This window comes from Theobroma cacao, chromosome 7, assembly GCF_053813885.1.
Source record: "Theobroma cacao isolate CCN51 chromosome 7, ASM5381388v1, whole genome shotgun sequence".
NCBI lineage: Eukaryota > Viridiplantae > Streptophyta > Magnoliopsida > Malvales > Malvaceae > Theobroma > Theobroma cacao.
The window spans coordinates 3614992-3759170 of record NC_142645.1 but is presented as its reverse complement, the minus strand read 5'-3'; the positions used below and the strand labels follow the sequence as shown (position 1 = coordinate 3759170).

The 144179-nt window shown below is 33.7% G+C and overlaps 9 protein-coding genes, 3 long non-coding RNA genes and 4 pseudogenes across 34 annotated transcripts; 15 read left to right on the top strand and 1 right to left on the bottom strand.

The window, feature by feature from the left end:
- The first annotated feature begins 8527 nt into the window (after positions 1–8527).
- LOC18593751 (nigrin b-like) lies at positions 8528–10114 on the top strand. The gene has a single exon (XM_018125028.2). The coding sequence runs from the start codon at positions 8528–8530 to the stop codon at positions 10112–10114; it is 1587 nt and encodes a 528-aa protein (XP_017980517.2).
- A 2620-nt stretch (positions 10115–12734) lies between these two features.
- LOC108662944 (putative disease resistance protein At1g61300) lies at positions 12735–21886 on the top strand (annotated as a pseudogene). Its single transcript, XR_016027386.1, has 3 exons — positions 12735–12961; positions 18212–21184; positions 21574–21886. The product of XR_016027386.1 is annotated as a putative disease resistance protein At1g61300 (transcript).
- Positions 13513–14199, top strand: LOC148761463 (uncharacterized). Its single transcript, XM_088808258.1, has one exon. The coding sequence runs from the start codon at positions 13513–13515 to the stop codon at positions 14197–14199; it is 687 nt and encodes a 228-aa protein (XP_088664384.1).
- A 2009-nt stretch (positions 21887–23895) lies between the features above and the next one.
- LOC108662961 (disease resistance protein RPS5-like) lies at positions 23896–30318 on the top strand. Its single transcript, XM_088807981.1, has 8 exons — positions 23896–24141; positions 24329–24469; positions 24612–24722; positions 25705–28669; positions 28786–28838; positions 29398–29693; positions 29986–30060; positions 30154–30318. Exon 4 carries the CDS (start codon positions 25716–25718, stop codon positions 28620–28622), a length of 2907 nt encoding a protein of 968 aa, XP_088664107.1. The 5' UTR covers positions 23896–24141; positions 24329–24469; positions 24612–24722; positions 25705–25715; the 3' UTR covers positions 28623–28669; positions 28786–28838; positions 29398–29693; positions 29986–30060; positions 30154–30318.
- A 227-nt stretch (positions 30319–30545) lies between these two features.
- Positions 30546–33002, bottom strand: LOC108662956 (uncharacterized). Its single transcript, XR_016027397.1, has 3 exons — positions 32669–33002; positions 31494–31547; positions 30546–30678 (listed from the first exon to the last, which is right to left on the bottom strand). It is a non-coding gene; the product is annotated as an uncharacterized LOC108662956 (long non-coding RNA).
- A 6714-nt stretch (positions 33003–39716) lies between these two features.
- Positions 39717–42968, top strand: LOC108662718 (disease resistance protein At4g27190-like; annotated as a pseudogene).
- A 3993-nt stretch (positions 42969–46961) lies between these two features.
- Positions 46962–54752, top strand: LOC148761462 (putative disease resistance protein At5g63020). Of its 4 annotated transcripts, none has more exons than XM_088807975.1 (10): positions 46962–47182; positions 47378–47510; positions 47715–47827; positions 48640–51649; positions 52479–52665; positions 52746–52863; positions 53142–53296; positions 53386–53595; positions 53682–53983; positions 54054–54752. In XM_088807975.1, exon 4 carries the CDS (start codon positions 48652–48654, stop codon positions 51592–51594), a length of 2943 nt encoding a protein of 980 aa, XP_088664101.1. In that variant the 5' UTR covers positions 46962–47182; positions 47378–47510; positions 47715–47827; positions 48640–48651; the 3' UTR covers positions 51595–51649; positions 52479–52665; positions 52746–52863; positions 53142–53296; positions 53386–53595; positions 53682–53983; positions 54054–54752. The 4 variants fall into 4 exon arrangements, with proteins under 4 accessions (XP_088664101.1, XP_088664102.1, XP_088664100.1 ...); XM_088807976.1 differs by having other exon boundaries at positions 48597–51649; positions 54346–54752; XM_088807974.1 differs by having other exon boundaries at positions 48597–51649.
- A 1355-nt stretch (positions 54753–56107) lies between these two features.
- Positions 56108–64321, top strand: LOC18593746 (disease resistance protein At4g27190-like). 5 transcript variants are annotated; one of them, XM_088808004.1, is made up of 7 exons: positions 56108–56451; positions 56725–56794; positions 57478–57551; positions 57787–57899; positions 59925–62828; positions 63277–63418; positions 63627–64321. In XM_088808004.1, exon 5 carries the CDS (start codon positions 59937–59939, stop codon positions 62823–62825), a length of 2889 nt encoding a protein of 962 aa, XP_088664130.1. In that variant the 5' UTR covers positions 56108–56451; positions 56725–56794; positions 57478–57551; positions 57787–57899; positions 59925–59936; the 3' UTR covers positions 62826–62828; positions 63277–63418; positions 63627–64321. The 5 variants fall into 5 exon arrangements, 3 of the variants coding, with proteins under 3 accessions (XP_088664130.1, XP_088664129.1, XP_088664128.1); XM_088808003.1 differs by having other exon boundaries at positions 57419–57551; positions 57809–57899; XM_088808002.1 differs by having other exon boundaries at positions 57419–57551.
- A 9003-nt stretch (positions 64322–73324) lies between these two features.
- Positions 73325–80526, top strand: LOC18593747 (putative disease resistance protein At4g27220). 7 transcript variants are annotated; one of them, XM_088807964.1, is made up of 7 exons: positions 73325–73509; positions 73910–73996; positions 74260–74364; positions 76177–79172; positions 79351–79495; positions 79667–79785; positions 79995–80526. In XM_088807964.1, exon 4 carries the CDS (start codon positions 76189–76191, stop codon positions 79147–79149), a length of 2961 nt encoding a protein of 986 aa, XP_088664090.1. In that variant the 5' UTR covers positions 73325–73509; positions 73910–73996; positions 74260–74364; positions 76177–76188; the 3' UTR covers positions 79150–79172; positions 79351–79495; positions 79667–79785; positions 79995–80526. The 7 variants fall into 7 exon arrangements, with proteins under 7 accessions (XP_088664090.1, XP_088664091.1, XP_088664093.1 ...); XM_088807965.1 differs by having other exon boundaries at positions 79351–79785; positions 79995–80128; positions 80215–80526; XM_088807967.1 differs by having other exon boundaries at positions 73913–73996; positions 79351–79785.
- On the top strand, positions 80006–86956 carry LOC148761461 (putative disease resistance protein At4g10780; annotated as a pseudogene).
- A 2719-nt stretch (positions 86957–89675) lies between these two features.
- On the top strand, positions 89676–99245 carry LOC108662958 (putative disease resistance protein At4g27220). Its single transcript, XM_088807978.1, has 12 exons — positions 89676–89813; positions 90092–90161; positions 90779–90849; positions 91109–91198; positions 93021–96031; positions 96357–96499; positions 96754–97251; positions 97337–97454; positions 97624–97749; positions 97864–97971; positions 98058–98198; positions 98814–99245. The coding sequence occupies exon 5, from the start codon at positions 93033–93035 to the stop codon at positions 95955–95957; it is 2925 nt and encodes a 974-aa protein (XP_088664104.1). The 5' UTR covers positions 89676–89813; positions 90092–90161; positions 90779–90849; positions 91109–91198; positions 93021–93032; the 3' UTR covers positions 95958–96031; positions 96357–96499; positions 96754–97251; positions 97337–97454; positions 97624–97749; positions 97864–97971; positions 98058–98198; positions 98814–99245.
- Positions 99246–99544: 299 nt separating this feature from the next.
- Positions 99545–100866, top strand: LOC148761460 (uncharacterized). 2 transcript variants are annotated; one of them, XR_016027396.1, is made up of 5 exons: positions 99545–99720; positions 99806–99923; positions 100054–100178; positions 100250–100400; positions 100487–100866. It is a non-coding gene; the product is annotated as an uncharacterized LOC148761460 (long non-coding RNA). The 2 variants fall into 2 exon arrangements; XR_016027395.1 differs by having other exon boundaries at positions 99548–99720; positions 100293–100400.
- A 2098-nt stretch (positions 100867–102964) lies between these two features.
- Positions 102965–106079, top strand: LOC148761459 (uncharacterized). Of its 2 annotated transcripts, none has more exons than XR_016027402.1 (5): positions 102965–103161; positions 103586–103665; positions 104410–104491; positions 104744–104856; positions 105992–106079. It is a non-coding gene; the product is annotated as an uncharacterized LOC148761459 (long non-coding RNA). The 2 variants fall into 2 exon arrangements; XR_016027401.1 differs by having other exon boundaries at positions 105934–106073.
- Positions 106080–108788: 2709 nt separating this feature from the next.
- On the top strand, positions 108789–111735 carry LOC148761458 (disease resistance protein RPS5-like; annotated as a pseudogene).
- On the top strand, positions 111643–130196 carry LOC108662717 (G-type lectin S-receptor-like serine/threonine-protein kinase SD1-1). 6 transcript variants are annotated; one of them, XM_088808016.1, is made up of 8 exons: positions 111643–111731; positions 127468–127707; positions 128538–128724; positions 128805–128922; positions 129199–129355; positions 129445–129654; positions 129741–130042; positions 130113–130196. In XM_088808016.1, exons 3-6 carry the CDS (start codon positions 128559–128561, stop codon positions 129508–129510), a joined length of 507 nt encoding a protein of 168 aa, XP_088664142.1. In that variant the 5' UTR covers positions 111643–111731; positions 127468–127707; positions 128538–128558; the 3' UTR covers positions 129511–129654; positions 129741–130042; positions 130113–130196. The 6 variants fall into 6 exon arrangements, with proteins under 6 accessions (XP_088664142.1, XP_088664147.1, XP_088664144.1 ...); XM_088808021.1 differs by lacking the exon at positions 111643–111731 and having other exon boundaries at positions 127284–127707; positions 129199–129322; positions 129455–129654; XM_088808018.1 differs by lacking the exon at positions 111643–111731 and having other exon boundaries at positions 127284–127707; positions 129199–129322.
- LOC148761457 (putative disease resistance protein At4g27220) lies at positions 120088–124719 on the top strand. 2 transcript variants are annotated; one of them, XM_088807980.1, is made up of 4 exons: positions 120088–120331; positions 120527–120659; positions 120864–120976; positions 121758–124719. In XM_088807980.1, the coding sequence occupies exon 4, from the start codon at positions 121770–121772 to the stop codon at positions 124692–124694; it is 2925 nt and encodes a 974-aa protein (XP_088664106.1). In that variant the 5' UTR covers positions 120088–120331; positions 120527–120659; positions 120864–120976; positions 121758–121769; the 3' UTR covers positions 124695–124719. The 2 variants fall into 2 exon arrangements, with proteins under 2 accessions (XP_088664106.1, XP_088664105.1); XM_088807979.1 differs by lacking the exon at positions 120088–120331 and having other exon boundaries at positions 120441–120659.
- Positions 130197–144179: the final 13983 nt, after the last annotated feature.

Here is a 144179-nt window from a genome sequence, read left to right as displayed (position 1 = left end):
CTTTTGTTTTGAATGGTCTTCTCCCATGTTTTCTAAGTGATTCTTTTACTGTGTAACTTCCGGTGGCACAAGTAAGGTTGACTTTACATGATAAGATCCTTACTGTAGGAGTTTTTTCTTGTTTGTTGGGTTGGGGGGTTTTGTTATTTGCAATCGAATAGAATTAGGGTGATTTTTGTTTTATAGCACCTCTTCTTGTTCATGGTGCTATGCTGCCAATTTTTCTTTGGGCAGATTCTTTTTGGTACAGGTGTACAGGTTTCATCCAGCCCAGGCAACTATTATGCCATCAAGAATCTTTTAGGCAATTAAGACTAAAGACTTGAAGTGGCAGGTTGAAGGCTGGCTCAATAAAATTTTACCTTTCAAAAAAAAAAATATGTGCATTTCATCATCAACCTCCCAATTTAAGTCTTCTACGTGTCGAAAATTTCTAATATTGTTATGTGAAAGAGAATGTTTCTAATTTTACGGAGCTGACACATGAGCGTTTACGATTATATTTTATTTTATTTAATTTTTTGTTAATTTTAGTTGATTTAGGAATTATAGGTATATTAAAATTCTTCCTTTACTTGTGTTAGGATTTTAAGCTAGTCATGTTCTATTTAGGAATAGAACACCTATTTTATTTAAATCTCTTATTAATTGTTCTAATTGTATTAGATAACTAGGAGTAGAGTTTTATTAGGATTTGGGCCTATAATACTATAAATAGGACCCTTAGGCTTAGTTATGAGACATTCAAAGTTGAGAGTTAATAAATAATATTTTCTTAAGCAGGAGTGCTTATTTTTCTAGGCTCTTTTTAAAGAGTAAGAGGTTTTAATATCTTTGGCTATCCAACCAAAGTGAAATTTTGGCTATTTTTCACCTTAGTGGAGTTTTCAACCTTGCCAAGATTAATGATTCACTTTAGTGGGGTTTTCAAACTCGTCACAATTGGTGTCTTTCATAACTTTCAGGTGTCTTTACAACACCCCGACGTCAGTTTGGTATCAGAGTGGGAGGATTATTATTCGCTGCATAAGTTCAGATTCGCTATCAAGTTTCGATACTCCCTGTACGGGTAATTTTATTGCTTTATAGTTATATCATCATCTTTTTTTTTCTACATCACCATAACATCATCACCATAAAATAAAATGCCGCCAAGACGTCAAAATCGTCAAAGAGATGATCACGAGATTGAGATTGCAGAACTACGTCAGCAAATTCAAGAATTACAAGAGCAACTCGCAAGACCTGATGCTCAAATAAACAATAGCAACTCTAGTGATGAAGAGAATGACACCAACCCATTTCATCAAAATTTGTCCTCTGATGAAGAAGTACCTATTCGTCGCTTGAGAACTGCTGCTGCCAGAGATTTGAGAATCAAAGTCGACATTCCTGAGTTTGAAGGAAGACTTCATCCTGATGACTTCCTTGACTGGCTCTACACAGTAGAAAGAGTTTTTGAGCCCAAAGATATTCCTGATGAAAAACGTGTGAAGCTTGTGGCAATTAAATTGAAGAAACACGCTTCTATTTGGTTAAAAAATCTCAAAAGACAACGAGAAAGAGAAGGCCGCTACAAGATCAGAACATGGGATAAGATGCGTCGAGAACATCTTGAATTTAGTGAGATATGGAAGACCAGTTCCCAACATCCTTATCGACAATTTCATCAGCAAGAAGGATATCTTTTTAAAGGTAACCAACTATGCATCCCTCAATGTTCTTTACGCCAATCTATTATTTGGGAAGCTCATAATGGAGGATTAGCTGGACATTTTGGGAGAGACAAAACATTGGCTTTTGTGAAAGAAAAGTTTTATTAGGCCAAGCTGGAACGAGATATCATCCGACATATTCAAAGGTGTCGTATTTGCCATATTGCCAAACTTGGAAATCAAAACACTGGTATGTATAAACCATTACCCATTCCTGAAGCTCCTTGGGTAGATGTAAGTATGGATTTTGTTTTGGGTTTACCAAGAACTCAAAGGCAAAAGGACTCTGTAATGGTAGTCGTCGATAGATTTTCCAAAATGGCTCATTTTGTGCCATGCCATAAAACTGATGATGCTTCTCACATAGCTGATTTGTACTTCAAAGAAATTGTGCGTCTTCATGGAATTCCAAAAACCATCACTTCAGATCGAGATGTGAAGTTCATGAGTCATCTCTGGCGAACCCTCTGGAGGAAAATGGGAACTCATTTACAATTTAGTCCAGCAAGTGACCCTCAAACGGATGGTCAAACAGAAATAGTCAACAAAAGTTTGGGAAACTTATTACGAAGCCTTGTAGGTAAACACATTCGCCAATGGGATCTTGTATTAGCACAAGCAGAATTTTCTTATAATAACTCTGTGAGCCAAACCACTAGAAGATGTCCATTTGAAGTAGTGTATGGAAAACAACCTCTTAGTCCTTTGGACCTTCTTGCATTACCAACTACTCGTGAATTTAGTGCTGATGCTGAAGAACGTGCTAAGCAAATCAAGAAGCTTCATGAAGAAGTTCGAGAGAAGACTAATCGTCAGACTGATGGATACCAAAAGCAAGCCAATAAACACAAAAAGCCAGCTAGTTTTAAAAAGGGAGATTTAGTATGGATTCATTTAAGGAAAGAACGTTTTCCTAAGTCTCGTGCAAAACTATCTCCTCGAGCTGATGGACCATTCCGAGTCTTGGAACGTATTAATGAGAATGCTTACAAGATTGAACTTCCAGGAGATTATGAAGTTTATGCAACTTTGTAGCTGATCTTTCACCTTACTATGGAGAACATGATGAAGATATGGATCTTGAAGACGATTTTTCTCCAACTTAGAGAGAATGACGCAGGAACGTTTAGGATTATATTTTATTTAATTTAATTTTTTGTTAATTTTAGTTGATTTAGGAATTATAGGTATATTAAAATTCTTCCTTTACTTGTGTTAGGATTTTAAGCTAGTCATGTTCTATTTAGGAATAGAACACCTATTTTATTTAAATCTCTTATTAATTATTCTAATTGTATTAGATAACTAGGAGTAGAGTTTTATTAGGATTTGGGCCTATAATACTATAAATAGGACCCTTAGGCTTAGTTATGAGACATTCAGAGTTGAGAGTTAATAAATAATATTTTCTTAAGCAGGAGTGCTTATTTCTCTAGGCTCTTTTTAAAGAGTAAGAGGTTTTAATATCTTTGGCTAGCCAACCAAAGTGGAATTTTGGTTATTTTTCATCTTCGTGGGGTTTTCAACCTTGCCAAGATTGGTGATTCACTTTAGTGGGGTTTAAGCTTGTGGCAATTAAATTGAAAAAACACGCTTCTATTTAGTGGGAAAATCTCAAAAGACAACGAGAAAGAGAAGGCAGTTACAAGATCAGAACATGGGATAAGATTCGTCAAGAACTCAAGCGTAAGTTCCTTCCTGAGCATTATCGACAAGAAATTTTTATCAAATTTCATAACTTGAGGCAAAAAACAATGACGGTGGAAGAATATACAATGGAGTTCAAGCAACTTCACATGAAGTGCGATGTCCATGAGCCTGAAGAACAAACTGTAGCTCGTTATCTTGGGGGTCTTAATGTTGGAATTGCAGATGTTGTTCAACTACAACCATATTGGAACGTAAATGATGTCATCAGATTAGCATTAAAGGTTGAGAAACAACAATTACGAAAAAGCTCAATGAGTGCTCTTTTTAAAGAGTAAGAGGTTTTAATATCTTTGGCCTAGCCAACCAAAGTGGGATTTTGGTTATTTTTCATCTTAGTGGGGTTTTCAATCTTGCCAAGATTGGTTATTCACTTTAGTGGGGTTTTCAAACTTGTCACGATTAGTGTCTTTACAACACCCCAGCGTAAGGAGCACCCCTATTTGCTCTGAGCATATTCACATTTGAAGCAAATTACGCCTCAATTTATGTGCTTCCCTTAAAAGCAAGTTAAATGATTATTGGAATCCATTTGTACAGGAATTTAACCCCAAGACATCGAGAATTGGTTGAAGAATGTGCCAAAGAAGGAATGCATATCTTCTGCCCCGAATTGGTGTCCCGTTTCCTGCCCCTCTTATAAAATTATGCCATCTGTCCAATAAATGGAAGTTTATCAACAGCACGTTAACTTTTTTTTTTCTTTCCCTGATATTTCCAATCATTACTCTCCAATCTTGGAAACGTCAGCCATCTTAGGGATTTTTGGATTGTTCTTAGCTTTACTCTTCTTCATGAACAAGTCGTTATCGGTTAAGAACTCAAGTGGTATTTACCTTCTTTGTCATTCTCTGTTTTAGCAAAACCCAAAATAGACTCCATCGGAGAACTTAGATCCGGAAAGAACACATAAGCCATCTTTGAGATCCTTTGCTGAAGAAGGGATCCAGTGGACAACTAACTTACCAATAGCCTTTGATTAGCGTGGTTTGTGATATGTTGGTGTGTATTGATGGCATGATATTATATTTGGGCTACTATGTTGTAACCCGATGTGGTTATGTCTCGAGATAGTGTCTTTATGCTGGTTTTTGCAGTGCTTTAAGGATGGCAGGGCGTGAAGGAAAATTTGATTCGATTTCATGCTAAAGGAATGAGGATGGTCTTTTTACTCATTGTGTATCTCTTGTAGATTCTGTGTTTTTGACTCTTTTGCTGTACAGGGATATTATGTCTGTGGGATGATTTTTGGGTGGGGTTTAAGCAGTCTTTGTTTTCATCCCAAGTGTAACCAAATTTTTTGATTTTGATATTCTATACGCAAATTCAAGTAATGAAAATAAGATAATTGCCTTGTGTGGCTTATGTGGCTTTTACTTGCATCAGTCTGGTTCTCTCTGCGTCAAATATTCTGACCAATGGAGTTGCTCGAGACCCAGATATGAAGAGGACGATCAAGTGCGGCTTTTTCTTTTCTTTTTCCCCAATTTTTAAGCTCTGTGCTATTCCACCATTACATTAATCTTTTCTGTAAAACAACCATTTCATTGATTTTGGCAAATTTGGACCCAATAACATTGTTAGAGCAGAGAACATAAAAAAAATGTGGTCAATCCTGTAAAAACAATGGCATTGTGTGTACCTTCTCTCAATAATTGTTTTCCAAAAAACAAAACTTTGGAGTTCTTGGGATTGTTCTTAGCTTTCTTTTTGTCGATGCACAAGTGGTCTAATCCAAAACAATCTTCGGGATTCTTGAGATTGTTCTTAGCTTTGCTCTTGTCCATGAACAAGTCATCCTTGGTTAAGGACCTAGGCGAAAACTAAAACTTGCTATTGTCTGAAGCCTCCACCATGACGGAAGAAGAAGTAAAGAGAAAAAACTGGAGAGTAACGATTGAAATCATTGGAAAAGAAAAAACAGGAGGGAGTTAATGTGCCGTTAATAAACTTCCATTTATCGGACAGATGGCATAAATTTATAAAGGGGGCATAAAATGGGCACCAATTCGGGGCAGAAGATTTGCATTCGCTAATGACAGGGTAGGTGTTGTTTTTAGTTTTAGTTTTTTTAATGCAGGATGGTCATTGCTTAGTCAAGTTGTTGCATCTTCTTTTCTCCCATTTCTTCTTTTTATCTTTCTTTTCAGTCAGATTGCTTAGTTTCTAACTTTCCCTGTTTGAGTCATTGCGATGCCATCATGGATAACCTACCAAAGCCAAAAGCATGAAATCTTATACGTTTTGGCTGTTCAAACAAACTGATTGTGAGGAAAGTAGGGGAATTTTAATAGCATTTTTTACCCTTAGGACATGTTATTGAAATTTCGTGACAATTTAGAAAATAGATTTGTGATATCACAGCAGAGATGAATCTGATTGTTAAAATTTATAAAATAATCCAAGTCAATTACTTTCAGTAATTTAAATTTAAATTTTTGAGAGTCACATAGTTTAGACTTTAAAAGTTATTGAACTAATAGTGTTTGGAGTTAGGTCATTATAAATTTTGTACAAATATTTGCAGCATTGTGTCACTAACTTTTAATTAATTTTTCCCATAATTTAATGTTTTGTACAAATGTTAGCAATGTTAGCAATGACTTGGAGCATTGACTCACAAACTATTAGTTAATGTTAGCAATGACTTGCAGCATTGACTCGATGACTATTAATTATTTTTTTCCATAATTTAATGTTTTGTACAAATGTTAGCAATGACTTGCAGCATTGACTCACTAACTATTAGTTGATGTTAGCAATGACTTGCAACATTGACTCGATGCCTATTAATTATTTTTTTCCCATAATTTAATGTTTTGTACAAATGTTAGCAATGTTAGCATTGACTCACTAACTATTAGTTAATGTTAGCAATGACTTGCAGTATTGACTCGATGACTATTAATTATTTTTTTCCATAATTTAATGTTTTGTACAAATGTTAGCAATGTTAGCAATGACTTGGAGCATTGACTCACAAACTATTAGTTAATGTTAGCAATGACTTGCAGTATTGACTCGATGACTATTAATTATTTTTTTCCATAATTTAATGTTTTGTACAAATGTTAGCAATGACTTGCAGCATTGACTCACTAACTATTAGTTAATGTTAGCAAGGACTTGCAGCATTGACTCGATGACTATTAATTATTGTTTTTCATAATTTAATGTTTTGTACAAATGTTAGCAATGTTAGCAATGACTTGCAGCATTGACTCACTAACTATTAGTTGATGTTAGCAATGACTTGCAGCATTGACTCGATGACTATTAATTATTTTTTTCCATAATTTAATGTTTTGTACAAATGTTAGCAATGTTAGCAATGACTTGCAGCATTGACTCACTAACTATTAGTTGATGTTAGCAATGACTTGCAACATTGACTCGATGCCTATTAATTATTTTTTTCCATAATTTAATGTTTTGTACAAATGTTAGCAATGACTTGCAGCATTGACTCACTAACTATTAGTTAATGTTAGCAATGACTTGCAACATTGACTCGATGACTATTAATTATTTTTTTCCATAATTTAATGTTTTGTACAAATGTTAGCGATGTTAGCAATGACTTGCAGCATTGACTCACTAACCATTAGTTGATGTTAGCAATGACTTGCAACATTGACTCGATGCCTATTAATTATTTTTTTCCCATAATTTAATGTTTTGTACAAATGTTAGCAATGTTAGCATTGACTCACTAACTATTAGTTAATGTTAGCAATGACTTGCAGCATTGACTCGATGACTATTAATTATTTTTTTCCCATAATTTAATGTTTTGTACAAATGTTAGCAATGTTAGCAATGACTTGGAGCATTGACTCACTAACTATTAGTTAATGTTAGCAATGATTTGCAGCATTGACTTGACGACTATTAATTATTTTTTTCCCGTAATCTAATGTTTTGGACAAATGTTAGCAATGTTAGCAATGAGTTGCAGCATTGACTCACTGACTATTAATTTTTTTTTCCCATAATTCAATGTTAGCGATGACTTGCTGCATGGACTCACCGACTATTAATTATTTTTTTCCCATAATTTAATGCTTTGTACAAATGTTAGCAATGTCAGCAATGAGTTGCAGCATCTAATCACTGACTATTAATTATTTTTTTCCCGTAATTTAATGTTAGCGATGACGTGCTGCATTGACTAACCAACTATTAATCATTGTTTTCTCATAAGTTATTATCTCTTGGCACGAAAGATATATTAATATTTGGAGAGGAGATTTTCTTAGCTGCTATCATCATGGGCTTTGCTTTGCTTTCTGATTTTAAAAAGGGGATGATGGAATGGAAATGCCCCAATTGATAACGGAATCACAAACAGGATATTCTGGAAGAAGATGAAATGATAAATCTGGTTTCTTCAACAATTTATCTTTTCAAGTAATCTGAAATGGCTAATAAGCATGTATAGTTTCTTTCTCATTACTTATATCAAGGGATAAACTTGTTGTGCATAGTTAATTAGATTCTTCAATCATGTTGCAGATGCAAACAAATTACAGCTCAGAGCCTCCGACTCTGGCTCTGCTTCAGATCATTACTCAAATGTACAAACTTCAGACGAAAATTATAGAAAAATTAATGCACAACCAGCAGGGAAGTTGACATATAATAAATGGTTCTGGTGTGAATGAAGTACTTCTAATAATTCATTCTCTTCTCATAAAGGAGACATCTGATTTTGCTCTTTTCTTCACAAAATTTGGAAGGAGATATTAATCTTCCATTCGACCACTTTAACCAAGATCCTCTAAGCATAGCAGAAGTTACCAATTCTTAGCCTTACTCAACCAGGTAATTGCACTACTGTCTACTACTTTATATCACGATTTTTAATCTTTTGATTCATGTTTTTAAGAATCTTATAACCTTTTAATATAATTTCATCATCTTGCACACAATTATTTTGGTTCTTTCTTTGTCATGCTTCTATTCTCTTAATTACTCTGAAATTAATTATAGTGAGTAAAATAGGAATAATTCCAAAAACTTTAGCAAATATGCTTTTCACCTTTATAACACTACGGAACCAACACTTCCACCTCATCTTTGCAAACAGAAACGCCTGATCAACAATGGCAGGTGGGCATACTTCAATTGCTTTCAATGTTGATGAAGATGATTACCAGATATTTATCAAAAGCCTAAGATCCATACTCTCATACTCCACATCACATGATATTAGTGTGCTCATGCCACAAACTCAGCCTAAAAGCTGGTTAGATATTCACCTAATTTCTGGTGATTTCACCATCATCTTGAGAATCGACAAGCGAAATCTATATGTGCGTGGATATTCGAGAGATAACGGTGCAACATTTTGGGAGTTTTCAGATTCATCTTTGATTTCTGAAAGGAGTCCTCTTGCATATAGCGGAAGCTATGTAGATGGTTACACTTTGATTAATGCTGCTGGCGTTACCCGTGAAACTGTTCAGCTGGGTTTGTCTAATTTGAGAAATGCCATTGCTAACCTAGCAACAACAGAGAACCCAAACTCGACCCAAAACAATGCATTGCAGAATTGTGCTAGAGCATTACTAGTTCTAACTCAGATGATTGCTGAATCTTCTAGGTTTCAACCAATCACCAACCACATTGTCATGAATTGGTACAATTCTGCACCACTCCCTTGGCAACTCGTAGAGCTGCAGCAGGGCTTTGAAAGTTTTTCTAGTGCTGTCCAACGTGCTGACTTCCCTCACTGGACAAATAATACACCCTTGCCTAACGTCCCAAACCCTAACAGAGCCAACATTTGGACCGTAGGTCAGGCCATTGCCGCACTTGGGATCTTGCTGTATGTCCCACGCAAAAGCAACCGCGTGAAACGCCAAGCTGATGTTGATGCTGGCAATGTTCATAATGTGGATATTGCTGCTGATACAAATGTTTCATACGTGCGTACCTTGGTGAGCATCGAGTATATACGTGTGAACAATATTGATGGTGAGGATCCTGGTGACCTCTATGGAACGGTGAAGGTCAAAGACTTTTGGGGCCTTCATACGGTGTATGATCGGAGTTCAAGTGACTACGAGAGCAAAGGTCCTGGCGGATTTGCCACATTGACAGGCCCTTCTACTGCTATTTCGGGCGGTGATGTATTTGTTATTAGCGTCAATTTATGGGACCATGACAGCTTATCCCCCGATGATGAGATTGCTCAAGGTGACATCGTGTGGGAACCAAGAAATGAGAATCTAACTTTTGCCAATTATGACAAGCGTTTGGAGACGGTTGTGTATGGTAAAGATGGTAATGTCACGATAGGTTACTCTGTAGTAAGACAAGCTCTCAACGCCACTGTCGATGTTTTGCTCATCAATGGGGATAATGAATCGCCAGCGGATGTGTATGGAACAATCAAGGCTTCACAAGATTTAGAGGGATCATCAACATCCCTCACATTGTTTGAGAAATCATCCGATGAATATATCCAAGTGCGTCCTTATCATTCTATTCCCCTGACTCGTTCGGTTGTGGTAGCACCAGCGAGTTCCGGGTTAACAATCACGACAGATTTATGGGATTATGATACAGTGTCACCTGATGACCAAATTGCGAAGGGAAGTGCACACTTTGATGCAGTGGTTGGAACCCAAACTAAGAGCATATATGGTCGATATGGTGAAGTGCAAGTATCCGTTACTTGTGAGTAATCAAGGAAGCAACACTCCCTTGCCCAACCTTGTCCACCAGTTGGTGGGTTGGGATACACAGTAAATAAATGAGGGAAGGGGAGGAATTTGTGAAGTGTGAGGGTTGGCCTGAAGAACCTGTGAGTGTTATGGCGGTTTGCGCCAAGATTGGGATTTAATTTGGAGAAGATGTCACGTAATCTAGTCACATGACTCATTTTAAAGACTACTGTTTTATTTTACATTACTGTTATATCTTTATTTGGTTATTCCTTTCTATTAATGTTTGGGTAGAAATGTGTTGTAAGAACCACCTGGGGTGGTGCTGTGTGTCACGAACTATGCTCTTTCGCTTAAGTATGTGATAGTTTATACTGCACTTGAGTGGACGCTTTTACTCAAGTCAGTCAAAACTCGGTTATATCTAATCCAACAATAATAATATCAACAAATCAGATTGAGAGAACCCGCATTAAAATCAAAAGGCATACCGAATGTCATATATGCAACCACTGAGTCATAAAAAGGAAATATGTTTTATTAATATGAAATTAATTACAAAGGAACCAAAACATGCCATTGTCGAGCGATAGAGGCAGCCCTAGATGATTCGCTACAAACATACCTTTACTAGTGACGCAGCCCAACAATCCACTGATTGCTCACCTCCTATAAAGAGTTTACGAGATTTAAAGTATTCTACTAGTAGCCATTACAACGCTTGAAATAAAGACATTCTTTTTCTAAAAAGTCTTTCCCCCTAAAGACTTAAGAAGTATTTGTGGAGCTGTCACCATGAGCAATTACATTGTTTGAAAGAGAGACATTTCCCTTACAGGTATAAAAGACTCAATCTCATAGACAACTCTACCCTATCATAGTATGGTACAAGGTTGGCTCATGACAGTGTGCGTCATACTTGGTAGTATGCAAAACAGTTAAGGCTATCTGTTTGTTGCTAGCCAAGTTGTTTTAATTTTCACTCTCCTACACTCATCTATCGAATAATATACGGTCCTATGCAAGACTAAAATGTTGAGTTTTTGGCTCCTTCATTTTGGCTGTTAATTTTCTCTGGACTGGTTTTTGTTTTCTTGGTTTTCTTCCATAACCATCGGCCTAAAAAACATTACAATATAACTACTACTTCCAACATGGTATCAAAGCTTGTTGAGGACCCTAAGGGACCCTAGCTTCATTTTTTAAACCGTTGAAAAACATTTGGTTTCTTTCCAGAATAGTAGTCACTCACTGCAAAGCTTTAACAACTTCGATTGACCAGCAATGGCTTTATCTTCCTTCAACGCTCTGGCTCCTCCGTTGTTTTTTAGAGACAACTACCCTATTTGGACAGTGAAAATGAAAGCTTACCTTCGTACCATTGCCCCGTGGGAGGTTGTTGAGATTGGCAGAGATCTCCCTGTTCTAAGGCACGCCAATTCCACTATTGTTTTCTCAACTTAAACAGCATAGTAAGGAGGTAGCAAAATGATCTTGTATCCTCTCAGTTGTATCTTGTATTCGTTTTATTTTGTTTGGAAATTGGATGGAATGCAGAACCAAACGGGACCAAACACTACCGATTTTCCCTCTTTTATGTCAGCTATTTTCCACTAAAAATTTGTGCTTAACAAGGACATTAGGAGCCAAGGGGATTAATTTGCAAGTCCATCTACTACTTGAGCCTTGTTCTTCATCTTTCCACATAAGTATTTTTATTATCATTCTACTCATGTTTAAAATTTATTAATCCATAATTGAAATCCTTTAGGATTGTAAAACAATTCATATTTTCTTGGATTTATTATCATTATTATTATTGTCCAAGATGATTTTTATTATTATTGAAAACTAGATTTATGCCCATGTAATTTGCTTTATGTCTGTAGCAATTAATAAGCAGGTTATATATGTTTCGATTTTTAAAACATAGTGTATTCTGCTTCATTTTCAGTCCCAACGAAGCATTATTTTTCCCCTTATAGTTACAATCAAAAAGATGAGGCAGGTCATTTTGATATTGAACTTGATTTCTTTAAAGGCCCTTGACTGCTCTTAAAATTTCACTTTAAATCTTGCCATACTGTATGTATTTCACTTCATTAATTGATAGTATATTCCATACCTCTTGTGAAAAAGTGAAAAGAAGAAAAAATTTAGTAGAAGCGATAAACATTTATAAATTTGCATCTTATAGCAGAATTATGAGTTTTGGAATTTTCAGTGATTAACATTTCATTTTATAATTTTTACAAAAAATTCTAAATTTGTTATAAGTAAAAAGTCAAGTATGGTCCAACCAAAATTACTTGAGCAATATTTAAACCTTTATTATGAGTAAGAATAATTTTATACATGTAATTATGTCATGTCAAGGTTCCAAGGCAGTAAACAGTACCTTGATTATCCAGATGATTCATTCTTTTAACATCTCTACAAGTTCATGGTCTTTGCTTTAAGACATAAAAAATAGATTGTGAGGACAATATTGAAGTTATGGAGACTTGGACAAGTGGCCCCATAATCAATATCCTACTTTCTCAGTCTTTGTTCAATTCTTATATGTATTATTTTGAAGCAGCTTCAAGGAAAGTGACTTCACAACTACTTTGATGACTTTGCATGGAGTTGCCGACTTTAGACTCTTATTTTCTTTCTAATATATTAAATCTCTTCATTAATGAGTAGAAATTAGACCAACAGCATATACGTAAAGAGTTTCAGCTTTATTATAACGCTGTTGATTCCCCGTCTTTCATATCAGTTACTTTTCCACATAAAATTCCAATCCTAACGAGGAGATAAAGAGGTTTGTGGCTCGGAACCTGTTGAGCTCCATCTTTCCAAATAATTTGAGCAGGTAAACAGGTTTGACATATTGTCCCCCACTATATATAGCTTTAGCCCTTGCCATCATTCTATCCTCTCCTTTGTTCATGTTGAAGAATGATGCTTAACGTGAAGAACCAGAAAGCTTTGCTGCAAGTCGAGCTTGAGAACATGCAAAATGAAGAAGACCATTTTCACGTGCCTTGGCCACGTAATTCTTTTCATTTATGCAGTTGCTATTTTAATATTGTAGTGTGTCAGTTTTTTTTTGCAGTTTTTGCAGTTTATGTCTTGTTCCTTAGTGGGTAGTTTCTAATGACCTTGTAGGCCACTAAGCACTAGGCCTGAAAGTGTCAGTTAACTTTTCATTGTTTATTTTTTATGGCTTTCCCTCTTGTACTATGAAGAACACTTACTTAATGGTATGAGTGAGTGGTTTTTGTGTGGCTTTCAACAATTCTTCTCCAATACACGTGTGTTTTGCTTTCATTCTTGAGTTCATAAATTCTTTGATTTTATTTCACATGGTATCAGAGCCCTAAGGATCTTAAGGGACCTTTTCTGTGATATTACTAAAAACATAAACTGTTATGGCTTCAGGAAGTTTCAGTGCAATAGCACCTCCAATTTTCACAGGTGACAATTACGCCATATGGGCTGTGAAAATAGAGGCATATCTTCGTGCCTTTGATTTATGGGAGCTCGTGGAAGTGGGAGGTGACACTCCAGTTATGAGACAAGCGAACCCAACAATTGCTCAGATTAAACAACACAATGAAGAGGTTGCAAAGAAATATAAAGCACTCTCTTGCATTCACTCTGCAGTGTTTGATTCAATCTTCACCAGAGTCATGACTTGTAAAAATACAAAGGAGGCTTGGGATCGTTTGAAAGAAGAGTTCCATGGTAGTGAGAGGACTCGACAAATGCAGGCTTTAAATCTGCACAGAGAGTTAGAAATTTTAAGAATGAAAGATGATGAAAGCATCAAGGAGTATTCTGACAAAATCATGAAGCTGGTGAACCAACTAAGGTTGCTTGGAGAAGACATGACTGATCGAAGGATAGTCAACAAGGTTCTTGTGAGCCTTCCAGAGAAATTTGAAGCCAAGATTTCCTCTCTGGAAGACTCTAAGGATTTATCACAGCTTACTGTGATCGAGTTGGTAAACGCCCTCCAGGCTCAAGAGCAAAGAAGGGCGATAAGACATGAAGATAATGTAGAGGGGGCCTTTATGGCCAGAAACAAAGACAAGAACTCTAACAGCAAGAAATAAGACCAGGAGAAAAGGAATTGAGATAGAAGATCCAGTGATGGAAGGCAAGGAAAACAAAAGGGTACTTTTCCATCTTTCTCATACTGCAAAAAAAAGAACCATTCTGAGAGGTTCTGCTGGTTTCGGCCAAATGTGAAATGTAGGTCGTGTAATCAGATGGGGCACGTTGAGAAAGTTTGCAAAGCAAAATGGAACAAGTCAGAAGAGAAAGCTGCTGTTGTTGAAGAAAATGAGATTGAAGAAGAAGTTTTATTCATGGCTAGGAATCCTGATATTCAAAAGAAAAGGGATACCTGGTTGATTGATAGTGGTTGCTCAAACCATGTCACTGGGAATGACGAAACCTTCCTTACCTTGAACAAAAACTTCAAGACTCAAATGGAGATTGGAAATGGAACATACTTGAAGATTTTTGGAATAGGAAAGGTAGGAGTTGATACACCAACAGGTATGAAAACAATCTCTAATGTTTTCTTTTCACCAGATGTAAGTCATAATCTGCTTAGTGTTGGCAAGTTATTAGAAGATGGCTATTCCATATGGTTCAAAGACAGATCCTGCATAATATTTGATCCAATAGGGAAAGAAATCTTAACCGTGGGTATGAGAAACAAATGTTTCCCTATCAACTTCAAAAAGATGGATCATAAAGCATATCAATGCTTAACTTCTGACAATGAACTCTGGCACAAAAGACTTGGCCATGTGAACTATGGTTCACTCAAGCAGATGTACTCAACCAATCTTGTTGATGGTCTTCCAAGGGTAAGTCAACCAGATAAAATATGTGAAGCTTGTCAATTGGGAAAGCAAAGTAGAACTCCTTTTCCTAAAATTAGCAACTCAAAAACTAGCAATAAATTGCAGTTAGTTCATTCTGATGTGGGAGGTCCAATGAAGGTAGCTTCACTTAATGGCAGTTTGTATTACTTGCTTTTTATTGATGACTTCACCAAGTATAAGTGGATTTTTTTTCTTAAAAGGAAATCTGAAGTCTATGGTAAATTTGTCAAATTCAAAGCTTTAGTGGAGAAGGAATCTAGTTGCTCTTTAAAAATTCTTAGAACTGACAATGGATCAGAGTTTACATCAGATGAGTTTGAAAATTTCTTGGCCAAAAATGGAGTGAAACATCAACTAACCGTAACATACAGCCCCCAACAAAATGGAGTCTGTGAAAGAAAAAACAGAACTCTTATTGAAATGGCCAGATGCTTGCTGTATGAAAAAGGTTTGCCTAAAAGTTTTTGGGCAGAGGCAACTAATGCATCAGTGTGTTTACTTAATATCTTGCCTACAAAAGTTTTGACTTCTCAAAGCCCCTATGAAGCCTGGCATAGGTTAAAACCTTCTATTGTCGGTTTGAAAGTATTCGGATGTGTGTGTTATGCCAAGATACCCGATGAGAAGAGAAGCAAACTTGACCCAAAATCACAGATTGCAGTTCACTTGGGATTCAGTGAAGTGTCTAAAGGATACCGACTGTATAATATTGAGACCAAGAAAATTTTTGTTAGTCGAGACGTTAGATTTGATGAGAGACTCAAATGGAGTTGGGACAAGAGTGATGTTGAACAATCATGGAATCCTAATCTGGTTGGTGATGTTTTTTTAAGTGAAAAAGAACAGGCAGAAGATTTGGAAGACGTGGAAGATGAAAGCTTAGCTGTAAGAGGTACAAGGACCTTGTAGGAGATTTATGAACGTTGCAACACAGCCATTGTTGAGCCAAACACATATCATGAAGCAGCAAAAGATGAAAAATGGGTGCAAGCCATGAACATGGAAATGGAAATGATCAAGAAAAATAAGACATGGGTTTTAGTGGACCGATCAGAAGCTCAAAATGTTATTGGTGTAAAGTGGATTTATAAAACTAAACTAAATCCAGATGGCTCAGTAAATAAATATAAGGCAAGGCTTGTGGTGAAAGGATATTCCCAGGTGTATGGAATCAATTATCTGGAGACCTTTGCTTCGGTTGCTCGGCACGACACCATACGATTGTTAGTTGCCTTGGCTGTTAAAGAGAATTGGGGCATATGGCATCTCGACGTGAAGTCTGCCTTTCTAAATGGAACACTTTCAGAAGTGATATATACTGAACAACCAGAAGGGTTCGTTGAAGCAGGAGCAGAAAGCAAGGTTTGCAAACTTATTAAGGCTTTATATGGCCTTAAGTAGGCTCCTCGAGCTTGGTATGAACGCATAGACAGTTTTTTGATTGCACAAGGATTTTTCAGGAGCATGAATGAACCCACTTTATATGTTAGAAGTTCAAATTCAATTGTGCAATTGATCATATCACTTTATGTGGATGATTTGCTTATTACAGGGCCGGATAATGCTCAACTCAACAAGTTCAAGAAACAAATGATGGCTGAGTTTGAAATGTCTGACCTTGGTAAAATGACATATTTTCTTGGCTTAGAATTTATACAAGGACCAGACTACATTTTCATTCATCAAAGCAAGTACTCAAGGGAGCTACTTAAAAGGTTTCACATGAAAGATTATAAACCGGTGGCCACTCCTTTAGCATCAGGAGTTAAACTATGTAAGGAGGATGGAGCTTCCAAAGCCTGTTGCACAACTTACAGGAGCTTGGTTGGCTGTTTATTGTACCTCACTGCTTCAAGACCGGACATCATGTTTGGCACCAGAGTTTTGTCCAGATTTATGCAAGCTCCATCAACCATACACTACTCTGCAGCCAAGCGTATGCTAAGGTACTTGAAAGGAACAACAAACTTTGGACTTAAGTTTTGCATAAATGAAAGCTATGATTTGCTTGGACATTGTGATAGTGATTGGGAAGGTAGTTTAGAGGACTCTCGAAGTACAAGTGGTTTTTGTGTTTCGTTTGGAAGTGCAGTGTTCTCTTGGAGCTCAAAAAAGCAGGAGGTAGTAGCCCAATCCTCTGCTGAGGCCGAATATATATCAGTTGCATCTGCTACAAATCAAATTTTATGGTTGAGGAAAATCCTTGAAGACTTGGGTTTCAATCAACAAGGAGCCACTACACTGTTAGTTGACAACCAGTCAGCTATAACAATGGCTAAAAACCCCGTTCACCATGGAAGAACAAAGCATATACGGGTGAAATACCATGCTATACGTGAAGCTGTCAAAATTGGAGATATATTTCTCAAGCATTGCAGGACTGATGATCAATTGGCAGATGTTCTCACCAAAAGCTTGGGAAAAGACAAATTCGAGCTGTTTCGAGAAAGATTGGGAGTTCTTCAAGTTAAGCCTCAAGAAGGTGTGTTGAAGAATGATGCTTAACGTGAAGAACCAGAGAGCTTTGCTGCAAGTCGAGCTTGAGAACATGCAAAATGAAGAAGACCATTTTCACGTGCCTTGGCCACGTAATTCTTTTTATTTATGCAGTTGCTATTTTAATATTGTAGTGTGTCAGTTTTTTTTGCAGTTTTTGCAGTTTATGTCTTGTTCCTTAGTGGGTAGTTTCTAATGGCCTTGTAGGCCACTAAGCACTAGGCCTGAAAGTGTCAGTTAACTTTTCATTGTTTATTTTTTATGGTTTTCCCTCTTGTACTATGAAGAACACTTACTTAATGGTATGAGTGAGTGGCTTTTGTGTGGCTTTCAACAATTCTTCTCCAATACACGTGTGTTTTGCTTTCATTCTTGAGTTCATAAATTCTTTGATTTTCTTTCACAGTTCTTCCACTACTGATTTCTTAAATTTCTTTCTGGGATATGTTTGTTTGCTGGATGGGAGAAACAAAAGAACAAAAAAAAAATTCGAAATTAATTAAGGTTGAATTGTTTGATATATATATATATATATATATATATATATGAGAAAGCTCCTTTTGTTTGAGTGATGTCATGTGTTCACAACAACATGAACTTTCAAGCCCTTAAGAAGATACCGTATGTAATGTAATGGACATAGTTTTACCCTTGCCACTTTGTTCGATATTACATGACCGAAACATAAACTCAAGCAAAAATTAACTTAGTATTCATTGTTTTTGCATTACAGAGAGTAGCTTACATGGAGCTTGTAGGAACAATCCTTGAAGTGGTAAAGTGCTTGGGGGGTCCAGCCTGCAGATACTTGGATAATCACCTAAAACTTGAAGAACATGTGAATGAACTTAGGAGAGGATTGAGTGATCTAAATATTAGAAGGCAAGATATAGAATTAAGAAAAGAAGCAGAGATTCGTTACAGAAAAGTGGTGAAGAAAGAAGTGGAGAAATGGTTTGATGATGTACAAAGGATGAATACTGAAACGCAGAAGATAGAAGAAAAGTTTGGTGCTGTATCCTACTTCTCACGTGCTCCCCTAGCAAAACTTGTTTGCCGAAAGATTAAAGAAGTGAAGGCAATTTACCAACAAGGTAGTTTCCCTGAGGGTGTGGCAGTTGATGGGCCTGCAGCTGTTGGGTTGACATTCCCAACAACAAAATTAGAAGGTGAAATTGATGTAAAAGAACGAATTTGGACATACTTGATGGAGGATGATGAGGTTGGAATGATTGGAGTATGTGGAATGGGTGGTATAGGGAAAACTACTATCATGAAGCATATCAACAATCAGTTGCTGAAGGAGAATTGGTTTGAGAAAGTGGTTTGGGTTACAGTATCAAAAGAACTTAATGTTTTCAAATTGCAAGAAGGTATTGCACAAGTAATGGATACATCTCTTCCTGAAAATGAATTAGAACGAGCAACTGAATTAATAAAAATTTTGGAAGGAAAGAGACATGTGCTGATTTTAGATGATGTTTGGCAAAGATTTTCTCTACTTGACATGGGAATTCCGGTGCCAACATTACAGAATGGGAGCAAACTGGTACTCACTAGTAGATCCATTGAGGTCTGTAAAGCTATGGGTTGTAAGGTAGTCAAAGTGCAGCCTCTTCCGAACCAGGAATCTTTGAACTTATTCTTAAATCATGTGGGGCATAGAGTTTTAGAAGATCCAACTTTAGAAGACATTGTGAAACTTATTGTTGAGCAATGTGGTGGTCTACCACTTGCCATTGTGACTATAGCAGGTAGCATGAAGAGAGTAAATGATATTTGTGAGTGGAGGAATGCATTAAATGAATTACGTGAACGGGTAAAAAGTGTGAAGGGATCAGATGTTGAAATATTTGAGTGTTTGATGTTTAGTTTTGACCGTTTGGAAGATTCAAAAATCCAAAATTGTTTTCTATATTGTTCCTTATATCCTGAAGACTGTGGAATTGAAAGATTGGAGTTGATAGAGAAATGGATCGATGAGGGACTCCTTGGTGAATTAGAGACCAGGCAAGCAATGCATGACAGAGGCCATACAATTTTAAACAAGCTTGAAAATAATTGCTTGTTGGAGAGAGCTACAGATACTTATGACTTCAGGAGAAACGTTAAGATGCATGATGTCTTAAGAGACATGGCATTGTTTATTAGAAGTGTTGATCGACCATTCATGGTGAAAGCTGGTCTGCAGATGAAGGAACTACCTAGGGAGCATGAATGGACAAGCAATCTTGAAAAGGTATCCTTGATGAATAATTCATTATCAGAAATTCCTCCTTACATATCACCTAAATGCCATAATTTGTCAACCTTATTATTGCAAAAAAAATGAACTTGGAAGATTCCAGAATCTTTCTTTGAGGACCTACATAGGCTAAAAATTCTGGATCTTTCTTTTACTAGAATTTCTGATCTGCCCAATTCTGTATCTGACTTGGACAATCTTGTTGCATTGGTACTTCGAAATTGTAACAAGTTAAGATATGTGTGTTCGTTAGCAAAGCTTAAATCCCTCAGAAAGTTAGATCTTTTTAATACAGCTATCAAGGAGGTTCCTCATGGTATAGAAATGTTAACAAACCTTACATATCTTAATCTATATTCAAAGTATCTAAATGAGCTACCAATGGGAATACTACCCAAGTTTTCTCAGCTCCAACACTTGGCAACAACCTTGAATCTAAAAGGAGAGGAAGCAGCCAAACTGAGGAAGCTTGAGGTTTTCTTGGGGTGCTTTTTTGAGTTGCAAGACTTTGAGGAATACACCAAGTCCATATTGGATCAAGGGCCAAACAATTACTTGGTTGCAGTGGGATCACCTAAGCCTGACTACTTTTACTTCGATGATGGGTCAAGGTTTTTTCAGAATCCTAAGTCTAATAAAGAGGTATGTTTTATCAACTGCAAGATGGGGAGGGAAGATCTTGTATTGCTCCCAAATGACCTGCATTATCTGAGTATTGAGCAGTGCCATGATCTCAAAAGCTTAAGCAATATTTGTTTGTTGCATCAAGGAGATGCGTTGAAGACATGTTATGTTAGGAAGTGTGAAGGGATAAAGTGCTTGATTGACCGTCATTATCTTCTTGTAACTCACTCCAGAACATTGAGAAGCTACAGCTTGAGGATTTGTGCAACTTGCGCCAACTTGCGAAAGTAGAAGCAGCATTTGTATCTCCATCCCACATTCCATTACGACCTGCCATTTTCTCTTCTCTCAAAAGTTTTTACTTGAGAAACTGTTCAAGTATGAAGAAGCTGTGTTCACTTAAGCTGTTGCAGGGTCTTCAAAACTTGGAGGAAATAGATGTCAGCCTTTGTGAAAAAATGGAGCAAATAATAGAATCAGAAGAGCAGGGAGAAAATAACAGAGGAGAAGGAAGGGCTACCAGCATAACATTTATTCTTCCCAAATTAAGGAAACTTTCCTTGTTCAAATTACCAGAGCTGAAAAGCATTTGTGGTTTTGGACTTATGATTCCTACAAATTCTCTTCAATATCTTGAGGTAATGGAATGTCGGAAGTTAAAAAGGATCCCCTTATCGCTTCCCCTGCTTGAAAATGAACTACCATCTCCTCCCACTCCTCCTGTTGAGCAAATCGTTTTATATCCAGAAGAATGGTGGGAATCACTGGAATGGGATGATCCTAATGTCAAGGAAATGCTATTGCCTTTTCATTTGGCTGAACACAGCTTCTCGTCTGGTAATCGTCTTGCTTCCTTCTTAAAACTACAAAATTTCAATTATTAGCTTCTGTTTTTGGTCAAAAAACAGTTTCTGATTTTAGTTCGTACTATTGACAGAAAAAATTCCACTTCTTGATCGATTGCACACCTAAACTATCAGACCAAAACAAAAGCTTAACTTAATGTTGATGGGTTAAGGATAATTTAACCCACTTCTTGATGGGTAGTGTATTTGGCTTTGTTATATTATTGGTGGAGATAATATGTGGAAAGAAGAATAGAGGTTTTATCAACCAGACAAAAGTGTTGAGCCTTGTTGGACATGTAAGTGCTTTGAAATGTTTTATCATTTAACTAATTATGTTTTCTAACTGATAAATGACAAAATGGTTTTGATATGCATCAGGAATGGAGATTTTGGAAAGAGTAAAGACCATTTGAACTTGCAGATGATCCACTTTCTTAGGGGAGTCCTCAGCTCTATCAGAAGTGATGAGGTGCATCCACATTAGTCTGTTGTGTGTGCAGCAGCAATTTTTGAGGACTATTTGAGAAGAACTATTTTGAAGATCTTCAACAATGAAATGACCGTCACACTGCATAAATATCTTTACTGAATGATTTTCATCATCATCTTGTACCTTCTATTTCTATAAATTTTGTGAATTAGTCACATTTAGAACCTTAGAGGTTGAAATTCCATTTCTCAAGTCTAATAATCTGATATGGCTCATTAACTGAAAAATCAATCAAGGACAAACAATCTGGTTAACTCAGTGGAAAACTTCTGGTTGAAGCATGATGCTAAAGCTCCATCAAACAACAGGGCAATTCATTTCCTGCCTCCATATAAAATGGACTAAATTCAGTAGATCATAACGTATTTCATTCTGTGCATAGTCAAATCTTTCTATTGCAGATTAGGATACTTAATTTTCAGTTTTAAGGTTGGAATAATTCTCTTTATAAATTATAAATTCAGATTAATGTAATAAGTCTATTACAGAACACAGAACACCTGGAATGGGAATCTGTCATGCAAAATTGTATAATTTAGATAGATATCTTAAAGAATTAGATAATTTCTTGTCCGGTTCGTATGAAAGACAGGAAAAGTGATTCTATGAGATAAGGAAATCCAATTAGTGCCCCACAAGTCACCAATCATGACTCCCTATTTCTCAAACTTTTTCATATTTTATTTCGCCACTAACACAAAGTAATTTAATCGTACAAGTTTACCTTGGATTAATTCTTCTCGGCTGCTTTCTTTTTTCCAAACAATTAAAGTAGCTTAGGTTATTGTTTCTTTAAGAAAAATGAACAAATGTTCACTCTCACTTTATCATCTTTAATTTACTTTATTTCAAAGCAGCTTTAAGGGTAGCGACCCCGAAACCAATGTCATGATTTGCATTTACTTATTGGTCATTCTTGGGACTTTGGTTGGAGGAATATTTGAAATGAACTATTTTGAAGCAGTTTCACGGGGCGGCCGTGAATCATCTTCAACAATGAAATGACCGTTACACTGCATCAATATCTTTACCTACTGATTTTCATAATCATCTTGTACCTTATATTTCTAATATTTTGTGAATTAGTGACATTTAGAACCTTAGAAGTTGAAGATCCATTTCTCATGTCTAATAATCTGATATGGCTTATTAACTGAAAAATCAATCAAGGAAGTAACAATCTGGTTAACTCAATGGAAAACTGCTGGTTGAAGTATGATCCTGATGCTCGCTCAAACAACAAGGTACTAACAATCCAGGTTACCGTAAATAGGCGGAATGTGATGAGCTGGCTCAGCGTGTTGAAGCCTTAAAAGAAGGGAATGCCAATCTTAGATCCGAAGTGAGTCGTATCAAACGCGAGTATGAGCAGCTTCTTGCAGAGAATACCTCTCTCAAGGAGAGGCTATGGGAAATTCCTGGGCACGAGGATCTGAAATCTTGTAGGAATGACCAACAAACAATTAATGATGGGCAAACAGAGCTTGTGCAGGGTAATCACTAGGATTCATACACCCTGTCTCATGCCTCTTTCCGGAAGCATAACCCTGTTAATTTATTGTGCAAATAATGATCTGCACAGCATGTTTAAATTTTATCAAAACTGACCTTGATAGTTTTTAGGTTTCCTTTATCTCTTATAATCCATCATAACCTATTTCATTCTGTGCATAGTCAAATCCTTTAATAACAGATTGGGGTACTTAATTTTTATTTTTCAGGTTGGATTAATTCTCTTTATAAATTATAAATTCAGATTAATATGGTAAGTGTATTGCAGAATACTTGGAAGAGAAATCTGTCATACAGAATTGCATAATTTAGATAGATATCTTAAAGAAATGGATAGCTTCTTGTCCGGTTCGTGTGAAAGATAGGAAATGAGGTAAATGATGGAGAAATAGGAAAAGTGATTCTATGAGATATGAAAGTCCAATTACTGCCCCACAAGTCACAAATCATGACTCCCTATTTCTCTAACTTTTTCATATTTTATTTCGCAACAAACATGGATGAATTTTCAATTGCTTCACCTTTCCTTAACTTCTCTTTTACTAACTAATTTAGTCGTACAAGTTTACCTTGGATTCTTCTCGGTTGCTTCCTTTTTTCCAACAATTAAAATAGCTTAGGTTATTGCTTCTTAAGAAAAATGAACAAGTGTTCACTCTTACTTTATCATCTTTTATTTTATTTATATTTTCTTTAGTTTAAAGCAGCTTTAAGGGAAATGACCCCGAAACCAATGTCATGACTTGCATTGACTTATTGACTTGCATGGACTTTAATTCTTTTTTGCTTCATGATTCGTTAATTCTCTTCTTATATCATATTAGGCTTTTCTTTTTTTGCAGGGAGATCATCTGATTGTTGCTGCTATTTTTCTTGATTGTTTTTCAAATTTATTAAAGGCTTTCTGAGGATAGAAGTACCACTTCATTGTCTCACTGAACCAAGTAAGTTGTCTGTACTTATAATTTATGTTTATCTTTGATAACATTAATTAATCAGAATCTTAAATTCATCTTACCATAACCTCCATGTTAAATATTAAAACACAAGTTGGGCATTTACTTTAGTTTCCACATAAACATTCATCTTGCCCTCTTTTCAATAATTCATTATTCATTTTTTTCCTTATAGAGGATAATTTGGAAGGAGATCTGCTTGTTGTTGTTTTCTTGATAAATTTTTGTAAGGAGATCTTAGTTTCCTCCTATCATAAAATTAATCGAGACCTCTAAGGATCGGAGAAGTACCAACTCATCTGCTTCACTTGACCAGGTAATTATGCTTCTAGTCCCTTAATTAGGTGAAAAATAATTATATTAAATGAAAACTGAAAATGAATAATTTTGAGTAGTTTAGCACATAAAAGTTTCACTTTTATTGATTCTAGTAACTTTCCTTGTTAAATTTATGTCAGTTTGTTTCTTGCTTAAGGAGTTGGTGCTTAACAAAGAGCCAAGGAGGTTTGTGGATCTTTTTAATTGACTTTTGGGCTTCATCTTTCCAAATAAATTGAAAAATAAATCAGGTATTTTGAATCTCATTCCACTCTCTACTTTATTTCCACAATTATTTTTTAAGTGTCTTTTTGGATATATATATATATATTATTGTCTTCACAAGTTTTCTTGTTTTAATTATCTTATCAAAAAGATATATCATAAGCTTGCTCCTGAAAATCCCTGCAAATCTTTTATAAGGAGATATTTGTCAAATTCCCCATAATTAGTCTAATTTGCCTCCTCCCCATTAAAATATATAATTATGCAAAGGTTCTTATATGAATGAAGTATCATGTACCTTATAAATTTGTGATTCTTTGCTTAAATCCCATAATTAAACTACGTTGCCTCCACCCCTTTAAAATAACAAAACCCTCATTGAACTGAGACAGAGAAACAAATATTAATAAACAAGTTGGGCATTTCATCTTGCTTTAGAGTTTCCTGTAGATGACTAATTGCACTCACTTGCCCACTTTTAATAATTCATTCTCTTCTCATAAAAGGATTTTGCATGGAGAGACATATGATATTGCTCTTTTCTTCACAAACTTTATAAGGAGATATTAATCTTCCCTTCTTCCACAAATTTAACCAAGTGATTGAACTATCTACTCCTTTATATTATTAATGTGGTAATGATCAAAATAAGAACCATATATAAATATGATATATTCAAGAATTCGTGATGGTTCTTAAATGGGGGAAATGAATACTATATATAAATAGTACATATATTCATCTAGATATAAATAGTTTTAGAAATGTAAATATTATACTCAAAGATGAATGGATGGTGGAAACAAAACCTTCTTGTTTCTAATAATGTTTTCAAAAACTTTGTGTTTTTTCTTCAGAAGAATTGGTGAAAATTTTTTATTTACTAACATTTTTTCCTAACATATTCTAGATATATAATATTCTATGAAAAATATAGAATTTTAGTATAGGGAGGGACTAGTGTATGTCATATGGAGACGTAATTTATGTTGGTTTATTAAACTACAGGAATAGCTTATATGGAGCTCATAGGGTCAATTTTTGAAGTGATAAAGTGCTTTGGTGGTCCAACCTGTACATACGTAGATCATCACCGGAAACTTGAAGAACATATGAATGATCTTCGCAGACAAATGAATGATCTAAATACTCGAAAGCAAGACCTTGAATTAAGAAAGGAAGCAGAGCTTCGTTGCAGAAAAGTGGTGAAGAAAGAAGTGGAGAATTGGTTTGGAGATGTACAAAGGGTTAATACTAAAATGGAAGAGATTGAAAAGAAGTTCCATGATGTTTCATACTTTTTACGTGGCCGTCTAGGAAAATGTATTTCTCAAAAGATTAAAGAAGTAAAGGATATTTACCAACAGGGTAGTTTCCCTGACGGTGTGGCAGTTGATGGGCCTCCAACCCCCGGGGTGACGTTACCAACACCAAATCTAGAAGGTGAAATCAATGTAAAAGAGCAAATTTGGGAGTATTTGATGGGTGACAAGGTTGGAATAATTGGAGTATGTGGAATGGGTGGTATAGGGAAAACTACCATCATGAAGCATATCAATAATCAATTATTGAAGGATAATGGGTTTGATACTGTGATATGGGTCACCGTATCAAAAGAATTGAATATTTTCAAATTGCAAGAAGATATCGCAGATTCTCTGAAACAATCTCTTCCAAAAGGTGAATTGCAACGAGCAGCAACACTAAAAAATATTTTGGAGGGAAAGCGATATGTGTTGATCTTAGATGATGTTTGGAAACAATTTTCTCTATTGGATGTGGGAATCCTTGAACCAACATTAGGTGTGGAGAGAAAAGTTGTACTTACTAGCAGATCGATTGAGGTCTGTAAATCTATGAGTTGCAAGGTGGTCAAAGTTCAACCGCTTTCAAAGAAGGAGTCCATGAACTTATTCTTAGATCATGTGGGACATAGTGTTGTGCAAGATCAAAATTTAAAAGACATTGTCAACAAAATTCTTGAGCAATGTGGCGGTTTACCACTTAGCATTTTGACAATAGCCGGGTGCATGAAAGGGGTAGATGATATTTGTGAGTGGAGGAATGCACTAACTGAATTAGAGGAGCGTGTGAAAAGTGTAAAAGGATCAGATATTGAAATATATGAGCATTTGAAGTTTAGTTATGATCATTTGGTAGATCCAAAAGTTCAAAATTGTTTCTTATATTGTTCTTTGTATCCGGAAGATTTTGCAATACTAAAAGTGAACTTAATTGAAAATTGGATAGATGAGGGACTCCTTGATGTCTTAGAGACTAGACAAGCAATGCATTACAGAGGCCATAGCATTTTAAATAAGCTTGAAAATAATTGCTTGTTAGAGAGAACTACAACTTGTTATGGGGAAGCAATTAAGATGCATGATGTTTTGAGAGACATGGCATTGTATATTAAAGGTCATCGGTTCTTGGTAAAAGCTGGTATGCAATTGAAGGAACCACCAAGTGAGCAGGAATGGACAGTGAGTGCTGAGAAGGTTTCCTTGATGGATAATCCAAAGTTAGAAGTTCCTCCTCACATATCATTTGAATGCCCTCATTTGTCAACCTTGATATTGCAATATTGCTGCTTAAGAACGATTCCGGAATCTTTGTTTAAGCACATGCCTGGGCTAAATGTTTTAGATCTTTCTGGTAATAATATTGTGGATCTACCCAATTCCATCTCTATCTTGAAAAATCTCAATGCATTGATACTTGCTTATTGTAACATGTTGAAATATCTGCCTTCCTTAGCAGAGCTCAGAACATTGAGAAAGTTGGACCTCTATGATACAAGAATTAAAGAGATTCCTCATGGTATGGAAATGTTAAAAAACCTCAGATATCTGTATCTATGGTCAGTGAATCTAAAGCAGCTACCGGTAGGAATATTACCGGTGATTTCTCATATCCAATGTTTAATATTACAAGGGCTGCAAGTAATGGGAGAAGAAGTAGGCAAATTGAGGAAGCTTGAGTATGTTTCATGTTCATTTTCTGACATGCAAGAGTTTAAGAAATATGCAGAGTCTATACAAGGTAAATGGCCTACAGATTTCTATTTTGAAGTGGGATCTTTTGCGGTGAAACCTTTTAGGTTTTGCCCCGATTTCAAACAAATTCTGAGAAGGCTAATATGTGAGAATTGCGAGATGGAGAGGTTTGATGATATAGTGGACCCATTTGACCTTGATACTATATGTATTCGTAAGTGTGACGATTTCAAATGTTTAAGCAATATTCCTTTGTTTCGTACGGCAACTGCCTTGACGTGTTCTATTAACGAGTGTGAAGGGATAGAGTGTGTGGTTGACTTGTCATTATCAGCTTGCAACGCACTTCAGAACATTGAGTATCTATTCCTTGAGAAACTGTGCAACTTGCGTGAACTTGTGAGGGTAGGAGTGGCGGCTGAATTTGAATCTACCTCTCATGCTCCAACACCACCTGCCACCTTCTCTTCTCTTAAACTATTACAACTGTGTTGTTGTTCGAGGATTAAGAAGTTGCTTCCAGTTGAGCTGTTGCAGGGTCTCCAAAACTTAGAGACAATTGATATTGTCCTTTGTGAAGAAATGGAGGAAATAATTGCATCAGAAGAAAATCACAAAGGAGAAGGAACAACATTCATTCTTCCCAAATTAAAATCATTGCGGTTGGACGAGTTACCAAAATTGAAAAGCATTTGCACTGGTGGAATTATGATTTCTTCAGATTCTCTCCAACAGCTTTTTATATACAAATGTCCAGAACTGAAGAGGATCCCTTTGTCTCTTCCCCTTCTTGAAAAAGGGCAACCATCTCCTCCTCCTTTTCTAAAAACTATCATTGTAGATACAAGAGAATGGTGGGAATCAGTGGAATGGGATCAGCCTGATGTTGAGGATGTCCTTTCTCCCTTTGTTACATATTATTTAGAATGAGATGGAGAAGAGCTGTTCCATTAAATGTGCATCCAAGGCTCTCAGTGGTAAAGTCCTTCGCTTCTTATCAAAACTGCAAACATTCTCAGTTTCTTCTCATCCACATTCTGTTTTTATTTTTAGTCATTTATCTGTTTCTGATTTAATGTTGTTGTTTCTGTAGATGGACACAGGAAATTGCTAGCGCGCAGCTTCCAAGGATTAAATGAGTATAGTGTAAATATTCTCTACATCAACTAACACCCTTCAATCTGTCTTCTTGGATAGGAGATTTTGCTAGTGGCTATCTTCCTTGGCTTTGTTTCATCTCTGCTTTGTTCTCCTGATTTTAACCCACAAATTTTGGAGGACTGCTGCAATATCAAGCCACTACACTACAGTGTTTACTCCTTTTTTCTTAATTAGAATTTTGAATTAGGGCATCATTTGATCTTTGGACTAATTATTTTGTTTCATTCTCTTATCTTTATGTTTCACATTGTTATTTTTACTTCCGCTTCTTAATTTTCTTTTCCTCAAAGCTATAAATTCACACGTAAAACCTTTATTAAGATGCAAAAGTAAACATTAATACTTTTAAAAACTGAAAGAAATTACTATAATTTAACTTTGATGGATGAGAAAATGTATAATTTTAGGTATGTATATATAATAAACAATAATAATATTAGAATTGGTATTGCAAAGTATAAGTTTGAATAGATATTATTCTTTCCTTTACTTTTGTTACTAATCTTGAGCTGAGAGATGATAAAAGGTTTTCAATTTGCTGCAGGCATGGAGATTATGAGAGGAAGGCAGGCCTGTTGAACTTGCTGATCATTTCATTAGGAGTGTCCTGCAATCTATCAGAAGTGAGACGATGCATCCACATTGGTCTTTTATGCGTACAACAACTTGCTGAGGACGGACCAACTATGTCATCTGTGATTCTTATAATGTTGGGAATTGAATTGCCTCAGCCCAAACGACGTGGGCTTTTTGTTTCTCAGCTGTCCCCCTAAAGCAGATTCTTCATCTGGCAAGCCTGGATCATTCTCGATGAATGAAACTACCGCATCAATGTTGGAGGTTCGTTAGGGAGTTGAATCCTCATATCTCTCATGCTACAAACTCTCTTTATATACTGTTCATGAGAGTACGCTTTGTGTTATGTTTTAATAATCGAGTGATTGCATTCCCAGTTGACCCTTTGGATTTGTGCTTTTAAAGGAAATGCCTACTGGTCAGAAGTGGTTGATGAATTGGAAATTATTTAATACAAGTCAGTGAAGTTATGTTTGTCCAATGAAGAGAATGATTAGAGGAATAAGCTTCATACAACTAAGAAATACCAATGTTAATAATTTGTTTGCTGCTGCAGTTTGTGTACAGTTCATTGATCAAGAGTCATTCAATCACATCATCTTAAAGAAAGAACGCATGATCAACTCACCTGGTATTTGCATTTTATACATCAACCATACCAAAAATCTCGAATAGAAATCATTGATGATGTTAACCATAATTCTGATAAAACTCCTTCTTTCAGGCCAACAATGTAAAACAAGAAAAGATCAGAGAAGAAATACTGGTAAAAATTCCACTTCTTGATCGATTGCGTACCCAAGCGATAAGACCAAAACAAAAGCTCAACTTAACCCACTTCTTGCTGGGTAGTGTCTTTGGGTTTGGTATTTATTATTGCTGGAGATAATATGTGTGTCACGCCCCAGACCCGAGACATGACAGACGCCGCATACCTGCAAGGTATAATCCTACAGACATGCAAGGCTCTAAAATATATATCTTAAACTATTACTAAAAGAAACTTATATACCTGAAGAATTTAGTGATTTATAAACTATATCTGTTGACAGAATTTTCAAATATCATAATTCGACAATATTCAAAATTAAATCTCCAAAACCATAAAGCTACTAAGTCAAGATAAAAGTCTGAATACTAATTAAGATAGTACGATGTTCATAATATTTAAATAAATCCTAGATAATTTAAGTGCTACTAAATTAAACATCACTCCCCAAAGTTCCCGCGTGGTTGACCAAATCACAACCTGAAAAAATTTGAAGGAAGGGGTGAGTCCAACTACTCAGCAAGTAACTAACATCCCTTCAGCCGGATTAAGCATGCTTAAAACATTTAGGGCAAAATATCATTTACAAATGCCAAGACAAAATATTGGGTAATCTTATTTGGAATCACATACTTCAAAATTTGCGCATTCAAATAACAGAACAAATATATTCACCATATTTAACTTTTAATGGTCTCCTGTAACATGCTACGACCACACTTAACCCCTGTGGCATAAGTCAGAAATAGAACCACAATTAACCCCAGTGGCATGGGTCAGAAGAAGCAACCATTGGCTGCACTGAACAGATATCACAAATACTACTATTCTGTAACCGGTAGTGCGGTTGAGAGATCGATCTCTAATCACAGAATACATGTCGACATGGCCAACATTTAACCCCCATTGGCAGGGTCAGAGCATAGCCATACTAGGAGACAAAACAGAAATATATATTTTTAGATTACCCAAAGTTCATAAAACAGTATATCAAATTTCTCAAGCGTATCTCATACACCACAAAAGCATATTTGTTTCAGACTAAATATTTGTATTTATATTTGCGAAATCATATATGCATACATTATATAAAGTCATATATATTTCGAAATCAGATATCAGGTTTTGCATAAGCAACATTCTAAATCCAACATATAAACTCATATACATATACATTTTGCATGCTTAACCCGATTTTAATAAATCATAGGACAAAATATTATATATCATGTACAAATTCAGATTGAAGCTAATTTTTAAGGTGTGAAAACACCGAAGGGATATCAGTCACTTACATGATCTCGTAAATTTTACTTTCAAGTAGCAAATCCGAAAATCCTCTTAGTAGCCTAGTATTTCGAAAAACACAAAAATCAGAACTAAATTTGCAAACAGATCCTACAAGGCGACTTTTCGTTGACCATCCTAAGCACTTAGGGTGTGAAGCGACTCCTATTACAATTTATGAACTTTTTTTTTTTTTTGTTAATAAGGTAATATATTATTATTATTTATATTTTTGAATTAAACAAAATTTCCAATAAGGTTGAGAATTAAACTTAAATCATAAAATCAGTAAGGACTTTAAATTTCAGATAGAGAAATAATACTAATTTCACTTGTAAAAAATCATATTTGTAATTAATTTCATAAATTTTGATATTTTAATAAAATCTACTAATTTAAGAAATAAATTTATAAAATATAAAGATACATACTTCTTAACATAAAAATACAGTAGAAATCACATATCCAATATTTATGAAATTTACAATAGAATTTATCACATAATAATTAAAATCAATTTTTAAAACAAATTAAAAAAAAAAGAAATTTTCTATTTTCTGGAATTTCCAGAATCTGGATGGCCATTTGGCTTACTTCAAGCTCTCATATCTTTTAACCCGAATTATATCCAGTGATGAAATCAACACCAATTTAAAGTATGCATATCATACTACAAGACCAAAATTTGTTTCGATTAAAAAGACCACAAGATTCCTAAGTTTCGAAAGCCAAAATTCAAGAAATCATCACAGAAATACCCAGATTTCTGGGTTTCCAGTATCAATGAGCCTACTTTGAGGCTTTAATTCTCTTAACACATGAAGCCTCTAACCAAGACATTGACGCCAAATTAAACATCTAATTTCGTACTTCAAAAGCCCTCAAAGAAACGACCAAAAACGTCACCGGAATATGGAGTTCCGGTGACCCAAAGTCGGGCTGTCAAAACTGTTGAAAACCAGATTTCTAATTAACTTCAAAAATTCATATATTCCTAACCATAAGGCCAAACAAGATGCTACAAAAACCATTGGAAAGATCTTTTCAAGACCTTTCCATTGGTACCCATCATGCTACCGGAAAGTCATCAGAAAAGTGCCGGATTTAAATAAAAAAAATAAGAAAATATATCTAATTTAGGGTTTTTGTACCCAAATTATGAAAATATAATTCCCAAACATACCTTAATCAGCAATCTCTTTCCCTCTCCTCTGTCTTTCTTCTTCCCTGATATTAAGCCTTTCTGACTGTCTGTTGATTGAATCTGATGAATGAACTAACGTAAGTTGTTGTCTGTTCTTTTAAAACTTATAAACTACCTAACCCCACTAACTTAAATGGGATAAATAAACTGACCCTTAATCCCACTAACTTAAACGTGATAATAAAACTGACTTAATTAAACTTCTTCTTTTACTTAAAGACCCCTTCTTCTATTTTTTTAATTATTAAGACACCCAAGGTCATAATTGTAAATAAATAAAATACTAAAATAATATCTACTTATTATCTTTATAAAACTATAGCTTAATAATTTTAATTTAATTAATTTTTTTTTTAATAAATACTTTGTGAGGGGTATTACAATGTGGAAAGAAGAATAGAGGGTTTTATCAACCATTCAAAAGTGTTAAACCTTGTTGGACATGTAAGTGTTATGAATTGTACTATCATTTAACTAATCAAGTTTCAAATTGATAAATAACAAAATGGTTTTGATATGCTTCAGGAATGGAGATTCTGGAAAGAATTTAACACAATTTGAACTGGCAGCAGCATCCTGAGACAGGGGAACCATGTCATCTATCATCTGTAGCTCTAATGTTAGCCAAATCAACCAGCTTTTCTATTTGACAAGGACTACTTTGAAGAGCCTCAACCAATGAAATGATTGTCACACTTTTAGAGACTCCATGAGTGCATTTCACTATTTGGCTAAAAGAAAAATATATATCACACTGCATCAATATCTTTGCCGAATGATTTTCATCGTCATCTCGTACATTTTATTTTTGTGTATTTTGTGATTTAGTCATATTTAAGACCTTAGAAATCGTAATTCCATTTCTCAAGTTTAATAGTTTGATATGGCTCATTAATTGGAAAATCAACAAAGGAACTAACAATCTGGCTAACTGAGCGGAGAACTGCTAATTGAAGTATGATGCCAAAGCTCCATAAAAAAACAGGGCACTTCACCTCCTGTCTCCTGGTAAAATTTCTTTTTAAGTATGATTCAGTAGATCATAACCTATTTCATTATGTTCATGGTCAAATCTTTCTATATCAGCAACAAGAAAAGATTTCAAGACTAGGGTACATAATTTTCTCTTTTTAAATTATAAATTCAGATTAATTTCAAAAGTTTAAAACAGAATACTTAGAAGGGGAATCTATCATATAGAATAGTATAATCCAATTACTGCTTTTATGCCTCCCTGTTTCTCTAACTATTTCATACCTTAGTCCTTCCTTCAATATGAACCTGACTTTTCTTTTGACAAAGTAATTTGATTGTCGAAGTTTACCTTGGATTCTTGTCGGGTGTTCTTTTTCCTTCCCAAACAACTTAGATTATTCTGCTTTTCTTTTCATCTTTTATTTGATGCTTTTCTTTTCAACTTAGATTATTCCACATAAATATTCATCTTGCCCACTTTTCAATAATTCATGTGCTTCATTATTCATAAACTAAATACAAATAATTTTAGAGACTTTAACACATAAACTAAATCATTTTAATTGACCTTTGAGTTTCATCTTTCCAAATAATTTGAAGAAGAAACCAGGTGTTTTTGAATGCCATTCCACTCTCAAATTTATTCCCACAATTATATCTTAAATGTCTTTTTGGGATATTTTGTTGTCCTCACAATTATTTTGTTTTCACAAGCTTACTTACCTTATGTTTAGATTATATTAATCCAAAGTTTAAAATTATTAGGATGGTTCAAAAAACTTAATTAATATTTTCTGGGGTTATTGACGTTTATTTTTATTGAAAATTGGATTCTCTTTTGTTTTTTTCTCTCTCTCCCTCTCCTAGTAATGCTGTAATTAATATTCAATAATTCATGATTGTTATCTACAAGGAAAAAGAATAAATAAATAATTTATTTTGTTATTTACGGTTTATATTTACTCCGTTTTGCTTGAAAGTGAAATATTAAGGAAAATTTGAAGGCAGGAATGAAAAACAAGGTAAAAAAATAAAACATTTGGTAATGTCTCTTAATGAAGTAATTAAGATAAGTTTTCTTTTCAAGATACTATTTTCAATAAAAAAAAGGATGAAACTAATTATAATATTTGATCTTGACTTTTCAAACTAGCTTTTGAAAAACTCCAAGTCTTATACGAGATGTTTGCGAAGTTCTCTCTTTGTTTTTGTTTTCCTCATCAAAAGGAAAAATAGTTGTTAAGTTTAAATGGACTATTTCATACTAATCCTAATTTATTTTCTAATAAACCTCTAATATAAGGAAAAGTTCTAAGTATAAACTCAACTGTTTATAAATAATTCAATAAGGGGTCTATATATATGTCACACTTTGACGTTTTATAAATGTACTAATCCAAATGTCACTCTCACTTTTCATCTTTTATTTGATTCATATTTTCTTTATTTTAAAGAAAATTTTAAACCAATATCATGACTTTGTGATTCTTTTAAATAAAATAAAGATTTTCATTTTAGTTTTTCTTTAGGGGCCACTTGGTATTTGTGATTCTTTGCTTAAATCCCATAATTGTTTTGGTTCTTTCATTATCATGCTACTACTCTCTTAATAATTAGGTTGAAAATAATGATAGTAGGTAAAAAAAATAGGAATAATTCCTGAAACTTTAGCAAATCAGATTTTTTCCCTTTATAACACTACTGATTTTCCCTCTTTTATGTCAGCTATTTTCCACACAAAATTTCTACTTAACAAGGAGCCAAAGAGATTTATTTGCAGCTCATCTACTTGACCTCTGCTCTTCATCTTTCCAAGTATTTTGAAGAAGAAACAGGTATTTATAATGTCATTCTTCATTCTCAGTTTATTCTTTCAAATATTTCTTAAATGTTGTCTTTTTGGAATATATTATGGTTTTCACAAACTTTCTTTTTTTAATTATAAAAAAGATATAAGATTCCCTATTTATGGTTAGATTCCATTAATCCTTAATCGAAAATCTTTAGGACTATTCAAAATTATTAATATTTGCTTTGGTCATTGATGTTTAATATTATTATTATTGGCCTAGATGATGTTTGTTATCATTCAAAACTATATTTAGTCCATTCAATGCAACAGTTTAGGATTTTATTTACAATAATTCTTTTAATTTAGAATATAAATAAGAACATAAAAATAAAAGATTACTGAAAAAATTAAGTCGGAAGTATGCGTGTTAATGAATAATGTCTTAAAGATCTTGATAATTGGAAGGATATATGATTTTGATGAAAATTTAGAAATAATAGCACAGTAAAACAATTTACTAAAAAAATAAAGAAATTGAATACTTCATCAAGGAGGTCAAAATACATAATTACCAAATATTAATAAATCAGAGAGGTCAAAATCCATATGAGGATCAAATCAAATAATTCAAAGAGATATATAACAAGAAGAAATAAAACTTTTGATGATGGAAATTGAGACCAGGAAACCATAGGAACTAAATATGAGTAGGCAAAATATATGGGCAAAAAAGATTAAAATAGCCTAAGCAACTGTAGTCTCTAACAAAAAAGTACTAATAGAGTAGAAAAAAAAAATTTATAATTGAGAAAGGGAGATTCGAACCTTACTCTTTAGATAGGGAGATGATGCATAAACTAATAAGCTAAATGCTTATATAAGGTAAATCAAATTAGGAGTAATTATTTAAAAAATTAATAGAAATAATAGACAACATATGCTTTGTGAAACAATTTGAAAGGAATGCAATGAAATCAATGCATATTTTAATATTATAAATTTTTTCTTTTGTTTGAGTTATGCTACCAAATACATGCTTTTGCACGAAAATATCCATTTTTAACATTAAATGGTAATTTATATATTCATTTAGGCTAACAATTAGTAATTCTTAACTAATCTAATTAATTTAAACTTGCATTAAATGAAAATAATCAAATGTACTAAATTTAGTCTTTCAATATCAAAATTAAAACTTTGCGTTGATTAATAGATACATGACATTTATTTAATATGTGCACGTGTTAGAAAAACACGAGTTATCAATATAAAACCATTTTTTTTATCAAGAATTTTGTCATTTATATATTCATATTAGATTCATTCCTCTATTTTCATCATCCTTTTATTTAATGTTGTAATGATCAAAACCAGGAACCATATATAGATATGATATATTCGAGAATTTGCAAAGATTTTTTAATTGGCATGTTGAGTTTTGGGTTGACTAGAATTCTAAATCTCATTTGATTAGGATTCTTGTTTGTAAACAACATTGAGTAGTTGTATGGTTTTAAACTTCTTGTTCCACATCGAGTTCTAATTTCATTCTATTTTGACTTTTATATTATAAAAGTTGATCTCTAAGCTTTAGAATAGTAAGAAGTGCTTTAAAAACTCTAGAGAGGGAATACATTGTAACTTTGTCTTTTACTCTAGGTGGAGTTAAAGTGGTTTGTATGAGTGTTCTTAGGAGGTTATTGAGAAAGAGTGTGCAAGGGATATTGGGTTGGTTTGAGAAATCATGGAAGTCAATTTATTGTATTTTAATTTCTCAATAATAGAAGATCAGTTTCACTCTGTAGATGTAGGCGAGAGGCTAAATCACGTAAATTCTTGTGTTTTTCTATTTGCTTGATTTCTCTGAATTTTATCTTTATTATTTCTTGGGCAATTTTCATAACAAACTAGTATCAGGCTTTGGGTTTAGTAAAATCAAGATTCAACAAGAATGTCAAGAGTTATCAATTATATGAATTTTTCAATTGAAACGTTTAATGGGAAAACTAGTTTCACGCAATGATAGAGAATGATGAAAGATCTTCTTGTGTAGCAAGGTTTGATGCGCCCTTGCTAGGAAAGGAAGAAGGGCAACCGGATGACATGAAGGATGTTGAATGGGTGGAGTTGGAGCAAAGGTGTGTGATAACTATTCGGGTTTGCATTAGAGATAACATGTTTCACCATGTTATTGATGAGGATTCTGCTCCAAGGTTGTAGGCAAAGTTGGAGAAGAATTACTTGGCAAGAAGTTTTTCCAACAAGTTACAACTTAGGTAAAAGTTGTATCACTTAAAGATGGAGGAGAATGGAGACCTCATGAAGCATATGAATGAATTCAATAGGATCATTGATTAGTTGAAGAAGGTTGATGTGAAGGTGGAGGAAGAGGAAAACGCATTATTGTTCCTGGCTTCGCTCTCAAACTCTTATGAGGTATTTGTGAAATCTCTTATCTGTGGGATGGATACAATAATGTTAGAACAAGCATAAGCAACGTTAATGTCTCGTGAAGCCGGAAACAAGTATAAAGAAGGGGATAGAGATTTAAGTGGCTTGGCATTGGTAATTGAGGTTCATAGAAGGAAATCAACAGGCATGAAATCTAAGGGTGGCGAGTCTAGATCTGGTAGTGTTTAGTGCTTTCAATGCAAAGCGTATGGACATTAAAAAAGATTATCCTACAAAAGGGGATGAAAGTAAGGTGAGTGTGCTTTCGTTACTAAAGGTGATAATTGTGATATCCTTGCAATCTCACGTATGCTATCAAAAGGATTATTTTGATTTACTTCAAGAAGGGGTGGCTAGGAATTTGACTTTGGGCAATAAGTCAATAATGAAAGTCATGGTTCTTGGAGAGGTGGAAATCAAAATGTTTGATGGGGTTGTGCGCTCTTTGGGTGGTGTGGCCTATATCTCAGAGATGCGTAAGAATTTAATATCATCGAGCTCGTTAGGCTGTAAAGGGTATGGATATTCTACTTGTGATGGAATGGTCAAAGTCACACAAGGTGACATGGTCTTGATGGGGGGGGGGGGGGGGGGGAATTTGCATAATGATTTGTATCATCTAAAATGTAAGGCCATGAAGAGATGGGAATAGTGCAAAAGAGATGGTAGCAACCAAAGTGAGATTTCATTTGCCAAAAAGGTGATGAAAGGTTCCGATGGTGTAGACGATGGTGAAAGGACAAAAAATCTTGCCAATAGTGAATTGGAACGATCATCAATGTCTCTTTCTGAAGTCGATTAGTGCCACTGACTTGACAGCTACACATGTGCATTGGCCGTTTTGTGGAATCGAGTGTTGAACCATGCTTGTTTTGGTAAGTGTAGTCATGGTAATTTTGAAGGCCAATGATTTGGAAGATTTTGTGCTTGGAGAATTGTTCAAGATGTTGGAAAGTAAGTGGAGATAGGAAGTTGCAATTGGGTGCAACTAGCGGAAGGGATTTAAGGAGTTTGAATTCAAGTCTAAAGTGGAGATTTGTTGAGTTTTAGTTTGACTAGAATTTTAAATCTTATTTGATTAGGATTCTTGTTGTATACAACATTGATTAGTTGTATGGTTTTAAACTTCTTGTTCCGCATCAAGTCTTAATCCCATTCTACTTTGAACTTTTATATTATAAAATTGGATCTATAGGCTTTAGAATAGTGAGTAGTGCTTTAAGAGCTCTAGAGAGGGAACACTTTGTAACTCTATTTTTTGCTCTAGGTGGAGCTAAAGTGATTTGGGTGAGTGTTCCTGGAAGGTTATTGAGAAAGGGTGTGTAAGGGATCTTGGGTTGGTTTAGGGAATCATAGAGTTCAATTTATTGTACTTTAATGTCTCAATAATAGAAGAACAGTTTCACTCCGCGAACGTAGGGGAGAGGCTGAATCACGTAAATTCTTGTGTTTTTTTGTTTGCTTGATGTCTTTGGATTTTATCTTTATTATTTCTTGGGCAATTTTCAAATAGGGCAAAATGATAATACCATATATAAATAATATACATTAATTTAGATATAAACAGTTTTAAAAATGTAAATATTATACTCAAAGCTGATGGAAACAAAAACTTCTTCTTTCTAATAATGTTTTCAAAAACATTATGTTTTTTTCGTTGAAGAATTGGTGAAAATTTTTTATTTAACATTTTCTCTAACATATTCTATATTATATGAAAAATATAGAATTTTAGTATACGGGGAAGTAGCTTATGTCATAGGGAGATCCAATATATCTTGGTTTTTTAAATTACAGGGAGTAGCTTATATGGACTTTATAGGGCCAATTTTTGAATTGATAAAGTGCTTTAGTGGTCCAACTTGCACATACATAGATCATCACCGAAAATTTAAAGAACATATGAACGATCTTTGAAGAAAAGTGAATGATCTAAATACTTGAAAGCAAGACCTTCAATTAAGAAAGGAAACAGAGCTTCGTTGCAGAAAAGTGGTGAAGAAAGAAGTGGAGAAATGGTTTGAAGATGTACAAAGAATTAACACTGAAATGGAAGAGATTGAAAAGAAGTTTCATGATGTTTCATACTTCTTACGTGGCCGTCTGGGGAAATTTGTTTTTCAAAAGACTGAAGAAGTAAAGGATATTTACCAACAGGGTAGCTTCCCCGACGGTGTAGCAGTTGATGGGCCTCCAACCACCTGGGTGACATTAGCAACACCAAATCTAGAAGGTGAAATTGATGTTAAAAAACAAATTTGGGAGTATCTGATGGGTGATGAGGCCAGAATGATTAGAGTATGTGGAATGGGTGGCATAGGAAAAACTACCATCATGAAGCATATCAATAATTGATTGTTGGAGAATAATCAGTTTGATCAAGTAATATGGGTCACCATATCAAAAGAATTGAATATTTTCAAAGTGCAAGAAGATATCGCAAATTCTCTTAAACAATTTCTTCCAAAAGATGAATTGCAACGAGCAACAACATTAAAGGATATTTTGGAGAGAAAGAGATTTGTGTTAATCTTAGATGATGTTTGGAAACAGTTTTCTCTATTGGATGTGGGAATCCCTAAACCAACATTAGTTATGGGGAGGAAAGTTGTACTCTCTAGCAAATCGATTAGGGTCTGTCAATCTATGGATTGTAAGGTGGTCAAAGTGCAATTGCTTTCAAAGACAGAGTCCATGAACTTATTCTTAGATCATGTGGGGTATAGTGTTGTACAAGATCAAAATTTAAAAGACATTGTCAACAAAATTGTTGAGCAATGTGGCGGTTTACCACTTAGCATTGTCACAATAGCTGGAAGCATGAAGGGAGTAAATGATTTTTGTGAGTGGAGAAATGCATTAACTGAATTAGAAGAGCATGTAAAAAGTGTGAAAGTATCATATGTTGAAATATTTCAGTGTTTGAAGTTCAGTTATGATCGTTTGGAAGATCCAAAAATCCAAAATTGCTTTTTATATTATTCCTTGTATCCTGAAGATTTTATAATTGAAAAAGTGGAATTAGTTGAAAACTAGATAGATGAAGGACTCCTGGACAGCTTAGGAACTAGACAAGCAATGCATGACAGAGGCCATAGCGTTTTAAATAAGCTTGAAAATAATTCCTTGTTAGAAAGGGCTACAACTTGGTATGACAAAGAAGGAGTTAAGATGCATGATGTTTTGAGAGACATGGCGTTGTATATTAAAGGCCATCAGTTCGTGGTAAAAGCTGATGTGCAGTTGGAGGAACTACCAAGTGAGCAAGAATGGACAGTGAGTGTTGAGAAGGTTTCTTTGATGCGAAATTCAAAATTAATAGAAATACCTCTTCACATATCACCTGTATGTCTTCATTTGTCAACTTTGATACTGCAAAAATGTGACTTAAAAAGGATTTCGGAATCTTTCTTTAAGCACATGCCTGGGCTAAAAGTTTTAAATCTTTCTGATAATAATGAGATTGTGGGTCTGCCCAATTCCATCTCAAACTTGAAAAATCTCAGTGCATTGATGCTTCCTAGTTGTTATGAGTTAATATATGTGCCTTCATTAGTAGAGCTCAAGGCGTTGAGAAAATTGGACCTTTTAAATACAAGAATTAAAGAGATTCCTTATGGTACAGAAATGTTAAAAAACCTCAGATATCTTCTTCTAGCATCCATAAATCTACAAGAGCTACCAGTCAGAATATTACCGACGATTCTCATATCCAATGCTTAATAGCAGAAGGGCTGCATGTATTGGGAGAAGAAGTAGGCAAATTGAGGAAGCTTGAGTGTGTGACATGTTCATTTTGTAACATGCAAGACTTAAAGAAATATGCAGAGTCTATACAAGGTAAATGGCCTACAAATTTCAATTTTCAAGTGGGAATATTATTCTATGCTTATTGTCTCACACCGATAATAAAAAATTTTCAAAGAAAATCAGAAACGGGTAAAATTCAATAATTGCGAGATGGAGAGGTGCGATGATAGAGTGGTCCCAAATGAGCTTCATACTTTAGATATTAAGAAGTGTGATGATTTCAAATGTTTAAGCAATATTCCTTTGTTTCATAAGGCAACTCACTTGAAGATATGTCAAATTTGCAACTGATTTCAAATCATGTTTTCACTATGTTTTAGAATACTAATTACCAACTTCCCTAGAATGTTCAGAAATACAATTGACCAACATGATATGGCCTTCTATGGCTAATGTTAGTATGTACAAAAATGTTCCAGGGGCTAGAGAGAACCATGTGATAAAGGACAGGAGCATTGAAGGGCAAAGAGAAGACCCAGAAGTCCAGTTATTGACTAATCATTAATATCCAAAGCAAGCAATGATTTTCCCATTGACAACAAACTAGGACAAGGTGGTTTTGGGCCTATATATAGGGTAAATTTGCAACATTCTGGTGAAATTGATCAGAAGACAGAGTATGAAGTATGTTTAGAACAAAGTTACAACTCTTTTAAGTACATTATTTTCAGGGTAACCTGGTAGATGGACAAGAGATTGCTGTGAAGAGGCTTCCAAGAAGCTCTGGACAAGGTTCAACTGAGTTCGAAAATGAAGTAGCACTAATAGCCAAGCTTCAACATCGAAATCTTGTAAAGCTTCTGGGATGCTGCATTGAAGGAGAGGAAAAGATGCTGGCTATGAATATATGCCAAACAAAAGACTGGACTTCTTCAATATCGGTATTCAATCTCTCAATAACCTATAAATTCTATGGGACTAGTTTACATCAAAGAGAGATCCTTTGTTTTAACTTTTAATCCAATATTCTGCTTAGAAACGTTCAGTTAGTGGATGAACTAATGTTATACCTTCCCTTTTAAAAGAATGAGTTGATTAATTCATCTGTCCTGACTCCTGTTATTTCCATGATTTCCCTGGGTTAGACATATTTATTACTCCATCTGTCTCATATACAATCTGCAGACATTACAAGCAAGAACTGAACAATATTTAATTGATTTTTTTTTTTTTACACAGTTGGGAGCTCTACCACGTGGAATTTTGTATTTGATGTTCAAATTGTGCCCCGAGGCCCATGCAATTGGATAGTGAAGTCTTTGAGATCCTTAATAGCCTGTCAAATACCTCAATTTAAGTTGGAAAAAATCAACTTCTTTTTATTACCCAAAAAACGGGGAAAGTGGTGGGGGTTAGTACGTGGAAGTCAATTTGTCATAACAGATGATATGAAAAGTCCCTGTCAACATTGAGGAAGGTTTCTCAGAAATTTCTTTCTCCCCAAACAATTGCTATCCTAGGACTTCAAATATCCATACAACTGAAATATCCAATCATGTGGCACCCTGCATGTATTTTGCAAGCAAAATGCTTCATATAGAAGCTATCCTTTCTTTTCTGTATAGTTATGAGAACTTATTAATTGTCTCATAATGTTCTTCAAAGCTTCTCTTGCACTAATTGATAATATATGAAGCTAAGGCTGTTCATAAATATAATTATAGAAAAATGTGAGGAAAAATCTCCATTGTGCTCTTCTCAGAAAGTCATAATTCTCTTTAAAATTTTTAATTGACATTTTTGTATGAAATGGCCACTCTCATATTCAAATCATCCATCTAGGAAGAGTACATTATCTGATCATTAATTAGTGCTATATAATTAGCATTTGTAAGGCTCTGTAATTACAAATTCCATTTTGGAGTCTGATTATATTCCTTGCAACTTCACATGTTGGATCTTTTAGATAAGTCCAATCGCTTAACTATTCCAATTTGAAGATATATTTTGCCTAATCAGCTAGGGCCTATTAGAAGTATCTGGGAAAGACATGCCATCGTGACAGCAGCCGGTGGCATGGAGTAGATGATATATATTTGTGAGTGGAGGAATGCATTAAATGAATTAATGGGTCAAAAGTGTGAAAAGATTAGATGCTAAAATATTTAAGTGTTTGATGTGCAATTTTGACCATTTAAGAGATTCAAAATTCCACAACTATTTCTTATATTGCTCCTTATATCATGAAAACTGCAAAATTAAAAGAATAGAATTAATAGAGAAATGAACAAGTGTTCGCTCTCACTTTATCATCTTTTATTTTATTTATATTTTCTTTATTTCAAAGCAGCTTTAAGGGGAGTGACCCCGAAACCAATGTCGCATTGACTTATTGACTTGCATCGACTTTAATTCTTTTTTTGCTTCATAATTCATTAATTCTCTTCTCACAGATCGGATTAGGCTTTTCATTTGCTAGGAGATCATCTGCATGTTGCTGCTATTTTTCTTGATTGTGCTTGTTTTCCAAATTTATTAAGACTTTCGGAGGATAGAAGTGTCACTTCACTGCCTCACTGAACCGACTAAGTTCTCTATATTTATAATTTATATTTATCTTTTGTAACATTAGTTAATCAGAATCTTAAGTTATAACAAAAATTCATCTTGCCATAACTTCCACAAGTTGGGCATTTATTTTAATTTCGACATAAATATTCACCTAGCCCACTTTTTCAATAACTCATTTGCTTCATTATTGACTTTCTTCATAGAAAATATTTTGGAAGGAGGTTGCTGTTTCCTGACAAATTTTGAAGGAAATCTTAATTTCCTCCTTCACACACTTAAGACCCCCTAAGGATAGGAGAAGTGCCAATTGACCAGGTAATTAAGTTGTTTAATATAGATTTGGATTCATATTTTTTGGAATCTTAGATTCATAACATAGATTCATCATCTTTCCTTCCACGCAATTATTCTGGTTCTTTGTTCTGTGTCATATTTGTATTTTCTTAATTAGATAGAAAATAATCATAATTAATGAGCAAAAACCGAAAACAAATAGTTCTAAAGACTTTAGCACATTCACTTTTATTAACACTGCTAATTTTCCTCATGTCAGTTTGTTTCTTCTGCCTAAGAAGTTTGTGTTTAACATGGAGCCAAGGAGGTTTGTGGATCATTTTAATTGATCTTTGTACTTCATCTTTCCAAATAATGCAAAGTAGAAATCAGGTATCTTAACTGTCATTCTACTCTCTCAATTTATTCTCACAATTATTTCTTAAATGTCTTTTAGAATATATTGTTGTTTTCACATGCTTCCTTACTCATGTTTAGATTATATTAATCCTCAATTGAAAGTTTATAAGACTGTTCAAGAATATTGATTGATATTTTCCGGGGTCTTTGATGTTTCTTTTTATTGAGAATTTGCCATTCTTTACTTTTCCCTTCTTTTGATCAATGCTGTAATTATTCAAGAATTTGTGATGGTTATCTATAGGAAAAAAAAGAAATAAATCATTTATTAATAATATATTTATGGTTTATATTTACTTGGTTTTGCTTGAAACGGAAATATTAAGGAAAATTTAAGAGAAAATATAAAAAATAAAGAAAAAGAAATAAAATATGTTGTTGCCTGTCCTGGTTTTACTAGCTCAACAAGTTTACATAATTGAAACAGCTAATCCCGAACCTATGCAACCATTTTCTTCTTACCAAGAGCAGGATAATAATACGAATAATGATGATTATAAACAAATTGATTATACAAAAGGAAAAAAAAAGTAGTAACAATGATACTAGATACTAGATTAGATGATATACTGAGAAACTTCACTAAAATAATTCTACGGAATTATAAAAAATTATAATTTTTACATTTTAATTAATTATCGATCAAGTGAATTAATGTACCATTAACGAATGGACTTTACATCAAATTTATTATTATGTAAAAATTTATAAAAAATAATAAGTGTTACATACAATATTAGTCAAGCTAGCTAGCAAGCAGCAAAGAACATACTACTTTCTTTGATTGTTTCCAGATAATTTTGGTCTTTGCCTTGAGACATAAAAATAGGTGCCCTTGTGAAAGAAAGTTGTGTGAGGACAATAATACTAGTCTGTCAGTTTTTCTTCAATTCATATTTTCTTTATTGGGACAGAAGAAAAGAAGGACAATGACGGAGGAGAGTAGGCCCCATAATTCAGTCCTACTTTGTCAGTTTTTCTTCAATTCACATTTGCATTATTGTGAAACAGCTTCAAGGGAAGTTACTTTACAGTTTCTGCGACAACTTTGCATTGAGTTGCTGACTTGTAATTCTTATTTGCTTCATAATTATCGGATTCTCTTCTCACCGAAATCATCTGCTTGTTGCTATTGCTGCTATTTTTCTTGACTGTGCTTGTTTCTCAAATTTAACAAAGACCTTCTTGAGTCTTTTCTGTATATAGTATAAATATACAAGTACTTGTCAACATTTCCCAAGTTTTAGTTTTTATCAATAACCCTTGTGATATTGGTAATGACCTGTTATTCATCAGATTATATCATTCATGATATAATCTATGATTGACAGGGCTCGTTTTAAAGTTGGTCCTATGCATGCACATGTACATACATATAATCCAGGCACTGAACGAAATAGCTTAGATGATTGTGTCTTTAAGAAAAATGAAGCAGTATTCACTCTCATTTTATCATCTTTTATTGGATTCCTATTTGCTTTATTTTGAAGCAACTTTAAGGGAAGTGACCCCGAAAACAATATCATGACTTGCATTGACTTGCCCACTTGTAAATTATTAATTCAGTCTCTTGTCATTATATAGGAATTTGCAAGGAGATGTGTTGTTTGTTATTTTCTTGATAGGAGGTCGTTGCTTCATTTGACTTAGTGGCTATACATAGTAATCTGATGTGGCTATTTAGTGGAAAATCAATAAAAGGAGCTATAACAATCTGGTTGCTTCACTGCCATTAAACACAGGGCTCTTTCTTTCCTGTCTCCTTATAAAATGGACTCCATTTAAGAGATCATAACCTATTTCATTATGAACATAATTAAACCATTGTTATCAGCAATAAGAAAAGAATTCAACACCGAGGACTTAAAGTATATATGAATTCAAGCACTTAATATTTGCATTATTGCGAAACAGAAGACAAGGACAATAATGGAGGCGTGGAAAGTAGGACAAGTGGCCCCATAATTCAGTCCTACTTTGTCAGTTTTTCTACTTTGCATTACCGTGGAACAACTTCAAGGAAAGTGAATTTACATTTGCATTACTGTGAAACACTTCAAGGAAAGTGAATGTACAATTTGTGCGACGACTTTGCATTGACTTGCCAGCTTTTAATTCTTTTTAGCTTCACAATTCATTGATGCTCTTCTCACGGAGATCATCTGCTTGTTGCTGCTAAATTTCTTGAGTGTGCTTGCTTCCCGAACTTAACAAAGACCTTCTAAAGATAGAAGTATCAGTTCACTGTCTCCCTGAACCAGGTAAACTGTTTATACCTGTGTGATTTATGTTTATCTTTGATACTAGTAATTAATCAGAATCTTAACTTATAACATAAATTCATCTTCCCATACCTTCCGACACAAGTTGGGCATTTATTTTAGTTTCCACATAAATATTCACCTTGTCCACTTTTCAATAATTCATGTGCTTCATTGTTCATTTTCTTCTTATAGATAATAGTTTGGAAGGAGATCTGCTTGTTGCTGTTTTCTTCACAAATTTTGAAAGAGATCTTGGTTTCTTGCTTTTACAAACTTAAGACCCTCTAAGGATACAAGTACCATCTCATCTACCTCACTTGTCCAGGTAATTCAACTATTTAACATAGATTTGGGTTCATGTTTTCTGGAGTCTTAGATTCATCATCTTTCCTCCCACTAAATTATTTTGATTCTTTGTTTTGTGTCATACCTCTATTTTCTTAATTAGGCATATAATTCTAAAGACTATAACACATAAGATTTTCACCTTTATTAACACTACTAATTTTCCTTGTTAATTTTATGGCAGTTTGTTTCTTCTGCCTATGAAGTTTGCGCTTAACAAAAAGACAAGGAGGTTTGTGGATCATTTTAACTGACCTTTTGGTTTCATCTTTCCAAATAATTTGAAGAACAAACCAGGTATATATCCTGAAGGTCATTACTCTCACAATTTATTCCTGCAATTATTTCTTAATTAATGTCTTTGTGGGATACATTGGTGTTACCACAAGCTTCCTTACTTATGTTTAGATTATATTAATCCATAATTGAAATTTTTTTGGATTGTTCAAACAAATATTAATTAATATTCTTTAGTGTCTTTGATGTTTATCTTTATTGAACATTAGTTTTTCCTCTCTGTCCCTCCTTTTATTGATGATGTAATTAACATCCAAGAATTTGTGATAGCTATCAACATGGAGGGAAAGAAAAATAAATCATTTATTAATTATTTATGGTCTATATTTACTTAGTTTTGCTTGAAAGTGAAATATTAAGGAAAATTTGAAGGAAAATATAAAAAATAAGATAAAAGAAATAAAACACTTCGTAATGCTTTATAAAAATATTACAGATGCTTCATACAGTATTCTAAAACGGAATTTAAGAAATACAGCAATTAAACAATTCATTACTAATTAATCCAACAATAGAAATTCAGAATTTTAGTTAAAAACAAAAATGCTTTTACATATATATTTTTGATATTACAAGAACAAATACAAATTGCAGTCATGACAAAACAAATGATTACATTCAGTGTAAAATATCAATGAACAAATTATCAATAAAATAAATAAATAAATAAATAACTAGCATAAAAGTAATATCGAACTTACACATCTTCCTTACCATTGAAACAAAGCTTCATTGACAATTTTATCTTTGTTATATTCAAACATTACAGGTGGAGGAAGAATCTTAATATACGTTGGGTTTTTAAACTGCAGTGAGCTTATAATATGGATTGGATATTGTCATTTGTTGAAGTGATAAGGAGCTTTGGGGGTCCATACATAAATCATCATCGGAAACTTGAAGATTATATGAATGAGCTTCGAGGAAATGTGAATAGTCTAAATTCCCGAAAGCGAGACCTCGAATTAAAAATGGAAGCAGAGGAGCGTTGTGGGAAAAAGATGAAGAAAGAAGTGGCGAACTGGCTCAAAGATGTAGAAAAGGTAGGCAATGAAGTGAAAACCATCGAAGAGGAGTTCCGTTCTGTTTCATTCTTGTCACGTGGTCGTCTGGGAAGTTTTGTTTGCGAAAATATTGAAAAAGTAAACAAAATTTACCAACAAGGTAGTTTCCCTGATGGTGTGGCAATTGATGGGCCTCCAGCCACCGGGGTGACATTACTAACACCAAATCTAGAAGGTGAAATCAATGTAAAAGAACAAATTTGGAAGTATTTGATGGGTGATAAGGTTGGAATGATTGGAGTATGTGGAATGGGTGGCATAGGGAAAACTACCATTATGAAGCATATCAATAATCAATTGTTGAAGGATAATCGGTTTGATCAAGTGATATGGGTCACCGTATCAAAAGAATTGAATATTTTCAAATTGCAAGAAGATATTGCAAATTCTTTGAAACAAGCTCTTCCAACGGCTGTATTGCAACGAGCTGCAAAATTAAAGGATATTTTGGAGGGAAAGAGATATGTGTTGATCTTAGATGATGTTTGGAGACGGTTTCCTCTATTAGAAGTGGGAATCCCTGAACCAATATTAGGTATGGGGAGGAAAGTTGTACTCACTAGCAGATTGATTGAGGTCTGTGAGTCTATGGGTTGTGAGGTGGTCAAAGTGCAACCGCTTTCAAAGAATGAGTCCATGAACTTATTCTTACATCACGTGGGGCCTAAAGTTGTACAGGATCAAAATTTAAAAGACATTGTCGATAAAATTGTTGAGAAATGTGGCGGTTTACCACTTAGCATTGTGTCGATCGCCGGGAGCATGAAGAAGGTAGATGATATTTGTGAGTGGAAGAATGCACTAATTGAATTAGAGGAGCGTGTGAAAAGTGTGAAAGGATCGGATATCGAAATATTTGAGCATTTGAAGTTTAGTTATGATCGTTTGGAAGATCAAAAAATCCAAAATTGTTTCCTATATTGCTCCTTATATCCTGAAGATTATATAATTAGAAAGGTAGGATTAATTGAAAATTGGATAGATGAGGGACTCCTTGATGGCTTACACACCAGAGAAGCAATGCATCACAGAGGTTATAGCATTTTAAATAAGCTTGAAAATAATTGCCTATTAGAGAGGGCTACAAGTTTTTATGATGAAGAAGCAGTTAAGATGCATGATGCTTTAAGGGACATGGCGTTGTTGTATATTAAAGGTCATCAGTTCATGGTAAAAGCAGGTATGCAATTGAAAGAATTCCCAAGTGAGCAAGAATGGACAGTGAGTGTTGAGAAAGTTTCCTTGATGCAAAATCCAATATTAGAAATTCCTCCTCACATATCACCTAAATGGCCTCATTTATCAACTTTGATATTGCAAAAGTGTGGCTTAAGAAATATTCCAGAATCTTTTTTTAAGCACATGCCTGAGTTAAAAGTTCTAGATCTTTCTCGTAATAGAATAGTGGGTCTACCCAATTCGATCTCTAACTTGAAAACTCTCAATGCATTGATACTTGCTGAATGTTGCCAGTTAAAATATGTGCCTTCGTTGGTAGAGCTAAGAGCACTGAGAAAGTTGAACCTTTTGTATACAAGAATTGAAGAGGTCCCTCATGGCATAAAGATGTTAGAAAACTTGAGAGATCTTCGTATGAGGTCATGGGCTTTAAAAGAGCTACCAGTAGGAATATTACCGAGGATTTGTCATCTCCAATGCTTAATGCTAGAGGATACGTTTGTAAAGGGAGAAGAAGTAGGCCAATTGAGGAAGCTTGAGTGGGTTTCATGTTCATTTCGCAACGTGCAAGAGTTTAATAAATACGCAGAGTGTACACAAGGTAAATGCCCTACATCTTTCATTTTTCAAGTGGGACTTGTGCCTTGGGTGCGACCACCACCTCCACCTGAGCCTTTCGATGGTTATTTTCCGTGTTTTCCAAATTTTAAAAAAATTGAGAAACAGGTTAAATTCAGAGATTCGGAGATAGAGAGGTGTGATGATAGGGTGGTCCCACATGACCTTCAAACTTTAACTATTGAGAAGTGTGATGATTTCAAATGTTTAAACAACATTCCTTTGTTTCGTAAGGCGACTGACTGGAAGAGATGTGAAATTAGGGAGTGTGAAGGGATGGAGTGTGTGGTTGACTTGTCATTATCGTCTTGTGACGCACTTGACAACATTGAGGTGTTAAGGCTAGATGACTTGCCAAACTTGCGTGAAGTTGTGAGAGTAGGAGTAGGAGTAGGAGTAGCGGTTGAATTTGAATCTACCTCTCATGCTCCACCACCACCTACCATCTTCTCTTCCCTTAAAAAATTGGATCTGTGTTTTTGTTCGAAAATTAAGAAGTTGTTTCCAGTGGAGCTATCACAGGGCCTCCAAAACTTGGAGGAAATTCATGTTGAACGTTGTGAAGAAATGGAGGAACTAATAGCATCAGAAGAAAATCACAAAGAAAAAGGAACAACATTTATTCTTCCCAAATTAAAATCAATGTCATTGGAACTCTTACCAAAACTGAAAAGCATTTGCAGTGGTGGACTTATGATTCCTGCAGATTCTCTCCAATTTCTTCATATAGTTGACTGTCCAGAAGTTAAGAGGATCCCTTTGTCTCTTCGCCTTCTTGAAAATGGGAAACCATCTCCTCCTCCTTCTCTAAAAGAAATCACAGTATGGCCGAGAGAATGGTGGCAATCAGTGGAATGGGATCAGCCTAATGCTAAGGATGTCCTTTCTCCCTTTCTTCATTTTTAATAGAATGAGATGGAGAAGAGCTATTCGATTAAATGTGGCTCCACGGCCCTCAATGGTACAATGCCCTCTCGCTTCTTGTTAAAACTGCAAACATTCTGTTTTTTTTTTATTCATTTATCTCTTTCTCATTTGGTATATAATTGCTCTTCTTTTTATAAAAATGAAAATAACGTTTTTAATTTAATGTATGCCGGTAAAATCCCCAATTGAATACCTTTTTATGTACTGAATCTTCTTACCTCATTCATCCACAAAATGATGCATAAAACTTTCTCCTTCTCAGTCCAAACTTTATAGCAGTACCAGCTATGGCTTCTTTGAAACTCAATTTCTATGTAAACCCATTTCATGTATAACATTGATCTTAGCCCTTTTATTTTTCTCTCTTCTCAACATAGGTATTGGAGAGATATTACTGGTCATGACAAACCACTAATTAAAAATTTGTCTTTACCCTGCAATTACAAACAGAGCATCCTCTATTTCTTATAAATGTTTAGAAGCACTTCTCTGAAAGTGAGTAAGCAGCTAGCCAAAAGGCCTTAGCTAAAGATCAAAAACAAGATTACTACCTCTTCAGATCACTAATCTGTCCATTAGCTATAAAACTCTTTTTGAGCATTTAGAAAGATGCCTAGCTAATCTCAGGACATCATGAAATAAACTTCAAATTTTTATCAAAGAAATTTAGCCCCCTATATTGACAAGTTATCATAAATCTAAATGTTTGTTACTTGTTTTCTACTGCACTTTGTGTACAGTTCATTGATGAAGAGTCAGTCAATCACATCATCCTATAAAAGAATGCATGATCTATCAGCCTGGTATTTCTATTTTATATTTCAACCATACAAAATGTCTCAAATAGAAATCATTGATCACAGGACTTGTTCTGAACCAAACTGATGATACAAGACTTCACATGGAATGCAGAAAGCCAAGCATGCACTAGTTCAGATAATGGAGGAAGAGGTTGTGGTTGCGCCTTTTGTTTTGATAATTTGATTGATTACAGACAGTTTCAATCAGTAGGGCAGGATCTATATGTTAGAGTGTCTGCTTCAAAATCAGGTATGAGTCTACATTTTCTCTTGTTTTCATTACTTTTTTTTGTTCATATATGCTTTTCTTTATCAAATCCCGTCATACAGAATTGAAAGATAAGCTCAGGATGGAGCTTGCTGCAGTGATTAGAACACTACTATCCTGTGCTTTCAAGGCTGTTTAGTGTCAGTTATTACATTTACAGAAGCCCCAGAAAGTTGAAAGGTAACTTTGATATATCCTTCACAAAAATGCTCATTTTGATCCTTTGTTAAAAATTACTTTGTTAATAGTGATGCTAGCAAATCAACATGCAGTTTCTTCAATGCTTATCATTATGAAAATAGAGTTTTTAATGAAGCAAATGACTGGAGATGCATGGTCTTGTGTGATCTCAAAAACCACATCAGCTTTTTGTCCAATTATCTAGCTCAATCAAAATGCATAAGAATCTATCATATTTTATGGTGAATGCCAAGCCTACTTTGGCTACTGTTTCACAGAAACAAAAGACAATAAGGAAAATGATCAAGAAAATCAAGGCCAAGATGAAGACATGGAGCTTCCAATATTTGAGCCTCCTACCATAGCTCGTTCTACTGATAGCTTTTCTGTGGACATCAAGCTAAGGGAAGGTGGTTTTGGAACTGTTTATAAGGTACAAGTTGCATCATATAATTGAAGTTACCTTAAGTGCAGAGAATTTGTCCTTATTATTGAAGCTCAATCTAAAATGTAGTTTTCCAGGGGACACTAGCAAATGGACAAGAAATTGCTGTGAAGAGGCTTTCAAAGAGTTCTGGACAAGATTGAAAGTGTTTAAAAATGAAGTAAAATTGATTGCCAAACCTCAACATCAGAATCTTGCAGGGCTTCTTGGGTGGTGCATTCACAGAGAGTAAAGACTGCTGGTTTATGAGTACATACTTCACAGAAGCCGTCACTCATTCATTTGTGGTCTGAATCATTGAAAACCTTTCAATTTAGTTTGGTTTATTGCTTCTCTTATCATAAATATTTCATACATTTTACACATGGTGCAGTTTGCTGCTTCCAAAGATCAAAAATGATATTGGACTGACATGAAGAGAATACATACCAATTGCCAGAGCAAACAAGAAGTAAAGGACTGAATTGGTCCAAGAGTTTGGGAATTATCTGCGACAATGCTAAGGGACTACTCTATCTTCATCAAGATTCAGGATTGAGGATTATTTAGAGATCTTAAAGCTAGTAACGTTCTGCTTGATAGTGAGATGAATCCAAAATTTTCAGATTTTGGCTCGGCTAGAACTTTTGGAGGGGACCAAATTGAAGGGAATGCTAAAAGAGTGGTTGGAACTTAGTAAGTGTCACTTTATTTCATAATGTCTACAAATCCTCATATATTTATTGCTTTAAATGATGTTCTGCAGTGGTTATATGGCACCAGAATATGCTATTGATGGACTATTTTCGGCAAAATCAACTGTCTTTAGCTCTGGTATATTACTGCTGGAGATATTACGTGGGAAGAAAGATAGAGGCCTTTACCAACCAACTCAGAGCACCAACCTTGTTGAACATGCCAGTTTCAGCAGATTTTTTTTTTTTTTTGGACTTGGGGGAAGGGGAATTTGAACCCTGCTCTTTAAGCAGGGATTATAATCAAATTTTAGTTGCTTATCTTGGACTGATAAAACCTAAAAGGGTTTCAATTTGTTGCAGGCATGGAGATTATGGAAATAAGGCACCCTTCAGAACTTGTTGAAGAATGCTTAGAAGAGTCTTGCAACCTCTTAGAAGTGATACAATGCATCCATATTAGTCTTTTAAGTGTACAACAGCATCCTGAGGATAGGCCAAGTATGTCATCTGTGATTCTGATGTTGGGAAGTGAAACTAAATTGCCACACCCATACAACCTAGTTTTATTGCTGAAAAGACCACTTCATGAAGAAGGTTCTTCATCAGACAAGCATGTATCTTCTTCGACAAATGAAATGACTGTGTCAGTACTAGATGCTCGATCAAAGTTTTGTACAAATGTTAGCAATATTTTAGCATTGACTCATTGACTATTAATTATTTTTTTCCCCATAATTTAAAGTTTGGTTCAAACTTTCGGAATGTTAGCAATGACTTGCAGCATTGACTCATTGACTGTTAATTAATTTTTTCCCCATAATTTAAAGTTTGGTACACACGTTAGCATTGTTAGCAATGACTTGCAGCATTGTCTCACCTACTATTATTTTTTTTCCCATAATTTAATTTTAACGATGACTTGCTGCATTGACTCACCTTTCCCAACGATTATTAATTATTTTTTCTCATAATTTATTATCTCTTGGCACCAAAGATTTATATTAATATTTGGACAGGAGATTTTCCTAGCTGCTATCATCTTACCTTCGCTTTGCTTTGCTGCTTCTTTTTTCTGATTTTAAACAGCGGATGATGGAATGGAAATACCCCAATTCATAACCAATACCCACGGAATCATAAACAGGCTATTCTGGAAGAAGACAATGATAAAACTGGTTTCTTCAACAATTTATCTTTTCAAGTAATCTGAAATGGCTATTAAGCATATATAGTTTCTTTCTCATTACTTATATCAAGGGATAAACTTGTTGTGCATAGTTAATTAGATTCTTCAATCATGTTGCAGATGCAAACAAATTACAGCTCAAAGCCTCCTGCTCTGGCTCTGCTTCAGATCATTACTAAGATGTACAAACGTCAGACAAAAATTATAGAAAAAATTAATTCACAACCAGCTGGGAAGTTGACATATAATAAATGGTTCCGGTGATTCTACCATCATCTTGAGAATCGACAAGAGAAATCTATACATAAAATTATTTTGACAGCTTACATAAAATTATTTTGATTCTTTCTTTATCGTGCTTTTATTCTCTTAATTACGCTGAATTAATTATAATATGAAAAATGGGGCAAAATGAAAAAACTGATCTGTGATGTATTTAATGAAAACATCTTATGAATACTGATTTGGGGTTAAAGTCTTCTTTTCCCGAGTAGGATTATGGATGAAAGGAGGGAAACTCTAAGACATTGTTTCTTACTTGTCATGTTGGACTTATTTAGTGTAAGACTGACAGATTCAAGCTAACTTCTTAACCAGCTTGTAATTTATATATTTAAGAGTCTAATCAAAATCAACCAATCATAGTATAATTGATGGGAAAAAAAAAAAGAAAGAGAAAGGATTCTCAAATTTTCAACCTAAAAAAATATTCTTTGTTCTTTGGCCCTACTCACATTTAAGAGCTCTCCTACCTACATGACAGTTGAGGACTGCATTTACTATAAAGTAGCTTTTCTGCTATCCATAAACTGCTTGCCATTAATGTTAAGGCCCAGGTAGAGCAGAAGACAGGTAATGGTCCGAGTCTAGATATTTTGAACCTTTACCTTAAGACATAAAATTTGATAAGATTTTGCTGCCCTTGTGAAAGAAAGTTGTGACTTGTGAAGGCAATAATGAAGGAGAGTAGAATAAGTGGCCCCATAATTCAGTCCTACTTTGCCAGTTTTTCTTCTATTCACATTTGTATTATTGTGAAACAGCTCCAAGGAAACAGACTTCACAACATATGCGACGACTTTGCATACTTTTAATTCTTACTTGCTTCATAATTCATTAATTTTCCTCTCACGGAAGATTAAGATTAGGATTTTCTTTTAATTTGGCAAGGAGATCATCCGCTTATTGCTGTTTATTTTTCTTCAACATGCTTGTTTCTGAAAATTAATAAAGACCTTTTGAGGAGAAGTATCAATTAATTCACTGCCTCACTGAACCAGGTAAACTGTCTATGCTTATTATTTGTTTTCATCTTTGGTAACGTTAATTAATCAGAATCTTGCCTTACAACACAAGCCCATCTTAACATAAGTTCCATATAAATATTCATCCTGCCCACTTTTCAATAGTTCATGTTCTTCATAATTCATTTTCTTCTCGTAAAGGATAATTTTGAAGATCTTGATTTCTTGACAAAGTTTGCAAGTATAATTTCTCATAAAGGATAATTTTGCATTGACTTATTTGCTTCATAATTCCTTCTCATTATATAGGAATTTGCAAGGGGATCTGCTTAGTGATATCAACAAGCTGAAGCATCTACGCTTATATTTTTCATCTTTGGTAACATCTCTGAATCTTACCTTCTGGCACAAATTCATCTTTCAACAAACTCCATAAAATTTCTTTTTTGGTTCTTTCTCTTTAATATATGCTTCTATTCTTTTTCCTTTTTTGTCTAATTAGGTTGAAAATAATTCAACTTTGCATTGAGTTGCCGATTTTAATTCTTTCTTTTTAATTGGGGAAAGAGGGATTCAAAGCCTACTCTTTAGAAAAGAATCATACATCAACCAAAAAGCCAATTGATTGGGTGCTACCTACTTTAATTCTTTTTTCTTCATAATTCATTGATTCTCTTCTGTCATAGGATTAGGATATTCTTTTTTGCAAGGAGATAATCAATTTGTTGCTGCTATTTTTCTTGACTGCAATTAATTAAGGGTCTTTTCAGGATACAAGTATCACTTCACTGCCTCACTGAATTAAGTTGTCTATACTTATGATTTAGTTTTATCTTTGATAACATTAATTAATCAGAATCTTAAATTATAACATAAATTCATCTTATTATAAGTTCCATGTAAATATTAAGACACAAGTTGGGCATTAATTTTAGTTTCTTACATCAATATTATTCCCACTTGTCAATAACTCATATGCTTCATTATTCATTTTCTTTCATAGTGGATATTTTGGAAGGAGATCTGCTTGTTGCTATTTTCTTGACAATTTTTTGCAAGGAGATCTACTTTTGCAAACTTAATCAAGAATCTCTAAGGATAGAAGAAGTACTAGCTCATCTGCCTCATTTGACTAGGTAAATTAAACTATTTAATATAGATTTGGGTTCATGTTTTAGATTCATAACATAAATTCATCATCTTTCCTTCATGTAATTATTTTCGTTCATTGGTCTGTGTCATGCTTCTTTTCTCTTAATGAGGTGAAAAATAATTATAGTTAGTGAAAACTGAAAATGAATGATTCTGAAAATTTTAGCACATAAAATTTTCATTTTTATTAAAATAATTTCCTTGTTAACTTTATGTCAGTTTGTTTGTTCTGGCTAAGAAGTTTGTGCTGAACAAAGAGCCAGGGAGGTTTGTGGATCATTTTAATTGACCTTTGGGTTTCATCTTTCCAAATAATTTAAAGAAGAAATCAGGTATTTTGAATGTCATTCTCTGTTTATTCTTGCAAGTATTTTTCAAATGTCTTTTTTGAGATATATTGTTGTTTTCACAAGCTTTCTTGCTCTAATTATCAACAAGGGGTACTATTCCTTACTTATGGTTAGATTACACTATTCAAAATTATTAATATTTGCTTGGATCTTTGATTATTATTATTATTATTATTATTATAGGTGATGTTATTGAAAACTAGATTTAGCCTGTGCAATGCAAGGGTAATGATTTTATTTACAATATATATTTTTAATTTAGAATGTTGATAACAACATAAAATATATGATTTTAATGAAAATTTTCCCGTGCAATGAATAATGTCATAAAGATCTTGACAATTATTCATTAGGAATATTCAAGGAGCCTCAATTGAAAATCTTTAGGAATATTCAAAATGCATAATATTTGCTTTGGTCATTGATGTTTAATATTGTATTATTATTTTTGGCCTAGATGATGTTTATTGTTATCCAAAACTATATTTAGTCAGTTCATTACAAGGATGATGATTTTATTTAAAATAATTCTTTTAATTTAGAATCTAAATAGGAACATAAAAATTTTTCAAAAAAAAAAGTTGGAAGTATGCATGTTAATGAATAATGTCTTAAAGATCTTGATAGTTGGAAGAATAAATGATTTTGATGAAATTTACAAATATGAGCACAGTAAAACAATTTGCTAAAAAAAATAAAGAAATTGAATATTTTAGCAAGGAGGTTGAAATACATAATTACCAAATAATAATAAATCAAAGAGGCCAAAATACATAATTACCAAATAATAATAAATCAAAGAGGTCAAAATACATATAAGGATCGAATTGAATAATTCAAAGAGATATACAAAAAGAAGAAGTCAAACTTTTGATGATGGAATTGAGAATAAGGAACCATATAAACTAAATATGAGTAGACAAAATATATGGAAAAAAAGGATTAAAATAACGTAAGCAACTATAGTCTCTAACAAAAATGTACCAACATCTCATATTTGTAAGGTAAAGTAATAAGTAACTATATAAGGTAACATTTGAATGTAAATTGTTGACTGACTATTAAATTAGTAATAAGTACAGACAATAAAAGCTTTGTGAAACAATTAGAAAGGAATGCAATGGAATCAATGAAACTTTTATTAGTATAAAGTTTTTCTTTCGTTTAAGTTATGCTACCAAATATATACTTTTGCGTGAAAATATCCATTTTCAACATTAAATGGAAATTTCTATATTCATTTAGGCTAACAATTAGAAATTCTTACTTTATCTAATTTAAATTTGTATTAAATGTGTAAAATGAATAAATAAACTAATCAAATGTACTAAATTTTTTAGGACTGTTCAAAAAAATATTAATTAATATTCTTTAGTGCCTTTGATGTTTATCTTTATTGAAAATTAGTTTGTCCTCTTTATCCCTCCTTTTATTGATGATGTCATTAATATCCAAGAATTTGTGATAGCTATCAACATGGGGAAAAGAAAAATAAATCATTTATTAATTATTTATGGTTTATATTTACTTAGTTTTGCTTGAAAGTGAAATATTAAGGAAAATTTGAAGGAAAATATAAAAAATATGGTAAAAGAAATAAAACATTTGGCAATGCTTTATAAAATATTACAGATGCTTCACCCAGTATTCTAAAACAAAATTTAAGAAATACAGTAATTAAACAGTTCATTACTAATTAATCAAACACCAAAAATTCAGAATTTTAGCTAAACAAAATTGCTTTTACATATATATTTTTTGATATTACAAGAATAAGTACAAATTACAGTCATGACAAAACAAATGATTACGTTCAGTGTAAAAAATCAATGAACAAATTATCAATAAAATAAATGAATAAATAAATAACTAGCATAAAAGTAATATCGAACTTACACTTCTTACTTATCATTGAAACAAAGCTTCATTGACAATTTTATCTTTGTTATACTCAAACATAACAAGTGGAGCAAGAATCTTAATATACATTGGGTTTTTAAACTGCAGTGAGCTTATAATATGGATTGGATATTGTCATTTATTGAAGTGATAAGGAGCTTTGGGGGTCCATACATAAATCATCATCGGAAACTTGAAGATTATATGAATGAGCTTCGAGGAAATGTGTATAGTCTAAATTCTCGAAAGCGAGACCTCGAATTAAAAATGGAAGCAGAGGATCGTTGCAGGAAAAAGATGAAGAAAGAAGTGGAGAGTTGGCTCAAAGATGTTGAAAAGGTCGACAATGTAGTGAAAAACATTGAAGAGGAGTTCCGTTCTGTTTCATTCCTGTCACGTGGCTGTCTAGGAAGTTTTGTTTGCCAAACTATTGACAAAGTAAACAAAATTTACCAACAAGGTAGTTTCCCTGAAGGTGTGGCAGTTGATGGGCCTCCAACTATCGGGGTGACATTACCAACACCAAATCTAAAAGGTGAAATTGATGTAAAAGAGCAAATTTGGGAGTATTTGATGGGTGATAAGGTTGGAATGATTGGAGTATGTGGAATGGGTGGTATAGGGAAAACTACCATCATGAAGCATATCAACAATCAATTGTTAAAGGAAAGTGAGAAGTTTGAGAAAGTGATATGGGTCACCGTATCAAAAAATTTAAATATTTCCAAATTGCAAGAAGATATCGCAGATTCTCTTAAACAATCTCTTCCAAAAGATGAATTGCAAAGAGCAACAACATTAAAGGATATTTTGGAGAGAAAGAGATATGTGTTAATCTTAGACGATGTTTGGAAACGGTTTTCTTTATTGGATGTGGGAATTCTTGAACCAACATTAGGTATTGGAAGGAAAGTTGTACTCACTAGTAGATCGATTGAGGTCTGTCAATCTATGGATTGTAAGGTGGTCAAAGTGCAACCGCTTTCAAAGACAGAGTCCATGAACTTATTCTTAGATCATGCGGGGCATAGTGTTGTACAAGATCAAAATTTAAAGGACATTGTCAACAAAATTGTTGAGCAATGTGGTGGTTTACCACTTAGCATTGTCACAATAGCCGGAAGCATGAAGGGGGTAAATGATATTTGTGAGTGGAGAAATGCACTAATTGAATTAGAAGAGCGTGTGAAAAGTGTGAAAGGATTGGATGTTGAAATCTTTCAATGTTTGAAGTTCAGTTATGACTATTTGAAAGATCCAAAAATCCAAAATTGTTTCTTATATTGCTCCTTGTATCCTGAAGATTTTATGATTGAAGAAGTTGAATTGATTGAAAATTGGATAAATGAAGGACTCCTTGATGGCTTAAGGAATAGACAAGAAATGCATGATAGAGGGCATAGCATTTTAAATAAGCTTGAAAATAATTGCTTGTTAGAAAGGGCTTATGTTAACGAAGGAGTTAAGATGCATGATGTTTTGAGAGACCTGGCATTGTATATTAAAGGTCATCAATTCATGGTAAAAGCTAATGTGCAGTTGGATGACCTACCAAGTGAGCAGGAATGGACATTGAGTGTTGAGAAGGTTTCTTTGATGCAAAATTCAGAATTAATAGAAATCCCTCCTCACATATCCCCTGAATGTCCTCATTTGTCAACCTTGTTATTGCAAAACTGTCACTTAAGAAGGATTCCAGAAGCTTTCTTTAAGCACATGCCTGGGTTAAAAGTTCTAAATCTTTCTGGTAATTCTGAGATTGTGGATCTACCCAATTCCATCTCTAGCTTGAAAAATCTCAATGCATTGATACTTGCTCATTGTAACATGTTAAAATATGTGCCTTCATTAGCAGAGCTCAAAGCACTGAGAAAGTTGGACCTTCTTAGTACAAGCATTGAAGAGTTTCCTCATGGTATAGAAATGTTACAAAACCTTAGATATTTTCGTCTAAGGTCAAGGCATCTAAATGAGCTACCAAGAGGAATATTAGTGAAGATTTCTCATCTACAATGCTTACTGGTAGCGTTACATTTAAGGGGGGAAGAAGTAGGCAAATTGAGGAAGCTTGAGTGTGTTTCATGTTCATTTTGCGACATGGAAGAGTTTAAGAAATATGCAGAGTCTACACAAGGTAACTGGCCTACATATTTCAAATTTCAAGTGGGACCACTTGTGGGTTTTTATACTGGGTATTCCTCAGATTTCAAAGGAATTGAGAAAAAGGTTGAATTCACAGATATGGAGATAGAGAGGTGTAATGATATAGTGCTCCCAAATGACCTTCATACTTTATGTTTTGTGAGGTGTAATGATTTCAAATGTTTAAGCCATATTCCTTTGCTTCGTAAGGCACTTGACTTGAAGTTATGTCAAATTAGGGAATGTTCTGGGATAGAGTGTGTGGTTGACTTTTCATTATCGTCTTGCGACGCACTTCACAACATTGAGGTGTTAGAACTATATATCTTGCCAAACTTGCGTGAAGTTGTGAGAGTAGGAGTTGCAGTTGAATTTGAATCTACCTCTCATGCTCCAACACCACCTGCCTTCTTCTCTTCTCTTAAACAATTATATGTGATTGGTTGTTCGAGGGTGAAGAAGTTGTTTACAATCGAGCCGTTGAAGAGCCTCCAAAACTTAGAGATAATTACCGTTCTACGTTGTGAAGAAATGGAGGAAATAATAGCATCAGAAGAAAATCACAAAGAAGAAGGAACAACATTTATTCTTCCCAGATTAACAACATTAATCTTGGAAGAATTACCAAAATTGAAAAGCATTTGCAGTGGTGGACTTATGATTACTTTGTCTCTCCAATGTCTTGAAATACTTGAATGTCTAGAAGTAAAAAAGATCCCTTTGTCTCTTCCCCTAGAAAAAGGGAAACCATCTCCTCCTCCTTCTCTACAATATATCAGAATAGGCCCGAGAGAATGGTGGGAATCAGTGGAATGGGATCAGCCTGATGCTAAGGATGTCCTTTCTCCCTTTCTTCGATATTTATGAGTGGTAGGCTCTTGCTTCTTATTAAAAATTGTAAACATTGTGAGTTTATTTTCATCTCTGAATTTCTCATTTGCTAAATAATTACTCTTTTTTAATATCAAAATAAAACCAAGTCTTTAATTTTTTAGTTTTTAATATAAAAATAAAATCTCCAACTCGACACCCTTCAATCTGCATTTCTTGGCCAATTGCTATCTGACACGTCCTACATCCCCTCCTATTACCCCCTCCCATCCCCTTCCTTTATTTTCATTTTTAGTCACATGTTTCAAACTTGGTTTTAATTTTATTCAAATTTAAAACAATAAAAACACACACTCTATGCACAAAAATAATAATTAATTACTACTATAAATAAAACTCTAACACTTGAATAAAATACTTTGATTATTATGAATTAAAATGTTGAAAGATATAATAAAATGACTAAAAAGTTTTCAATTTGCCGCAGGCTTGGAGATATGGGAGGAAGGAAGGCACCCCTGTTGAACTTGGTGATCAATTCTTGGGACTATCCTGCAACCTATCAGATGTGAGACAACGCATGCACACTGGTCACAAATGGTTGATGAATTGGAAATCATTTAACACAAGTAAGTCATTGAAGTTATGTTTGTCCAATGCGGAGAATGATTAGAGGAATAAGCTTCATATTATCGGGAAATACAAATTATCTGGAGCCTCAATGTTTATAATTTGTTTTCTGCTGCGCTTTGTGTATACTTCATTCATCAAAAGCCAGTATTTCTATTTTATACGTCATCCATCCAAAGTGTCTCAAATAGAAATCATTGATCACAGGACTACACATGAAACGCAGAAAGCAAGCTTGGATGCTTTTCTCATTTGCTCCAAGAGACTACTTTGACAGATATGGACTTTGTGGTTCAAAAGGGAATTGTGATGGTACTCAGCTTCCACTTTTTAAAGGATTCAAGCCTTAATTCCCTGAAAGCTGATGTTTAAGCCTGAATTCCCTGAAAGATAGAACTCATCAGACTGGTCCCAAGGGTGTAAGCACAATAAGCCATTCAACTGCCAAAGCAGAGATGGATTTATCAGATTTAGAAGATTCGAAAATGCCAGATGCTACACATTCTTGGGTGATTAAACCTATGAATCTCGAGGGATGCGAGGCTAAGTATCTACAGAACTATTCCTATATGGCATACACTAGTTCAGATGTCAAAGCTAGTAACGTCATGCTTGATAGTGAGATGAATCCAAAAATTTCAGATTTTGGACTGGCTAGAACTTTTGGAGGAAACCAAACTGAAGGGAACACTAAAAGAGTGGCTGGTGTTAACTTGTAATGCTTGCATCCACGTAAGCATGATGAAATATGTACTCCACCAGGATTTTGTGTAAAAAAAAAATAGGAGTTTTTTTTTTTTTGGTTCAAAGATTGTGCCTGTACGTGTTAAGCTGCATGAAGTTGGTGTGTTAAATGTTTACACTTGTTAATGGTTCAAGCACAGGTGTTAGTGTTCTGTCAATGTTGTATTACTTGATAAATATGTACTGTTTTTATCAATGAAATATGCAGACCAGATTTGTTAACAACATAAAAACAATCCCTCTGTTCAGCTCTGTTTTACCGTCCTTTAACAGAGCATTATTCTTCCTTGCTGTTAACAGCTGGAACTTAGTAAGTGTCACTTTATTTTCATAATGTCTACATATGCTCATATAGTTATTTCTCTTGATAATGTTCTGCAGTGGTTATATGGCACTGAATATACTATTGATGGACTGCTTTCAGCAAAATCAGATCTCTTTAGCTTTGGTATATTATTGTTGGAGATAATAAGTGGGAAGAAAAAATAGAGGGCTTTACCATCCAACACAGGGCGGCAACCTTGTTGAACATGTCAATTTCAGCAGATATTTTTATAATCAATTTTTTGTTGCCTATCTTGGATTGATAAAACCTAAAAGGGTTTCAATTTGCTGCAGGCATGGAGATTATGGAAATAAGACAGTCCTTTAAAACTTGTTGAAGAATGCTTAGGAGAGTCTTTGCAATCTATCAGAAGTGATACAATTCGTCCATTATCTCTCTTTTAAGTTTACAACAGCATCCTGAGGATAGGCCAAGTATCTCATTTGTGATTCTGATGTTGGGAAGTGAAACTGAATTGCCACACCCCAAACAACCTAGTATATAGTTTAAAAAAAGTCCACTTGAAGAAGATTCTTCATCAGACAAGCATGTATCTACTTCGACAAATGAAATGACTGTCAATACTAGATGCTCGATGATTGATAAAACTGTATTCTTACCTCTTTCCATCTCCAAGCCAATATTATAAGCTAACGATCAGTATGTTTATTTCCCTTATGCTTTGATACCAGTGGTTTAGTTCCAGTTTGAGCTTAGTGCCTTGCAAGTGCCTACTTGCGGGTAACGTTTTACGTATATATTTGATTCATGGGGACATTTACAAGATGACTGCACTGAAGCTTCATAAAAATCAGAAATAAGTATTCTGTGCAAACTGAAAAGTTTGGTCTTTTCAAGGAAGACCGTTTTACTAGTCAACGATCATCAGTTTAAGTATGTTTGCTCTGTAAAATCTGCCAAACTGAAAAGTTTTTCTATGAGTTTTACAAGCTCTGAATGTTGAAACAAAAAGACATTCTGTCTTTCATGTTCACCAACAGCGTTTTACTGATGGAATCGATATCTCCACCTCCTCCCAGTCTGTTAGTGATGGATGGAATCCTTGAGCTTGGTTTCTTTAGTCCTGGAAGCTCTAAGAATCGTTTCTTGGGAATTTGGTACAAGAAAGTAGCAGTTAAAACTGTTACTTGGGAACTAATAATTGCCCAGCTGAACACCCTTCAAATTTTATTTGCTTTTATTAAAAGCAATAACAAGGCTTGATTTTCTCATCAGTGTCAGGATTCGCAATTCATTTTTGAAGATGGGGCTATATTTGAGCTTGATCCAGATAACCATTATCAGCTTCTATTTACCAAAAGACACAGCCTGGAAGTAAATATTATTGACAACACTCTGCAACAAAATCATCTGTGGGAACATGACCTTGTTGCCAACAAAGTTGGGCTTTGCTCCTTCCACTTACAATTAATTGATTTTGGGGATCTTTCGACTTCCCCTTTCTATTTAGTCTCTTTCTTTTTTCTTTCTTTATTTGTATTGTAATTTATTCAAATACCCAATATTTTACTATACTTCAGTCTCAAATTTGTTGTAAGTCACATGAGAAGTATGGCATGGTATTAGCTTACTTTCTATATGTACCAAAGCAGTGTCAATTGAACAAATTCATTTCTTTCTTAGATGAAAGGGACTTAGAACCTCCATTGTCAACACTTCCATTGTTTAATCACTACCCACAAATCTCATCAAAATTAAAAATTCTATCCAATTGAATCTAGTCAACGAGTGTTAGAATATACCAAAATAAATGTCACATCAACAAAGCTTGTCCTTAGTTGGCAACTAATCTATTAAATTAGGATTTTCTTTCTTTAAAATTATGGGTTTGAAAGGGGATTTTCCATGTTTGAGGAGGTATACATTGTTTATATACAAAAGCTAATTCAACAGATCCAAAAGAATTAATGTTGCCACTCATCTCAAGACCAAAACACCTGAACATTAAATGCTATTCAATCTCCAAAGTGTCACCTCTTGGACTGGCAATAATGGTGTCTAGCTAGCTACAATCTCTAAATAAAACAATGTCTATATATGAAAAAGAAAAGAAAAGCATATTTGGGATGTGATGTATCAATACCAAGATATTGAAAATAAACATAATTATTGCTTATTGTTGTTTACTTTACAAATTTACAAAGCCCTTCAAATGATGAATACATATATAATTAAACAAGATTAATAGTTTAAATTATCTATATAAGATTTGGTGATTTGATGTTGCGTGCAAATTATGAGTATGAGTTTAATTTGATATGATTAGTGTGATTACTCTAAATATATATATATATATATATATTATGTTTAAATGGTGATCATAACATTTTTATCTTATTCATGAAAACCATGAATCTATGTGTATCTCCATCTCAGATCCCAACACCACCTGCCATTTTCTCTTCTCTCAAAAGTTTTTACTTGAGAAACTGTTCGAGGATGAAGAAGTTGTGCTCAATTAAGCTGTTGCAGTGTTTTCAAAATTTGGAGGAAATTGATGTCAGGCTTTGTGAAAAAATGGAGCAAATAATAGAATCAGAAGAGGAGGGAGAAAATAACAGAGGAGAAGGAAGGGCTGTTAGCATAACATTCATTCTTCCCAAATTAAGGAAACTTTCCTTATTGAAATTACCAGAGCTGAAAAGCATTTGTGGTTTTGGAGTTATGATTCCTGCAAATTCTCTTCAATATCTCTTCAATGTCCGGGTATTTCTATTTTATATTTCAACCATACAAAATGTCTCAAATAGAAATCATTGATCACAGGACTTGTTCTGAACCAAACTGATGATACAGGACTTCACATGGAATGTAGAAAGCCAAGCATACACTAGTTCAGATAATGGAGGAAGAGTTTGTGGATGCGCCTTTTGGTTTGGTAATTTGATTGATTACAGAAAATTTCAATCAGTAGGGCAGGACCTATATGTTAGAGTGTCTGCTCCAAAATCAAGTATGAGTTTACATTTTCTCTTGTTTTCACTACTTTTTTTTGTTCATATATGCTTTTCTTTATCAAATTCCGTCATACAGAATTGAAAGATAAGCTCAGGATGGAGCTTGCTGCAGTGATCGGAACACTACTGTGCTGTGGTTTTGGGGCTGTTTATTGTCAGTTATTACATTTATAGAAGCCCCGGAAAGTTCAGAGGTAACTTTGATATATCCTTCACAAATAATGCTCATTTCGTTCCTTTGTTAAAATTACTTTGTTAGTAATGATGCTAGCAAATCAACACGCAGTTTCTTCAATGCTTATCGGTGTGAAAATAGAGTTGTTAATGAAGCAAATAACTGAAGATACATGGTTTTGTGTGATCTCAAAAACCACATCAGCTTTTTGTCCAATTATCTAGCTCAGTCAAAATGCATAAGAATCTATCATATTTTATGGTGAATGCCAAGCCTATTTTGGCAACTGTTTTAAAGAAACTAAAGACTAAGGAAAATGATCAAGAAAATCAAGGCCAGGATGAAGACATGGAGCTTCCAATATTGGAGCTTGCTACCATAGCTCGTGCTACTGATAGCTTTTCTATGGACATCAAGCTAGGGGAAGGTGGTTTTGGAGTTGTTTATAAGGTAAAAGTTATTGGTGTATTTTCAAAATCAAAGATTATATCATATAATGAAAAGCTATCTTAGCTCAAAGATTATGTCACATAAAGTGACATAGTGTGTCTATTGGATTGTAGGCAGATTTTCATATGAATGGTTATGTCTCTTGGTAAAATGACATTCAAAAGTTATGAGATAAATTGAAAAGACACCATAGCTCAAAAGTTAAATATGAAAAATTATTGTTATAAATTATAACTCAAAGGTTATATTTTATGAAATGAATAGTTATCTTTTCATAAGATAACTATTAAAATAATACATTTATCTAAAAGTTGTGTTTGGCAAAATGTAAAGATGTCTTTTAAACAAAATGGTACCTTAATAAAAGGGTTGTGTTTTTGAAGAAGAGACACTTGCAAGCCTATAGGAAGGGCTTGTTGCCAACCATTTTGAGACATCAAATCAAAAACAAAACAAGAGCAGAAAAATCAAAGAGCAAGAAAAGTGTTTTGTTCTATTAACATAAACACTTAAGTTCCCATCAATTACAAAAGCATCCAAATTCCTTATAATCTACTTGTTGCAAAAAGTAGGCTTTAAGACCAAATAACTTTGTAAATTCTCGGGTGTATCTAGCGGTCTACTCTTGTAAAGTGCAAAACGAAGTTAGATGTTGGCTTCATTGTATCCCTAAGGCTATTCACATTATTCTCCTTTTGCATACTGAGTGGTGGGGGCAACAAAAACTTAAATATAGTATCTATTGAAAGGCTCGTCTTGAAGTCAATTCTGCCAGTTCTTGAATTCCATCTAAACCCCATTTGTACTAACAATTTTAAGACTTATTTTCTTAGTATTCAAAATGGCTTCACTTAAAAAGATAGCTACCAACATTGTCAAGTTAGATCACTTTGAAGGAGGAAAGTTTATTTGATGGCAGAAAAAGATACGCTTCCTCCTCACAACATTGTCAGTTTACACTTTGATGCACTGGTCGGAACCCAATCCAAGAGAATAGATGGTGATTGTGGTGTAGTGGAAGTATATGTCACTTGCGAGTAATCGAGGAAGCAACACTCCCCTTACCCAACTTTGCCCGTCGATTGGCCGGTTGGGATACATAGTAAATAAATGTTAGGATAGTCTTGAATTGTGATTTAATTAGGATTGTTTAATTCTAATTAAATTAGTATACCTTATAAAATAGTGTTTAAATCTAGTTAGACTAGAATAACAATTCTTAATTTTATTAGGATAAGGTTATTGTATTTGGCACTATAAAAGGACCCTATGGGTTAAAGAATAATCATCACCTAAATTTAGAGAGAGTGATTTAGGTGTACGTGGGATAAGGGTTATGAGTTTGAGATTGTTCTTTTAATCTCCTGATTTTTCTCTTAGTGGATTTTTCTCTGTTGCTGTGCCCGTGGACGTAGATCATTAAAAGACCGAACCACGTAAATTCTTGTGTTCTTGTGGGTGTGCTTGATTTCTTTCTTTCTTTATTCTATTGATTGGGTTAGATCTTGGGCAATTCTTCAGAGACAATTCCGCAATTTCCCAACAAACTGGTATCAGAGCTTCAAGGTCTTGGGTCAATCTGAATCTTGCTATGACAACTTCGTCTACCAAGTATGAGATTGAAAAGTTTAATGGAAGAAACAATTTCAGCCTGTGGCGTGTTAAGATGCGTGCATTGCTAGTGCAACAAGGACTGTTGAAGGCACTGAAGGGAAAAGAGCATCTTCCCTCGAATTTATCTGATGGTGAGAAAGATGACCTTATGGAAAAAGCACATAGTGCTATTCTCCTTGCTTTGTCTGATGAGATGCTAAGAGAAGTCATGGATGAAGAATCTGCTGCTGCAGTGTGGTTTAAACTCGAAAGTATTTATATGACCAAGTCCTTGACGAATCGGCTTTATATGAAGCAACGATTGTATACTCTCAAGATGAGTGAAGGTACGTCCGTTAATACCCACATTGATGAATTTAATAGAGTTATTCTTGATTTAAAGAATATCGATGTTAAAATTGAGGATGAAGACTTAGCCCTAATTCTTTTATGTTCTTTGCCTCCATCGTATGAAAACTTCGTGGATACTATGCTATACAGTCGAGACACTCTCACTTTCGAGGATGTAAGGGCATCTTTAAATTCTAAGAAATTAAAGAAAAAAGTTAGTTGTATTCGGAATGAAAATCAAGCAGAAGGTTTGGTTGTAAATAGAGGTAGAGATAAAGAGAAAGGCTTAGACAGAAAAGGTAAATCTAGAGCAAAAGAGAAAACTTGCTGGAATTGTGGTCAGAAAGGGCATTTTCGTCAAGACTGTACCAAATTCAAGGATGATGAAAAGTTCAATAAGTCTGAGAATACTGCAAACGTGGTTGGAGATGACTTTGATACTTTTGAGGAAACTGATAATGTTCTTGCAATTACTAATTGTAACCTGATGGATACATGGATCTTGGATTCAGCTTGTTGCTTTCATATATGTTCTAGGCGTGATTGGTTTACAACTTATCAATCTGTTAATATGGGCACTGTACAATTAGGAGATGATTTCTCTCTCTCAATTGTTGGGATTGGCACAATTCGAATCAGGATGTTTGATGGTATGGTAAAAACACTTGAGGTAAAACATGTCCCTGACATGAAAAAGAATTTAATATCCTTAAGTTTGTTAGATAAGAAGGGCTACAAATATAGTGGCCAAGATGGTGTCTTGAATGTATCTAAAGGAGTCTTAACTATCATGAAGGGCAAGTTATCCGGTGACTTTTATTGTCTAGTGGGAAACACGGTCATTGAAACTGTTTCTGTGGTCTCATCTAATGATCCTGAAGATGATGTAACACATTTATGGCATATGAGATTTGGTCATATGAGCGAGAGAGGGATTAGAAAACTAAGTAAGCGTAGTTTGCTGTGTGGTCAAAAGAGTGGAAAGCTAGATTTCTGTGAGCAACATAGAGTGAAATTTAGCACTAAAACTCATCAAACCAGGAGTACAGTAAACTACATCTATTTAGATTTGTGGGATCCTTCTCCGGTGGCATCAAAAGGTGGATCATTATACATGTGGATCTTTATTGATGATTTTTCAAGAAAAGTGTGGACGTATCTTCTAAAGGCTATGAGTGAAGTGTTAACCACCTTTTTGCATTGGAATGTATTGATCGATAAATAGACTAAGAAAAGGATCGAGAGCTTTTGAACAAACAAAGGTTTGGAATTTTGCAAAGGTGAGTTTGGTCTATTCTACAAGAATGAGAAAATCGTTAGACATCGCACTGTCGACAAAACACCATATCAAAACGGTATTGTAGAATGGATGAAGAAAACACTTTTGGAGAGAGCAAAATACGTGTTCTCAAATGTTGGCCTAACCAAAGTATTCTGGACAAAAGCTATCAACCAAAGTATTCTGTTGCTGTGCCCGTGGACGTAGGTCATTAAAAGACCGAACCACGTAAATTCTTGTGTTCTTGTGGGTGTGATTGATTTCTTTCTTTCTTTATTCTATTGATTGGGTTAGATCTTGGGCAATTCTTTAGAGACAATTCCGTAATTTTCCAACAATAAATGGGGTGGGAAGGAGAGAAATATTGTTATGCTGTAATGTATTTTGAATTGTTTGCAGGAGTTGTGTCACTGTTCGTGGATGGTTTCTTGTATCCGTTTTATTTTGTTTGGAAATTGGATGTAATGCTAAATCTAATAAAGTTTGATTTTTGTTTGATTTATGCTAGCAAATTTATTTGTTTGCTGAGGGATTGAAGAAGGAAATTTAACAAGGTAGTTTCCTTGACAGTATGCGGCCTCTAGCTACCTGGGTGACATTACCAACACTAAATCTAAAAGTTAAAATCGATGTAAAATTAACGAACGAATTTGGGAGTATTTGATGAGTGATAAGGTTTGAATGATTACAGTATGTGGAATTAGTGGCATAGGAAAACTACCATCATGAAGGACATAAATAATCAATTGTTGAAGGATAATATATCGGTTTGATAAACAGATATGATAACCGATAACCATGGAAATAATAAACAGGATATTCTGGAAGAGAATGAATTAATCTGTTCCCCTTCATTTTTTGAAGTAATCTGAAATGGCTAATAAGAAAGAAGCTGAATCCCAATCAGGCACAAGCCTCTTTCCTTTCTCATTACTTATATCAAGGGATAAACTTGTTGGGCATAGTTTGTTCTATAAACAAATCTGTCTATATCAGCAACAAGGAATTATAATTCATGACATTTTTACTAATTTATTAAATTGGATTAATTCTCCATTTAAATATAAATTTCGATTCAGCAAGAGTATATTGCGTTTTCAGTGCAGAGGATTAAGAATTGGTGTCTGTCACACACAAGATAGAATATCATCTCTAGAAGACTAGACTCTGAAAAATAAAATAAAGATTTTAGCACAAAGTATACTTCATTTTAGTTTTTCTTTAGTGGCCACTTGATAATTGTTAATTTTAGATTCTCCAATGATCATTATTAATATACAAACCTCATGATGAAATTATACGAGGTTAGATTAGATTCAGAAAGCCAATGGTCAAACAAAATTTACAAAGTGAGAATAGATTAAAAATAAAGGAAAATTCTATGTTCCGAACGACAAAAAATAGGAAATATGCATTTATATATATCATGTTTCGAGGGAAGTTACTTGGAAACCTCAGCAACGACTTGTGGCATTGACTTGGCCATTTTTTAATTTTGTTTTTGCTCCAAAAATTCATTCTCTTTGGATAGAAGATTTTGCTAGTTGCTATCTTCTTGGTATTGTTTCTTCTCTGCTTTGCTTTTCTGATTTTATCTTTTACTATTTTACAAGCTTTTGAATATTAAAAGTTATGAATAAAATAATTTTTACAAATAATTCTAAATTTTTTATAAGTAAAAAGTCAAGTGTGGTCCAACCAAAATTACTTGACCAATATTTAAACCTTTATTATTAGTAAGAATAATTTTATACGTGTAATTATGTCATGTCAAGGTTCCATTGCAGTAAACAGTAGCTTGATTATTCAGCCGATACACTGTTTTAACATCTCTACGTATTTATGGTCTTTTCCTTAAGACATAAAGAAATTTGTGAGGACAATATTGGAATTATAGAGAGGACAAGTGGCCAGTTTTTTTATTGAATTCAAGGAAAGTGACTTCGCAACTCCTATCATGAGTTTGCATTGAGTTGCCGACTTTATATTCTTTTTTGCTTCCTAATTCAATAATTCTCTCCATTAATGAGTAGAAACTAGACCCATAGGCTACAAGTGAAGAGTTTCAGCTTTATCATAACACTATTGATTCTCCTTCTTTCATGTCAGTTACTTTTCCACATAAAATTCCAAGAGGTTTGTGGCTCAGAACCTGTTCAGCTCCATCTTTCCAAATAATTTGAAGAAGGAAACAGGTTTCATATCCTTTCCCCTACTATATATGGCTTTAGCCCTTGCAATCATTCTATCGTCTCCTTTATTCTTGCAATATTGATTTCTTAAACATATGTCTTTTTGGGTTATGTTTGTTTCTTAATTATAAAAAAGAACAAAAGTGCTGAACTTGTTGTGCGTAGTTTTCTTCCTATTTCGGCAACAAGGAATTATGATTCATGACTTTTCTAAATTGGATTAATTCTCCTTTGAAATATAAATTTCGATTTAGCAGAAGTATATTGAGTTTGCATTCAAGAATTGGTATTATTAAGAAAGTAGATATAGGGCGTGTGACAAGTTTTGTTGCTCCACATCGTCAATTAGTATTATTTTGCCAGCAGAGAGATCTGATTTTGCTCTGTTCTTGACAAATTCTAGAAGGAGATATTAATCTTCCATTCCACCAATATAACCAAGACCCTCTAAGGATAGGAGACGTACCCATTCATTGTCTCATTTAACCAGGTAATTGAACTGTGTATTCCTTTGTATTATGATTTTTAATCTTTTGGGTTCATGTTCTTTAGAATCTTATAATCTTGTAACATAATTTCATCATCATTAGTCAAGTTGCACAAAATTATTTTGGTTCTTTCTTTGTCATGCGTCTATTCTATTAATTAGGCTGAAATTAATTATAGTGAGCAAGGAAAAGAACAATTCCAAAAACTTTAGCAAATAAGCTTTTCACCTTTATAACACTACTGATTTTCCCTCTTTTATGTCAGCTATTTCCCACAACAAATTTGTACTTAGCAAGGAGCCAAGGGGATTAATTTGGACTGCTTGAGCCCTGTTCTTCATCTTTCCGCATAATTTGAAGAAGAAACCTGGTATTTTTAATGTCATTCTACCCTCTCAATTTATTCATGCAATTATTTCTTAAATATCTTTTTGAGATATGTAGGCAAGACATATTTAAGAATTTGTGTTGGTTCTCTATGGGGGAACTATGTACTATATATAAATAGTATACACATTGGCTTGATATAAATAGTGTTAGAAATGTAAACATTGTTCTCCTAGATGATGGAAACAAAAACTTCTTGTTTCTAATAATGTTTTCAAAACTTATTTTTCTTTTGCTTTTTAGTACAAGGTATAGCTTATATCATATGGAGATGAAATATAAGTTGGTTTTTTAAAGTACAAGGCTGGGAATGAACTGCTGATGCAGAACAGAAAATGAAAAAAACAGGGGAGTGCACAAAGAGTGCTAACAGAACCTAACCAGCCTGGCTTACAAAATGCAGAACAATCCGAAACATGGCCTAAGAGAATTATACATCAACTACTAGCAACATACTGAAAGATAATACAAAGAACAAATGTCTCCACTACAAGGCTGCACCGAGGGCATCTAAGTTGCTCAACATTGAATTAAACACCTCGGACGAAAGGAAGCCTTTGGTAGGTAAAGAATCTATATATGAGCGAGAGCCCTAGGAAACATTGCCCCTTCGGTGGAATGGAGAAGTGCCAAATACAGTTGAACTAAACTTTCAAGCACTAGGATTAGCATCAAGAAGTAAGTAGAAACAATGAATCACAAAACCGAAATGTTGATCAGTTGATCAACCGAAACATTAATTTTCAAATACAGTTGATCTTAGATGATGTTTAGAAACAATTTTTTCTCTATTGGATGTAGGAATCACAAAACCGACATTAGGTATGGGGAGGAAAGTTGTGCTCACTAGTAAATCAATTGAGGTCTGTAAATTTATGGATAGTGTGGTTGTCAAAGTGAAATCACTTTAAAAAACGTGGTCCATGAACTTATTCTTAGATCACGTGGTGTTGTACGAGATTGAAATTTAAAAGACATTGTCAACAAAATTGTTGAGCAATGTGCGATTTACTGCTTTGCGACAGTAATAGCCAGTAGCATGAAAGGGGTAGATGATATTGTGAGTGCAGGTATGCACTGAATGAATTCGAAGAGTGGGTGACAAGTGTGAAAGGAGTGAACATCAACATATTTGGTTGTTTGAAGTTTAGTTATGATTGCTTGAGAAATACAAAATTTAAAATTTTTTCTTATATTATTGTTCCTTATTTCCTGAAGAATTTGAAATTGAGAAAATGAAATTAATTGAAACTTGGATAGATGAGAGGCTCCATGGCAGCTTAGAAACCAGACAAACAAAGCATGACAGAGGGCATTTTAAATAAGCTTGAAAATAATTACCTGTTAGAGAGTGATACAACTTAAGTGAGAAAGTTGCTTGGGTCCTTGATGTTTAATATTATTGAAAATTGTTTTCTCATTTTTTTATTCCTCCTTTTATTAATGTTCTAATGATCAAGACTCGAAAACACAGGTCAGACAGATTTAAAGAATTTGTGATGGTTCTTAAGTGAGAAAGTTGAACACTATATATAAATATATAAACACAAACATGTATACATTCATCTACATATACTATATATAAAACCATTAACGTATAAGTAGTCTTAGAAATATAAACACTATTCTCATAGATGATGGATTCTTGTATTTAATAAAGTTTTCAAAAGCAATATTTTTTCTTTTGTTTTTTTTTCTTTAGAAGAATTGATAAAAGTTTGAGATTTAATAACATAGTAGTACAAGCAGTATCTTATATGGAGATGTAATATACATATTGGCTTTTAAACTACAGGGAGTAGCTTATATGGAGCTTCTAGGGCCAATTTTCGAAGTGGTAAAGTGCTTTGGGGGTCCAGCCTATAGATCCATTAGTCATCATCGGAAACTTGAGGAAAATGTGAATGATCTTAGAAGAAAAGTGAATGATCTAAATATTCGAAAGCAAGACCTTGAATTCAGAAAGGAAGCAGATATTCGTTGCAGAAGAGTGGTGAAGAAAGAAGTGGAGAAATGGTTTGAAGATTTAGAACGGATAAATATTGAACTTCAAATGATGGAAGAGAAATTGCGTGTTGTTTCATACTTCTCACGTGCACGCCTAGGGAAATTTGTTTGCCAGAAGATTGAAGAAGCAAAGGAAATTTATCAACGAGGTAATTTCCCTGAGGGTGTAACAATTGATGGGCCTCCAACTACCGGGGTGACATTTCTCACAACAAAACTAGAAGGTGAAATCGATGTAAAGGAACAAATTTGGGAAAACTTAATCGGTGACGAGGTTGGCATGATTGGAGTATGTGGTATGGGTGGAATGGGAAAAACTACCATCATGAAGCATATCAATAATCAATTGTTGAAGGAAAATCAGTTTGATGCAGTGATTTGGGTCACCGTATCTAGAGAATTCAATGCTGTCAAATTACAAGGAGATATTGCATGTGCTTTAGAATGCTGTCTTCCAGAAAATAAGTTGCAATGGGCAACTGTATTAATGGAAGTCTTGGAAAGAAAGAGATATGTGTTGATCTTAGATGATGTTTGGGAACGGTTTTCTCTATTGGATGTGGGAATCCCGGAACCAACATTACATAATGGGAGCAAAGTGATAATCACTAGTAGATCAATTGAGGTTTGTAATTCTATGGGTTGTAAGGTGTTTAAAGTGCAGCCTCTTTCGCAGAAGGTGTCATTGAACTTATTTTTGAATCTGGTGGGGGATAGGGTTCTACAACATCCAACTGTAAAGGAAATTGCAAACCTTATTGTTGACAAATGTGGTGGTTTACCGCTTGCCATTGTGACTATAGCTAGTAGCATGAGAGGAGTGGACGATACTTGCGAGTGGAGGAATGCACTAAATGAATTACGTGAAAGGGTTAAAAGTGTGAAAGGGTTAGATATTGAAATATTTGAGCGTATGAAATTCAGTTATGATCGTTTGAAAGATTCAAAAATTCAAAATTGTTTCTTATATTGTTCCTTGTATCCTGAAGATTATCACATTGTGGAAGAAGAGTTGATTGAAAAATGGATAGATGAGGATCTCATTGATGAATTAGAAACTAGACAGGCAATGCAAGACAGAGGTCGCGCTATTTTAAATAAGCTTGTAAATAATTGCTTGTTAGAGAGGGTGATGACTTACAATGTTAAGGAAGAAGTGAAGGTGCATGATGTTCTAAGAGACATGGCATTGTCTATTATAAGAGGGTGTCATCACTTTATGGTTCAAGCTGGTATGCAATTAATGGAGTTACCAAGTGAGCATAAATGGAAAGAGAATCTTGAGAAGGTTTCCTTGATTCACAATTACATATCACAAGTTCCTCAGATATCACCGAAATGCCTTAATTTGTCAACCTTGTTATTGCAAGAAAATCATAGTCTCAAAAGAATTCCAGAATCTTTCTTTGACCACATGCATGGGCTAAAAGTTCTAGGTCTTTCGGATACTGGCATTTATGATCTGCCCAATTCCATTTCTAACTTGGAAAATCTAACTGCACTTGTCCTTCGAAGGTGTAGCAGTTTAAGATACGTGCCTTCATTAGCCAAGCTTACAGCCTTGAGAAAGTTGGATCTTTTTGATACAATTATTGAGGAGGTCCCTCGTGGTATAGAAATGTTAGAAAGCCTCACATATCTTGATTTATATTCAAGGAATCTAAAGGAACTACCAACGGAAATTCTATCAAGGCTTTCTAATCTCCAATACTTGAAAACTTGGATGAATAGAAGAGGAGAGGAAGTAGCCAAACTAAGGAAGCTGGAGATTCTTCTAGGATTCTTTTGTGAAATACAAGACTTTGAGAGATATGCCAAGTCTTTATTGGGTCAAGGGCCCTCCAAATACTGGCTTGGAGTTGGATCACCTACTTTGGGCAACATCAGGAGCCATCCTTGGTGTTCTCATCTTGAGGATGTCGAAGTTGACAAAAAGGTATGTTTTATTAATTGCGAGATAGGGAAAGAAGATCTTGTGGTGCTCCCAAATTGCGTTAGGACTCTGACTGTTGAGGCATGTCATGATCTCAAAAGCTTGAGCAATATTTCTTTGTTCCGTAAAGCAAATGAGTTGAAGACATGTACTATTAGTTGGTGTAAAGGAATAAAGTGCATGGTTGATTTGTCGTTATCATCTTGCAATTCATTGCAGAACATTGAGGTTCTACGTCTTCGATGTTTGTCCAACTTGCAAGAACTTGTGAAAGGAAGAGTAGCAGCTGTCTCTACATCTCACACTCCAGCACCGCCTGCCATCTTCTCTTCTCTTAGGAAATTTCATTTGTTTCGTTGTTCAAGTATAAAGAATTTGTTTTCAGTTCAGCTGTCGCGGGGCTTGCAAAACTTAGAGTACATTGAAGTTAATCGCTGTGAGAAGATGGAGAAAATAATCGCATCAGAAGCAGAGGAAGAAAATCACAAAGAAGAAGAAAGGGGTCCTAAAGTAACAACATATGTTTTTCCCAAATTACAGACCTTGCACCTGATCAAATTACCGGAACTGAAAAGCATTTGTACTAGTGGAGTTATGGTTCCTGCAAACTCTCTCCAATTTCTTTCAATAATAAATTGTCTAAAGCTCAAGAAGATCCCTTTCTCCATACCCCGGCTTGAAACTGGGCAACCAACTCCTCCTCCTCTCGAGCATGGCTATGTTCATCCAAGAAAATGGTGGGAATTAGTGGAATTTGATGATCCTGATGCTAAGGATGTCCTTTCACAAGTTGTTTTAGAATTTTCTTCAGAAGAGGATGAAGAGTAAGAGGCTGATGATGGCAATGATAGGTTGGTCCTTTCACAAGTTGTTTTTTGCCTATGGTTATTGGGCTATCAGATTTTCATTAAAATTTAGCATTCACTATGCCTTCAGTAACTTCTAAAACCATCTCAACTAGACAGCAAGTTTACTATGCATTTACATTTAGTCTTAAATTTTTTTATTTTTTATTCTTTTGTTGAGCAGAACATTAGATAAGAGAAAAACATTGAAGAATCTGATCAGGGCATGGCGAAAGCTTCAAGGAAAACATGGACCTTCAGTTCTTGGCCCTACCACTAACTTTTCAGTCATGTGATTTGATTATTTGATATCAGACAGAAACCTTCTGGTGGGCGAGTACATTATATTCAAATTTCTGCTTCAAAATTAAATTTGCACCTAATTTTAACTCATTAATTCATTTGCTTTTTCATGTGTCATTAGCATTTTTTAACTCTGTGTCTTACTTTCTGAAAATAAGTTTAACTGACTTTCCTGTGTCAAATCTGAACCTGAAAAGGCTAAAGATGAGCCTAAGAAGAGGATGGCTGTTATCTCAAAGCAGAATTGACCTTGCCATTGTTGCTGGGATGGTGATAATTGACTGTTACCTTTACAAACTCTGGAGAAACCTACAAGGTAAAGCTCATTTGTCTTGTCAACCATAATATTTAGCTCTTCTGTTTCTTGAAATTTTTTGAAAGGTATAGTTTGCTAGAAATTGCGTATCAATCATTTGTCAGTGGAGAAAAAACAGAGAAAAAAACAGCATTGAAAAATCACTATATCTTCCAAAAAAAAATCATTAAAACTGTACAGTTAAGGAGGCACATTTCCCTCTATTTCAGAGAAAGAAACCATGGGAGAAGCTGAGCAGAACGTTGTAGGCAATAAGGAAAACACAGAGGTTCGACTTGTTTGACCTATCCTCTATAGCTAAAGTCACCAATATACAAGAAGCTTGGATAAGGTGGATTCGGCCGTATGTACAAGGTAAACCCTTTTGCAATCTTTACTTTTAACCTTTCAAGGTACATTATCAGATGGATGACAAATTGCTGTGTATAGGCTTTGAAGGAGTTCTTGACAAGGATTGTATGTGCTATGAAATGATGTGAAATTGATTGCCAAGCTTCAGCAGCGTAATCCTGTAAAGCCTCTTGGTCGTTGCATAACAAGGAGCGGAGAAAATGCAAATTTACAAGATTTGTTCATATTTGATCTGGAGTCTGGTCACTTGAATCGTATGTCTTCTGTAGTTCTAATGTTCGAAGGCTTTCAGCAGAAGCACTATCCAAATTCACTTGAATTGTATGTCATCTGGATATGTTCTTGACAGAGGCTTTCATCAGAAGAAAAATCTTCTTTTTGAGATTCAAATTCAGTTTCTGCATATGATTCAACTAATTATATTTAGAATTTGTTAAATCCTTTTATTAAGGGGTATCTTCAAGTCTTTTATCTGAAAGAAGCATTATCCAACTTCACCAACGAAATTTCTAAAAGCAGGGCAGAGAAAGCCAATGCGAATGAATCTAACTTACTTTCCCTTATGTTTAAATTAATTACAGATTGAGTTGACAGTAATGGAGTTGCAATACTGGATTAGAATTATGTTAACCTCACGTCAATATAGATTGCAAGGTTAAATCCTATTTTTCAATGGTCTTAACATGACAGCATCATGTACCAAGGAAGGAAATTTCAAAGCAAGTTGAAGATGGTTTTCTCTATCTCCAAGAAGAGATGAGATGTATAGAATAGTTCATATGCAATGCCTTGTGTTTATTTCATAGATAGAGAGATTGAAGGACCAAACTGAAGCTTCATATGATTAAGATATACAAATTCCATGCAATCTCATCATTTACAAGTTCTCTGCTGCATTTGTGTAAAGATCAAGAGCCATCCTATCTTATCAGGCACAAGGCTCTTTTCAAGGGCTAAACTTGTTCCTTCTATGCATAGTTTCTTCTACAACTACATCTCTCTACAACAGCAACAAGTTATTAATTCAAGACTTTTTCACTCTTCAGATTGGATTAATTCTCCTCTTAAATATAAATTGAATTGCTAAAAGTATATCTACCACACAGAAGACAGAGTATTCTCTCTAGATGACTTGACTCAAATTGTAGCTCTTGAAAAGTAAAATTCAGTCCTTGTAATTTACTCCCACATTTTCTTCCATTCACATTTCCTTCAATTTCCAGGAAGTTGGCTGGAAACCTCAGCGATGACTTGCTGCATTGATTTATACTCACTGTCAAGTCTTTTTGCTCCATGATTCATTATGCCTTCTCACGAAAGATGTATTAAGATTTGGCATATAGATTTTCCAATGGATAACTGGTCATATTATTGTTTTGACCCATTCAAATATATAAACCTCATAGGAAATTTTACAAATTGCATTGACTAATTGAATTGACTTGCCTACTTTTAATAAGGTCATTTGCTTCATAATTCATTCTCTTCTTAAGAATGATTTTGCAAGGAGAAAGATCTGACAAATTTTTGAAGGAGATATTAATCATCCCCTCTTCCACAAATTTGAGCAAGACCTTCTAAGGATAGGAGAAATACCACGTCATTGCCTCACTTGACAGGTAATTGAACTCTCTACTAATTTATATTATGATTTTTAAACTTTAGAATCTTATAACCTTATAATATAAAGTTCATCATGGTGAGTTAAAAATAGGAATAATTCTAAAAACTTTAGCAAATAAGATTTTCACCTCTACAACACTACTGATTTTCCCTCTTCTATGTCAGCTATTTTCCACAAAAATTTCTACTTAACGCAAGGAGCCAAGGGGATTAATTTGCAGTTCATCTACTTAACCTCTGTTCTTGGTCTTTCCAAATAATTTGAAAAGGGAATCAGGTACTTTAAGGTCTGTTTGGTAATCGGAAAATGACTTACTAAAGGAAAATTTTTTCTATGTAAAATGTTTTACAGGAAAATTTAATATTTTTTGTTTTTTGGATAAACTGTCAAAAACATTTTCAGTTGTTTGGATCATTTTATGAAATATATTTTTCATCATGGTGCAGTTATTTAGGTGTTAAAATAATAAATAGGAGTTGATTACAAAACAATATTGATATTTGATTTTCACTAATTTAAGATCAAAATTAAGAATGAAGATGAAAATGGACAAAATCAATAATGATATTTCTCAAAGCATTTAACCATATATCTATAACAAAAATAAACTCTAATTTTCAAAAAAAAATTATCTTATCACTTTTTTATCATAACTATAAAAATGTAAATATTCATCAATTGTGTAAGATATCCTAATCTATGCTTATAAATATGTATTCATTAAATGACGATCATTGAAATATTTTTAATTATAATTATTAGTAAGATTTAAAACTATTATAAATGTGTATTCATCAAATAATGATCATTGAAATATTTTTTATTATAATTATTAATAAGATTTATTCCATTTATAAGTAAAAATTTAATTGTATTGACTGGTTTCATTAAAATAATATTTTTTTTAATTTTAATAGTGTTGTATAATTTCAATATTAATATTTTAAAGTAATTATTTTAAAGTTAAATATTAATATTTTTATTTTTTAATATTTTAAGTTAAATATTAATATTTATCAAATTTATAATCATAAACTTAGTATAAAAGTGTTTTTGTTGTTCTTTGGAAAATGTCTTACGCCATTCAAGCGCATAAGATATTTTCCATGGTTAACCCTGTTGACTCGTAAAATATTTATATCTGAAATTAATTTTCCGTCTATCAAACAATCATAAGTCCTAAAAACGTTTTCCGAAAAATATTTATTGCAAAACAAACGGACCCTAAATATCATTCTATTCTCTCAATTTATTCTTTCTATCATTTCTTAAATGTCTTTTTATGGTATATTGTTGTTGTCACAAGCTTTGTTTTTTCAATTATCAAAAAGATGCACTATATATATTCCTTATGTTTAGATTTTATTAATCCACAATTGAAAATATTTAGGGCTATTAATATTTGCTTGGGCCTTTAATATTTATTATTATCATTATTATTGGCTAAGATGATGTTTATTATTATCGAAACTAGATTTATCCCCATGCAATGCACAGGTGATAATTTTATTTTATAATAATTTTTAAGAATTTGGAATATAAAGTAGAATGTAAAAAAAATTAAGTTGGAAGTATGCATGTTAATGAATAACGTCTTAGAAGATTACATGATTCTTATGAAAATCTACTAATATAAATACAGTAAAACAATTGATTAAAGAAAATAAATTAAGAAATTGAATAGTTCATTAAAGAGGTTGAAATACATAACTACTAAATAATTATAAATCAATGAGGTCAAAATACATATACAGACAAAATTGAATAATTCCAAGAGGTCTGCAAAAAGAAGAAATCAAACTTTTGGTGATGGAAATTTGGATTAGGTAAACATAGAAACTAAATATGAGTGGAGAATAGCCTAAGAAACTATATATAATCTTTAACAAAAACATACCAAGCAAGTAAAATTTGCAATTTATAGCATTAATTCCAAGATATCTCATATTTTAAGAGGTAAAGTTAGTAACCATTTAAGGTAAATTCTGAATTATGAATGTGAACAATTAAATAAGTAATAAGTACAAAAAAAAAATCAAATTAGAAGTCATTGTCAAAAAATATTATTAGTAATAAACGCTATGTGAAACAATTGGTAAAGAAAACAGTGAAATCAATGCAAATTTTAATATTATAAAGTTTTCCTTTTATTTGAGTTATGCTAGCAAATATATTTTTGGGGGACAATATCCATTTTGAATTTGAATTTTTAACATTAAATGGTCATTCTATGTTCACTTAGGCTAACAATTACAAATTCTTGCCTAATCTCATTTGAATTCGTATTAAAAGTGTAAACTATATAAAAAAATCAAATATAGTAAATTTAGTCTTCCAATTTTGAAATTAAAAATTTATTATTTAGTAACATTTTTTTTGTAGTGTATTGGCTACTTATTATTACATAGAATTTTAGTACTGGGAGTAGCTTATATCATATGGAGATGTAATATAAGTTGGTATTTTAAATTACAGGGTGTAGCTTATGTGGACTTTATTGGGCTAATTTATGAAGTGATGAAGTATTTTTGGGATATAACCTATAGATACATAGATCATCATCGAAACTTTGCTGAATATATGAATGAGCTTCGAAGGAAATTGGATGCTTTGAAATCTTGAGAGCAAGATGTCAAATCCATTAAGGATGTGGAACTTCATCGCGGAAAAGAGGTGAAGAAAGAAGTGGAGAACTAGTTTAAAGATGTACAAAGGGTAAAGACTGAAATGGAAGAAAGTGAAAAGAAGTTCTATGCTGTTTCATACTTATTACGTGGCCATCTAGGAAAATTTCTTTGTGGAAAGATTGATGAAGTAATGGAAATTTACCAACAAGGTTGTTTCCCTGATGGTGTGGCGGTTGATGGGCCTTTAACCGCTGGGATGATATTAGCAACCAAATCTAGAGGGTGAAATCGATGTGAAAGAGCAAATTTCAAAGTATCTGATGGGTGATGAGGTTGGAATGATTGGAGTATGTGGAATGGGTGGCATAGGGAAAACTACAAACATGAAGCATATCAATAATCAATTGTTGAAGGATAATCAATTTGATAAAGTGATATGGGTCACCGTATCAAAAGAATAGAATATTTTCAAATTGCAACAAGATATTGCAAATTTTTTTAACCAATCTCTTCCAAAAGATGAATTGCAACGAGCAGCAACATTAAAAGATATTTTAGAGAAAAAGAGATATGTGTTGATCTTATATGATGTTTGGAAATAGTTTTCTCTATTGAATGTGGGAATCCTAGAACCAACATTAAGTATAGAGAGGAAAGTAGTTCTCACTAGTAGATCAATTAAGGTCTGTAAATCTATGGGTTGTGAGGTGGACAAAGTGCAACTGCTTTCAAAAAAAGAGTCCATGAATTTATTCTTAGATCGTCTAGGGTATAGTGTTATACAAGATCAACATTTAAAAGATATTGTCAACAAAATTGCTGAGTAATGTGGCGGTTTACCACTTAGCATTATGACAATGGCCAGTAGCATGAAGGGGGTAGAAGTAGATGATATTTGTGAGTGGAGGAATTCACTAAATGAATTAGAGGAGTGGGTGAAAAGTGTGAAAGGATCGGACATCAAAATATTTGAGGGTATAAAGTTCAGTTATGACCGTTTGGGAAATCTAGAAATCCAAAATTGTTTCTTATATTGCTCCTTGTATCCTGAAGATTTTAGAATTAGGAAAGCAAACTTAATTGAAATGGATAGATGAGGGACTCCTTGACAGCTTAGGGACCAGACAAGCAATGTATGACAGAGGCCATAGCATTTTAGATAAGCTTGAAAATAATTGCTTGTTAGAGAGGGCTGCAAATGATTATATGGAAGAAGTTAAGATGCATGATGTTTTGAGAGACATAGCATTGTATATTAAAAGTAGTGGTCATCAGTACATGCAATTGAAGGAACTACCAATTAAGCAGGAATGGACAATGAGTGTTGAGAAGGTTTCCTTGATATTGGACGATTCAAAATTAATAGAAATCCCTCCTCACATGTCACCTGAATGTCCTTGTTTGTCAACTTTGATATTCCAAAATTGTGGCTTAAGAAGGATTCCAGAATCTTTCTTGAAGCACATGTCTAACCTAAAAGTTTTAGATCTTTCTCATACTCAGATTATGGATCTACCCAATTCCATCTGTAACTTGAAAATCTCAATGAATTGATACTTTTTTGCTGTTACCTGTTAGAATATGTGCCTTCCTTAACAAAGCTTTGAGAAAGTTGGACCTTTTTTATACGGAGAATTGAAAAGGCTCCTCATGGTATAAAAAAGTTAGAAAACCTCAGATATCTTCCTCTATGGTCACCTAATCTAAAGAAGCAACCTGTAGGAATATTACCAATGATGTCTCATCTCCAATGCTTGATAGTAAGGCCGCATGTAATGGGAGAAGAAGTAGGCAAATTGAGGAAGCTTGAGATTATTTCATGTTCATTTTGTGACTTGCAAGAGTTTGAGAAATATGCAAAGTCTATACAAGGTAAATGGCCTACAAATCTCTATCTCGAAGTAGGATCATCTGAGGTTTTACATAGTCTCCCCGTCCAAAATTTAGACAAACTTGAAAAGCAAATAACATTCATGAATTGTGAGATGGAGAAAAGAGAAGATATACTAGTCCCAAATGGCCTTCATACTTTACGTATTGGGAAGTGTAATGATTAAGCAATATTCCTTTGTTCTGTAAGGCAACTGACTTGAAGATATGTCTAATTAAGGAGTGTAAAGGGTTGGAGTGTGTGGTTGACTTGTCATTGTCGCCTTGCAACACACTTGATGACATTAATAAGCTATTCCTTGAGTCATTGTGGAACTTGCATGAACTTGTGAGAGTAGGAGTAGCGCTTGAATTTGGATCTACCTCTCCTCCTCCAACGCCACCTGCCATCTTCTCTTCTCTTAAATAATTGCATCTGGATTTGTGTTGGAAGATGAAGAAGTTGTTCCCAGTTGAGTTGTTGCAAGGTTTCCAAAACTTAGAGGAAATTAAAGTTGAAGATTGTAAAGAAATGGAGGTAATAGTAGCATAAGAAGAAGAAGAAAATCGCAAAGGAGTAGGAACAACATTCATTCTTCCCAAATTAAAATCATTACGATTGATCTACTTACCAAAATTGAAAAGCATTTGCAGTGGTGGAGTTGCGATTCCTGCAGATTTAATTTTAGTCAAAACATAGTTTTTTTTGGTCAAAACATAGTTTTTTTTATCTTAATTTTAGTAGTGACAGAAAAAATTCCACTTCTTGAAAGATTGCGCACCTAAACAATCAGACCAAAACAAAAGGATAATTTAATCCGCTTGTTGATGGGTAGTGTCTCTGGCTTTGATATATTATTGCTGAAGATAATACGTGGAAAGAAGAATACAGAGTTTTATCAACCAGACAAAAGTGTTGGACGTGTAAGTGTTATGAAATATATTATCATTTAACAAATTAAGTTTCGAACTGATAAATGGCAAAATGGTTTCTATATGCTTCAGGAATGGAGATTGTGGAAAGAGTAAAGACCTTTTGAACTAGCGGATGATACATTCTTAGGGGAGTCCTCTGCTCTATCAGAAGTGATAAGCTGCATCCACATTATTCCGTTGTGTGTGCAGCAGCATCTTTAGAGGACTATTTGAAAAGAATTATTTTGAAGCAGTTTCACGGGGCGGGCATGAATCATCTTCAACAGTGAAATGACCATCACACTGCATCAATATCTTTACCTAATGATTTTCATCATCTTCTTCTTGTACCTTATATTTTGTGGATAAGTGACATTTACAACCTTACAAGTTGAAATTCCATTTCTCGAGTCTAATAATCTGATATGGCTCATTAACTGGAAAATCAATCCAGGAACTAACAATCTGGTTGAAGCATGATGTTGAAGCTCCATCAAACAACAGGGCAATTCATTTCCTGTCTCCATATAAAATGGACTAAATTCAGTAGATCATAACCTATTTTATTCTGTGCATAGTCAAATCTTTCAATTGCAGATTGGGATGCTTAATTTTCAGTTTTCAGGTTGGAATAATTCTCTTTATAAATTATAAATTCAGATTAATGTAATAAGTCTATTGCAGAACACAGAACACCTGGAAGGGAATCTGTCATGTAAAATTGTATAATTTTGATAGACATCTTAAAGAGTTAGATAAGCTTCTCGTCCGGTTCGTGTGAAAGATAGGAAATGAGAGTAGGAAAAGTGATTCTATGAGATATGGAAATTCAGTTAGTGCCCCACAGGCATGGGCGGACCCATGTTGGAAGGAGTGATGTGACCTGACACCATTCACTTCTTAAAATATTTTAATTTTTATAAATTTATTTAAAATTTGGGGTAGTTAATATATTAATGAATCCATTTTTTTTCCAATTTTATAGGGAATGGGTTCAAAGACTCCACGTAAAAGTAATTTATCAAAAAGTAATTTATATATTAATATTTAAATACTATAAGGAAAGACAAAAGAAATGTTATTCTGTAATAAGATTTTTTAAACAATTCAAAACCTAAACTACTCTTTTTATTTTAAAATTCAAGTCCTTGCCCTTTCTTGGTCTTTGAGTGGGTTTTTTACTTTCTCAAAACAACTCATCTAGCTTCAGTTGTAAGTAATTTTTAACTCAAATTAAGTTTTCAAATACTTCATGTCTAAACATTTTTTTGATTAATTTGATAATTTGGAATCATAATTATAATCTAGTTAATAAAAAATAGTATCACATGTCAAATAATATCTTGAAATTATGAGTCTTCCTTTTTTTAATTTATTTTACAGATATATTATTTGATTATTTGATTTTTGTATTTAACTTTATATGGTTTGTGGATACTTATATTTAGCTTTGATCAATGAATAGAAAATTGTCATATTATTAGTTACTGAACCTAATAATTTACTATGTAAAATCATATTTTATTTTAAATCTAATATTTTAATTTATACTAATGAATAGTAATTTCTAATAAGTTTTATAATTTTAGATAAATAAGCCATGAAATAATATTTTAAAAAAATTGTCTCACAAGACTCAAATCTCGAACAACAACAACAAAATTCTATTAATAATGATACTTAACAATATTCTTTTAAGCAAAATCGTGTTGAGTTTGATCTAAGTACTCTTGCAATAAATCCTAGATCGGGAAAAAAATTTTCTAAATATTATGACACCACTCAAAAAAATTCATGAGTCCTTCTTTGCCTACAAGTCACTGTTTCTTGAACTTTTACATATTTTATTTCGCCACTACCACAATGAAAACATCATATAGACATTGTGCATATAACGAATATATGTTTCTGACTTGTCATGTTGGCCTTATTTAGTGTAAGAATGACGTAATCAAGTTAAATTCTTAAATAGCTTGTAATCAAAATCAACCAATCATAGTATAGTTGATGGGGAAAAAACAAGAGAAAGGATTCTCAAATTTTCATCCTAAAAATTTTATATGTTCATTGTCCCTCCTCACATGACACTTGAAGAACTGCATTTACTATAAGGTAGCTTTTCTGCTGTCCATAAACTGCTAGTCATTACTGTTAATGACTTTTCAAGGAAGACCTGCATACTTGTCAACGGTTATCAGTTTAAACATGTTTGCTCCCTAAAATCTGCCAAACTGAAAAGTTTTTCTATGAATTTTACAAGCTTTGAAAGTAGAAACCAATGGACATTCCGTGAAAGAAAGTTGTGACTTGTGAGGACAATAATGACGGAGAGTAGGATAAGTGGCCCCATAATTCAGTCCTACTTTGCCAGTTTTTCTTCAATTCACATTTGCGTTATTGTGAAACAGCTCCAAGGAAAGTGACTTCACAACTTGCGCAACGACTTTTAATTCTTACTTGCTTCATAATTCATTAATTTTCCTCTCACAGAAGATTAATTAAGATTAGGATTTTCTTTTAATTTGGTAAGGAGATCATCTGCTTGTTGCTGTTTATTTTTCTTCAACATGCCTGTTTCCGAAAATTAATAAAGACCTTTTGAGGATAGAAGTATCAATTAATTCACTGCCTCACTGAACCAGGTAAACTATCTATGCTTATTATTTGTTTTCATCTTTGGTAACATTAATTAATCAGAATCTTACCTTATAACACAAACCCGTCTTAACATAAGTTCCATAAAAATATTCGTCTTGCCCACTTTTCAATAGTTCATGTTCTTCATAATTCATTTTCTTCTCATAAAGGATAATTTTGAAGATCTTGATTTCTTGACAAATTTTGCAAGGATATTGTCTCATAAAGGATAATTTTGCATTGACTTATTTGCTTCATAATTCCTTCTCTTCTCATTATATAGGAATTTGCAAGGAGATCTGCTTAGTGATATCAACAAGCTGAAGCATCCAAGCTTATATTTTTCATCTTTGGTAACATTTCTCAATCTTACCTTCTGCCATCAATTCATCTTTCAACAAACTCCATCAATTTTTTTTTGGTTCTTTCTCTTTATCTTATGCTTCTATTCTTTTTCCTTTTTTGCCTAATTAGGTTGAAAACAATTCAACTTTGCATTGACTTGTCGACTTTAATACTTTTTTGCTTCATAATTCAATAATTCTCTTCTCTCGGAGGATCAGGATTTTCTTTTTTGCAAGGAGATAATCTATTTGTTATTGTTATTTTTCTTGATTGGGCTTGTTTCTCAAATTTATGAAGGGACTTCTGAGGATAGAAGTATCACTTCACTGCCTCAGTGAATTAAGCAAGTTATCTTCACTTATGATTTAGTTTTATTTTTGACAACATTAATTAATCAAAATCTTAAATTATAACACAAAATTCATCTTATCATAAGTTCCATATAAATATTAAGACACAAGTTGTGAATTAATTTTAGCTTCTTACATAAATATTAATCTTGGTTACTTTTCAATAATTCATGTGCTTCATTACTTTTCAATAATTCATGTGCTTCATTACTCATTTTATTTTCAATAACACAAAATAGCTTGATGCTATTTTCTTGACAATTTTTTGCAAGGAGATCTGCTTTCACAAACTTAATCAAGAAACTCTAAGGATAGAAGTACCAGCTCATCTGCGTCACTTCACTAGGTAAATTAAATTATTTAATATAGATTTGGATTCATGTTTTAGATTCATAACATTGATTCATCATCTTTCCTTCCACATAATTATTTTTTTTCATTAGTCTGTATCATGCTTCTTTCCTCTTAATTAGGTGAAAAATAATTACAGTAAGTGAAAACTGAAAATGAATTATTTTGAAAATTTTAGCACATAAAATTTTCATTTTTATTAAAATAATTTTGCTTGTTAATTTTATGTCAATTTGTTTCTTCTGCCTAAGAAGTTTGTGCTGAACAAAGAGCCAGGGGGGTTTGTGGATCATTTTAATTGACCGTCGGCTTCATCTTTCCAAATAATTTGAAGAAGAAACCAGGTATTTTGAATGTCATTCTCTGTTTATTCTCGCAAGTATTTTTCAAATGTCTTTTTTGAGATACATTGTCATTTTCACAAGCTTTCTTGTTCTAATTATCAAAAAGATATACTATTCCTTACTTATGGTTAGATTACACTATTCAAAATGATTAATATTTGCTTGGTTCTTGATGTTTATTATTGTTAGTATTATTTTAGGTGATGTTAATCAAAACTAGATTTTGCCGGTGCAATGCAAGGGTGATGATTTTATTTACAATATATATTTTTTAATTTAGAATATTGATAACAACGTAAAATATATGATTTTAATGAAAATTTTTCCGTGCAATGAATAACGTCTTAAAAATCTTGATAATTAAAAGAATAAATGATTTTAATGAAAATTTACAAATATGAATAATGTCAAGCCCAACCCTAAATTATCTACCATGTTACACATGAGACTGATAGAGTGATTGTATATTTGAAAGCTTTGTGAAACAATTAGAAAAGAATGCAATGGAGTCAATGCAAATTATAATAGTATAAAGTTTTTCTTTTGTTCGAGTTATGCTACCAAATATATACTTTTGCATGAAAATATCCATTTTTAATGTTAAATGGTAATTTCTATATTCATTTAGGCTAACAATTAGAAACTCTTACTTTATCTAATTTAAATTTGTATTAAATGTGTAAAATGAATAAATAAAACTAATCAAATGTACTAAATTTAGTCTTTCAATATCAAAATTAAAACTTTACATTGATTAATATAGACATGACATTTATTAATCTTATACGAAATGTTTGTGAACTTCTCTCTTTGTTTTTGTTCTCCCATAAAAAGTTTAAATGGTATTTTTAATGTTATTCTACATTCTTAGTAGAATGTTTGTGAAATTATTTTGTAAAATTTTTTAAGGCATGTTGATGTGGTATAATGATATGGTCATATCTTATTTTTCACCCACAACATCAGCGTCACCCCAACACCACATAAGTATAAAATGATAAGAGACATTTTGATTAACAATAATTAATCAGGTATTAGTTATAAAGGCTTACTTGATCCAAATTAAATAAAAATATAAAGACTTGATTAAACACAATAAAAAAATAAAAGTTTATTTGAATTTTCTTAAATAGTTCAAGAGTTTTTTGGAGCATTATGCCTATTTTTTTGTGCCAAAATATCCATTTTCAACATTAAGTGGTAATTTCTATATTCATTAAGGCTAACAATTAGATATTCTTACCTACTCTAACTTAAATTTTTATTAAATGCGTAAAATGCATAATCAGATTTAGTAAATTTAGTCTTTCAATATCAAAATTAAAACTTTGCATTGATTGATAGATATATAACATTTATTTAATATGTATACGTGTTAGAAAAGCAAGTTATCAACTTTAAATGGTCTCCTTTTTTATAAAAAAATTTTCATTTATATATTTATAATAAATTGATTTCTCTATTCTCATCATCCTTTTATTAATGTTGCAATGATCAAAACTAGGAACAATATAGATATGATATATTCCAGAATTTGCGTTGGTTCCTTTAAGGGGCAAAATGAATACATTCATCCAGATATAAATATTGTTGGAAATGTAATTATTATACTCAGAGATGATAGAAACAAAAACTTCTTGTTTCTTATAATGTTTTCAAAAATATTATGTTTTTTCTTGAGAAGAATTGGTAAAAAGTTTTTAATTAGCAACATTTTTTTCTAACATATTCTATATTATATGAAAAATATAGAATTGTAATTTGGGGAGGGAGTAGTTTATGTCATATGGAGATCTAATATATCTTGTTTTTTAATCTACAGGGAATAGGTTATATGGAGCTTATAGGCTCAATTTTTGAAGTGATAAAGTGCTTTGGTGGTCCAACCTATACATACATAGACCATCACCAAAAACTTGAAGAACATATGAATGATCTTCGAGGAAAAGTGAATGTATTAAACATCCGAAAGAGAGACCTCATATCAAGAAAGGAAGAGGAGCTTCGTCACAGAAAAGTGGTGAGGGAAGAAGTGAAGCACTGGTTTAACGCTATAGAAAAGGTAAACACTGAAATGGAAAAGATTGAAACCAAGTTCCATAATGTTTCATACTTCTTACGTGGTCGTCTTGGAAAATTTGTTTGCCGAATGATTGAAAAGGTAGAGGAAATTCATCGAAAAGGTAGTTTCCCTGACAGTGTGGCAGTTAATGGGCCTCTAACCATCGGGGTGATGTTACCAACACCAAATCTAGAAGGTGAAATTGAAGTAAAAGAGCAAATTTGGGAGTGTTTGATGGGTGATGAGGTTAGAATGATTGGAGTATGTGGAATGGGTGGTATAGGGAAAACTACCATCATGAAGCATATCAACAATCGATTGTTAAAGGAAAGTGAGAGGTTTGATAAAGTGATATGGGTCACTATATCAAAAGAATTGAATATTTTTAGATTGCAAAAAGATATTGCAGATTCTTTGAAACAGTCTCTTCCAGAAGATGATGAATTGCAACGAGCATCAGCATTAAAAGATATTTTGGAAGGACAGAGATATGTGTTGATTTTAGACGATGTTTGGAAACGGTTTTCTCTATTGGATGTGGGTATCCCTGAACCAACATTAGGTATGGGAAGGAAAGTTGTACTCACTAGCAGATCAATTAAGGTATGTCAATCTATGGATTGTAAGGTGGTCAAAGTGCAGCCACTTTCAAAGATAGAGTCCATGAACTTATTCTTAGATCATGTGGGGCATAGTGTTGTACAAAATCAAAATTTAAAAGATATTGTCAACAAAATTGTTGAGCAATGTGGCGGTTTACCACTTAGTATTGTCACAATAGCGGGAAGCATGAAAGGGGTAAATGATATTTGTGAGTGGAGAAATGCATTAATTGAATTAGAAGAACATGTGAAAAGTGTGGAAGGATCGGATGTTGAAATATTTGAGCGTTTGAGGTTCAGTTATGACCATTTGAAAGATCTAAAAATCCAAAGTTGTTTCTTATATTGCTCCTTGTATCCTGAAGATTTTGTCATTGAAAAAACTGCATTAATTGAAAATTGGATAGATGAAGGACTCCTTGATGGCTTAAGGACTAGACAAGAAATGCATGACAGAGGCCATAGCATTTTAAATAAGTTTGAAAATAATTCCTTGCTAGAGAGGGCTACAACTTGGAATGACAAAGAAGGAGTTAAGATGCATGATGTTTTGAGAGACTTGGCATTGTATATTAAAGGTCATCAGTTCATGGTAAAAGCCAATGTGCAGTTGGAGGAACTACCAAGTGAGCAAGAATGGACAGTGAATGTTGAGAAGGTTTCTTTGATGCAAAATTCAAAATTAATAGAAATCCCTCCTCACATATCACCCGAATGTCCTCATTTGTCAACTTTGATATTGCAACAATGTGGCTTAAAAAGAATTCCAGAATCTTTCTTTAAGCACATGCCTAGGCTAAAAGTTCTAAATCTTTCCGGTAATCATGAGATTGTGGATCTACCCAATTCCATCTCTAACTTGAAAAATCTCAATGCATTGATACTTGCTAAATGTGGTATGTTAAAATATGTGCCTTCAATAGCAGAGCTCAGAGCACTGAGAAAGTTGGACCTTTATTATACAGGAATTGAAGAGTTTCCTCATGGTATAGAAATGTTACAAAACCTTAGATATTTTCGTCTAGAGTCAAGGCATCTAAAGGAGCTTCCAATAGGAATATTAGTGAAGATTTCTCATCTGCAATGCTTACTGGTAGCATTACATTTAAGGGGGGAAGAAGTAGGCAAATTGAGGAAGCTTGAGTGTGTTTCATGTTCATTTTGCAACATGCAAGAGTTTAAGAAATATACAGAGTCTACACAAGGTAAATGGCCTAAATATTTCAATTTTCAAGTGGGACCACTTGTGGGTATTTATATTGGCGATTCCCCAGATTTCAAAGAAATTGAGAAAAAGGTTGAATTCGCAGATATGGAGATAGAGAGGTGTAATGATATAGTGCTCCCAAATGACCTTCATACTTTACGTTTTGCGAGGTGTAATGATTTCAAATGTTTAAACCACATTCCTTTGTTTCGTAAGGCACCTGACTTGAAGTTATGTCAATTTAGGGGGTGTTATGGGATAGAGTGTGTTGTTGACTTGTCATCATCGTCTTGCGACGCACTTCACAACATTGAGGTGTTAGAATTATATATCTTGCCAAACTTGCGTGAAGTTGTGAGAGTAGGAGTAGGAGTAGCGGTTGAAATTGAATCTACCTTTCATGCTCCAACACCACCTGCCATCTTCTCTTCTCTTAAAAAATTGAATCTGTTTTTTTGTTCGAAAATTAAGAAGTTGTTTCCAGTTGAGCTGTTGAAGGGCCTCCAAAACTTAGAGACAATTCAAGTTATATGTTGTAAAGAAATGGAGGAAATAATAGCATCAGAAGAAAATCACAAAGGAGAAGGAACAACATTTATTCTTCCCAAATTAAAATCATTAATGTTGAACTACTTACCAAAATTGAAAAGCATCTGCAGTGGTGGACTTACGATTCCTGCAGATTCTCTCGAATATCTTCATATAGTCAGATGTCCAGAAGTAAAGAGGATCCCGTTGTCTCTTCCCCTTCTTGAAAATGGGAAACCATCTCCTCCTCCTTCTCTAGAATATATCAGAGTAGGCCTGAGAGAATGGTGGGAATCAGTGGAATGGGATCAGCCTGATGCTAAGGATGTCCTTTCTCCCTTTATTGAATACTATGGGTAGAATGAGATGGAGAAGAGGTGTTTGATTAAATGTGGCTGCAAGGCTCTTGCTTCTTATTAAAAGCTGCAAACATTGTGAGTTTATTTTCATCCACATCCTCTTTTTATCTCTTAATTTCTCATTTGCTAAATAATTACTCCTTTTTAATATCAAAATAAAACTAAGTCTTTAACTTTTTATTTTTTCATATAAAAATAAAATCTCCAACTCAACACCCTTCAATCAGCATTTCTCCGCCAATTGCCATCTGACATTTCCTACATCCCCTCCTATTACGCCTTCCCACCCCTTTCCTTTAATTTCATTTTCACTCGCATGTTTCAAAAATTCTTTGATTATTATGACTTAAAATGTTGAAAGATATAACAAAATGACTAAAAGGTTTTCAATTGGCTGCAGGCTTTGAGATTATGGGAGGAAGGAAGGCACCCCTGTTGAACTTGGTGATCAATTCTTAGGACTATCCTGCAACCTATCAGATGTGAGACAACGCATCCACACTGGTCTCAAATGGTTGATGAATTGGAAATCATTTAATGCAAGTAAGTCATCGAAGTTATGTTTGACCAGTGAAGAGAATGAATAGAGGAATAAGCTTCAAATCATTAAATAATACAAATTATCTGGAACCTCAATGTTTATAATTTGTTTTCTGCTGCACTTTCTGTATAGTTCATTTATCAAAAGTCAGTCAATCACATCATCTTATAAAAACAACGCATGATCTACCCACCTGGTATTTGTATTTTATATGTCAACCATCCAAAGTGTCTCAAATAGAAATCATTGATCACAGGACTACACATGAAATGCAGAAAGTAAGCTTGGATGCTTTTCTCATTTGCTCCAAGAGACTATTTTGACAGATATGGACTTTGTGGTTCAAAAGGGAATTGTGATGGTACTCAGCTTCCACTTTTTAAAGGATTCAAGCCTTAATTCCCTGAAAGCTGATGTTTAAGCCTGAATTCCCTGAAAGATAGAACTCATCAGACTGACCCAAAGGGTGTAAGCACAGAATAAGCCATTCAACTGCCAAAGCAGATATGGATTTATCAGATTTAAAAGATTTGAAAATGCCAGATGCTACACTTTCTTAGGTGACTAAAACTATGAATCTCAAGGGATGCAAGGCTAAGTATCTACAGAACTATTCCCATATGGCATACACTAGTTCAGATAACAGAGGAAGAGGTAGTGTTTGGGCCCTTTGGTTTCATCATCTGATTGATTATAGACAATTTCAATCAAAAGGGCAGGATTTATTTGTTAAGAGTGTCTGCTTCAGAATCAGGTATGAGTCTACATTTTCACTTGTTTTCGCTGCTTTTTTTGTTTTTCTTCATGTATGCTTTTCTTTATCAAATTTCATCATACAGAATTGAAAGATAAGCCTAGGACAAAACTTCCTGCATTAATTGCAACACCACTGTGTTGTGCTTTTCGGGCTGTTTACTGTCAGTCATTTCCTTCACAGAGGTCGTGCAAAGTTGAATGGTAACTTTGATATATCCTTCATAAATATGCTTATTCTGTTCCTTTGCTAAATAAACAAAAACAAAATACTTTGTTAATAGTGATGCTAACAAATCCAAACACAGTTTCTTCAAAAGAGTTAATTAGATTCTTTGCCATTTCATTTGAATATATTTTTTTTCATTCATAGAGATGTCAAAGCTAGTAACGTTCTGCTTGATAGTGAGATGAATCCAAAAATTTCAGATTTTGGATTGGCTAGAACTTTTGGAGGAAACCAAACTGAAGGGAACACTAAAAGAGTGGTTGGAACTTAGTAAGTGTCACTTTATTTTCACAATGTCTACATATGCTCATATAGTTATTTCCCTTGATAATGTTCTGCAGTGGTTATATGGCACTGAATATGCTATTGATGGACTGCTTTCAGTAAAATCAGATCTCTTTAGCTTTGGTATATTATTGCTGGAGATAATAAGTGGGAAGAAAATATAGAGGGCTTTACCATCCAACACAGAGCAGCAACCTTGTTGAACATGTCAGTTTCAGCTGATATTTTTATAATAAATTTTTTGTTGCTTATCTTGGATTGATAAAACCTAAAAGGGTTTCAATTTGCTGCAGGCATGGAGATTATGGAAATAAGGCAGTCCTTTATAACCTGTTGAAGAATGCTTAGGAGAGTCTTTGCAATCTATCAGAAGTGATACAATTCTTCCATTATCAGTCTTTTAAGTTTACAACAGCATCCTGAGGAGAGGCCAAGTATGTCATTTGTGATTCTGAGGTACTTACTCCTTCATCTCCAAGCCATTATTATAAGTTATCGATCAGTATGTTTATGTCCCTTATGCTTTGATACCAGTGGTTTAGTCCCAGTTTGAGCTTAATGCCCTGCAAGTGCCTACTTGGCGGTCATATATATATATATATATATGATTCACAGAGACAATACAAGATGACTGCACTGAAGCTTCATAAAAATTAGAAATAAGAGTTCTCCGCAAACTGAAAAGTTTGGTCTTTTCAAGGAAGACTTGCATACTAGTCAACGATCATCAGTTTAAACATGTTTGCTCTCTAAAATCTACCAAACTGAAAAGTTTTTCTATGAGTTCTTACAAGCTCTGAAATTTGAAACAAAAAGACATTCTGTCTTTCATGTTCACCAACACTGTTTTACTGATGGAATCGATATCTTCACCTCCTCCCAGTCTGTTCCTTAGTCCTAGAAGCTCTAAGAATCGTTTCTTGGGAATTTTGTACAAGAAAGTAGCAGTTAAAACTGTTACTTGGGAACTAGTAATTGCCCAACTGAACACCCTTCAAATTTTATTTGCTTTTATTAAAAGCAATAACAAGGCTTGATTTTCTCATCAGTGCCAGGATTTGCAATTCATTTTTGAAGATGGAGCTATATTTGAGCTTGATCCAGAGAACCATTATCAGCTTCTATTTACCAAAAGACAGAGCCTGGAAGTAAATATCATTTACAACACCCTGCAACAAAATCATCTGTGGGAACATGACCTTGTTGCCAACAAAGTTGGGCTTTGCTCCTTCCACTTGCAATTAATTGATTTTGGGGACCTTTCCACTTCCCCTTTCTATTTAGTCTCTTTCATTTTTTTTCTTTATTTGTATTGTAATTTATACAAATACCCAGTATTTTGCCATACTTCAGTCTCATATTTGTTGCAAGTCACATGAGAAATATGGCTATGGTATTAGCTTACTTTCTGTATGTAACAAAGCTGTGTCAATTGAACAAACTCATTTCTCTCTTAGGTGTAAGGGACTTAGAACCTCCAATGTCACTTCCATTGTTTAATCACTACCCTTAAATTTCATCCAAATTAAAAATCCTGTCCAATTGAATCTAGTCAACAAGTGTTAGAATATACCAAAATTAATGTCACATCAATGGAGCTTGTCCCTAGTTGGCAACTATTCTATTAAATTAGCATTTTCTTTTCTTTAAAATAATGGGTTTGAAAGGGGATCTGCCATGTTTGAGGAGGGATACCTTCTTTTATATACAAAAGCTAATTCAACAGATCCAAAGGAATTAATGTTGCCACTCATCTCAAGACTAAAAAACCCGAAAATAAAATGCTATTCAACCTCCAAAGTGTCTACAGAACTATTCCCATATGGCATACACTAGTTCAGATAACAGAGGAAGAGGTAGTGTTTGGGCCCTTTGGTTTCATCATCTGATTGATTATAGACAATTTCAATCAAAAGAGCAGGACTTATATGTTAATAATGTCTGCTTCAGAATCAGGTATGAGTCTACATTTTCTCTTGTTTTCGCTGCTTTTTTTGTTTTTGTTCATGTATGCTTTTCTTTATCAAAGTTCATCATACAGAATTGAAAGATAAGCCTAGGATAAAACTTCCTGCATTAATTGCAACGCCACTGTGTTGTGCTTTTCGGGCTGTTTACTGTCAGTCATTTCCTTCACAGAGGTCGTGCAAAGTTGAATGGTAACTTTGATATATCCTTCACAAATATGCTTATTCTGTTCCTTTGCTAACAAATCCAAACACAGTTTCTTCAAAAGAGTTAATTAGATTCTTTGCCATTTCATTTGAATATATTTTTTTTCATTCATAGAGATGTCAAAGCTAGTAACGTTCTGCTTGATAGTGAGATGAATCCAAAAATTTCAGATTTTGGATTGCTTAGAACTTTGGAGGAAACCAAACTGAAGGGAACACTAAAAGAGTGGTTGGAACTTAGTAAGTGTCACTTTATTTTCATAATGTCTACATATGCTCAGATAGTTATTTCTCTTGATAATGTTCTGCAGAGGTTATATGGCACTGAATATGCTATTGTTGGACTGCTTTCAGTAAAATCAGATCTCTTTAGCTTTGGTATATTATTGCTGGAGATAGTAAGTGGGAAGAAAATATAGAGGGCTTTACCATCCATCACAGAGCGGCAACCTTGTTGAACATGTCAGTTTCAGCAGATATTTTTATAATCAATTTTTTGTTGCTTATCTTGGATTGATAAAACCTAAAAGGGTTTCAATTTGCTGCAGGCATGGAGATTATGGAAATAAGGCAGTCCTTTAAAACCTGTTGAAGAATGCTTAGGAGAGTCTTTGCAATCTATCAGAAGTGATACAATACTTCCATTATCAGTCTTTTAAGTTTACAACAGCATCCTGAGGAGAGGCCAAGTATGTCATTTGTGATTCTGATGTTGGGAAGTGAAACTGAATTGCCACACCCCAAACAAGCTGGTATTTTGTTTTAAAAAAATCCACTTGAAGAAGATTCTTCATCAGACAAGCATGTATCTTCTTCCACAAATGAAATAACTCTGTCAGTACTAGATGCTCGATAATTGACAAACTGTATACTTAGCTCTTTCATCTCCAAGCCATTACTAAAAGTTATCGACCAGTATGTTTATGTCTCTTATGCTTTGATACCAGTGGTTTAGTCCCAGTTTGAGCTTAATGCCCTGCAAGTGCCTGCTTGGGGGTCATATGTATATATATATGATTCGCAGAGACAATACAAGATGACTACACTGAAGCATCATAAAAATTAGAAATAAGAGTTCTCCGCAAACTGAAAAGTTTGGTCTTTTCAAGGAAGACTTGCATACTAGTCAACGATCATCAGTTTAAACATGTTTGCTCTCTAAAATCTGCCAAACTGAAAAGTTTTTCTATGAGTTCTTACAAGCTCTGAAATTTGAAACAAAAAGACATTCTGTCTTTCATGTTCACCAACACTGTTTTACTGATGGAATCGATATCTTCACCTCCTCCCAGTCTGTTCCTTAGTCCTAGAAGCTCTAAGAATAGTTTCTTGGGAATTTGGTAAAAGAAAGTAGCAGTTAAAACTGTTACTTGGGAACTAGTAATTGCCCAACTGAACACCCTTCAAATTTTATTTGCTTTTATTAAAAGCAATAACAAGGCTTGATTTTCTCATCAGTGCCAGGATTTGCAATTCATATTGAAGATGGAGCTATATTTGAGCTTGATCCAGAGAACCATTATCAGCTTCTATTTGCCAAAAGACAGAGCCTGGAAGTAAATATCATTTACAACACCCTGCAACAAAATCATCTGCGGGAACATGACCTTGTTGCCAACAAAGTTGGGCTTTGCTCCTTCCACTTGCAATTAATTGATTTTGGGGACCTTTCCACTTCCCCTTTCTATTTAGTCTCTTTCATTTTTTTTCTTTATTTGTGTTGTAATTTATACAAATACCCAATATTTTGCCATACTTCAGTCTCAAATTTGTTGCAAGTCACCTGAGAAATATGGCTATGGTATTAGCTTACTTTCTGTATGTACCAAAGCTGTGTCAATTGAACAAACTCATTTCTCTCTTAGGTGAAAGGGACTTAGAACCTCCAATGTCACTTCCATTGTTTAATCACTACCCTTAAATTTCATCCAAATTAAAAATCCTGTCCAATTGAATCTAGTCAACAAGTGTTAGAATATACCAAAATTAATGTCACATCAATGGAGCTTGTCCCTAGTTGGCAACTATTCTATTAAATTAGCATTTTCTTTTCTTTAAAATAATGGGTTTGAAAGGGGATCTGCCATGTTTGAGGAGGGATACCTTCTTTTATATACAAAAGCTAATTCAACAGATCCAAAGGAATTAATGTTGCCACTCATCTCAAGACTAAAAAACCCGAAAATAAAATGCTATTCAACCTCCAAAGTGTCACCTCTTGGACTGGCAACAATGGTATCTAGCTGGCTACAATCTCCTAATTAAAGAGTGTCTATATATGAAAAAAAGAAAAAAGGAAAACATATTTGGGAAGTGATGTATCAATACCAAGATATTGAAATTAATCATGATTAATATTTTAAAGCACTTCAAATGATGAATACATATATAATTAAACAAGATTAATAGTTTAAATTATCTATATAAGATTTGGTGATTTTATGTTGCATGCAAATTATGAGTAAGTTTAAGTTGATATGATTAGTGTGGTTACTCTAAATATATATATTATGCTGAGAGGAATAAGCTTCATATTATTGAGAAATACGAATTATCTGGAACCTCAACGTTTATAATTTGTTTTCTGCTGCACTTTGTGTATACTTCATTCATCAAAAGTCAGCCAACCACATCATCTTATAAAAGCAACGCATGATCTACCAGCCTGGTCTTTCTATTTTATGTGTCAACCATCCATAGTGTCTCAAATGGAAATCATTGATAACATAACTACACATGAAATGCAGAAAGCAAGCTTGGATGCTTTCTTCATTTGCTCCGAGAGACTACTTTGACAGATATGGACTTTGTGGTTCAAAAGGGAATTGTGATGGTACTCAGCTTCCACTTTTTAAAGGATTCAAGCTTTAATTCCCTGAAAGCTGATGTTTAAGCCTGAATTCCCTGAAGGATAGAACTCATAAGACTGGTCCCAAGGGTGTAAGCACAATAAGCCATTCAACTGCCAAAGCAGAGATGGATTTATCAGATTTAAGAAATTTGAAAATGCCATATGCTACACATTCTTGGGTGACTAAAACTATGAATCTCAAGGGATGCAGGGTTAAGTATCTACAGAACTATTCCTATATGGCATACACTAGTTCAGATAATAGAGGAAGAGGTAGTGGTTGGGACCTTTGGTTTCATCATTTGATTGATTACAAACAATTTCAATCAAAAGGGCAGGATCTATATGTTAAAGTGTCTGCTTCAGAATCAGGTATGAGTCTACATTTTTTCTTGCTTTCGCAGCTTTTTTTGTTTTTCTTCATGTATGCTTTTCTTTATCAAATTTCATCATACAAAAGTGAAAGATAAGCCTAGGATAAAACTTCCTGCATTAATTGCAACACCACTGTGTTGTGCTTTTCGGGCTGGTTACTGTCAGTCATTTCCTTAACAGAGGTCGTGCAAAGTTGAATGGTAACTTTGATATATCCTTCATAATTATGCTTATTTCGTTCCTTTGCTAAATAAACAAAAAAAAATTACTTTGTTAATAGTGATGCTAGCAAATCGAAAGTTTCTTCAGAAGAGTTAACTAGATTCTTTGCCATTTCATTTGAATAATTTTTTTTTTATTCATAGAGATCTCAAAGCTAGTAACGTTCTGATTGGTAGTGATATGAATCCAAAAATTTCAGGTTTTGGACTGGCTAGAACTTTTGGAGGAGACCAAACTGAAGGGGAAAAGAAGTATCAATTCAGTGCCTCGCTGAACCAGGTAAACTATCTATGGCTATACTTATGATTTATTTTTATTTTGGTACCATTAATTAATTGGAATCTTAAGGTAAACTCCCTATTTCTCTAACTATTTCATACTTTATTCCCTCCGTCAATATGCACCTAAACTTTTCTTTTGACAAAGTACTTTAATTGTCTAAGTTTACCTGGGATTCTTGTCGGGTGCTTTTCTTTCTTCCCAAACAACTTAGATTATTCTGCTTTTCTTTTCATCTTTTATTTGATCCATATTTCGTTACTCTAAAGCAGCCTTAAGGGAAGTGACCCGACACCAATGTTCATGACTTTTCTAATTATTTAGTCTTTAAATAAGATAAAATTAAATAGGAAATAATAGTAACTCCATTTTTTTTTTGTTTCTTTCTCTTTAATTCATGCTTTTAATTTTTTTGCTTGTTGCTGCTATTTTTCGAATTTACTAAAGGCCTTCTGAGTATAGAAGTATCAGTTCAATGTCTCAGTAAACCAAGTAAACCATCTATGCTTATGATTAATTTTTATTTTCGGTAACATTAATTATCAGAATCTTAAGCAATAACATAACTTCATCTTACTGTAATTTCCAATTTATATATTAAGACACACGTTCAACATTTATGTTAATTTCCACATAAATATTAATCTTGCCCTCTTATCAATAATTCATGTGCTTCATTATTTATTTTCTTCTCATAGAGGAGATTTGCTTGTTGCTGATTTCTTTACAAATTTTTGCAAGGAGATCTTATTCTCCTGCTTTCACAAACTTAACTAAGACACTCTAAGGATAGGAGAAGTAACAGCTATCTGCCTCGTTTGACCAGGTAATTGAATTGTTTAATATAGATTTAGGTTCATGTTATTTGAAATCTTAGATTCATAACATAGATTCATCATCTTTCCTTCCACAATTATTTGGTCATTTGTTTTTTTGTCATACTTGTATTTTCTTAATTAGACAAAAAATAAGCATAATTAATGAGTGAAAACTAAAAATAAATAATTTTGAAGACTTTAACACATAAGATTTTGACCTTTATTAACACTATTAATTTTCCTTGTTAATTTTATGCCAGTTTATTTCTTCTGCCTAAGAAGTTTGTGCTTAACAAAGAGCCAAGGAGGTTTGTGGATCATTTTAATTGACCTTTGGGCTTCATCTTTCCAAATAATTTGAAGAAGAAATAAGGTATTTTTGAATGTCATTCGACTCTCTAATTTATTCCCACAATTATATCTTAAATGTCTTTTTGGGATATTTTGTTGTCTTCATAAGCTTTCTTGCTTTAATTATCTTATCAAAAAAATATATCACAAGTTTTTGTTTTCACAAGCTTCCATACTTATATTTAGATTATATTAATCCACAATTTAAATTTTTTAGGACGGTTCAAAAATATTAATTAATATTTTCTAGGGTCTTTGATGTTTATTGTTATTGAAAATTGGCAACTTCCTTTTCTCTCTCTCTCTCTCTCTCTCTCTCTTGCTTTTATTAATGCTATAATTAATATTCAATAATTCGTGATAGTTATCTACAAGGGGAAAAGAAGAAATGAATCATTGATATTAGTTATTTACGGTTTATATTTAACCACTTGGTTTGCTTGAAAGTGAGATATTAAGGAAAATTAGAAGGAAAGTGCAAAAGACAAGGTAAAAAAATAGAACATTTGGTAACAATCCTAATTTATTTCCCAATAAACCTCTAATATAAAGAAATGTTCTAATTATAAACTCAACTGTTTATAAATAATTCTATAAGGGGTCTCTATGTCACACTTTGGGATTTTATAAACATTCGAACCCAGATGTCACTCTCACTTTTTCATCTTTTATTTGATTCATATTTTCTTTATTGTAAAGAAGAATTTAAGCCAATATCATGACTTTGTACATTTCCATTCAGCAAAAGTATACTGCGTCTGCAGTGCAGAGCAATCAAGAATTGGTATTTGTGATTCTTTTAAATAAAATAAAGATTTTCACAAAGTCTACTTCATTTTAGTTTTTCTTTAGGGGCCACTTGGTATTTGTGATTCTTTGATTAAATTCTAGAATTAGCCTAAGAAAAAGAGATTTTCTTGGCAAGGCTGTTGATACCTTTATTCTTTGCTTCAAATATATAAAACACTCATTGTATTGAGACAGAGAAAGAAATATTAATAAACAAGTTGGGCACTTCATCTTACATTAGTTTCCTGCAGAGGACTCATTGAATCCACTTGCCTAATTTTACTAATTCATTCTCTTAATTCTCATAAAGGATTTTACAAGGAGAGACATCTGATTTTGTCCTTTAATTTCTTCACAAATATTGGAAGGAGATATTAATTACCCCTTTCTTCCACAAATTTAACCAACACCCTTTGAGGATAGGAGAAGTATCAACTCATTGCCTCACTCAACCAGTTAGTTGAACTATCTACTACTTTATATTATGATTTTTAGACTTTTGGGTTCATGCTTTTTAATACTTATAAGCTTTTAACATAAATTCATCATCTTTCGACAAGTTCCACAAAATTGTTTTTGTTCTTTCATTATCATCCTACTATTCTCTTAATAATTAGGTTGAAAATAATTATTTATAACACTACTGATTTTTCCCTAAAACTTTAGCAAATAAGCTTCTTTTTCCGTTTATAACACTGCTGATTTTCCCTCTTTTATGTCAGCTATTTTCCACAAAAAATTTCTACTTAACAAGGAGCCAAAGAGATTAATTTGCAGCTCATCTACTTGACCTCTGCCCTTCATCTTTCCAAATATTTTGAAGAAGAAACCAGGTATTTTTTATATCATTCTACATTCTTGGTTTATTCTTTCAAATATTTCTTAAATGTTGTCTCTTTGGGATATATTATTGTTTTCACAATCTTTCTTTTTTAAAATTATAAAAAAGATATACTATTCCCTATTTATGGTTAGATTACATTAATCCTCAATCAAAAATCTTTAGGACTATTCAAAATTATTAATATTTGCTTTGGTCATTGATGTTTAATATTATTGTTATTATCATTGGCCTAGATGATGTTTATTATCATTCAAAACTATATTTAGTCCATTCAATGCAAGGGTTCAGGATTTTATTTACAATAATTCTTTTAATTCAGAATTATGCATGTTAATGAATAATGTCTTAAAGATCTTGATAATTGGAAGAATAAAAGATTTTGATGAAAATTTACAAATATTAGCACAGTAAAACAATTTACTGAAAAAATAAAGAAATTGAATAATTCATCAAGGAGGTCGAAATACATAATTACCAAATAATAATAAATCAAAGAGGTCAAAATACATATAAGGATCAAATCGAATAATTCAAAGAGATATACAAAAAGAAGAAATAAAACTTTTGATGATGGAAATTGAGACTAGGGAACCATAGGAACTAAATATGAGTAGACAAAATATACGGACAATTGACTCATTTGTTGGTGCATGATCTTTTTACCTAAAAAATATGATTCGAATCCCCTTTCTCCAATTATAAATAAATATAAATATATATATATATATGGGCAAAAAAGAATTAAATAACCTAAGCAACATCTCAAGACATCTCATATTTGTAAGGTAAAGTTAGAAGTAATTATATAAGGTAAATTTTGAATTTTGAAAGTAAATTGTTGACTAACAATTAAACTAGTAATAAGTACTGAAAAATCAAATTAGGAGTAATTGTAAAAAAAAATTAATAGAAATAATAGACAACAAAAACTTTGTGAAACAATTAGAAAGGAATGCAATGGAATCAATGCAAATTTTAATAGTATAAAGTTTTTCTTTTGTTTGAGTTATGCTACCAAATATATACTTTTGCGTGAAACTATCCATTTTTAACATTAAATGGTAATTTCTATATTCATTTACGCTAACAATTAGAAATTCTTACTTTATCTAATTTAAATTTGTATTAAATCTGTAAAATGAATAAATAAAACTAGTCAAATGTACTAAATTTAGTCTTTCAATATCAAAATTAAAACTTTACATTGATTACTATAGACAGGACATTTATTTAATACGTATACATGACATTTATTAATCTTATACGAAATGTTTGTAAGATTCTCTCTTTGTTTTTGGTCTCCTATAAAATGCAAAAATGGCTGTTAAGTTTAAGTGGTATTTTTAATGTCATTCTACATTCTTAGTTTATTCTTGTAATTATTTTTTAAGAGTTTTTAAGATATGTTGATGTGGTACGATGATATGGTTATATCTTATTTTTCACCTTTCACATCAGCGTTACTTCAATACCACATAAATATAAAATGATAAAAGACATTTTGATTAATAACAATTAGTCAACTATTGGTTATAAAGGCTTAACCCAAATTATAAAAATTTAAAGGCTTGATTGAATACAATAAAAGAATAAAAGTTTATTTGAATTTTCTTAAATAGTTCAAGAGTTTTTTTGAGCATTATGCCTATTTTTTTGTGCCAAAATATCTATTTTCAACATTCAATAGTAATTTCTATATTCATTAAGGCTAACAATTAGATATTCTTACCTATTCTAACTTAAATTTTTATTAAATGTATACAATGCATAATCAAATTTAGTAAATTTAGTCTTTCAATATCAAATTTAAAATTTTGCATTGATTGATAGATATATAATATTTATTTAATATGTATACATGTTACAAAAGCAAGTTATCAACTTTAAATGGTTTCCTTTTTTAATAAAAAATTTTGTCATTTATATTTTTATAGTAAATTGATTTCTCCATTCTCATCATCCTTTTATTAATGTTGTAATGATCAAAACTAGGAACCATATAGATATGATATATTCCAGAATTTGCGATGGTTTTTTAAGGGGCAAAATGAATACATTCATCTAGATATAAATATTGTTGGAAATGTAAATATTATACTCAAAGATGATGGAAACAAAAACTTCTTGTTTTTTATAATGTTTTCAAAAATATTATAGTTTTTCTTAAGAAGAATTGGTAAAAAAATTTTAATTAGTAACATTTTTTTCTAACATATTCTATATTATATGAAAAATATAGAATTGTAGTTTAGGGAGGGAGTAGCTTATGTCATATGGAGATCTAATATATCTTGGTTTTTAATCTCTAGGGAATAGCTTATATGGAGCTTATAAGGCCAATTTTTGAAGTGATAAAGTGCTTTGGTGGTCCAACCAATACATACATAGACCATCACCGAAAACTTGAAGAACATATGAATGATCTTCGAGAAAAAGTGAATGTTTTAAACATTCGAAAGAGAGACCTCATATCAAGAAAGGAAGAGGAGCTTCGTCACAGAAAAGTGGTGAGGGAAGAAGTGGAGTACTGGTTTGAAGCTAAAGAAAGGTAAACACTGAAATGGAAAAGATTGAAACCAAGTTCCACGCTGTTTCATACTTCTTACGTGGTCGTCTTGGAAAATTTGTTTGCTGAATGATTGAAGAGGTAGAGGAAATTCACCAAAAAGGTAGTTTCCCTGACGGTGTGACAGTCTATGGGCCTCCAACCACCGGGGTGATGTTACCAACACCAAATCTAGAAGGTGAAATCGATGTAAAAGAACAAATTTGGGAGTATTTGATGGGTAATAAGGTTGGAATGATTGGAGTATGTGGAATGGGTGGTATAAGGAAAACTACCATCATGAAGCATATCAACAATCGATTGTTAAAGAAAAGTGAGAAGTTTGATATAGTGATATGGATCACTGTATCAAAAGAATTGAATATTTTTAGTTTGCAAAAAGATATTGCAGATTCTTTGGAACAGTCTCTTCCAAAAGATGATGAATTGCAACGAGCATCAGCATTAAAAGATGTTTTGGAGGGAAAGAGATATGTGTTGATCTTAGACGATGTTTGGAAACGGTTTTCTATATTGGATGTGGGTATCTTTGAACCAACAATAGGTATGGGGAGGAAAGTTGTACTCACTAGTAAATCGATTGAGGTCTGTCAATCTATGGATTGTAAGGTGGTCAAAGTGCAACCGCTTTCAAAGACATAGTCCATGAACTTATTTTTAGATCGTGTGGGGCATAGTGTTGTACAAGATCAAAATTTAAAAGACATTGTCAACAAAATTGTTGAGCAATGTGGCGGTTTACCACTTAGCATTGTCACAATAGCTGGAAGCATGAAGGGGGTAAATGATATGTGTGAGTGGAGAAATGTATTAACTGAATTAGAAAATCGTGTGAAAAGTATGAGAGGATCGGATGTTGAAATATTTGAGCGTTTGAAGTTCAGTTATGACTATTTGAAAGATCCAAAAATCCAAAATTGTTTCTTATATTGCTCCTTGTATCGTGAAGATTTTGTGATTGGAAAAGTTGAATTAATTGAAAATTGGATAGATGAAGGACTCCTTGATGGCTTAAGGACTAGACAAGAAATGCGTGATAGAGGCCATAGCATTTTAAATAAGCTTGAAAATAATTGCTTGCTAGAGAGGGCTACAACTAGGAGTCGCAAAGGAGTTAAGATGCATGATGTTTTGAGAGACTTGGCATTGTATATTAAAGGTCATCAGTTCATGGTAAAAGCCAATATGCAGTTGGAGGAACTACCAAGCGAGCAAGAATGGACAGTGAGTGTTGAGAAGGTTTCTTTGATGCATTCAAAATTAATAGAAATCCCTCCTCACATATCAGCTGAGTGTCTTCATTTGTCAATTTTGATATTGCAACAATGTGGCTTAAAAAGGATTTCAGAATCTTTCTTTAAGCACATGCCTGGGCTAAAAGTTCTAGATCTTTCTTGTAATTATGAGATTGTGCATCTACCTAATTCCATCTCTAACTTGAAAAATCTCAATATATTGATGCTTGCTAATTGTTACATGTTAAATATGTGCCTTCATTAGCAGAGCTCAGAGCACTGAGAAAGTTGGACCTTTGGAATACAAGAATTGAAGAGTTACCTCATGGTATAGAAATGTTACAAAACCTTAGATATCTTCGTCTAGAGTCAAGGCATCTAAAGGAGATACCAATGGGAATATTATTGAAGATTTCTCATCTGCAATGCTTACTGGCGGAGTTACATTTAAGGGGGGAAGAAGTAGGCAAATTGAGGAAGCTTGAGTGAGTTTCATGTTCATTTTGTGACATGCAAGAGTTTAAGAAATATGTAGAGTCTACACAAGGTAAATGGCCTACATCTTTCATTTTTCAAGTGGGACCACCTAGGGGTATTTATAATACGAATTCCCCAGATTTCAAAAAAAAATTGAGAAAGCGGTTGGATTCACAAGTTTGGAGATAGAGAGGTGTGATGATAGAGTGCTCCCAGATTTCGTAAGGCACCTGACTGGAAGATATGTAAAATTAGTGAGTGTGAAGGGATGGAGTGTGGGGTTGACTTGTCATTATCGTCTTGCAACGCACTTCACAACATTGAGGAGCTACAACTAGATGACTTGCCAAACTTGTGTGAAGTTGTGAGAGTAGGAGTAGGAGTAGGAGTAGCGGTTGAAATTGAATCTACCTCTCATGCTCCAACACCACCTGCCATCTTCTCTTCTCTTAAAAAATTGATTTTGTGTAGTTGTCCGAAGATCTAGAAGTTGTTTCCAGTGGGGCTATCGCAGGGCCTCCAAAACTTGGAGGAAATTTATGTTAAAGGTTGTGAAGAAATGGAGGAAATAATAACATCAGAAGAAAATCACAAAGAAGAAGGAACAACATTTATTCTTCCCAAATTAAAATCATTGTGGTTGCAAGACTTACCAAAATTGAAGAGCATTTGCAGTGGTGGACTTATGATTCCTGCAGATTCTTTCCAAAAGCTCTTTATATACAAATGTCCAGAAGTAAAGAGGATCCCTTTGTCTCTTCCCCTTGTTGAAAATGGGAAACCATCTCCTCCTCCTTCTCTACAAAAAATCACAGTAAGCCCGAGAGAATGGTGGGAATCAGTGGGATGGGATCAGCCTGATGCTAAGGATGTCCTTTCTCCCTTTGTTTTTTATTTCTGAGTTGTAGAATGAGATGGAGAAGAGGTGTTTGATTAAATGTGGCTGTAAGGCTCTTGCTTCTTATTAAGAACTGCAAACATTAATTGTGAGTTTATTTTCATCCACATCCTGTTTTTATTTCTTAATTTCTCATTTGCTAAATAATTACTTCTTTTTAATATCAAAACAAAACCAAGTCTTTAGTTTTATGAATAATGCCAAAATCTAAAACTCAACATCCTTCAATCTGCATTTCTCCGCCAATTGCCATCTAACACCTCCTACATCCCCTCCAATTACACCTGCCCACCTCTTTCCTTTATTTTCATTTTCACTCACATTTTTCAAACTTGGTTTTAATTTTTTTCAAATTTTGAAAGAAAAAAAAACACACTCTATCTACAAAAATAATAATAATTAATTAATTACTACTATAAATAAAACTCTAACGCTTGAATGAAATACTTCGATTATTATGAATGAAAATGTTGAAAGATATAATAAAATGACTAAAAGGTTTTCAATTTGCTGCAGGCTCGGAGATTATGGGAGGAAGGAAGGCACCCTTGTTGAACTTGGTGATAAATTCTTGGGACTATCCTGCAACCTATCAGATGTGAGACAATGCAGTCTCAAATGGTTGATGAATTGGAAATCATTTAATGCAAGTAAGTCATTGAAGTTATGTTTGTCCAATGAAGATAATAATTAGAGCAACAAGCTTCATATTATTGAGAAATACAAATTATCTGGAACCTCAATGTTTATAATTTGTTTTCTGCTGCACTTTGTGTTTGCTTCATTCATCAAAAGTCAGTCAATCACATCATCTTATAAAAACAACGCATGATCTACCCACCTGGCATTTCTATTTTAGATGTCAACCATCCAAAGTGTCTCAAGTAGAAATCATTGATCACAGGACTACACATGAAATACAGAAAGCAAGCTTGGATGCTTCTCTCATTTGCTCTAAGAGACTTCTTTGACAGATATGGACTTTGTGGTTCAAAAGGGAATTGTGATGGTGCTCAGCTTCCACTTTTTAAAGGATTCAAGCCTTAATTCCCTGAAAGCTGATGTTTAAGCCTGAATTCCCTAAAAGACAGAACTAATCAGACTGGTCCTAAGGGTGTAAGCACAATAAGCCATTCAACTGCCAAAGCGGATTTAAAAATGCCAAATGCTACACATTCTTGGGTGACTAAAACTATGAATCTCAAGGGATGTAGGGCTAAGTATCTACAGAACTATTCCCATATGGCATACACTAGTTCAGATAACAGAGGAAGAGGTAGTGGTTGGGCCCTTTGGTTTGATAATCTGATTGATTACAGACAATTTGAATCAAAAGGGCAGGATCTATATGTTAGAGTGTCTTCTTCAGAATCAGGTATGAGTCTGCATTTTCTCTTGTTTCCGTTGCTTTTTTCATTTTTGTTCATGTATGCTTTTCCTTATCAAATTTCGCAATACAGAATTGAAAGATAAGCCTAGGATAAAACTTCCTGCAGTAATTGCAACACCACTATGCTGTGCTTTTGGGGTTGTATACAGTCGGTCATTACCTTTACAGAGGCAATGCAAAGTTGAACGGTAATTTTGATATACCCTTCACAAATATGCTTATTTTGCTCCTTTGCTAAATAAACAAAAAAATAATTACTTTGTTAATACTGATGCTAGCAAATCCACATGCAGTTTCTTCAAAAGAGTTAATTAAGTTCTTTGCCTACATCCCTTTATTTTCTTTTTCACTGACATATTACAAGTCAGGTTTGAAATTTTTTCAAATTTAAAAAGAAAAAAAATCTGTATACATAAATACAATAATAAGAGAACTCTAACACGTAAATAAAATCTTTAAATTATTATGAATTAAAATGTTAAAAGATATAATAAAATGATTAAAGTAATATTTATGGTCCATAGTATTCTTTTTCTTATATATATATACGGTCACGTTTCAAACTAGCATTATTTAAAAAATGCTAGTATAAAAACATTATGAACAAGTTAGTAGTTAATAGGATTATTGCAATCATAAGAAAATCTTTAACAGCACCAAGCATGCCTCACTTGCCATAAATATTGTTTGATTCATTTATGAGAGGACTTCCTCTATTTGTGATCAAAATCTTATAACTTAATTCAACCCCAATTTATTGATTTAGCTGTTATCCTCCAAATCCTTGTTGAACAAGTAAGATTGATTAGACATTATTGTTTCCTTTTCCATTTGCTGCAGGCATGTAGAATGAAATAACCATATCGATGTTAGAGGTTGGTTAGGGAGTTGTATCCTCACATCTCTCATGCTACAAACTCTGTTTATATACTGTTCGTAAGACTATGCTTTGAGTTATGTTTTAATAATCAAGTAATTGCATACCCAGCTGATGCTTGTGCCGTGTGCTTTTAATGAAAATGTCTACTGGTGTGCAATGGTTGATGAATTGGAAATTATTCAATACAAGTAATTATCTGGAATCTCAATGTTTATAAATTGTTTTCTGCTGCACTTTGTGTACAGTTCATTGATCAAGAGTCAGTCAATCACATCATCTTATAAAAACAATGCATGATCAACCCACCTGGTATTTGTATTTTATATGTCAACCATCCAAAATGTCTCAAATAGAAATCATTGATCACAGGACTTGCTCCTAACCAAACTGATGATACAAGGCTACACATGGAATGCAGAAAGCCAAGCTTGGATGCGATAAGCCAAGGGTGAAGCTTGTTGCATCTATTGCAAAACCGCTGTGTTGCACTTTTGGGGCTGTTTAAAGTCAGTTATTACATTTACAGAGTCCGCGGAAAGTTGAAAGGTAATTTTGACATATCCTTCACAAATATGTCATTTAATTCCTTAGTTAAATAAACAAAAAAAATTACCTTGTTAATAGTGATGCTACCTAATCCACTTATCCACATGCAGTTTCTTCAAAAGAAGTAAATTAGATTGTTTGCTATTTCATTGGAATAATCTTTCTTTTTTTCAAAAAATAAGTAGTTTTCAATGCTTATTGGTGTGAAAAATGAGTTTTCAATGCTTGGTTTTGTGTGATCTCAAAAACCTCACCAGCTTTTTGTTCAGTTATCTAGCGCAATCAGAATGCATATTTTATGGTGAATAAAAAGCCTATTTTGACTACTATTTCAGAGAAACAGAAAACAATAAGGAAAATGATTCAGAAAATCAAGGCCTGGATGAAGACTTGGAGCTTCCAATATTTGAGCTTGCTACTGATAGCTTTTCTATGGACAACAAGCCACGGGAAGGTGGTTTTGGACCTGTTTATAAGGTAACACTATCTGATTTATTTGCTTTCACAAATCATGTTTTCACTATGTTTTAGAATACTAATTATCAACTTCCCTAGTATGTTCAGAAATAGAATTGACCAACATGATATAGCCTTCTATGGCTAACGTTAGTATGTACTAAAATGTTTCAGGGGCTAGAGAAAACCATGTGATAAAGGACAGGAGCACTGAATCGCAAAGCGAAGACTCATAAGTCCGGTTTTTCGACTTATCATTAGTATCCAAAACAAGCAATGATTTCTCCATTGACAACAAACTAGGACAAGGTGGTTTTGGGCATGCATACAGGGTAAATTTGCAACATTCTGGTGAAATTGATCAGAAGACAAAGTATGAAGTATGTTTTGAACAAAGTTACAACTCTTTAAAGTACATTTTTTTCAGGGTAACCTGGTAGATGGACAAGAGATAGCTGTGAAGGGGCTTTCAAGAAGCTCTGGACAAGGTTTAACTGAGTTCAAAAATGAAGTAGCACTAATTGCCAAGCTTCAACATCAAAATCTTGTAAAGCTCCTGGGATGTTGCATTGAAGGAGAGGAAAAGATGCTGGTTTATGAATATATGCCAAACAAAAGTTTGGACTTCTTCAATTTCGGTATTCAATCTCTCAATAATCCTATAAATTCTTTAGGACTAGTTTATATCAAAGAGAGATCCTTTGTTTTAACTTTAATCCAATATTCCGCTTGTAAAGGTTTAGTTAGTAGATGAACTAATGTGATGCCTTCCCTTTTAAAAGAACGAGTTGATTAATCCATGATTTCTCTGGGTTAGACATATTTATTACTCCATCAGTCTCATATACAATCTGCAGACGTTACAAGCAAGAATTGAACAATATTTAATTGATTTTTTCTTTACACAGTTGGGAGCTCAACCAGGTTGAATTTTGTACTTGATGTTCAAATTGTGCCCTGAGGCCCATGCAATTCGATAGTGAAGTCTTTTAGATCATCAGTAGCCTGTCAAATACCTCAATTTAAGTTGGAAAAAATCAACTTCTTTTTATTACCCAAAAAAATGGGGAAAGTGGTGAGGGTTAGTGGAAGTCAATTTGTCATAACAGATGATATGAAAGGTCCCTGTCAACATTGAGGAAAGTTTCTCAGAAATTCTTTCTCCCCAAACAATTGCTATCCTAGGACTTCAAATATCCAATCATGTGGCACCCTGCATGTATTTTGCAAGCAAAGTGCTTCATATAGAAGCTATCCTTTCTTTTCCATATAGTTATGAGTACTTACTAATTGTCTCATAATGTTCTCCAAAGCTTCCCATGCACTAATTGATAATATATGAAGCTAAGGCTGCTCATAAATATAGTTATAGAAAAATGTGAGGAAAAATCTCCACTGTACTCTTCTCAGAAAGTCATAATTCTCTTTAAAATTTTTATTTGGCATTTTTGTGTGAAATGGCCACTCTCATATTCAAATCATCCATCTAGGAAGACTGCATTATCTGATCATTAATTTGTGCTATATAATTAGCATTTGTAAGACTTTATAATTACAAATTCCATTTTGGAGTAAGATTATATTCCTTGCAACTTCAGATATTGGTTCTTGTAGATAAGTCCAATCCCTTAATTATTCCAATTTGAAGACATGTTTTGCCTAATCAGCTAGGGCCTATTAGAAGTATTTGGCAAAGACATGCCATCTGACAATATTATGTAGCATGGAGTAAATGATATATATTGTAATACCCTCAAAAATATCCTACTTAATTAATTATATAAAAAGCTATAATTTATATTAAATAAATAAATAAATATAATACAAGTTCAACTTTTTATAATTACCGTTATGATTTTGGGTTTGTTAATAAAATAGAGAATAAAATAAGGACCTTTAAGTAAATAAAGAAGTTTAATTAATATCAGTTTTCTTTATCACGTTTAAGTTAGTGGGGTTAACGTCAGTTATTTTATTTGACAATAACTCACTAAATCACTTTAAAAAAAATAGTAGATGTCAATTTATTTCATCAAACTCAAACGATAGACAGCCAGAGAAGTTTAATATCAGGGAAGAAGAAAGACAAAGGAAAGGGAAAAGTATTGAAGGAATTGTTGATTAAGGTAAGTTGGTGTTGTATTGTCATAGTTTGGGTACAAAAAACCCTAAATTAGTTATATTTTTTTACCTTTTATTTAAATTCGGCACTTTTCCGATGACTTTCCGGCAGCATGATGGGTACCAATGGAAAGGTCTTGAAAAGATCTTTCCAATGGTTGTTTTAGCATCTCGTTTGGCCTTATGATTAGGAAGATATGAATTTTTGAAGTTAATTAGAAACCTAATTTTCAACAGTTTTGACAACCAATCTTTGGGTCACCGGAACTCCATATTCCTGCAACGTTTTTGGTCGTTTCTTTGAGAGCTTTTGTAGTATGAAATGAGATGTTTATTTTGGCATCAATGGCTTTGTTAGAGGCTTCCTGAGTTAAGAGAATTAAAGCCTCAAATTGGGCTCGTTGATACTGGAAACTCAAAAATCTGGATATTTTTGTGACGATTTTGAGAATTTTTTGCTTTCGAAACTTGAGAATTTTCTGTTCTTTTTAATCGAAACAAATTTTGGTGTTGTAGTATGATATGAATACTTGATATTGGTGTTGCTTTCATCACTGGAAATTAATCGGGTTAAAAGTTACAAGTGCTTAAAGTAGGTCAAATGGCCATCCAGATTCTGAAAATTCCTGAAAACAGAAAATTCCTTTTTAATTTGTTTTAAAATTTGATTTTAATTAATATGTGATAAATTCTATTGTAAAATTGGATATGTGATTTCTACTGTATTTTTATGTCAAGAAGTATGTATCTTTATATTTTATAAATTTATTTTCTTAAATTAGTAGATTTTATTAAAATATCAAAAAATTTATGAAAAATTATAAATATGATTTTTCAAGAGAAATTAGTGTTATCTCTCTATCTGAAATTAAAATCCTTACTGATTTTATGATTTAAGTTTAATTCTCAATCTGATTGAAAATTTTGTTTAATTCAAAAATATATATAATAATAAAATATTACCTTATTAACCAAAAATGTTCATAAATTGTAATAGAAGTCGTTACACACCCTAAGTGCTTAGGATGGTCAACAGAAAGTCACCTTGTAGGATCTGTTCTCAAATTCAGTTCTGATTTTTAGTTCTAAAAAACATAAAAAAAGTGTTATTAAAAATATTTTTAGTAACACATTTTTAAAATGTGCCGTTTTAAGTCAAATTTGTTGTAGTGTGTGTAATTTTGATCGTTTGGAAGACTCAAAATTCTAAAATTATTTTTTCTATTACTTCTTATATCATGAAGACTGCAAAATTGAAAGAATAGAGTAAAATAGAGAAATGAACCGAGGAGGGACTCCTCCATGAATTTAGACTAGACATAGCAATGCATGACAGTGGCTATAGTATGTTAAACAACCCTGAAAAAAAGTAGTAATAATGATACAAGATACTGGATTAGATGGATGTACTTAGAAACTTCATTAAAATAATTCGACGGAATTATAAAAATTACAATTTTTACATTTTAATTAATTATCGATCAAGTGAATTAATGTACCATTAACGAATGGACTTTACATCAAATTTGTTATTATGTAAAAATTTACAGAAAATAATAAGTGTTACATACAATATTAGTCAAGCTAGCTAGCTAGCAAGCAGCAAAGGACATACTACTTTCTTTGATTGTTTCCAGATAATTTTGGTCTTTGCCTTAAGACATAAACATAGGTGCCCTTGTGAAAGAAAGTTGTGTGAGGACAATAATACTAGTGTGTCAGTTTTTCTTCAATTCATATTTTCTTTATTGGGACAGAAGAAAAGAAGGACAATGATGGAGGAGAGTAGGCCCCATAATTCAGTCCTACTTTGTCAGTTTTTCTTCAATTCACATTTGCATTATTGTGAAACAGCTTCAAGGGGAGTTACTTTACAGTTTCTGCGACGACTTTGCATTGAGTTGCTGACTTGTAATTCTTATTTGCTTCATAATTATTGGATTCTCTTCTCACCGAAATCATCTGCTTGTTGCTATTGCTGCTATTTTTCTTGACTGTGCATGTTTCTCAAATTTAACAAAGACCTTCTTGAGTCTTTTCTGTATATAGTATAAATATACAAGTACTTGTCAACATTTCCCAAGTTTTAGTTTTTATCAATAACCCTTGTGATATTGGTAATGACCTGTTATTCATCAGATTATATCATGAATGATATAATCTATGATTGACAGGGCTCGTTTTAAAGTTGGTCCTATGCATGCACATGTACATACATATAATCCAGGCACTGAACGAAATAGCTTAGATGATTGTGTCTTTAAGAAAAATGAAGCAGTATTCACTCTCATTTTATCATCTTTTATTGGATTCCTATTTGCTTTATTTTGAAGCAGCTTTAAGGGAAGTGACCCCGAAAACAATATCATGACTTGCATTGACTTGCCCACTTGTAAATTATTAATTCAGTCTCTTGTCATTATATAGGAATTTGCAAGGAGATGTGTTGTTTGTTATTTTCTTGATAGGAGGTCGTTGCTTCATTTGACTTGGTGGCTATACATAGTAATCTGATGTGGCTATTTAGTGGAAAATCAATAAAAGGAGCTATAACAATCTGGTTGCTTCACTGCCATTAAACACAGGGCTCTTTCTTTCCTGTCTCCTTATAAAATGGACTCCATTTAAGAGATCATAACCTATTTCATTATGAACATAATTAAACCATAGTTATCAGCAATAAGAAAAGAATTCAACACCGAGGACTTAAAGTATATATGAATTCAAGCACTTATAAGTTGGACTAAATTTAGGAGATCATAACTTATTACATTCTGTGTATAATCAAACCTTTGTTATCAGCAACAAAATTATAATTGTTCAGTTTTTTGGTTAGACTAATTCACTTATTAAATTATAAACTTTTATTAATGTTATAAGTTTCTTAATCCAGGGACCAGGGCATCTGTTAAATTCATATTTGCATTATTGCGAAACAGAAGACAAGGACAATAATGGGGGCGTGGAAAGTAGGACAAGTGGCCCCATAAGTCAGTCCTACTTTGTCAGTTTTTCTTCTATTCACATGTGCATTACCGTGGAACAACTTCAAGGAAACTGAATTTACATTTGCATTACTGTGAAACACTTCAGGGAAAGTGAATGTACAATTTGTGCGACGACTTTGCATTGACTTGCCAGCTTTTAATTCTTTTTAGCTTCACAATTCATTGATGCTCTTCTCAGGGAGATCATCTGCTTGTTGCTGCTAAATTTCTTGAGTGTGCTTGCTTCCCCGAACTTAACAAAGACCTTCTAAAGATAGAAGTATCAGTTCACTGTCTCCCTGAACCAGGTAAACTGTTTATACTTGTGTGATTTATGTTTATCTTTGATACTAGTAATTAATCAGAATCTTAACTTATAACATAAATTCATCTTCCCATACCTTCCAACACAAGTTGGGCATTTATTTTAGTTTCCACATAAATATTTACCTAGTCCACTTTTCAATAATTCATGTGCTTCATTATTCATTTTCTTCTCATAGATAACAGTTTGGGAGGAGATCTGCTTGTTGCTGTTTTCTTCACAAATTTTGAAAGAGATCTTGGTTTCTTGCTTTTACAAACTTAAGACCCTCTAAGGATACAAGTATCATCTCATCTACCTCACTTGTCCAGGTAATTCAACTATTTAACATAGATTTGGGTTCATGTTTTCTGGAGTCTTAGATTCATCATCTTTCCTTCCACTAAATTATTTTGATTCTTTGTTTTGTGTCATACCTCTATTTTCTTAATTAGGCGTATAATTCTAAAGACTATAACACATAAGATTTTCACCTTTATTAACACTACTAATTTTCCTTGTTAATTTTATGGCAGTTTGTTTCTTCTGCCTATGAAGTTTGTGCTTAACAAAAAGACAAGGAGGTTTGTGGATCATTTTAACTGACCTTTTGGTTTCATCTTTCCAAATAATTTGAAGAACAAACCAGGTATATATCCTGAAGGTCATTACTCTCACAATTTATTCCTGCAATTATTTCTTAATTAATGTCTTTGTGGGATACATTGGTGTTATCACAAGCTTCCTTACTTATGTTTAGATTATATTAATCCATAATTGAAATTTTTTAGGATTGTTCAAACAAATATTAATTAATATTCTTTAGTGTCTTTGATGTTTATCTTTATTGAAAATTAGTTTTTCCTCTTTATCCCTCCTTTTATTGATGATGTAATTAAATTTGTGATAGCTATCAACAGGGAGGGAAAGAAAAATAAATCATTTATGGTTTATATTTACTTAGTTTTGCTTGAAAGTGAAATATTAAGGAAAATTTGAAGGAAAATATAAAAAATAAGATAAAAGAAATAAAACACTTGGTAATGCTTTATAAAAATATTACAGATGCTTCATCCAGTATTCTAAAATGGAATTTAAGAAATACAGCAATTAAACAGTTCATTACTAATTAATCCAACAATAGAAATTCGGAATTTTAGTTAAAAACAAAAATGCTTTTACATATATATTTTTTGATATTACAAGAACAAATACAAATTGCAGTCATGACAAAACAAATGATTACATTCAGTGTAAAATATCAATGAACAAATTATCAATAAAATAAATAACTAGCATAAAAGTAATATCGAACTTACACATCTTCCTTACCATTGAAACAAAGCTTCATTGACAATTTTATCTTTGTTATATTCAAACATTACAGGTGGAGCAAGAATCTTAATATACGTTGGGTTTTTAAACTGCAGTGAGCTTATAATATGGATTGGATATTGTCATCTGTTGAAGTGATAAGGAGCTTTGGGGGTCCATACATAAATCATCATCGGAAACTTGAAGATTATATGAATGAGCTTCGAGGAAATGTGAATAGTCTAAATTCCCGAAAGCGAGACCTCGAACTAAAAATGGAAGCAGAGGAGCGTTGTGGGAAAAAGATGAAGAAAGAAGTGGCGAACTGGCTCAAAGATGTAGAAAAGGTAGGCAATGAAGTGAAAACCATCGAAGAGGAGTTCCGTTCTGTTTCATTCTTGTCACGTGGTCGTCTGGGAAGTTTTGTTTGCGAAAATATTGAAAAAGTAAACAAAATTTACCAACAAGGTAGTTTCCCTGATGGTGTGGCAGTTGATGGGCCTCCAGCCACCGGGGTGACATTACTAACACCAAATCTAGAAGGTGAAATCAATGTAAAAGAACAAATTTGGAAGTATTTGATGGGTGATGAGGTTGGAATGATTGGAGTATGTGGAATGGGTGGCATAGGGAAAACTACTATTATGAAGCATATCAATAATCAATTGTTGAAGGATAATCGGTTTGATCAAGTGATATGGGTCACCGTATCAAAAGAATTGAATATTTTCAAATTGCAAGAAGATATTGCAAATTATTTGAAACAAGCTCTTCCAACAGCTGTATTGCAACGAGCTGCAAAATTAAAGGATATTTTGGAGGGAAAGAAATATGTGTTGATCTTAGATGATGTTTGGAAACGATTTTCTCTATTAGATGTGGGAATCCCTGAACCAACATTAGGTATGGAGAGAAAAGTTGTATTCACTAGTAGATTGATTGAGGTCTGTGAGTCTATGGGTTGTGAGGTGGTCAAAGTGCAACCGCTTTCAAAGAATGAGTCCATGAACTTATTCTTACATCACGTGGGGCCTGAAGTTGTACAGGATCAAAATTTAAAAGACATTGTCGATAAAATTGTTGAGAAATGTGGCGGTTTACCACTTAGCATTGTGACGATCGCCGGGAGCATGAAGAAGGTAGATGATATTTGTGAGTGGAAGAATGCACTAATTGAATTAGAGGAGCGTGTGAAAAGTGTGAAAGGATCGGATATCGAAATATTTGAGCATTTGAAGTTTAGTTATGATCGTTTGGAAGATCAAAAAATCCAAAATTGTTTCTTATATTGCTCTTTATATCCTGAAGATTATATAATTAGAAAAATAGGATTAATTGAAAATTGGATAGATGAGGGACTCCTTGACGACTTACAGACCAGAGAAGCAATGCATCACAGAGGTTATAGCATTTTAAATAAGCTTGAAAATAATTGCCTATTAGAGAGGGCTACAAGTTTTTATGATGAAGAAGCAGTTAAGATGCATGATGCTTTAAGGGACATGGCGTTGTTGTATATTAAAGGTCATCAGTTCATGGTAAAAGCCGGTATGCAATTGAAAGAATTCCCAAGTGAGCAAGAATGGACAGTGAGTGTTGAGAAAGTTTCCTTGATGCAAAATCCAATATTAGAAATTCCTCCTCACATATCACCTAGATGGCCTCATTTATCAACTTTGATTTTGAAACATTGTGGCTTAAAAAGGATTTCAGAATCTTTTTTTAAGCACATGCCTGGGTTAAAAGTTCTAAATCTTTCAGATAATCGTTCCTTAGAGTATCTGCCCAATTCGATCTCAAACTTGAAAACTCTCAATGCATTGATACTTTCTGATTGTGAGCAGTTAAAATATGTGCCTTCCTTAGTAGAGCTCACAGCACTAAGAAAGTTGAACCTTTTGCGCACAGGAATTGAAGAGGTTCCTCATGGCATAGAGATGTTAGAAAACTTGAGAGATCTTCGTATGGAGTCAACGGATTTACCAGAGCTACCAGTAGGAATATTACGGAGGATTTGTCATCTCCAATGCTTAATGATAGGGATGACGCTTGTAAAGGGAGAAGAAGTAGGCCAATTGAGGAAGCTTGAGTGGGTTTCATGTTCATTTCGCAACGTGCAAGAGTTTAAGAAATACGCAGAGTGTACACAAGGTAAATGGCCTACATCTTTCACTTTTCAAGTGGGGGGACCACCTGTGTTTTGGGATATTGATTTAGGGCATTCCCTAAATTTCAAAAATATTGAGAAACGGGTTATATTCACAGGTTCGGAGATAGAGAGGTGTGATGATAGGGTGGTCCCACATGACCTTCAAACTTTAGGTATTGACGAGTATAATGATTTCAAATGTTTAAACAACATTCCTTTGTTTCGTAAGGCGACTGACTTGAAGAAATGTCAAATTTGGGAGTGTGAAGGGATGGAGTGTGTGGTTGACTTGTCATTATCGTCTTGTGACGCACTTGACAACATTGAGGAGTTACACCTATTTTTGTTGCCAAACTTGCGTGAAGTTGTGAGAGTAGGAGTTGGAGTAGGAGTAGCGGTTGAAATTGAATCTACCTCTCATGCTCCAACACCACCTGCCATCTTCTCTTCTCTTAAAAAATTCCATATGATAAGTTGTTCGAGGGTGAAGAAGTTGTTTCCAGTTGAGCTGTTGAAGGGCCTCCAAAACTTAGAGACAATTCAAGTTGAAGTTTGTGAAGAAATGGAGGAAATAATAGCATCAGAAGAAAATCACAAAGGAGAAGGAACAACATTTATTCTTCCCAAATTAAAATCATTAAAGTTACAGTTGTTACCAAAATTGAAAAGCATTTGCAGCGGGAGAGTTATGATTCCTGCAGATTCTCTCGAAGTTCTTGAAATAGTCAGATGTCCAGAAGTAAAGAGGATCCCGTTGTCTCTTCCCCTTCTTGAAAATGGGAAACCATCTCCTCCTCCTTCTCTACAATATATCAGAATAGGCCTGAAAGAATGGTGGGAATCAGTGGAATGGGATCAGCCTGATGCTAAGGATGTCCTTTCTCCCTTTCTTCGATATTTATGAGTGGTAGGCTCTTGCTTCTTATTAAAAATTGTAAACATTGTGAGTTTATTTTCATCTCTGAATTTCTCATTTGCTAAATAATTACCACAATTGAAAAGCATTTGCAGTGGTGGACTTATGATTCCTACAGATTCTCTCCAATATCTTTATATAATCAAATGTCCAGAAGTAAAGAGGATCCCTTTGTCTCTTCCCCTTGTTGAAAATGGGAAACCATCTCCTCCTTCTTCTCTACAAAAAATCACAGCATGGCCGAGAGAATGGTGGGAATCAGTGGAATGGGATCAGCCTGATGCTAAGGATGTCCTTTCTCCCTTTCTTCAATATTCTGGCTTATAGAATGAGATGGAGAAGAGGTGTTTGATTAAATGTGGCTGTAAGGCTCCTGCTTCTTATTAAGAACTGCAAACACTGTGAGTTTATTTTCATCCACGTCCTCTTTTTATCTCTTAATTTCTCATTTGTTAAATAATTTCTCTTTTTTAATATCAAAATAAAACTAAGTCTTTAACTTTTTATTTTTTTAAATAAAAATAAATTCTCCAACTCAACACCCTTCAATCTGCATTTCTCCGCCAATTGCTATCTCACATTTCCTACATCCCCTCCTATTACACCTTCCCACCCGTTTCCTTTATTTTCATTTTCACTCGCATGTTTCAAAAATACTTTGATTATTATGAATTAAAATGTTGAAAGATATAGCAAAATGACTAAAAGGTTTTCAATTTGCTGCAGGCTTGGAGATTATGGGAGGAAGGAAGGCACCCCTGTTGAACTTGGTGATGAATTCGTAGGACTATCCTGCAACCTATCAGATGTGAGACGATGCATCCACATTGGTCTTTTATGTCTACAACAGCTCGCTATGTCATCTCAATTGTCCCCCTGAAGCATCTTCATCTGGCAAGCCTGGATCATTCTCACTGAATGAAAGAACCGCATCGATGTTGGAGGTTTGTTAGGGAGTTGTATCCTCATATCATTCCCTGAAAGATGGAACTCATCACACTGGTCCCAAGGGTGTAAGCAAAATAAGCCTTTACTGCCAAAGCAGAGATAGATTTATCATATTTAAAAGATTTGAAAATGCCAGATGCTACACATTCTTGGGTGACTAGAACTATGAATCTCAAGGAATACAGGGCTAAATGTCTACACAACTCTTCCTATATGGCATACGCTAGTTCAGATAACAGAGGAAGAGATAGTGGTTGGGGTCTTTGGTTTGATAATCTGATTGATTACAGACAATTTCAATCAGAAGGGCAGGATCTATATGTTAGAGTGTCTGCTTCAGAATCAGGTAAAAGTCTACATTTTCACTTGCTTTCATTGCTTTTTTTGGTTTTTGTTCATGTATGCTTTTCTTTATCACCTGTTTTTTTGTTTTTGAAAGGTAAGCCTGGGCTGAAGCTTGCTACAATGATTGCAACACCACTATGCTATGCTTTTGGGGCTGTACTATCAGTTATTACATTTACAGAAGCTGCAGAAAGTTGAAAGGTAACTTTGATATATCTTTCACAAATATGCTCATTTTGTTTTTGTTTTTCTAAATAAACAAAAAAAAATTACTTTGTTAATACTGATGCTAGCAAACCCACCTGCAGTTTCTTCAAAAGAGTTAATTAGATTCTTTGCTACTTCATTACAAAAAATAAGTAGTCTTCAATCCTACATCTTTCATTTTTCAAGTGGGACTTGTGCCTTGGGTGCGACCACCACCTCCACCTGAGCCTTTCGATGGTTATTTTGCGTGTTTTCCAAATTTTAAAAAAATTGAGAAACAGGTTAAATTCAGAGATTTGGAGATAGAGAGGTGTGATGATAGGGTGGTCTCACATGACCTTCAAAGGTTGAACATTTGTGAGTGTGATGATTTCAAATGTTTAAACAACATTCCTTTGTTTCGTAAGGCGACTGACTTGAAGAAATGTCAAATTTGGGAGTGTGAAGGGATGGAGTGTGTGGTTGACTTGTCATTATCGTCTTGTGACGCACTTGACAACATTGAGGAGTTACACCTATTTTTGTTGGAAAACTTGCGTGAAGTTGTGAGAGTAGGAGTAGGAGTCGGAGTAGCGGTTGAAATTGAATCTACCTCTCATGCTCCAACACCACCTGCCATCTTCTCTTCTCTTAAAAAATTGGATCTGTTTTTTTGTTCAAAAATTAAGAAGTTGTTTCCAGTGGAGCTATCGCAGGGCCTCCAAAACTTGGAGGAAATTCATGTTGAACGTTGTGAAGAAATGGAGGAAATAATAGCATCAGAAGAAAATCACAAAGAAAAAGGAACAACATTTATTCTTCCCAAATTAAAATCATTAAAGTTGGTTGACTTACCAAAATTGAAAAGCATTTGCAGCGGTGGACTTATGATTCCTGCAGATTCTCTCCAATTTCTTCATATAGTTGAATGTCCAGAAGTTAAGAGGATCCCTTTGTCTCTTCCCCTTGTTGAAAATGGGAAACCATCTCCTCCTCCTTCTCTACCAAAAATGACAGTAAGCCCGAGAGAATGGTGGGAATCAGTGGAATGGGATCAGCCTGATGCTAAGGAGGTCCTTTCTCCCTTTGTTGAATATTGGTAGAATGAGATGGAGAATTGGTGTTTGATTAATTGTGGCTGTAAGGCTCTTGCTTCTTATTAAGAACTGCAAACATTAATTGTGAGTTTATTTTCATCTCTTTCTCATTTGCTAAAGAATTACTCTGATGCTCCAACACCACCTACCATCTTCTCTTCTCTTAAAATATTAGATATGTGTAGATGTTCGAAGATTAAGAAGTTGTTTCCAGTTGAGCTGTTGAAGAGCCTCCAAAACTTAGAGGAAATTAGTGTTAGCAGTTGTGAAGAAATGGAGGAAATAATAGCATCAGAAGAAAATCACAAAGGAGAAGAAATGGAATCAGCCTGATGCTAAGGATGTCCTTTCTCCCTTTCTTCATTTTTAATAGAATGAGATGGAGAAGAGCTATTCGATTAAATGTGGCTCCACTGCCCTCAATGGTACAGTGCCCTCTTGCTTCTTGTTAAAATTGCAAACATTCTGTTTTTATTTTTATTCATTTATCTCTTTCTCATTTGGTATATAATTGCTCTTCTTTTTATAAAAAAGAAAATAAGGTTTTTAATTTTATGTATGGCGGTAAAATCCCCAATCGAATACCTTTTTATGTACTGAATCTTCTTACCTCATTCATCCACAAAATGATGCATAAAACTTTCTCCTTCTCAGTCCAAACTTTATAACAGTACCAGCTACGGCTCCTTTGAAACTCAATGTCTATGTAAACCCATTTCATGTATAACATTGCTCTTAGCCCTTTTATTTTTCTCTCTTCTCAACATAGGTATTGGAGAGATATTACTGGTCATGACAAACCACTAATTAAAAATTTGTCTTTACCCTGCAATTACAAACAGAGCATCCCCTATTTCTCATAAATGTTTAGAAGCACTTCTTTGAAAGTGAGTGAGCAGCTAGCCAAAAGGCCCTGGCTAAAGATTAAAAACAAGATTACTACCTCTTCAGATCACTAATCTGTCCATTAGCTATAAAACTCTTTTTGAGCGTTTAGAAAGATGCCTAGCTAAGCTCAGGACATCATGAAATAAACTTCGAATTTTTATCAAAGAAGTTTAGCCCCCCATATTGACAAGTTATCATAAATCTAAATGTTTGTTACTTGTTTTCTACTGCACTTTGTGTATAGTTCATTGATGAAGAGTCAGTCAATCACATCATCCTATAAAAGAATGCATGATCTATCAGCCTGGTATTTCTATTTGATATTTCAACCATACAAAATGTCTCAAATAGAAATCATTGATCACAGGACTTGTTCTGAACCAAACTGATGATACAAGACTTCACATGGAATGCAGAAAGCCAAGCATACACTAGTTCAGATAATGGAGGAAGAGGTTGTGGTTGCGCCTTGTGGTTTGATAATTTGATTGATTACAAACAGTTTCAATCAGTAGGGCAGGATCTATATGTTAGAATGTCTGCTTCAAAATCAGGTATGAGTGTACATTTTCTCTTGTTTTCATTACTTTTTTTTGTTCATATATGCTTTTCTTTATCAAATTCCGTCATACAGAATTGAAAGATAAGCTTAGGATGGAGCTTGCTGCAGTGATTAGAACACTACTGTCCTGTGCTTTCGGGGCTGTTTATTGTCAGTTATTACATTTACAGAAGCCCCAGAAAGTTGAAAGGTAACTTTGATATATCCTTCACAAAAATGCTCATTTTGTTCCTTTGTTAAAAATTACTTTGTTAATAGTGATGCTAGCAAATCAACATGCAGTTTCTTCAATGCTTATCAGTGTGAAAATAGAGTTTTTAATGAAGCAAATGACTGGAGATGCATGGTCTTGTGTGATCTCAAAAACCACATCAGCTTTTTGTCCAATTATCTAGCTCAATCAAAATGCATAAGAATCTATCATATTTTATGGTGATTGCCAAGCCTATTTTGGCTACTGTTTCAGAGAAACAAAAGACAATAAGGAAAATGATCAAGAAAATCAAGGCCAAGATGAAGACATGGAGCTTCCAATATTTGAGCCTCATACCATAGCTCGCGCTGCTGATAGCTTTTCTGTGGACATCAAGGTAAGGGAAGGTGGTTTTGGAACTGTTTATAAGGTAAAAGTTGCATCATATAATTGAAGTTACCTTAAGTACAGAGAATTTATCTTTATTATTGAAGCTCAATCTAAAGTGTAGTTTTCCAGGGGACACTAGCAAACGGACAAGAAATTGCTGTGAAGAGGCTTTCAAAAAGTTCTGGACAAGATTGAAAGAGTTTAAAAATGAAGTAAAATTGATTGCCAAACTTCAACATCAGAATCTTGTAAGGCTTCTTGGGTGGTGCATTCACAGAAAGTAAAGACTGCTGGTTTATGAGTACATGCTTAACAGAAGCCTTCACTCATTCATTTGTGGTCTGAATCATTGAAAACCTGTCAATTTGGTTTGGTTTATTGTTTCTCTTATCATAAATATTTCATACATTTTACACATGGTGCAGTTTGCTGCTTCCAAAGATCAAAAATGATATTGGACTGACATGAAGAGAATACCTACCAATTGCCAGATCAAACAAGAAGTAAAGGACTGAATTGGTCCAAGAGTTTGGGAATTATCTGTGACAATGCTAGGGGACTACTCTATCTTCATCAAGATTCAGGATTGAGGATTATTTAGAGATCTGAAAGCTAGTAACATTCTGCTTGATCTTGAGATGAATCCAAAATTTTCAGATTTTGGCTCGGCTAGAACTTTTGGAGGAGACCAAACTGAAGGGAATGCTAAAAGAGTGGTTGGAACTTAGTAAGTGTCACTTTTTTTCATAATGTCTACAAATCCTCATATATTTATTGCTTTAAATGATGTTCTGCAGTGGTTATATGGCACCAGAATATGCTATTGATGGACTATTTTCAGCAAAATCAACTATCTTTAGCTCTGGTATATTACTGCTGGAGATATTAAGTTGGAAGAAAGATAAAGGCCTTTACCATCCAACTCAGAGCGCCAACCTTGTTGAACATGTCAGTTTCAGCAGATTTTTTTTTTTTTTTTTGGACTTGGGGAAGGGGGATTTGAACCCTGCTCTTTAAGCAGGGAGTATAATCAAATTTTAGTTGCTTATCTTGGACTGATAAAACCTAAAAGGGTTTCAATTTGTTGCAGGCATGGAGATTATGGAAATAAGGCACCCTTCAGAACTTGTTGAAGAATGCTTAGAAGAGTCTTGCAACCTATTAGAAGTGATACAATGCATCCATATTAGTCTTTTAAGTGTACAACAGCATCCTAAGGATAGGCCAAGTATGTCATCTGTGATTCTGATGTTGGGAAGTGAAACTAAATTGCCACACCCATACAACCTAGTTTTTTATTGCTGAAAAGACCATTTCATGAAGAAGGTTCTTCATCAGACAAGCATGTATCTTCTTCGACAAATGAAATGACTGTCAGTACTAGATGCTCGATAATTGATTAACTGTATACTTAACTCTTTCATCTCCAAGTCATTTAATGCTCATATCATAACAAAAAATAAAAATGCATGATAAGCCATTACTTATTTGTATTTTCTACATAAACTTAATATAAGGCTCTGTAATCATTGATGATATCTACGATCTTGTTGCCGGCCTGTCCCATGTGAAGTTCTTTTGCCTTGAATGTCATATATGGACCGTAAAAATATTTACAGGCATAATAATATTTTGATTTATTGTTTTTATGGGGTAGGCATATTCAGTTTCTCTCAATCAAATACATTTATTCTTATCAGCATGGAACATCTTGGCTTTAGCCCAATCATTCGATTGATTTCCGGCCGAACTCTATCATCTGAGATATATGATCTGTACACACTGCAAGCAAGATTTAAAAATGGCTGTTCACGGTTTATGTGCTAGGAAAGTGAAGTTTTTGTCATTGATCGCTGATTAAATTAATCTTGGGTTATAATAACTTCATCAAATTTACATCTCATCATAATGACGAGTTTCAGAATTGCAGCAACTTAATCAATAATTAAAAATGGCTGCTTATTACTTCACACTTTATATATTCAATTGCATGAACTTTCCTCTAACAACACCTTGTCTATTCAATTCCTGATAGATTCAGAAAGCCAATGGTCGAACAAATTTCCATATCTAGAATTGATTAAGAATGAAGGAAAAACATTATAAATACTAATTCAGAGTAGTGTTAATAACAACAACTCTTGATATTCAGAACCATTGATTGTGTTAGTAGCACATATTAATCCGATAATTAAATCATAGATTGACATTTGAAGTTCCTACTCTTTGTTATAGAGTAGACTAATATATTTGTGTACTCATTCCCTGTGCTCATTGTTTCACAATATTTTATTCACATCAACTTCTTAAAACATTATATGCTTCTCAACTCTAACTGATTGATTGAGAAAATCAATGATCGAACAAATTCATATAGTTAGAACAGCTTTTTTATATATATCAAAAAGGAAGAACATTATCATTTATCTGAATGAGTAGTTTTAAGAAGACTTAATTAACAATTAATAAGGTGTTAATTAGCCCTTCGTTATAGAAATAATTTGAATTTTCGCTTTTACCTGTGAACTTTTCATATGTTAATAAAAAGAAAAAAATCGAGGAAATAGGCAATCCTTACTCAAGTTGTTGCATCTTCTTTTCTCTCATTTCTTCTTTTTATCTTTCTTTTTAGTCAGATTGCTTAGTTTCTAACTTTCCCTGTTTGAGTCATTGCGATGCCATCATGGATGACCTAACAAAGCCAAAACCATGAAATTTTATAGGTTTATGCTATTCAAAACAAACTGATTGTGGTAAAGTAGGGGAATTTTAATAGCAGTTTTAACCCTCAGGATATGTTATTGACTCACCTTTCCCACCGACTTTTAATTATTTTTTCTCATAATTTATTATCTCTTGGCACGAAAGATTTTCCTAGCTGCTATCATCTTACCTTGGCTTTGCTTTGCTGCTTCTTTTTTCTGATTTTAAAGAGCGGATGATGGAATGGAAGTACCCCAATTGATAACCAATACACACGGAATCATAAACAGGCTATTCTGGAAGAAGACAAAATGATAAAACTGGTTTCTTCAACAATTTATCTTTTCAAGTAATCTGAAATGGCTAATAAGCATATATAGTTTCTTTCTTATTACTTATATCAAGGGATAAACTAGTTGTGCATAGTTAATTAGATTCTTCAACCATGTTGCAGATGCAAATTACAGCTCAAAGCCTCCGACTCTGGCTCTGCTTCAGATCATTACTAGGATGTACAAATGTCAGACGAAAATTATAGAAAAAATTAATTCACAACCAGCTGGGAAGTTGACATCTAATAAATGGTTCTGGTGATTCCACCATCACCTTGAGAATGGACAAGAAAAATCTATACGTAAAATTATTGTGACAACTTACATAAAATTATTTTGATTCTTTCTTTATGGTGCTTTTATTCTTTTAATTACGCTGAATTAATTATAGTAAAAAAAATGGGACAAAATGAAAAAGCTGATCTGTGATATATTTAGTGAAAACGTAATTTGGGGTTAAAGTCTTCTTTTCCCGAGTAGGATTATGGATGGAAGTAGGGAAACTCTAAGACATTGTGCATATAACGAATATATGTTTCTGACTTGTCATGTTGGACTTATTTAGTGTAAGAATGTCAGATTCAAGCTAACTTCTTAACTAGCTTGTAATTTATAGGTTTAAGAGTCTAACCAAAATCAACCAATCATAGTATAATTGATGGAAAAAAAAAAAGAGAAAGGATTCTCAAATTTTCATCCTAAAAATTTTTATATGTTCTTTGGCCCTCACATTTAAGAGCTTTCCTACCCACATGACAGTCGAAGAACTGCATTTACTATAAGGTAGCTTTTCTGCAATCCATAAACTGCTAGTCATTACTGTTAAGGGCCAGGTAGAGCATGCAGAAGACAGCTAATGGTATTTTCTAGGAAGACTTGCATACTAGTCAACGATTATCAGTTTAAACATGTTTGCTCTCCAAAATCTGCCAGACTGAAAAGTTTTTCAAAGAATTTTACAAGCTTTGAAAGTTGAAAGCAATGGACATTCTGTCTCTAGATATTTTGGAGCTTTACCTTAAGACATAAAAATTAGATAAGATTTTGCTCCCCGTGTGAAAGAAAGTTGTGACTTGTGAGGACAATAATGAAGGAGAGTAGGATAAGTGGCCCCATAATTCAGTCCTACTTTGCCAGTTTTTCTTCTATTCACATTTGCATTATTGTGAAACAGCCCCACGGAAAGTGACTTCACGACTTGTGCGACGACTTTGCATACTTTTAATTCTTACTTGCTTCATAATTCATTAATCTTCCTATCACGGAAGATTAAGATTAGTATTTTCTTTTAATTTGGCAAGGAGATCATTTGCTTGTTGCTGTTTATTTTTCTTCAACATGCTTGTTTTCGAAAATTAATAAAGACCATTTGAGGATAGAAGTATCAATTAATTTACTGTCTCACTGAACCAGGTAAACTGTCTATGCTTATTATTTGTTTTCATCTTTGGTAACATTAATCAATCAAAATCTTACCTTATAGCACAAACCCATCTTAACATAAATTCCACATAAATATTCATCTTGCCTACTTTCAATGGTTCATGTTCTTCATAATTCATTTTCTTTGGCTGAGATAATTGTATGCAATAAAAGAACTTTGGCAGTTGATAGAACCAAAGAAAATAGACGAAATTGTAAGAGATAACCTTCCTAATAAGCTCACTTCAAAAATGACATTCACTATAAGTTTAACTATTTTTAGACAATTTTTGGCATGACTTAACAAGAATACCCTTTAAATCATTTAATCCAAATTAAGTGGTCCCGGTTTCTTTCTCCTTTCTCGCCATTTAGATAAAAATTTTAAAATTAAATCTCGATTTAGCTATCTCTCCGTCCAGCTCTCCAAGGCCATCAAGGTCTGTATCTCGTCATACAGCTCTCTAATGCTATTGAGGTCTATATCACTATAACAAAGTGCAGAGATGACATCCAAGTATTTGTTATGGGTTCTTGGGTTTATTCTTTTATATTCATAGAACACAAAAGTTGATGGGTAAATTATATGACTTTGTAAACTTAAGTCTGGCTAAGAGTAGCAAAATCAATCAATTTATAGGCGATGTGTGAATATTTGTTAGGCATTGCGTCATTGGATAGTAGGGTGTGTAACTGGATATTAGGAATCGTAACTTATTTATTTGGTATAACGTGACTGAATATTAGACAATGTGGGACTAGATAGGAGGCATTACAAGACTAGATTTTAGGAATTGCGTGAGTTGTGCATTGTGTGACTAGTTTGTAGGCATTGCATGATTGGTTTTTAGTAATTGTGTTGCTTTATCTACCTAATGTTGATGCTGATTATCTACTAATTCAACCCCCTTAATAACAAATTCTGTAAAATTAGAAAAGAATTAGGAATGCTTAATAACCAATTTAGCCCCTTTAATCCCATTTATATCGGTGCAGAAAACCATCTAGATTCGACTTACACAGAACTCTAAAATTCCTTTTAAAGCACTTAATGCATTGATTTACGAACTAGCCATATTCATCAGAAAATAAGCCTAAAACCATTGAACGCCATTCCAAGAGTTAGCATTCATGCCTATAAATAAAGGGAACCATTATCCATTTTAATCAAAACCATCTGAAGGAAATTCTCAAAATTCTCATGGCATCCAAACGTTCTAGAGGTGAAAGTGGGAAAGGGGCTGCTGCTGAAAAGGAAGATATCCCCCACAATGTTATAGCATATTTGGTCAAGTTGATGGACCAAATTGAAAACATGGAGAAGGACATGTGTGGGTTGTTGGATAAGTTGCTGCTTAGGACAAAAGTCCTAGAGATAGAAATTCTGGGCAATAACGAGATTCTAGTTGAAATTTATGAAATAGTAGATGAGATTAGGAAGAAATGAACCATGGTTCATATATTGTATCATCTTCTTCTTTTTTTTTTTTGGCTAATGAATAAAAATATTGATTGATCCCATATTTTCCATAAAATGAGTTACTACGTTTAATTTCTATTATGCTGAATAACTTGGTTACTTACCCTAATTTCTTAATTTTCTATTCATATAAGAGAAGCAAAGGTATGATGAAAAAGGTTGGAATATTATATTATTTATAGGCATTAAGTGAATGGATACTATGCATTGTGTGAATGGATATTATGTATTGTTTGAATGGATATTAGGCATTGCATGTTTGGTTGTTATGCATTCTGTGACTGGTTTTTATGTATCGCGTGACGTAGGGCCAATGCGTAACTAGATGTTTTGGCATAACGTGAGGATGTTAGGCATTGCGTGACTTGTGTGACTTATTATTAGGTATTACGAGAATGGATTATAGGCACTGCATGAATTGTGCAATGCATATCTTATATTGAGACATTTCTTAACTACCTTTTAGCCATTGCGTGATTGATTTTTATATATTGCGTGACTTATTGTTATGTATTGTGTGACGTTGAGCTAGTACGTGACTAGTTATGTTGGCATAATGTGAGTGGATATTAGGCATTCAGTGACTTATTATTAGGTATTATGAGACTAGCTTATAGGCGCTGCATGAATTGTGCAATGCATATCTTGTTTTATGACATTTCTTAACTACTTTTTAGGTATTGCGTGACTATTTTTTATGTATTGTGTGGCTTATTGTTATGTATTGCGTGACGTTGGGCCAATACGTGAATGGTTATGTTGGCATACGTGAGTGGATATCAGGCATTGAGTAAGTTATTACTAGGTATTGCGAGACTGGCTTATAGGCGCTGCATGAATTGTGCAATGCATATCTTGTTTTGAGACATTTCTTGACTATTTTTTAGACATTGTATAGCTAGTTTTTGCGCATTGCATTACGTTGGGCCAATATGTGATTGGTTATTTTAGTATAACGCGAATGGATATTAGGTATTGAGTGACTTTATTATTAGGTATTGTGTGACTGGCAATGTGTGACTTACGTAATTCATCTCGTTTTGAGGCTTTTGTTCACTATTTTTTAGGCATTGCGTGAATGTGTATTAGACATTTGCGAGACTGACTTTATATTATTCCATGACTTAGGCATTGCGTAAGTGGTTTTTATGCATTGAGAGGTAATTTTTGATAAATTGACTGATTACGATACTTATTTTCTATTAAATTTCAGTGGCTTGCCAAATGTGAAGCTTATGATTACATACGATGATCATTGTGTCAATGACACTTACAAGGGTGGTGAGACAAGAGTGATGGGTGTTGGGAGTGATTTGTCATCTTCGGGCCTAGTGAAGCTAGTTAAAGAGGCTGTTGGGGTCAACTCACATAATAACGAAATCGAGTTACATGCATTGCTCAGTCATGCCGCAAGGGTTTCGCGAACAATTATCAGGAATGATGAAGATGTAGCAAGTATTCTGCAAGATGAGAGGGTAGTTGTTGTGTTTGTGGCAGTTAGGGCACCAAATGCAAACGATATGCCACATGAACATGGTATCCTACATAGTAATCACCTATAACAGAATGTTAATTATTCTAACGTACCACACCATGCATTTCCTAACAAACAACCATGGCAATCATGTTTGACGTATCCTCATGAATTTAAGCAGCTAGTGCACACATGAGGTGTCTGCAATGATGTTTGCACAATTCCGATCAGAATGTGTATCAAACGAAATACTTGGAACTTTGCAACAAATGCAACCATGGCTCGAAGATGTAGTGGGTCCATTGTCATTCGAAAATGACACTGTGATAGTCGTGAGTGATGACGATGCATCTAATCAAATTGAAGATGATGTTGACGAGGACGACATGGCAGATTGGAACAATGAGTTGCAAGATGGCTGTGAAGATGATTACGTTGGTGGACATGATGACTATTTAGAGGACGACAAGGGTAAGCACAACGACATTCCAGATTGCAATCATGGAGATGGCAGAATAAGACATGCCACAACTATTGTGTTAGAAGAGGTTTACTATGATAACCATGCCACAATTGTTGAATTAGAAGATATTAAGGGTGCCAACCCTATTTAGGACAACCCCATGGCACTTAAGAACGACATTTGTTTGCCTAATGATAGTGATCAAGAGAAGGTAAATACAGGGGTATCTCGTTAATGGATTATTCTCAGGGTAGATATGATATCTTTCTAAACAATTATGACCAAGGAGTCTAGATCAACGGATGACCACTTATATCATGGAAAGTGTTTCCATCAAAGGCCGAATTGAAACGAGCTTTGAGCATGTTGGCACTAAAAGAGCATTTTGAGATTAGAGTTAAAAAGTCATGTCACGCTCATTTTAAGGTTGGTTGTAAGGAGAAGGCATGCAAGTTTGCTTTGCGTGCAACAAAGTTACCTGAGGAGAATATTGGCAAGTTCAAACGTTTTAGAAGGTACACACGTGTATTGTTAATGGTTTGTAATGTAGATACCAAACTATAAGTGCGAGGTTAATTGGTGAGCTTATCTCCACTAGGCTGCAAGGAAATAATGTAACCCCATTGAGACTTAAGGAAATAATGGAAGAGATGAATTGCAAGTGGAGATTGCAATGCCTATATGGTAAAGCCTAGCAAGTGAAGGAGTATGCGAAGAGTCTTGTGTTCGGTCCCTCAAAAGAGTTATAAAAACTCCTTCCCTTGTATTTCCATATGTTGGAACATGAAAATCTCGATACTATCACTGCTATTGCTATAGATAGGGAACAACGATTCAAATATTGTTTTTGGGCGTTCGAGTCATGTATTTGGGGGTTTAGTGCTGTAATGCAGCCTGTAGTTACTATCGATGCCACACATCTGAAAGGCAAATTCAAGGGTATTTTGTTTGTTGCGGTATGTAAAGATGCAATTGAGTAGATATATCCAGTTGCATTTGGCATTGGCCATGTGGAGGACGAAAAGTCTTGGTCATGGTTTCTTACCCAATTATGTCCTACAATTGGTTGTTCTGAAATGCAATGTTTATTTCTGATCAGCATCTTGACATTAAGAATGCAGTTGAGAAAGTGTATGAGGACGCACACCACGGTCTATGCAATTACCACTTAGGGAAAAACGTTAAAAATAGGTTCAAGTGCGAAGATGTTGCCATGATTTTCACATTAGCCACTAATTGCTACAAGCTCATTGATTTTAACAAACATATGAATAAGCTGAAATAGCTTTGCAAACCTGCTGATGATCGCCTTATGATATTAAGCCTTGAGAGATAGGCAAGTGCACGATCACCAGTAAGGCGATACAAGCTCATGACATCCAACATTGCAGAGTGTATTAACTCTTGTCTGAAGCATGCAAGAAAAATGCCAATAACCATCTTGATCGAGTGCATCAGAGGCATGCTCCAACGTTGGTTCCATGACCAGAACAATGAGGCATTAAATTTGACCACGCCCCTCAACCCTTGGGCTACCGATCTATTAAACACATGATTCAATGAAGTATGTCACTTTTCCACACAACAAATCAATTGAGTGGAGTTCCAAGTTATAAACGGGACTAAGGATAGAGTTGTTAACCTTTCCACCAAGACGTGTTCATGCGATGAGTTCCAAACTGATCTACTCCCCTGCACCCATGACATGGCGGTAATAAGGTATGAATAATCATGTTTTCTTATTTTATGCGTGATGAATTGAAACTTTCCATTGTTCGCCAACTGTGATATCATTGCCTTTGTAGTAAGTGCAAACGTGCAGCCATTGAATTCTGCTCGGACAATTACAAGACTTGGTGTTAGGTGGAGGGATATGTGATTCCCATTCACCCGATTGGGCATCCCAGTGAGTGGGACATCCCCCATGACGTTCAACAAATTGTCATTTTGCAACCAATTTAACGAGGTCAAGTGGGAAGACCTAGAAGGAAAAGGATTCCATTAGTTGGGGAAGACAGTCGACGATATAGATGTTCACAATGCAAGAGCTATAGTCATAATAGACAAAATTGCAGGACTCTGTTTATAGGTCCATTGACAAATCCAAAAACATCATCTACTCAACCGACAGCTAGACGACGACTACGACAACCCAAGGCATGTCCAATTTGCAAACAACCCGAGCACACACGAAATAGCTGTCCAATGCAAACTAGAAACTTTGATAACGCTATAGGTGTTGTACTTGAATATAGTGGCCCTTCAGACGTAAGTTGTTGGGGATTGTTTCCAACTTGCCATTTACATTTGCATTGAATAATACTTTTTGGACTTTAGTTTGACCGAGTCTGGAGATGATACTCTAACGTTTGACAACAGCCAACATCAAGATATATGCTTCTTAAGATAATATTGTGGGATCATCAAATGTGTTGTACTCCTTCATAATTTGTTTATCTTTGTAAACAATTAAATAAAACAACAAAATATTTAATATGACATAAACTATAGGGGAAATGTGTTTTAGGGTAGACATGATGGGTCAATCTATTAATAAGGAAGTGAACTTTTGATATTCTTGGCTTCTTTAATGTGTCACATAGCTCAACAACTGTAGATACATTTTATCATTGTATGTTTACCCATCATGATCTTTTTAGCAATAGACTTGGCTTGGTTATGTAAAATTCAACTATACAGTCTACCATTAATCTTGCTTTTCAATCATAGATGGAGGCTAACAAGATATGGTCTAAGTCACGCAATGCAGTTGAGGACTTCTAAGTCACACAATATGCAATTCTTTAAACACCATTAACTGTCTTAAGTAGTGGTAGAGTTACGATTTTATGCTTAGGGGGTGAAAAATCGAAAACAATGTTTATAAATTATACAGTAATACTAAAAATTCAATGTTGGACAATAATATAAAACAACTTAGACAAAAAAAAAAAGCTCATATGAAAATTATACAAATAAATCCTAAAAATTATACAAATAACTAATCTTAGGTATTTAATCAAATTACTTTCAACAAAAATTAGCTAAGACGGTAAACCCTAAATCAAAATCATCAACTGGAAATCAATAAATGAAGAAAAAATTTAAAGTTGAAAATATTAAAAATAAAATATGTTTCTATAAGTGTAAAAATTAATTTTTTTTATGAAGTAGTGGTTGTGAGCAAGTAGTGGTTGTGAGCTTTTGATGAAGTTGGGTTTGAAAATAATTCTATTGCAATTGATTTTATAATTTTTTTTTTGGAAAATGTAATTGGTTTTGTTTTAGTCCTATTAATTGTTGTGGGGATATTTAACTAAAAAGAAATATTGTAAGGGTAAAATTATAAAAGTCAAAAACATAAAAATATTTTAGAAAACTTTTAAACTTTTTGTATGGGCAAAATTATAAAATTTTTAAAAAGCAAAGACAAGTTATAAAAATTTCTAAAATATTAGAGGGGTAAAATTATAAAATGTTTACAAATACAAATAAATTATAAAAATTTAAAAATTGTTAAAGAGGGCGGGGGCCCCTACTAGCCCCGCCTCTCATCTGCCTCTGGTCTTAAGAGTTGGGTTCCATAATAGCTAGTTAGTCAATTTCTCACACATAATAGCTAGTCAGGCAATTGCTATACTTAATTCTTTTCCTTTTATTCAAAACGATGTTGTTTTATCTCCTGGTATCCTTAATAACCTAAACCCTAACCCATAATTCAACAAAAATCTCTTAAACCTATCTCTAGTTGTAAGTTCAACCCCTAAACTCAAACCCTCCTGTACTTTCTTAAGCAATAGCCACATCTTCTTGCACACCCAATGTCGATGACAATGGCCACGAAATTAAGCGTGACGATGGATACTCTACTTTACGCTCAAAAAAGAAATGGAAACTAGCTCTTGAACTGCCTACCGCATCAATTGGTTTTTCCATTGAACCAGGTAATGCTCTGTCCTTGTCCTCACTTTTTAAGAACAACGCACATGCAGCCAGGTATAGGGTAATAGAGAATGCCATCATATCATGCGGGAAAGTGGTAGATTGGGAAAGCTTTAATGAATATGCAAACCTTGAGCATGACTTAAATACGTTTTTTGACATGGGTAAACTTAAGGGTCTAAGTACCTTTCCAAATATGGATTATAGCCCGACTCTTGTTAGGGAATTTTACTCCAACATACGCTAAAGTGAAAATGAATTTGAAAATCTTAGTGATTTTAATCCATATGTTTTAAACATGTTTTTGGAAGGAATAGAGTTTACAGTGTTTGACTTCGATATTGGGAAGCTCTTGAAAATTGAGTACAGTGAGAGACAATCCAGACTTCCCTCATTTTATGAGCCGTATGGCATGTGGGTCATTGTGACAGGAAAAACAAAACCATACATGACAAATTCATGTTCTGCTTGTCATTTGCATTCTGGAACAACTAGGCTGGTACGTAATTTTCTGGCCTCCACATTATAGGGAAAGATCAGTCGTTTAAGACATGTGGATAATGGAATCAATTGGAACCCAGTTGGGTGTGAAGATTGCACAATATATGATCATCAGAATGAGAGGAGTCACCCTACAGGATGAGACGACTCTACCATATGAAAACATCATATCGACTCTAGTTAAAAAGAAAGGGATCTGGAGAAATAGATATCTAGTTGATTGGACCAGTCGTAGGCCTCATAATCTCTCTATGGGATCGCTTCTGTAAAGGGGACATGAGATGAGTGTTGATGAGTCATTCAACTCTGTTGAAGGCAGCTTAGTTCATCCTGCCCATGATACTTCATCCACTAGTCCATCTAAAGTTATTCCAGATCTTGTTTTGAATGATGTGATGTATAATATGCTTGTGAGGATTGATGAGAAACTCAGTAACCAAACTGATAGAATGCAGACATTGGAATTGAGGATACAAAATGTTGAAAATCTTCTAATGCAAAGAACCAATACAGCTGATCGAGCAATAGAAGTGCAGTCAAAAGAAACAAACAAAGATGAGTTTCTCTGACATGAATCTCAAAGAAAAAAGAAGTTAGTTGTCATTGGTTCTAGCTAAGTCATGCATAACAGATGAAGATTCACATTTTGTAAGTTAGGATGAACAAATCGTATGGATTAGGGATATTGTAATTTGTTTGCTAAACAATTTGTGGTATATTGGTTTTTTTCTTTTATTTGCTCAACATGTGGTTTAACTTTCATGTGTTTACTCATACTTCTGATTTAGAGTTTAGGGTATTCAACTGAATATTATGTTATGATGGTGTTTAGGGTTGGGTTATGGTTTGATATTGTCCATCATAATTGGCTTACTTTACTTCAAAGAACATGACACACAATAAGTGAGTCATGTAATACCATATCAAAAAGTCGCTTGATTCTATATCAACTAGTCACGCAATTTCATAGTAACTAGTAACATGATTCCATATTTACTACTCGCACAATTCAATATCAACTAGTCATGCGATTCTAAATCAAATAGTCACATGATTCCATATGAACTAGTCACACGATTCCATATCAACAGTTCACCCGATTCCATATTTACTACTCACGCGATTCAATATCAACTAGTCACGTGATTCCAAATCAAATAGTCACACAATTACATATTAACTAGTCACACGATTTCGTATTTACTAGTCACGCGATTCCATATCAACTACTCACGCGATTCCATATCAAATACTCGCACGATTCAATATCAACTGGTCACATGATTCCATACACACCATTCACGCAATTCATATGTCGCGCCATGACTATACCCCATTCATGCAATGCCCCCATGGTATCAACTAGTATGGGCATTGCGTTACATGCCTATGTCACAAATGCAATTCAACATGTCATATAGGCTATATAGTCACAGGGTTAGCATATGCAAACTCATGAACTCTGGCATGTAAATTGCATAAAATACTAACAGAATTTAAGATATGAATAAGAAAAAAGCAATGTTGTTATTGGACCCATATGCTTATCACATCAATGAATACCAAACTGTTCTTATTACCCTTCTCTTTGTTAAATGATACCAAAAAGAATAATTGTAAATGATACAACAAAGAATAATTTGGAGATGATACACAATAATGTTATTTTACATATTAGGAAAAAGAATATACAAATTAAAAAAATTAACAAGTCACGTTATTTGCAAAAATCTCCTAGGAAAAACTTTTTCGAAGGTCGTCTAAGGCTGTTGCCTTCAAGGTATGATCCTCCGAACTGATCAACCACTACAACGAAGTGGTAACCCAATCCCTGTAATTATGCAAATTTTGCTGTGTCGAGGTTTTTACATTTAACTTATACCTTATCCACATCAAAGATCGCTTTTGATGACGCTAGCTGACAAAGTACCCGACCTGGTGGCATATAATTGGAAACAATGTTGTTAGTGGACTAACAATGATACTGAATCTCCATCAAACAACAGGGCACTTCATTTCCTGTCTTCTTATAAAATGGACTAAATTCAGCAGATCACAACCTATTTCATTTTGTGCATAGTCAAATCTTTCTATCACAGATTGGGGTACTTAATTTTTAGTTTTCAAGTTGGAGTAATTCTCTTTATAAATTATAAATTCATATTAATGTAGTAAATCTATTGCAGAATGCTTGGAAAGGATACAAAATTGGATAATTTAGATAAATATCTTAATGAATTAGATAGTTTTTTTTTGTCCAATTCGTGAGAAAGATAAGAAATGAATGTCAATGATAGAGAAATAGGAAAAGTGATTCTATCACATATGAGAATCCAATTACCGCCCCACAATGCACTTATGACTTCATATTTCTCTAACATTTTCATATTTTATTTCACCACTAACACAATAGATGAATTTATAACTGCTTCTCTGTCATGCTCCAAACTCAAGGTTTTGAGACATAACAAACACCACATACTTATGAAACGAATCCCATAAACATGCAAGGCAACAATGTCATACTAAAACAAATATAAACCTTTA

Bases quoted from the DNA above. Each gene is read 5' to 3' on its own strand.
- LOC148761457 (XM_088807980.1), top strand. From the start codon at position 121,770: ATGGATTGGATATTGTCATCTGTTGAAGTGATAAGGAGCTTTGGGGGT.
- LOC18593751 (XM_018125028.2), top strand. From the start codon at position 8,528: ATGGCAGGTGGGCATACTTCAATTGCTTTCAATGTTGATGAAGATGAT.
- LOC18593747 (XM_088807968.1), top strand. From the start codon at position 76,189: ATGGAGCTTCTAGGGCCAATTTTCGAAGTGGTAAAGTGCTTTGGGGGT.
- LOC108662958 (XM_088807978.1), top strand. From the start codon at position 93,033: ATGGAGCTTATAGGCTCAATTTTTGAAGTGATAAAGTGCTTTGGTGGT.
- LOC108662717 (XM_088808016.1), top strand. From the start codon at position 128,559: ATGATACAAGACTTCACATGGAATGCAGAAAGCCAAGCATACACTAGT. The intron at 128,923-129,198 runs GTAACTTTGATA...CTACTGTTTCAG, and splicing joins AAGCCCCAGAAAGTTGAAAG to AGAAACAAAAGACAATAAGG. The intron at 129,356-129,444 runs GTAAAAGTTGCA...GTAGTTTTCCAG, and splicing joins GTTTTGGAACTGTTTATAAG to GGGACACTAGCAAACGGACA.
- LOC148761462 (XM_088807975.1), top strand. From the start codon at position 48,652: ATGGATTGGATATTGTCATTTGTTGAAGTGATAAGGAGCTTTGGGGGT.
- LOC148761463 (XM_088808258.1), top strand. From the start codon at position 13,513: ATGGCTTCAGGAAGTTTCAGTGCAATAGCACCTCCAATTTTCACAGGT.
- LOC108662961 (XM_088807981.1), top strand. From the start codon at position 25,716: ATGGAGCTCATAGGGTCAATTTTTGAAGTGATAAAGTGCTTTGGTGGT.
- LOC18593746 (XM_088808004.1), top strand. From the start codon at position 59,937: ATGGATTGGATATTGTCATTTATTGAAGTGATAAGGAGCTTTGGGGGT.